The 122,394-nt window shown below is 42.8% G+C and overlaps 1 protein-coding gene and 2 long non-coding RNA genes across 3 annotated transcripts; 1 reads left to right on the top strand and 2 right to left on the bottom strand.

Moving 5' to 3' along the window:
* Positions 1 to 45,320: 45,320 nt before the first annotated feature.
* LOC121277144 lies at positions 45,321 to 82,082 on the bottom strand. Its single transcript, XR_005942822.1, has 3 exons — positions 81,999 to 82,082; positions 57,434 to 57,561; positions 45,321 to 47,040 (listed from the first exon to the last, which is right to left on the bottom strand). It is a non-coding gene; the product is annotated as an uncharacterized LOC121277144 (long non-coding RNA).
* LOC121277145 lies at positions 75,986 to 83,811 on the top strand. Its single transcript, XR_005942823.1, has 2 exons — positions 75,986 to 80,403; positions 82,058 to 83,811. It is a non-coding gene; the product is annotated as an uncharacterized LOC121277145 (long non-coding RNA).
* A 6,206-nt stretch (positions 83,812 to 90,017) lies between these two features.
* On the bottom strand, positions 90,018 to 93,009 carry hand2 (heart and neural crest derivatives expressed 2). Its single transcript, XM_041186216.1, has 2 exons — positions 91,864 to 93,009; positions 90,018 to 90,759 (listed from the first exon to the last, which is right to left on the bottom strand). The coding sequence occupies exons 1-2, from the start codon at positions 92,401 to 92,403 to the stop codon at positions 90,661 to 90,663; spliced, it is 639 nt and encodes a 212-aa protein (XP_041042150.1). The 5' UTR covers positions 92,404 to 93,009; the 3' UTR covers positions 90,018 to 90,660.
* Between the last annotated feature and the right edge of the window lie 29,385 nt (positions 93,010 to 122,394).

Below are 122,394 nucleotides of genomic sequence, written 5' to 3'. Positions count from 1 at the left end.
CATGTTCAAATGTGACAGCAAAGAACTGAGAAACGTGCAGTAAGGAGATGTAACCTCTGCATAGCATTTTGTACGAAAATACGAAGGTATGATGTGTTCTAGAGTAAAATAATCCATGAATTTCTTGTATAATAGTAAATACATTCATGTACATTTACAAACCAAGGATCTTGTTGTGGGATAGTGGATCTCCAAATAAATTAATGGAATAAATTGATAAACATGCAGAATATTTGATTTTTGATGGTCACAATTTGAAATAGCGTATGTTATAATAAAAACAGAATTACCTGGAAAAACTCAGCAGATCTGGCAGCATCGGCGGAGAAGAAAAGAGTTGACGTTTCGAGTCCTCATGACCCTTCAACAGAACTTGAGTTCGAGTCCAAGAAAGAGTTGAAATATGAGCTGGTTTAAGGTGTTGGGGTGGGGAGTCCATTATGTTCTTTCACTAAGTTACATTGGGCTAAATACATCTTGACTGAATTAACTTCTTGTTTTAAGAAGCTTAATTGCTGTATGGTATGTTGTGTGTGTGAGTATGTATGTGTATTTATAAAATAGTATCTATTCAAATGGTGATTGAAAAATAAGATATTTGTGTATTTAACATATAAAAGATGACTGTATCTATTGGAGGTTGGGGGAATGAGCAGAGGTGCGAGTGTTTTTGTGTTACCTCTTGTGTTATCTGAATTGAATCTCCCAAACTCACCCGGAGAGCTAGTGCAGTCACGGGGGCCAAAAGGCCTCCTTCTGCACTACAAAAATTTTGCTGTTTGTGGGATCTTGCTGTGTGCAAATTGGTTGCCACTTTTCCTACTTTACAATAGTGACTACACTTGAAGTACTTCATTGGCTGCGAAGCACTTTGGCGTCTTGAAAGATGCTATATGAATGCAAGGTTTTCTTCTCTTTCTGTCAAGTACTGTCTTAATGTCGAGAGCAGTTATTCACACCTCTCCTCTGTCATACAGCTCTTGCGTCCATGTCTAGCTGAATGCAATAACGAGTTCTGGAGCTGAGTGGTCTTAGCAGAACCCAAAGTGAACGGTGGTGAGCAGACTGTGGGCCTTGCTTGATCATTAATAACAACTTTCATTTTTTTTAGTAATGACAGGGGAGTTGGTCTCAGTCTCCTGGCCAATATTTATTTTTCAATAAATGTCAGAAAAACAGATTAACTGATCCTTATTAAGTTGCTGTTTGTGGGAGTTTTTTTGTCCTCAAGTTCGTTGCCATGTTGCCAACCTCACAACAGTGTCTATACTTTATTAGCTGTAAAGCACTCGTCATGCAAGATATTACTTACTTAGGTAAGATTGAACCTATTTTTTGTCAGTAGGGCAATTTTCTACATTGTCAGGTGGATGCAAGTGTAACAGCTGCATTAGGCTAGCTGCTGGCTTTTAAAAAATGTATTCATAGGATATGGGCATTGCTGGCTGGGCCAGCATTTATTACCCAACCATAGTTGCTCTTGAGAAGGTGGTGGTGAACTGCCTTCCTGAACCACTGCAGTCCATGTGGTGTAGGTACACTCATAGCGCTTTTAGGAAGGGAGTTCCAGGATTTTGATGGTGAAAGAATGGCGATATAGTTCCAAGCCAGGTTGGTGGGTGACTTAGAGGGGAACCTCCATAATGGTGGTGTTCCCATGTGTCTGCTGCCCTTGTCCTTCCAGGTGATAGATTTTCTGGGTTTGGAAGTTGCTGTCGAAGGAACCTTCATGAATTGCTGCAGGATATCTTGTAGATGGTACACACTGCTGCCACTGTGCATCAGTGGTGAAGTGAGTGAATGTTTAAGATGGTGGAAGAGGTGCCAATCAACCGGGCTGCTTTGTCCTGGATGGTGTTGAGCTTCTTGAGTATTGTTGGAGCTGCACTCATCCAGGCAATTGGAGAGTATTCGATCATACTCCTGACTTGTGCCTTGTAGGTGGTGGGCAGGCTTTGGGGAGTCAGGAAGTGAGTTACTCACCACAGGATTTGCAGCCTCTGAGCTGATGTTTTGGCTGCAGTGTTCATGGGGCTGGTCCAGTTGAGTTACTGGTCAATGGAGGGGGATTGAGCTAGGGTAATGCTGTTGAACGTCAAGGAAATATGGTTAAATTCTCTTTTGTTGGAAATGATCATTGTCTGGCACTTGTGTGGCATTAATCTTATTTTCCATTTAGCCCAGTCTTGAATGTTGTCCAGGTCTTGCAGCATGTGGCATGGACTGCTTCAGTATCTGAGGAGTTGTGAATGGAATTGAACACTACAATCATTCCCCACTTCTGACATTATGTTGGAGGGAAGGCCATTGTTGAAGCAGCTTAAGATGGTCGGAACTAGGAAACGGCCCTGAGGAACTCCTGCAGTGATGTCCTGGGACTGAGATGTTTGACCTCCAACAACCACAACCATCTTCCTTTGTGCTAGGCATGACTCCAACCAACGGAGAATTTTCCATCTGATTCCCTTGACTCCAGACTTGCTAGGGCTCCTTGATATCACACTCAGTCAAATGCTTGATGTCAAGAGCAGTTATTCTCACCTCACCTCGGGAGTTGAGCTCTTTTATTCATGTTTGAACTAAGGCTGTAATGTAGTCAGGAGCCGAGTGGCCCTGGTACAACACAAACAGAGCATCAGTGAGCAGGTTATTGGTGAGTAAGTGTTACTTGATAGCACAGCCATTGAATGAGAGTAGACTGATGGGGCAGTAATTGGCTGGGTTGGATTTATCCTGCTTTTTGTGGACAGGGCATACCTGGGCAATTTTCCACATTGTTGGGTACATGCCAGTGTTGTAGATGTGCAGACGCAGCTTGGCTAATGGCACGGCTCGTTCTGGAGCACATGTCCTCAGTACTGTTGCTGGAATGTTGTCAGAACTTGTATCTAGTGCCTTCAGCTGTTTCTCGGTATCACATGGAGTGAATTTAATTTGCCGAATACTGGCACCTGTGATGCTGGGGATCTCGGGTTGGGGAGTGCGAGATGGATCATCCACTTGGTACTTCTGGCTGAAGATGCTTCAGCCTTGTCTTTTACGCTGACATGCTTGGCTCCTCCACAGTTGAGGATATGGATATTTCTGGAGCCTCCTCCTCCTGTTTAATTGTCCACCACCCATTTACGACTTTATCTGGCAGGACTGTGAATGACTTGACCTGGTGGTTGTGGGATCACTTGGTTCTGAATATAGCATGATACTTCCACTGTTCATGATGTATGTAGCCTGTTGTTTTAGCTTCATGTTGGCTATGCAGCTGCTGGCTTTGGAGCGCAGGTCTTCAGGATGTTGTTAAGGCCAATAGCCTTTGCTTTGTTTAGTGCAGCCAAGCACATCTTAATGCCACAAGGAATGAGCCAAATTGGCTGGGTACTGACATCTATGCTGGGAACCTTGGAAGAAGCCTAGTTAGGATCATTCAGTTGGCATGTTTTGCTGAGGACTCTTGTAAACACCTTAGCTTACTCTCTTGCATACACGTACTGGTCCTGCAGGCCTACATGTCCCATTCCAGTCTCAACAAAAAAACAGCACTTTCCCTTTCTGCAACATAGGTAAATTCCCCCAGCTCCTTCACAGCAGCTTTATCACACAACATTTGACACTGAGCCACATAAGGAGATGTTTGGACAGATGACCAATAGCTTTGTTCAAATAAGTTTCAGGAGCATCTTAAATTGGGAGGGAAGAGAATTAGAGAAGTTTAGGGAGCTTGGGGCCTAGGCAGCTGAAGGTATGGCTACCAATGGTGGAGCCATTAAAATTGAGGATGCTCAAGAGACCAGAATGGAGGAGTGCAGATATCTTGGAGGCTTGTGGGGCTGGAACAGGTTACAGAGTTAGGGAGGGGAAACATTATGGAGGAATTTAAAAAATGGATGAAAATTTTGAAATTGAAGTGTGCCAGACCAGGATCCAATGTAGGTCAGTGAGCACAGCAGTGATGGTTGAACAGGACTTGGTGTGAGATAGAATATGGAGAGCAGAGTTTCAGCTAAACTTAAATTTATGGAGGGTGAAAGATGGGAGGCCAGCCAAGTTGTGTTGGAATTAACAAGTCTAGAGGTAGCAAAGGCATGGATGGATGTGGTTCAGCAGCAGATGAGCTGAGGCAGGGGTGGAGTCAGGTGATTTTACGGAGATGGAAATAGGTGATCTTGGCAATGGTGTGGATATGTTGTCAGAAGGGCATCTTAAGGTCAAGGTTGCAAACAGTTTGGTTCAGACTTAGGAAGAGGTATGGAGCCAATAGTTAAGTATAGGAGTTTGTGGTGGAGACTAAAGCCAATGGCATCAGTCTTCCTAATATTTAATTGGAGGAAGTTTCTGCTCATCCTATACTGGATGTTGGACAAGCAGTCTGTCAATTTAGAGGCAATGGTCCAGAGAGTGGTACTGAGGTAGAGGTGTGTGTCATTAATGTATATGTGTTTTGGATGATGTGTGCCGAGAGGCTGCAGGTGGTTGAGAAATAGGAGGGGATAAAGGATAGATCCTTGGGGAACACTGGAGGTGATGATGTCAATTGTTTTAACTATTTCCTGGTAAGAAGATTAAAAACAAGTTAAGATGTACATTTTGAAAATTCATTCATGGGATGGGGGCATTGCCATTATGACCAGCATTTATTGCCCATCCAAGGGATTGTGGAAAGCCAACCCTTTAAATTGCTGCAGTCCATATGGTGAAGATGTTAGAAAAGGAACTTCAGGATTTTGACCCATTGACAATGAAGGAATGGTGATATATATCCAAATTAGGATGGTTCCCCTTATGTCTTTGAGGGGAACTTGGGGGTGACAATATTACCATGCAACTGCTGCCCTTGTCCTTCCAGGGAGTGGAGGTTGAGGGTCTGGAAGCCTTCGTGAGTTGCTGCAATGTACCCTGTGGATAGTGCACACGGAAGTCATGGTGCGCCAATGGTTGAGGGACTGGATGCTTGAGGTGCTGGATGGGCTGACAATCAAGCCATCTACGTTATTCTGGATGGTGTTAAGCACTTAAGTTTAATTGGATCTGCATTCATTCAGGTAAGCGGAGCCTATTCCATCACATTTCTGACTTGAGTCTTGTAGATAGTAGAGAGGCTTTAGAAAGGCTGGGGGTGAGTTACTTGCTGCAGAATGATCAGCCTCTGACCTTGCCTAGTTGCCTTGGCTGGTCTAGTTCAAGTTCTGATTAGTGGTGACCGTTAGAAAGTGATGAGATTTGGGCAGTGAATGTCAAAGGTAGATGGTTATGCGCTCTCTTGGAGTTAAATGCCTGACATTTTTGTGGCATGAGCCTTGCTTGTCACTTATCAGCCCAAGCCTGGATTCCATAATTAACTCAACAATGACTTTCTGAGGACATACCTAAAATAGCAAAGCAAACAGTTGGTTAAAATATCAAGGCAGAGAACCATGCCTACATCACAACAGTCGCTCAACTTCAATATGATTCATTTTACATGAAAAACCATGAACCATAGAATCGTTGTCTAAATGCATCTTTTTTTAAAGAGTTGGGGATTCAAAAATTGAAGTTTGTTTCCTTAATTAATGAATTAGTACTTTCTACATTGTAACATGTTAAGCTGTTCAAATACAATCTGTAGATTCGGAACCCCCTCCGTCCTCCTCTTTGGAACAGCTGTTCTTATTTTTGCCAAAAGAAATCACAGTTAATTGAAATGTTTATTAAAATGCTACGCTCTATTAAAGTGTAACTGTTGCCCGGGAGAGTAGTAACATTCTGGGAATAAGGTTTAAAATCTTAAATTTCAACTCGGCCATGAAACAATGCTCAATGACTAATTCACTGGTCTTATCTAATCCCTCTTTCCAATTGCTCAACTTTAAGGAATGAGGTAGAGTGTAAGGGAGTGTGCAGAATATCTACAATAACAACTTGTATTTGTTTGGTGCCTTGACAGTAAGCAAATGTTCTCATATGCTTCGCAGGAGCATTATGAAACAAAATGAAACATTAGGAGATATTAGGACAGGTGACTAAAAGTTTGGTCAAAGAAGTCGGTTTTAGGAATGGTGATATTTGTGGAGCCTCCTTCTCCAGAGAGTTGCTTAAGCATTTACAACAACCTTCAGCCAAGTGGCTGATCCATCTCAGCCTCCTCCGGAGGTCTCCAGCATCACAGATGCCAGTCTTCAGCCAATTCGATTCACTCCATGTGATATCAAAAAATGGCTGAGGCACTGGATACTGCAAAGGCTATGGGCCCTGACAATATTTCGGCAATAGTACTGAAGATTGTGCTCCTGAACTTGCCATACCCCTAGCCAAGCTGTTCCAGTACAGCCAAAACACTGGCATTTACCTGGCTATGTGGAAAATTGCTCAGGTATGTCCTGTACACAAAAAGCAGGACAAAACCAAGCCAGCCAATTACCACCCCATCAATCAACACTCGATCATCAGTAAAGTGATGGAAGGGGTAATCAATGGTGCTATCAAGTGGTACTTGCTTAGCAATAACCTGCTCCCTGACACTCAGTTTGGGTTCTGACAGTGCCGCTCAGCTCCTGGACAATATCCAGGCTTGGGCTGACAAGTGGCAAGTAACATTTGCTCCACACAAGTGCCAGGCAATGACCATCTCCAACAAGAGAGAATCTAATCATTACCTCTTGACATTCAATGGCATTGCCATTGTTGAATTCCCCACTACCAACATCCTGGGAGTTACCATCGACTAGAAACTGAACTGGACTTGCAATGTAAGTACTTTGGCTACAAGAGCAGGTCAGAGGTTAGGAATCCTGGAGCGAGTAACTCATCTCCTGACTCCCCAAAATCCTGTCCACCACCTACAAGGCACAAGTCAGGAGTGTGATGGAATACTCTCCACTTGCCCAGATGAGTGCAAGAAGCTGGACACCATCCAGGACAAAGCAGCCAGCTTGATTGGCACCCCATCCACAAACATTCACTCCCTCCACCACTGACACACAGATGCACTGCAGGAATTCACCAAGGCTTCTTAGGCAACACCTTCCAAATTCATGACTGCTGCAATCTAGAAGGACAAGAGCAGCGGACACATGGGAACACCACCACCTGGAAATTTCCCTCCAAGCTGCGATGGCAATTAGGAATGGGCAATAAATGCTGGCCCAGCCAGCGATGCCCACATCCTGTGATCAAATCAATAAAAAATTATATGTAATTGGATCTTTTGCTTGGGTTCTAGGAAAAATAACTACAGCAGTTTTGCATTTGTATAGCACCTTTAAAGTGGTAAAACCTCCCCAAGGCACTATACAGGACCGTTATAAAACAAAATATTGCATAGAGCCACGTAACGAGATATTAAGTCAGATGATCAAAAACTTGGTCAAAGAGGTGGATTTTAAGGAGCGTCTTAAGGAGGAGCGAGAGGTAGAGCAGCAGACAGATTTATGAAGGGAATTCCAGAGCTTAAAGCCAAGGCAGCTGGAGGTGCCTATAATCCTAGTAAATTTACGACACAGAAGGAGGCCATTTGGATCATCCTGCCTGTGCCAGTCAAAAGTAATAAATTAGGCAGCAGGATAATAATAGTGGGATGGAAATCGGGAATATATAGGAGGCCAGAATGATCACAATGAATTTTTCTTTTCTCATACCTGATTTAGTTGCATTTTGTTTTTCATTTATTTATTCGTTCATGGGACATGGGCTTCACTGGCTAGGCCAGTATTTATTGGCCTTCCCTAATTGCCCTTGAGAAGGTGTTGGTGAGCTGCCTTCTTGAACCGCTGCAGTCCATGTGGTGCAGGTACACCCACAGTGCTGTTGGGAGGGAGTTCCAGGATTTTGACCCAGCAACAGTGAAGGAACAGCGATATATTTCCAAGTCAGGATGGTGTGTGACTTGGATGGGAACTTCCAGGTGGTTGTGTTCCCATGTGTCTGCTGCCCTTGTTTTTCTAGATGGTAGCAGTTGTGGGTTTGGAAAGTGCTGTCTAAGGAGCCTTGGTGAGTTGCTGCAGTGTATCTTATGGATGGTACACACTGATGCTACTGTGCGTCGGCGAAGGAGTGAATGAATGTTGAAGGTGGTGGATGTGGTGCCAATCAAGCAGATTGCTTTGTTCTGGATGATGTCAAGCTCCTTGAGTGTTGTTGGAGCTGCACTCATCCAGGCAAGTGGAGAGTATTCCATCACACTCCTGACTTGTGCCTGGACAGGCTTTGGGGAGTCAGGAGGTGAGTTACTCATGGCAGAATTTTCAGTCTCTGACCTGCTTTTGTAGCCACAGTATTTACATGGCTAGTCCAGTTCAATTTCTGGTCAATGGTAACTCCCAGGATGTTGATAATGGGGATTCAGCGACGGTAATGCCATTGAATGTCAAGGGGACATGGTTAGATTTTCTTTCGTCACGTTGTATGTTAAAGATGTTCCTTATTAGTGAATTGAGAATATAAAAAGTCTTGTGCTACATGAACTAACTGATCTCTAGTTTATTAACAAGTCCATGATGACTGAAATATCTTTCCTCTTGAGAAGGTGGAATGTAAATATTGAAAGGGGGATTCAAAAAACCTCGATATGAGACGATGGAACTGAAACAGGCCTAGAAGCTCTGGGAGGCCCTATTAGAAAAGAAATATTGTCTGAGAGAAGGTGTCATGATCTTTCTCGAGCTGGGATGAACATTCATGAAAGACGTAAAGAACTTACATTAACACAGCGTCATTAATGTCCTCAGGATGTCCCAATGCGCTTAACAGCCAACGAAGTACTTTTTGAAGTGCAGTCACTGTTTTAATACAGGAAATGTGGCAGCCAGTTAGCACACAGCAGGATCCCACAAGCAGCCATGTGATAATGACTAGACAATGCTGTTGGTTGAGAGTTGCAGATCAACCAGGACACCGGGGAGAACTCCCCTGGTCTTCTTCAAAATAGTGCTACGGGATCTTTTATGTCCACCTGAGGGGGCAGATAAGAAATGGTAAATGGGACAGCTGATCATCAGCACAGTGAGGAGAGCAGGAACTGTGCAGACAATTCTGGTTAAACATTGAGATGCAGAGGAGGTCAAAGTACGGAGGGACATAGAAATGAGATTCTGACAATTATGGTGAACCAAATGGGGGCTGAGGAGTTTAACTATTTAGATGGTTAGAATTTGGCGCCATCATGTGTTCGATTCTGACATTAGCTCTCACCCTGGGTTCCGAATCAATGGATGGTGACCACAATTCATTTTCCTGGACTAAATAATAATCATAATAATAATCTCATCGCTAACAGTAGCAGTGATATCCAGGGTTAATTATGTATCTGAATGTTTAGGGTAGAAATGAAAACCTTTAATGAAAAGAAAATACTTGGGATGCTGGAAATCTGACATAAAATTAGAAAATGCTGGAAATACTCAGCAGGCCAGGCAGCATCTGTAGAGAGAGAGAAAAACAGAGTTAGCTTTTGAGATCTTTGGTCAGGACTGGAAAAGTTAGAAATGTGATAGGTTTTAAGAATGTGGATCGGGGGCGGGGAGGTGGTTGGGGGGGGGAACGGGGGGGAGGTGGTGGGGTGGGTGGGTCAGGTCAGTTTGGGGCTACGGGGCAGCACGGAGGATGGTAAGAAGAACAAAAGGGAGGTTCTGAGATAGGGTGGAGGGCAGGGGAGGTTAAATGGCAAAATGTTTCCTGGTGCAAGACCTAAAGGAATGGTAATGGGACAAGTAAAGAAAAAGATATGACCAGAGAAGGTGTGAATGGCAGGGTAGCTGCCGTCTGAAGACAAAGGAAACAAGGAAAAGAAACCAACCGGCAATGATCTACGAAACAAAATGAGGACAGAGGTTAGGATCTAAACGTGCTGGATCCAATGTTGAGCCCAAAAGGCTGTTAAGTGCAAAATCGAGAGAAGAGGCGCTGTTCCTTGAGCTTGTGTTGAGCTACAGTGGAACACTGTAGCAGGTCAAGGACAGAAAGGTCAGAGTGGGAGCAAGGTGGAGAATTAAAATGACGGACGGCCGGGGGCTTGAGATCACACTTGCAGAGGTGTTCTCAAGTGGTCACCCAGCCTGCAGTTGGTCTCCCCAGTGTAGAGGAGTCCACATTGTGAGCAGCGAATATAGTATACTAAAGTGAAAGAAGTACCTGGAAGGAGTATTTGGGGCCCTGGATAGTGAGAAGGGAGGAGGTAACAGGGGTGTTGATCCTCCTGTGCTTGAATAGAAAGGTGCCATAGGAAAGGAAAGCCGTGTTTAGAGTGACTGAGGAGTGGGCCCAGGGTGCTGTGGAGTGAACTTCAGAATGTTGAAAGGGGAGGACAGGGGAAGATGTGTTTTCTGGTGTCTCGCTGGATATGGTGGAAATGCCGGAGGATGACTTGTTGACTACGTAGGCTGGTGAGTTGAAAAGCGAGGACAAGTAGTGGTTCAGAGAGGTGGGGAAGGGATGAGATCCGAACCACTGTAGCAGGGAATCATTGAGTGAGGAAAAAGGACGACATATCGGAAGCACTGCTATGGAACCAACATCATCCAAGCGGATGTGACGGAGATAGAGAAACTGGGAGAATGGAATGAAGTCCTTACAGGAGGCAGAAAGTAAGAAAATGTAATCAGGACATCTGTGGGAATCAGTGGGCTAATAGTGAATATTGGTTGATAGCCTGTCCCTGAAATGGAGACAGAGAAGTCAAGGAGGGGAACGGAAGAATCAGAGATGGACCATGTGAAGATGAGAAAAGGGTGGAAATTGGAAGCAAAGTCAATGAAACTTTCCTGTTCGTGGTGAGAACAGAAGATGGCACCAATGCATCAATGTTGACAGGGCCCTTGACCATATCTGTTCTATTTCTCTTGTTTCTGCTCTCATCCCTTCCCCTCCCTGAACCACCCTTTGTCCTCACCTTCCATACTCACCATCCTCAGTATTCAATGGATCATCCTCCGCCATTTTTGGCCCCCTCAAGCATGATGCCATCACTAAACACATCTTCCTATCCCCTTTCCTTCCCTTTCAGTGTTCCAAAGGGACTATTTCCTCACAGCACCCTGGTTCATTCAGTTATCCCCAACATCCCCTCTATCCTATGAAAGACCTTTCCTCCTCATTTTTCTACTATCCCCCACAATCACCCCCTCCTCGCACCCACCCGCGTCCCCCCCCCCACTCCCGACTTTCATTTGCTCAAACGTTTCTAATTTTTCCCAGTTCCGATGAAAGGTCAAAGACCTGAAACATTGGGCTGGGGTTTATATTTGGGGCAGGAAACGGAGGTCAGGATTGTTCCTGGGCGCCAAGCCCGTTCCCCCATCCCCCAACCCACAAGGCAGAAAAGTCACTCATTGTGATTTTCGTGGGGCCAGCCTGTTAGTTGGCCTGTGGACAGGTTCACCATCTATTTAAGGATGATGGATGGGCTCTTGAAGCTGGAGGGTCAAACAGAGGTCTGTCAGTTTGATCGGAGCAGTAGATTATGAAAGCTAAGTAGGAGAGAGGACAAAATCTTTCATTGTACAAAAGCCAAATGGAGTAGCAATGGGTCAATGGAGTAGTAATGGGTCAATTAAAGAAACTAAAGGTGTCTAGAGGAGGTGTGAATGGCAGGAAAGCTTCTGTCCGAACACAAAGAAGAAAAGAACTAAGAAATGAGAGAAGAAAGAACAAAACACAAAACAAAATGAAGGCAGACGTTATGATCTAAAATTGTTGAACTCAAGTGTTGAGCCCTAAAGGTTGTAAAGTGCCGAGTTGAAAGATGGAGGTGCCCCCCCTCTCCAGCTTTCTCAAATCTAAATGAAAATGTTGCTTTTGCTACCAGTCCACCACTGTGATGGGGGGCATGAGGGGGATCCTGCCCCAGGCAAGTGGGGAAGGCCTTTAGGCCTGCCTGGAATGCTGCACCCCACCCCCAGGCCTGCTGCTGGGGTGGCCAGCTCCAAGCACCTGAACTGGCCCCCACCGCCTGCAGGAACCTGGGGGCTGACTGGAAGATCCCATTTGGCCCCTTTTAATTTGCCTTAAGTGGCTCTTAATGAGCCTCACTGGTTCTCCACCATGTGCAGGCAAGTAGTCCTTCTGCACCCCTCCCTCAATCCCGACTCTGCAAAAATGGCTGAGAGGGAACTGGCAAGCTGGCTGGGCCCTGGCGCTGGCCAGAAATCCAGCCTGTTAACTCTTGTATTTCTCCACAGATGTTGCTTGACTTGCTGAATATTTTCAGCATTTTTTATTTTTAATGCAAATAAATTGATGGGCGTAAAGGGAAAAATCTCCATGGGGGTATGAGGGTAATGATTTGGAACTGCAGCTGCAATCATATTGGACTGTCACTGTAATAAATACTGTATTCTAACTGTAATACAGTAATACAGAATTTAATGATCTGGAACTGTGTAATACCACTGTATTGGTGACCATCAAGGAATCCCTGGGCTTCCCCTGGCTCAACCTTCCCAAAGTTGCCTGGGAAACCACCTCCACCTCCTCCGATTTCCAGGTGCCCACTGATCCTACCTTTCTGGGGAGCATTCCTGCCAGCCTCCCTCCCTTAACCTTCATATAAACCCCCCTCCTCTCGTTTCTGGGCCCCCACTTCACCTACCTGCGTCTTGCCGCGCTCGCCCGATATACACTCCTTGACCTGACGCCGTTGATGCTCGCTTTTGGGCCTTCTCCACTCGAGTGAACCCTGCGAGGTAAAATGTGCTGAGCCTGATAGTGAGTCAGTGTGACCTTGAGGCACCTCAGTGAGGAACATGCTACATGAAGGAAAGTTGAATTCTATTGCATTTTCTGTGATTTTTTTAATTCAATTTGAAATGTTTTTGCTGTCAGGCATGGAATATATATTGTAAATATCAAGAGAATTACACTTGTGTGGAGGCACCTAGGAATGGAACATCCTGTACAGAGACAAATTAAATTTTATTGCACTTTTTCGTAATTTTGATGTTGAAATGTTTTGTCATGTACTTCTACAAATATATACAAGTTCGTTTTTGGAAAAAAAATTATAGAAGATTTTTGTTTTGAATGCTCATCAAAGTGAGATACATCAGTGCTAGAGTTGAGAGCACTCTCCTTTTTGGGCATTTATTGTCTGAATTGGGCAGTGTTCCTGTTTCTTTCATGGGACATGGGCATCACTGGCAAGGCCAGCATTTGTTGCCCATTCCTTTGAACTGAGTGGCTGGCTGGACCATTTCAGAGGGCAGTTAAGATTACTTACCCAGTCTGGACTCACATTTAGGCCAGACCATGTAAGAACAGCAGATCTCCTTCTGTCAAGGGCATCAATGAACCAGATGGGTTTTTTTTTAATGACAATCGATTCATTGTCACCCATTACTGAGACTAGCTTTATATTCCACCTTTTATTTAAACTAGTTGGATTTAAATTCCACCAGCTGCCATGGTGGGATTTGAACCCAGAGTAATAATGTAACTGGACTAGTAATCTAGAGCATTAGCCAGGGTCTCTGGATTACTAGTCCAGTCACATTAGCACTGTGCCACTGTCTGGTTGGGTATTACACAATCGGAGGCTGAATGTAGCTCCTTTTACTTAGGCTGAGAAAATTCTCTGAGGATTCGGCCTGGCAAGGGTGGTTTCCTGCAGTAAACCTTTGTCCATGCGGACCTGGATTGAGGCTGCTCAAACCCATTTCACATCCCAACAGCGGAGGATACCTTTCATGCCATCGGTCTGGCCTGAAAGTCCCAGAGGTAAAAGGCTGGTATCTGATTCACTGCCACACGTACATCCCACAAGAAAGCGGAAGTCCAGAAGAGTGAGTCCAATTGGACAGCCCGGTCAAGGGGCTGGCACAGGTGTAATGGGTCTAATGGCCTCCTGCTATGCTTATTGTTCTGTGGTTCGAAAGGTAGTTTTAGGTTATTAGTGCTGGTTGATGTTTTTATTTGTGCGTGCATCTCCCTAGGTCATGAAGGCAGAAGGTGAAGTCATCGAGTCATAGAGGTCTACAGCACAGAAAAAGGCCCTTCGGCCCATCGAGTCTGCACCGGTCAAACAAGTACCTAACTGTTCTAATCCCATTTTCCAGCACTAGGCTCATAGCCTTGTATACCATGGCATCGCAAGTGCACATCCAAATACTTCATAAATGTAGGTTTCTGCCTCTACCACCCTTTCAGGCAGTGAGTTCCAGATTCCCACCACCCTCTGGGTGAAAAAAATTCTTCCTCACATCCCCTCTAAACCTCCTGCCCCTTACCTTAAATCTATGCCCCCTGGTTATTGATCCCTCCACCAAGGGGAAAAGTTCCTTCCTGTCTACCCTGTTTATGCACCTCATAATTTTATACACCTCAATCATGACCCCCCTCAATCTCCTCTGCTCCAGGGAAAATAACCCCAGTCTATCCAATCTCTCCTCATAACTAAAACTCTCCAGCTCTGGCAACATCCTGGTTAATCTCTTCTGCACTCTTTCCAGTACAATCACATCCTTCCTATAATGCGGATTCCAGAACTGCACACAATACTCTAGCTGTGGCCTAACCAGCATTTTATACAGTTCCAGCATAATCTCCCTGCTCTTATATTCTATGCCTTGGCTAATAAAGGCAAGTGAACCATATGCCTTCTTAACCACCTTATCTACCTGTCCCGCTACCTTAAGGGACCAGTGGACATGCACGCCAAGGTCTCTCTGATCCTCAGTACTTCCCATGCCATGTTTGTCCTGCCCAAGTGCATCACCTCACACTTATCCGGATTAAATTCCATTTGCCACTGATCAGCCCATCTGACCAGCCCGTCTATATCTTCCTGTAATCTAAGGCTATTTTCCTCACTACTTACCACCCCATCAATTTTAGTGTCATCCGTGAACTTGCTGATTAACCCTCCTACATTCAAGTCTAAATCGTTTATATACACCACAAACAGCAAGGGACCCAACACTGATCCCTGTGGAACCCCACTGGACACAGGCATCCAGTCACAAAAACACCCCTCGACCATCACCCTCTGCTTCCTGCCACTCAGCCAATTCTGGATCCAATTTGCCAAATTGCCTTGGATCCCAGGGGCTCTTACCTCGTTATCAGTCTCCCATGTGGGACCTTATCAAAAGCCTTGCTGAAGTCCAAGTAGACCACGTCAAATGCATTGCCCTCATCTACACACCTGGTCACCTCTTCGAAAAATTCAATCAAATTGGTCAGACATGACCTCCCCTTAACAAAACCATGCTGACTGTCCTTGATTAATCCCTGCCTCTCCAAGTGTAGATTAATTCTGTCCCTCAGAATTGCTTCCAGTAGTTTCCCCACCACTGAGGTTAGACCAACTGGCCTGTAGTTCCCTGGTTTATCCCTTCCTCCCTTCTTGACCACTCTTGATTTGCTTAATTTAAAAAATGTGCTTGATGATGTGAGATTTAGTAAAATGGACTGATTTGAAAGCTTTCTTTCATGGGTTGTGAGCATTGATGGCAAGTCCAGCATTTATTGCCCATCCCTAGGTGCCCTTGAGAAGGTGGTGGTGTGGTGCCTTCTTGAACTGCTGCACTCCATCTGGTGTCAGTACACCCAGAGTGCTGCACATCAATTCTATTGAGTTGTCAGTGAGAATGAATAACAGAATGTGTCATATTGGCACAACAGGCAATGGTGGAGTAAAGAAGTTAATACAACAATGTGCTACACCTAATGCCTGTCACCAGACCATTACTGCGTACACAACCCCCACCCCCCCAACCAGCTAAAGTATCCTAAGTAATAGGGAAGACTTTGTATCTCGTAGTGGGTTTTCTCCAAAGCAGCTCATAATTCTTGAAAATTTGTGGAAGTTTGACTCGGATATATTATTTCAGTCAGGATGAGCTATAGGACATGGACTGGAACTGGCCACCAATGAACTTAGATCCATTGTCTAAAAGTTCCTCTTCACCGAAAGGGTGACCAACAGCTAAAATCCAAGTGGGTTATAAATGCAGGTTCATCATCTTCTGCTAAGATGGTGGAGGCGGAAGAGTGGGCTGGGACGCTGGGGGAGGCATAGTGAGCTATTATTAAATATGAGTGAGTTGGAGCTTGTTCCTCCAGCCTCCACATTCAGATAATCAGATCTTACCTTGTAGACCACAAGGTCTGGTGTTACCAAGTACAGCCAGTGCAACAGGGAAAACCAGTCTTAAACTGGGTGCCTCAAACAGATGCTGTTCCCCTTATTGAGGGTAGCATTAATGGTTATATTAATAGTCATTTCGTAGTACAGCACTTGAGAATTGCAGAAAAAAGAGACTCATGGAATCACATCTTTGGTTGGACTCTGTACTTTGAGTTTTTGAGCTTTGCAAGCATGGGCTGGTTGGGTACGGTCTGTACCTTGATGCTTTACCATCCTGGTTACCCTGATCAGAACATTTTGCGTTGTATATCATGCAAACTCATGAACGGGCCTAAGACTTTCGGCCCTGAAAAGTGCCCTGTCTACCTCAGATTACCCTGGAAGGGCAAGGTATCTCAAAAATGTGAGCAACAGGTGAAGCTAGCTGTTTCACGCAGCTACTATGCAGGAGCAACATGAATGGTATTCGCCACTAACAGGATGCTGCATCAAGTCAAAAAGATGTTCTGCCTGTCACACAAATGAGTAATTTCAGGGTATATTAATTTCAGTGTCATTGTGATGCTAAGAACGTAGACCATACATCCCAAATATTGGTGGATCATATCAAACAGCCTGTCCCTTCAGCTGTTCGCAATGGACAAGGTACAGAATGTTAATTTAAGATTGTCAGTCAGGACGCAGTGTGGTGCATTTGTGTGTACTGGAAGCTACATATGTTAATACGCAGGGCCCTGTTCTTTGCAGACAGAAAGAACATGTACACACGTTGCACTGGTTGCAGCTAAACAAAATAAGTGACAGCCATTCGCTGGGTCATTCCCCAGGGCAAAGTCTTGACCGATCAGAGTTGAGCTGTCTGGTTTAAATTTCAAACAATGCTTGGCAGTTAATTGTCAGTCATCATTAACTGGTGCATTCTCCATGGAAATGCCTCGACTAATCAGAGTCCACTTTCCAACCAATCACATACAATATGAATATGTTGTTTCCCCTGACATTGGCATTTTCTTGCAAATCGTCCTGATGACCGCAAGATGAAAAGCTGTGACAAAAAAAAAATCTCTTTTTCCTGCAAGACTCAATAGTTATATTGTTGGGATAGTAATCCAGAAACCTGGACCAATGCTCTGGCATTTTGAGTTCAAATCCCACCACAGCAGCTGGGACATTTAAATTCGATTCATGAAATAAAGTTGGAATCAAAGACTCTAGTATCTGTGATAGAAGTGATATTATTGGACTTCTTAAACGCCTATCTGGTTCATTAATGTCCTTTTGTGAAGGAAATTTGTTATCCTTACCTGCTATAGGGCCCTATTTGTGACTTTAACTCCACAGCAAAGGTGGTGACCCCTACAGCTCCCCTCTGAAATGGCCTATCGACCCACTCAGTTGTATTCAAGAAGGCAGCTCACAACCACCTTCACAGGAGCAGTTAGGGATGGGCAATAATTGCAGGCCTTGCCAGTGATACCCACATTCCATGAATGAATTAAAAAAAATTGCTTCCACAGGGCGTCTAACACCTCTTCAACTGTGGACCCCAGATAATTATTCTTTTTCCCTTGTCCAGAATGGTGGCTGGAGAAATTCTGGATGTAAATGTGCTTGTACCTCCTCCCTCCATGTCAGGGAATTAGGCCAGTTAGAAAAGCCCAATTCTCAGAGACCATGAATCAGATGGTCATTTTCCAGTTAAATGTCAATTTGGAGTAAGAATATAACCTGCATCTGGGTTAACAAAGAGGAAAGGAAGAAACATATTTATTTACATATGCCTTTATTTTTGTATTAAAATGCCCTCTACTGCCACCTGCTGGGCAATGTCCAGAACTCCATGTGGACAAAACCTTTTCCCTAAATGCATAAGTACCTTGAAGGACAATCACTCACTCACACAATGGATATAATGTGCTATGCAAGGTGTGACACCTCTAACGTTGTAAGATCTTTCTGTGCACAATCAGCTGTTATATTTACCTCCATTCCAATGACCACGCTTCAAAATTCTTTCATTGGTTGAGAAGCCCTTTGGGACATGAATGCGTAAAAGGTGCTGTATTAATGGAAGTTATTTCTTTCTAACTATCACTTAACTAAACATGCAGCAAAAACATGCAGCAAATACCCTATCAGTGTACTGAGTGTAATAGGGTTGGAAGATGAACATTGTGCCAATATATAAAGCTGAATAACCTTTATATGTTCTGAAGAAGCCATATAGCTATTTTCTTTAATGTTTTCTGCACCTACTTCGTAATGGTGTTTTATTTTACTTTTTCTAATTACCCAAATTTGGACCAAGGTTGATAGAGGAGGTGTTTCAACAATGCAGCTTGCTCTTATATAGAGCTGTCAATGCGGTGGAGGTGAGAGATTGATTGCACAAATCAACATTGCAGTGAATAGAGGACCAAATGCAAAGCTGTTCAGTGCTTGAAAATGCCTTTGGGGGTGGGATTGTATTTCAGGGATGGACACAGAAAGAAATGCAGGTCTGGCAGCATCGGCGGAGAAGAAAAGAGTTGACGTTTCGAGTCCTCATGACCCTTCAACAGAACTAGGTGAGTCCAAGGAAGGGGTGAAATGGATTCACCTAGTTCTGTTGAAGGGTCATGAGGACTCGAAATGTCAACTCTTTTCTTCCCCGCCGATGCTGCCAGACCTGCTAAGTTTTTCCAGGTAATTCTGTTTTTGCTTTGGATTTCCAGCATCCACAGTTTTTTGTTTTTAACAGAAAGAAGTGCACTTGGAAAAGGTTGGTAGACTGTAGTTCATCAGGGATGAGCAAGTGATTAGAATTCCAGTGGAAAACACTGGAATTAGAGAGACCATAGGAGATGGTGAGTGCAGGTACATGACCATAGAGGTACGGGTGGGGGGGTTTATATAGAGGGAGAGGTTTAGAGAGGACCAGAGGGTAATGAATTCAGCTGAGAGAGGGAAAGAGGAGCTGAGCTAGAGAAAGAGATTGAAATCGCCAAAAGAGTTCGAACTTATTCAATGTTAGATTAAGGTACACCTTGGTAATAAGGGCCATATGTAGAAACTCACTAACTGTTGAACAAATCTTACAAAAGTAAGATGTCCATCTTGCTGAATCACAGAACACATGTCGTGTCTCAAATTACTCATTAGACAGATTATGTAGTTTGGATGGGCATTGCATTATAGAAATTTACAGCACTGATGGAGACAATTCAGCCCATCGTGTCTGTGCCAGCTGAAGAAAAGCCATCCAGCTTTACCTCACTTTCCAGTTCTCGGTCCATAGGCTGGAATTTTCCCGCCCGTTGGCATTGGGCGTCACGGTGGGTGGGGTGGTGGTGGACAATATGGCGAGAAAGCCAAAATCGGTTTCATTGTGAAACCAGTTTGCGATAGTCCACCCCACCCGTCAATGGTGGGCCGTGTTTCCCATCGCCGCATATCACAATCCTAATTCTGACACTTTAGCATCTCATTATAAACCCTGCTTGCCGGAATCATCCTCCCCTCACGCTGGATCATCCGGGCACATTGGCGTGATTGTCCGCCGATGCGTTTCACAACTGTACATAAATGACATGCAACTGACGGGCTGCACTTCACCCGGGACCTTGAGGTTTGTTTGCTTACCTTGCTTTGGGCAGCACTCGCAGTCACCAGTGCCAGGCTTCACAGGCATCACCACGTCATTTTTAGAGGGGGTGCTCACGGGCAGGTCTCTACCTACCAGACCAGCCATAAGGCTTTTCAACAATGCCGGGCTAGGGCTTGCTTGGGGAAGGGGAGAAGTGATCTCGGGAAAGGAAAGAGACTGCAGGATGAGGGCTGTACTGGGGGAAGGAGGGTATCCCAGGGTGTGTGTGGGGGCACATGTTGATCTGTGCAAGTGGCCTCAAGATAGTGAGGGCTGAGGAGGAAGTCTCCAGAGAGGATGAGGCCAGAGGGAGATGTGAGGGTGTGTGTGAGTGAGTGAGTGGTGATGTCCCTTGAGCTGGCAGTGAGTGAGATGCCAGTGAATTTGTGATGGCTTTTTGAGTGTGTGAGTTTAGAGTGATGAGATGGTTGACTTACCCTGGTGGCACGGATGAGATCATTCATCCATTTTCTGCACTGGATGGCTGACCTCTTGTGTGCAGCGTTGGCACTGACCATCTCTGCCAGCGCCTCCCAAGCCGGAGTGGTGAGACTGATGGGCATCCAGAGTGGGGTTAGAGGACACCGCGATGGGCCTCCACGGCACCCAGAAGGTGTCCCAAAGATGCATCATTGAATTGGGGTGGGGGGGTGCTGCACTATTCTTGGCTTTTGGGGGCCATGTCTTCACTGGAACAGCCCTGGCTGCAAGCATTGAGGAGTGTGCGTGCTGCAGCAGTTTAAACATGGCATCCTACGTGAAGTGGCGAGGTAATGGCAAATTTGAGGCCGCCTGCTGGTGAGATGGCGTGTTTCTTGTGCCTGCATAATTAATGAGGGAGAAGGGGACAATACGGTGTGAAAACCCGCCATTGTGGCTGGCGGGTAAAATGACTATTTTCCTGCCCGCTACTGCACTTTGTGTAAATCTGGGTTGATTCCCAGATAGATTGGTAGCTTATTAGGTTACAGCACTTCAGATGCATATTCAAGTACTTTTTGAATGTTTTGAGGGTCAGTGCCTCTACTATCCTTCCAAGCAATGACTTCTAAAAATTTCCCTCATTTTCCTTCTAATCTTCCTGCCAATTACTTTGAATCTATGCCCTCTGGTTTATTGACTTCTCTGCTAAGGGAAATAGATTCTTCCTATCTAGGCCCCACCCCCCTCCCCCCACATAATTTTATATACCTGAATTAAATTTCACCACAGCCTCCTCTGCTCCAAAGAAAACCAGCCCGGCCTATCTACTCTTTCGTTGTAGCTAAAATTCCCTAGTCCTGGCAACACCCTTGTAAATCTCCTCTGTATCCTCTCTAGTACATCCATCCCATTAAAATATTGTGGCCAGAACTGTACGCAGTGCTCTATCTCTGGCCTAACTCGTGTGTTATACAGTTCTAGCATAACTTCCCTGCTTTTATACTCTGTGCCTTAGTTAATGAAGGAAAGTATCCCATAAGCCTTATTAACCACTTGATCTGTCTCTCCTGTTACCTTCAGGGATCTGGGGACATGCATTTCAAGGCCTGTCTGTTCCCCTACTTTCCTACAGTTTATTCTATATTCCCTCTCCTTGTCTGCTCTCGCCAAATGCATTACCTCACACATCCCTGGCTTGAGTTCTGTTTACCATTTTTCTGACCACCTGAACAATCCATTGAGACCTTCTGACAGTCAATAGTTTTCTTATTCAATGTCAACAACAAGGCCAATTTTTGTTTCATCTGCAAACTTCTTAATCATGCCCCTACAGTTAAGTCTAAATCATTGACTATTACCATGAAAACAAAGGCTCTAGTATTGAGCCCTGTGGAACCCCATTGGAAACAGCCTTCCAGTCACAAAAACACCATTGACCATAACCTTTTGCTTCCTGCTACAGAGTCAATTTTGGCCCTAACTAGCCACTTGCCCTTGGATCCCAAGGGATTTTACTTTTCTGATCAGTCTGCCGTCTGGGACATTGTCAAAAGTCTTGCTGAAATCCATGTAGACTGCATCAAATGCGCTAGCCGCATTGACCTTTGTTACCTCCTCAAAAAATTCAATCAAGTTAGTCCAACAAGACCTCGATGATTGTTCTTGATGAATCTATGCCCTTCTAAATGACGATTACTTCTGTTGCTCAGAATGTTTTCCAATAATTTGCCCATCGCCAAGGTTAGGCTAAATAGCCAGTCTATTCAGTTTATCGCTTTCTCCCTTTTTAAAGATGGGGACGATATTATCAGTCCACCTTCACCATGCTTAAGGAAAAAGCTTATAATTGCGCAATGATGAGTGGCAGGTCAGATGATTGGTCAGAATATCAAGAACAGCAGAGAATGACTAAAAGGTTAATCAGGAGAAAGAAATTAGAGTACGAGAGAAAGCTAGCTAGAAATGTAAAAACAGATAGGAGTTTCTACAGGTATTTAAAAAAGAAAAGAGTAAATAAAGTGAGTGTTGGTCCTCTAGAAAGTGTGAATGGCGAGTTAATAGTAGACAAAAAGGAAATGGCAGATGAAATGAACAAGTATTTTGCTTCTGCCTTCACTATTAGGGGATACAAAAAACATTTCAGTAACAGCTGTAAATTAAGAGACAGAAGGGATAGGGGAACTTGGTGAAATTACAATCACAAAGGGAAGCAGTACTGAGCAAACTGATGGAGCCGTGGGCTGACAAGTCTTTGGGTCCAGATGGACTTCAGCCTAGGGTCTTTCTTAAAAGAGGTGGTTAATGAGGTAATAGATGCGTTGGTGTTAATTTTCCAAAATTCACTAGATTCTGGAAAGGTTTCATCAGACTGGAAAGTAGCAAATATAACCCCTCTATTCAAGAAGGGAGGGAGGCAGAAAACAGGAAACTATAGGCCAGTTAGCTTGACGTCTGTTGTGGGGAAGGTGTTAGAGTCAATCATTAAGGAGGCTGTAGCTGGGAACTTAGAGAAACTCAAGGTAATCGAGATGAGTCAGCATAGTTTTCTGAAAGGGAAATCATGTTTAACCAATTTATCGTAGTTCTTTGAAGGAGTAACAAGCACTGTGGATAAAGGGGAGCCTTTAGATGTACTGTACTTGGATTTCCAGACTGCATTTGATTAGGTGCCACATCAAAGGATATTGTGGAAAATAAAAACTAATAGTGTAGGGAGTAACATGTTAGCATGGATAGAAGATTGGCTGGCTGGCAGAAAACAGTGTGTGCATAAATGGGTCTTTTTCTTATTGGCAGGATGTGACGAATGGAGTCCCATGGGGGCCTGTGCTGGGGCCTCAACTTTTTACAATTTATATCAATGACTTAAATGAGGATAGTGAAGGCATGATAGCTAAATTTGCAGATGACAAAAAGATAGGTAGTAAAGTATGTTGCGAAGAGGACGTAAGTTTGTTGCAGACAAATGTAGATAGGTTGAGTGAGTGGACAAAAATCTGGCAGATGGAGTATAATGTGAAAGATGCAAAGTTGTTCGCTTTGGCAGGAAGAATGAAAAAGCAGAGTATTACTTAATTGGAGAACAGCTGAGTCACAAAAGGTTGGTTTGTGGTACAGCAAGTAACTAAGAAGGCTAATGGAATGCTATCCTTTATTAGGAGAGGAATTGAACATAAAAGTAAGGATGTTATACTTCAGCTATACACGGCATTGGTGAGACTGCATCTTGAATATTGTGTGCAGTTTTGGTCTCCTTATTTAAGGAAGGATGTAAATGCGTTGGAGGCAGTTCGCAGAATCACACAGTGCAGAAGAGGCCCTTCGGCCCATCGAGTCTGCACCAACACATGAGAAACACCTGACCTACCTACCTAATCCCATTTACCAGCACTTGGCCCATAGCCTTGAATGTTATGACATGCCAAGTGCTCATCCAGGTACTTTTTAAAGGATGTGAGGCAACCCATCTCCACCACCCTCCCACATAATGCATTCCAGACCATCACCACCCTCTGGGTAAAAATGTTTTTCCTCACATCCCCCTAAACCTCCTGCCCCTCACCTTGAACTTATGTCCCCTCATGTCTGACCCTTCAACTAAGGGGAACAGCTGCTCCCTATCCACCCTGTCCATGCCCCTCATAATCTTATACATCTCGATCAGGTTGCCTCTTGGTCTTCTCTGCTCCAATGAAAACAACCCAAGTCTATCGAACCTCTCTTGTTAGCTTAAATTTTTCATCCCAGGCAACATCCTGGTGAATCTCCTCTGCACCCCCTCCAGTGCAATCACATCCTTCCTATAATGTGACGACCAGAACTGCACAAACTACTCCAGCTGTGGCCTCACCAAGGTTCTATACAACTCCAACATAACCTCCCTACTTTTGTAATCTATGCCTCGATTGATTAAGGAAAATGTCCCATTTGCCTTTTTCACCACCCCACTAACATGCCTCTCCGTCCTCAGAGATCTATGGACACACACACTAAGGTCCCTTTGTTCCTCAGAGCTTCCCAGTGTCATGCCGTTCATTGAATACTTCCTTGTCAAATTACTCCTTCCAAAGTGTATCACCTCACACTTTTCAGGGTGAAATTCCATCTGCCACTTATCTGCCCATTTGATCATCCCGTCTATATCTTCCTGTAACCCAAGACACTCAAACTCACTGTTAACCTCCTGGTCAATCTTTGTGTCATCCAAACGTACTAATCCCCCCCACCCCCCCACCCCACATAGTCATCTATGTCGTTTATATAAATGATGAACAATAGGGGACCCAGCACAGATCCCTGTGCTACGCCACTGGACACTGGCTTCCAGTCACTAAAGCATCCTTCTGTCATCACCCTCTGCCTCCTACAACTAAGCCAATTTTGAATCAACCTTATCAAGTCTCTCTCCCTGAGTTTGATACCTTCATCCTCATTCTCTTGAAGATAGATGTGAAGTATTCATTCAAGACTCTAGCGATGTCCTCTGGCTCCACCCTTAGATTGCCCCCTTGGTGCCTTATGGGCCCTACTCTTTCCCTGGTTATCCTCTTCCCATTGATATACTTATAGAATATCTTGGGATTTTCCCTACTTTTATCAGCCAGAGCTTTCTCATATCCCCTCTTTGCTTTCCATTTGCTTTCTTAAGCTTCACCCTGCACCTTCTGTACTCCACTAATGCCTCTGCTGATTTGCTTCCCTTGTACCTGCTAAAAGCCTCTCTTTCCCTTCTCATTGCAACCTGAATATCTCTGGTCATCCATGACTCTCTGGGCTTGTTACCCCTTCCTATCGCCCTTGAGGGAACATGTTGAGCCTGTACCCTCCCCATTTCCTTTTTGAACGGTCCCCACTGCTCTTCTGTAGATTTCCCCACAAGTAACTGTTCCCAGTCTACCAGATCCTACCTTAGTTTACTAAAATCCACTCTCCCCCAGTCCAAAACATTGTTTTTGTAACTTGTCTATTTCTTTGTCCATAACAAGCTTAAACTGTACCATGTTGTAGTCGCTATCACTAAAATGCTCCCCCACCACCACTTCAGCCACCTGTCCGGCTTCATTCCCCAGAATTAGATCCAGTACTGCGCTGTCCCTTGTTGGACCCTCTACATATTGACCTAAAAAGTTCTCCTGTACACATTTCAAGAAATCCACTCCATCCAAGCCCCTAACATTATCCCAATTAATGTTGGGAAAGTTGAAATCACCTAATATAATTACCCTATTGTTATTGTTTTTACACACCTCCGCAAATTGTACACATATTTGCTCCTCAATTTCCCGCTGACTATCTGGGAACCTCTAATAAACATCTAACAATGTGAGTGCCCCTTTTTTACTCCTAAGCTCTATCCACAAAGCTTCATTCGTTGCCCCCTCCAAGATATCATCTCTCCTTACTGCAGTAACTGACTCCTTAACTAATAATGCAATGCCTCCTCCTCTGATACCCCCTCCCCTGTCTCACCTGAAGATTCTATATCCCAGAATGTTGAGCTGCCAATCCTGTCCCTCTCTCAACCACATCTCTGTGATTGCTACTATATCACAATTCCACGTGTTAATCCTCACCCTTAACTCATCACTTTTACCTGTAATACTCCTGGCATTAAAGTAGAGGCCATCCAGCCTTGCCTTACTCTCTTGAAACTCTTTGCAGCTGTATTCCCTCTGACTTGATTGTTTTACTGTATTAAGATGTGCCCCTATTCTTCTAACATTCTGTGTCCCCTCCCCTGCCGAATTAGTTTAAACTTCTCGCAATGGCACTAGCAAACCCACCCGCAAGGATGTTAGTTCAGAGAAGTTTTACTAGATTGAAACCTGGAATGAGCAGGTTGTGTTATGCGGAAAGGTTAGACAGACTGGGCATGTTTCCACTGGAGTTTAGAAGATTGAGGGGTGACTTGATTGAAGTATACAAGATCCAGAACAGTATCGACAAGGTGGACCCGGTACAAAATATTTCCTCTTGTGGCTGAGTCCAGAATTAAGAAGCACCGTTTTAAAATTAAGGATTGCCCTTTTAGGACAGAGATGAGGAGAAATTTTTTCTCTCAGAGGGTTGTGCGACTCTGCCTCCAAAGGCAGTGGAGTTGGGGGTCATTGAATATTTTTAAGGCAGAGGTAGATAGATTCTTGTAAGGCAAGGGAATCAAAGGTTATCAGGGGTAGGTGGGAATGTGGAATTAAAAACACAAACAGATCAACTATGATCTCATTGAATGGCGGAGCAGGCTCCATGGGCAGAATAGACTACTTCTGCTCCCATTTCATATGTTTGTATGTTCGTATGCCTGTAGTCAGAGAGGATTGGAAAGTAATGATCTGAATCGCTGCTCTTTCCTCCTTTGCATCCCTTAACAGTCTGGGATATATTTCATTTTGGTCTGGTGATTTATCTACGTTCAAAGATGCTAAACACCTTATCTTTTCCTTGTTCACTATATTTATATCATCTAATATTTCACACTGCACCTCCTGAACTACAATGTCTGTGTTGCCTCATCCCCCCCTTTGTGTAGAAAGACGCAAAGTATTTATTAAGAACCATGCGCACGTCTTCCACATCCACACACAAGTCCCCCTTTTGGTTTCTAATTAGGCCTATTATTTCATTAGTTATCCTTTTGCTCATTTTTTTTATTCTTTCACGGAATGTGTGCATTGCTGGCTTGGCCAGCATTTGTTGCCCATCATTAATTGCCCTCGAGAAGGTGGTGGTGAGCTGCCTTCTTGAACTGCTGAGGTCCTTGTGGTGTAAGTGCACCCACAGTGCTGTTAGGAAGGGACAGCCATATAGTTCCAAATCAGGATGGTGAATGGCTTGGAGGGGAACTTGCAGGTTGTGATGTTCCTGTGCATCTGCTGCCCTTGTCCTTGGTGGTAGAGGCCGTGGGTTTGCAAGGTGCTGTCGTAACAGGTTTGATGAGTTGCTGTTGCCACTGTGTGTCAGTGGTGGAGGCAGTGAATGTTTAAGTTGGTGCGTGAGGTGTAAATCAAGCGGGCTGCTTTGTCCTGGATGGTGTCAAGTTTCTTAAGTGTTGTTGGAGCTGCACTCACCCAGGCAAGTGGGGAGTATTCCATCACACCCCTGACTTGTGCCTTGTAGATGGTGGGCAGGCTTTGGGGAGCCACAAGGTGAGGTTACTCATCACAGGATTCCTAGCTTCTGACCTGCTTTCTAGCCACAGTATTTATATGGTTAGTCCAGTTCAGTTTCTGGTCAATGGTAACCCCCCAGGATGTTAATAGTGGGGATTCAATGATGGTAATGTCAAGTGGGGATGGTTAGATTCTCTCTTTTTGGAGATAGTCATTGCCTGTAACTTGCCACTTATCAGCCCAAGAATGAATGTTGCCCAGGTCTTGCTGGCTATGGACAGAACATATTTGGGTGTTTCTTGATTTCACTTGACAATATTTTTCAATCCCTCTTTTTGCTTTCCCTAATACATTTTAATTTCACCCCTGCACTTTCTATATTTCTCTCAGCTTTTTGCAGGATTGGATTTCTGAAATAAGTGACATTTTTGTCGAAACTTTTTGTCTTGCACTTATCAGGACACTTCACAAGAAGATACTGATGTCGGGGAAACAACATATTTATACTGTATGAGAAGAGAGTGCTGATTGGTTGACAAGTGGACCTTTGTAGAGGTGTTGCCATGGAGAGTGCACCAGTTAACAGTGACCGACAGTTAACTGCCAAGCATTGTTTGAAATTTAAACAAGGTAGCTTGACTGTGATTGGTCTAGACATTGCCCTGGGAAATGAACCGGCGAAGAGCTGTCACTTATTTTGTTTAAGTGAAACAGGCGCAATGTGTGTACATGTTCTTTCTGTCTGCAAACAGGGCCCTGTGTATTAATATATGTAGCTTCCAGTACATGCAAATGTGTCACATTGAGAGCCTGACTGACAGTCTTAAATTGGATGTCAGCATAATTCTTAGCACACTGAGGATTGTTTAGCAAATGCTGTCCCATCGCAGAATCACATCTAACGTTGAACATTGTTTTGAGTTTTGCAAGCATGGGCTGGTTGGGTACAGTCTGTACCTTGCCCATAGCGAATAGCAGCTGGGCCCATGCTGTTTGATATGATCTGCCAGTCTTTGGTCCTACATACCTAGCATCACTCTGGCGCTGAAATTCAAACACCATTTAATTCATTTATGTGACAGGCAAAACATCTTTTTGACTTGACGGCAGCATCCTGTTAGTGGTGAATACCACTGATGTTGTTACTGTGTAGTAGCAGCATGAAACAGCTAGCTTCACCTGTTGCTCAAATTTTTGAGATACCTTGCCCTTCCAGGGTAATCTGAGGTAGACTGGGTGCTTTTCTGGGCCGAAAGTGATGGCTTTGGGCCCGTTCATGAGTTTGTGTGATATGCAGGGCAAAATGATCTGATTAGGGTAGCCATTATCTCACAGGATGTCTTTGATGCACCCTATTTCAGCATCAAGCTTGCACGGTGAGCAAATGGCTCGGGCCCTATTTATGAGGTTGATGATAAGGTCAATCTTGTAGTATTGGCCAGTGAAGGTAGGCTTGCAGTAGACCCTGGTAGAGAACCCCCTGGCAGATTTCTCAACTAGTACGTCAGGAAAAGGGAGCACAAAAATATAACTTGGTCTGTGCTACGAGGTCGAGCGTTTAACTTAATTTTGTAAGCGAGGGAATTTTCAGGGTTGATCTCTTTCTAAAACCTGGCCAGGTTTGCATTTTGCATTGAATTTAACTACACCAAAAAATTAGGTCAGAGCAGGGAAAATGGGGAAAAGACAAAATTAAAGGCTCTTTATCTGAATGTACGCAGCATCCATAACAAGATGGATGAATTGTTAGCACAAATGGAAATAAATGAGTATGATGTGATAGCTATTATGGAGACCTGCATGATGGTATTATAAATCTTTAAGAACAGCTTTACAGACTATAAAATTCGACCTTACGATGGTGTCGCAGAGTTGCCAGGCAGTTTTGTGGATTAAACCATCTTGTCTCTCAAGAGGACAAAGACACCTTTTCAGATATTGATTTACAGTGGTTTCAGCCAAGAGAAAAACAAAACTCCATCGACACCTTCATTGTAAAAATGCAAGTATGAGCTGTCAAATCTAAAGGCTTTGGTCTCACATACAAACACAAAAAATCACAGGTGGGAGAAGATTTCAGATTGTTAGATGAATTACCACAATCCCTTATTTGGGACCTTGAATCGACACCTGTAGTAGCAGCATGAAACAGCTAGCTTCACTTGCTGCTCAAATTTTTGAGATACCTTGCCCTTCCAGGGTAATCTGAGATAGACTGGGTGCTTTTCAGGGCCAAAAGTGATGGCTTTGGGCCCGTTCATGAGTTTGCGTGATAAACAGTGCAAGGTGAGGTCACATGATACAACAGCCATCTTGGCTACCTTCTAAAGTATAGCAAAAAATTCAAACTGCTCTTCAAAGATATCTTCGGAGATACAGACAGAATTCAATCAGAGTGCATGAGAGAGGGTCCAACAGGCAAAACCATCGACTGCTGCAGCCAGTTAAACAGCAAAGTAACTACCTACAATGTCTCTTCTCTTACCTGCTCCATCTTCAAGTCTATCTATGAAAAGCAACCTCCAGGCCAATTAATTCTTGGAATCATCACACCTGCGGAGAAACCCCTGCATTTTTGAGTCCTTCACTTCGGCTAAAGTAATAATACAACTATGAAACATCAGGCCTGCTCTGAAATGGAGACTGAATTAAATTACATGTTTATGATTACTGTTTACCTTCAACTGCATCTAACTTGGGTGTGTGTGTGTGTGTGTGTGTGTGTGTGTGAGATAATATGCGAGAGTTGTGTGTGTGATTTACAAGAATGTTGCCAGGGCTTGGAATTTGCAGCTATGAGTAGAGATTGGATAGTCTGGGATAAAAACAAAAAACTGCGGATGCTGGAAATCCAAAACAAAAACAGAATTACCTGGAAAAACTCAGCAGGTCTGACAGCATCGGCAGAGAAGAAAAGAGTTGATGTTTCGAGTCTTCATGGAAGGGTCATGAGGACTCGAAACATCAACTCTTTTCTTCTCCCCTGAAGCTGCCAGACCTGCTGAGTTTTTCCAGGTAATTCTGTTTTTGTTTTGGATAGTCTGGGGTTGTTTTCCTTGGAAAAGAGGAGGCTAAGGAGTGACCTAATTGAGGTGTACAAAATTGTGAAACAAAAACAGAATTATCTGGAAAAACTCAGCAGGTCTGGCAGCATCGGCGGAGAAGAAAAGTGTTGACATTTCGAGTCCTCATGACCCTTCAACAGAACTAGGTGAATCCAAGGAAAGGGATGAAATATAAGCTGGTTTAAGGTGTGTGTGGGGGGAGAGAAGTGGAGGGGGGTGGTGTGGTTGTAGGGACAAGCAAGCAGTGATAGAAGCAGATCATCAAAAGATGTCACAGACAAAAGAACAAAAGAACACATTGGTGTTGAAGTTGGTGATATTATCTAAACGAATGTGCTAATTAAGAATGGATGGTAGGGCACTCAAGGTATAGCTCTAGTGGGGTTGGGTGGAGCATAAAAGATTTAAAAATATTTAAAAATAATGGAAATAGGTGGGAAAAGAAAAATCTATATAATTTATTGGAAAAAACAAAAGGAAGAGGGAAGAAACAGAAAGGGGGTGGGGATGGAGGAGGGAGTTCAAGACCTAAAGTTGTTGAATTCAATATTCAGTCCGGAAGGCTGTAAAGTGCCTAGTCGGAAGATGAGGTACTGTTCCTCCAGTTTGCATTGGGCTTCACTGGAACAATGCAGCAAGCCAAGGACAAACATATGGGCAAGAGAGCAGGGTGGAGTGTTAAAATGGCAAGCGACATGGAGGTTTGGGTCATTCTTGCGGACAGACCGCAGGTGTTCTGCAAAGCAGTCGCCCAGCTTATGTTTGGTCTCTCCAATGTAGAGGAGACCGCATTGGGAGCAACGAATGCAGTAGACTTAAGTTGGGGGAAATGCAAGTGAAATGTTGCTTCATTTGAAAGGAGTGTTTGGGCCCTTGGACGGTGAGGAGAGAGGAAGTGAAGGGGCAGGTGTTACATCTTTTGCGTTGGCATGGGGAGGTGCCATAGGTGGGGGTTGAGGAGTAGTGGGTGATGGAGGAGTGGACCAGGGTGTCCCGGAGGGAACGATCCCTACGGAATGCCAACAGGGGGGGTGAAGGGAAGATGTGTTTGGAGCTGGCATCATGCTGGAGTTGGCGGAAATGGCGGAGGATGATCCTTTGAATGCGGAGGCTGGTGGGGTGATAAGTGAGGACAAGGGGGACCCTATCATGTTTCTGGGAGGGAGGAGAAGGTGTGAGGGCGGATGCGCGGAAGATGGACCAGACACGGTTGAGGGCCCTGTCAACGACCGTGGGTGGAAAACCTCGGTTAAGGAAGAAGGAGGACATGTCAGAGGAACTGTTTTTGAATGTAGCATCATCAGAACAGATGCGACGGAGGCGAAGGAACTGAGAGAATGGGATGGAGTCCTTACAGGAAGCGGGGTGTGAGGAGCTGTAGTCGAGGTAGCTGTGGGAGTCAGTAGGCTTGTAATGGATATTGGTGGACAGTCTATCACCAGAGATTGAGACAGAGAGGTCAAGGAAGGGAAGGGAAGTGTCAGAGATGGACCACATGAAAATGATGGAGGGGTGGAGATTGGAAGCAAAATTAATAAATTTTTCCAAGTCCCGACGAGAGCATGAAGCAGCACCGAAGTAATCATCGATGTACTGGAGAAAGAGTTGTGGGAGGGGGCCAGAGTAGGACTGGAACAAGGAATGTTCCACATACCCCATAAAGAGACAGGCATAGCTGGGGCCCATGCATCCGCAGTTTTTTGTTTTTACCTCTGTGTACAAAATTGTGATGGGCCTAGATAGGATAGACAGGAAAGACTTGTTCCCCCTAGCTGAGGGGTCAATTACCAGGGGCATAGATTTAAGGTAACTGGTAGAAGGATTAGAGGGGACGTGAGGAAAAACATTTTCACCCAGAGGGTGGTGGGCATCTGGAATTCACCGCCTAAGTTGGCGGTTGAAGCTGAAACGCTGAACTCATTTAAAAGGTACTTGGATCTGTATCTGAAGTGCTGTAACCTGCAACGGACCAGGTGCAGGAAAATGGGATTAAAATAAGCAGTGGTTTCTTTTTTCTCTTTTAGGCTGATGCAGACGTGATGGGCTGAATGACCTCTTTCTGCATCGTAACATTTCTATGGTTCTCTGGTCACGTTTTTGTTAACTTCCATAGCAAGTGTGTGATAAATGAACTAACCTCCTTCATTTTTTAAAACACAAAAGTTTGCTGTTGGGTTATTTAAATTGGCTCAATCATACCGAGGGTAAGAAAATACATGTATCCACATGCAAATATATTTGATGCTGGGCAATAAACCTTAAAATCGCCTGTGACAATTGTGGCAAAGTGACCACGGCTGGGACCTGAATATTTACGGTATTTGACGTTTTGGGAGGAGATGAAGAAAGGAGGAGGTGGTGGTTGGCTCTGTTAATAAAAAATGAGCTCACGATAGTGGTGAGAAACGATCTTGGTTTGGAGGATCAAAATGTGGAATCAGTTTGGGTGGAGATAAGAAATAACAAAGGAAAGAAGTCAATGGTGGTATGGGTTAAAGGTCCACTGACAGTAGCTACACTGTAGGACAGAGTATAAATCAAGAAATAACAGCAGCTTCCAAGAAAAGTACTGGAATAATCGGGGGGAGATTTAATCCACATATAGATTGGATGAATGAAATTGGCAAAGGTGGCCTGGAGGATGAATTCCTGGAGTGTATTCAGGTTAGTTTCTTAGAACAATGCATTCAGAAGCAACCAGAGAACAGACTATTTTAGGTCTGCTAAGGTGTAATGTTGCAGGATTAATTAATTACTTTATTGTGAAGGATCCTCTTGGTAAAAGTGATCATAACTTGATAGAATTTCACATTCAGTTTGAGGGTAAGAAATGTTGATCTGAAACTAGATTCATAAACATAAGTAAAGGCAATTACAAGGATATAAAGACAGAGTTGGTTAAAGTGGAATGGGAAAACAGGTTAAAAGGTAAGATAGTAGAGAAGCAGTGGCAGACATTTAAGGAGATATTTTTAAACTTTCAGCAAAAATATATTCCAGTGGGAAAGAAAGATTCTACAAGAGGGATACGTCATCCATAGCTAACTCAGGAAGTTAAGGATAGTATCAAATGGAAAGAAAAGATGTACAAAGCTGGAAAGATTAATGGTAGCCCAGAGGATTGGGAAAACTTTAGAAACCAGCAAAGAATGACTAAAAAATAGAGGGAAAAATTGTAAGGTGAGTGAAAGCTAGCAAAAAGTATGAAAACACTCAATAAATGTTTCTACAAGTATATAAAGAGAAATAAATTAGCTGAAGTGAGCATTGATGCCTTAACAATGAGCCTGGGGAATTAATAATAGGAAACGAGGAAATAGCAGAGACTTTGAATAAATATTTTGTACCTGTCTTCACAGTAGAGGACACAAAAAGCATCGCAAGGAATAGTAGAAAAGCAGGGGGCAAATGGGAAGTGGGGACTTTAATCAGTCATGATTATTAGAGGAAAAAGTACTAGGGAAACCACAGAGGCCAAGGCTGACAAGTCACCTGGACCTTATGGCCTACATTCTAGGGTGGATGCATTGGCTGTAAACTTCCAAACTTCCTGAGATTCTGGAAAGGTGCCAGCGGATTGGAAAATGTAACACCTGTATTCAAGAGAAAGAAGGAGACAGAGAGCTGGAAAATTATAGGTCAGTTAGCCTAAAGCCTGGCATTGAGACAATGCTATAATACATTATTAAGGAGGTAGTTGCAGGACGTTTAGAAAATCATAATACAATCAGGCAGAGCCAACATGGTTTTATGAAAGGGACAAATTTATTAGAGTTCTTTGATGATGTAACAAGCAGGGTGGATAAACGGCTGCCAGTAGATGTAGGGTATTTTGGATTTCCAAAAGGCATTTAATAAGTTGCTACATAAATAGCTATTGCACAAGAACAGAGCTCATGGTGTTGGGGGTGATATATTTGTATGGATAGAAGATTGCCTAACTAACAGGAATCAGTTGGGATAAATTGTTCTTTTTCAGGTTGGCAAACTGTAGCAAGTGGAATGGCACAGGGATCAGTGCTGGGGCCTCAATTATTTACTATTTATGTTAATGACTTGGATGAAGTGATCAACTGTATTGCAGCCAAATTTCCTGATGATACAAAGATAGATAAGTGTCAAGTTCTGAGGAAGATACAAACAGTCTGTGAAGGAATATAGATAGGTTAAATGGGTAGGCAAAATTTGGCAGATCGAGTATGTCATGAAGATGTACTTGGTGCCAAATAGTAATTTTTTATCCATAGGTTGGAAACCTGAATTGGATTTTTAAAAGCGGATTTTTTTAAAGACACAGAGCCTAAAGTGAACTCACAGCCCAAGATGGCTAACCACAATTTGCATTACTATATGTTCCACATTCCAATTCATGGGACTGGAGTCAATCTATCTGCAAAACCCATCAAGAACAATGACTTCAGGAGAGTATGAAGGATTCACATCTCCTATCTCATTAGTAAGGCATCTATGGCAATCACCTGATGTTTTTAACTGTTGGAGATGGGACAGTGAGACTAATTGCTTGGAAAATGGGATCCTGGCTAAGTTAACTTCCAGACATGAGCTATTCATGTCACCTTTCGAATACATGGACAGTGTATTTTTAAAAATTCTACTGTCACTTGGAGAAGGAATGTTACATGACAAGCCAACCCCTTTGCATGTTTAAAGCACATGTTTCTTGGTAGAACTGAGGGCAAGCAGCTGAGGGAGAACACCTAAGTGGGGTCCCCTCTACCTCCTTTTTTCTTCAACCCGCCTGTTAAGCTTCGAACTCTGTGCGATGACTATGGTTGTTCAGGGATGCCCTGCTGCAGACAGAGATTTCTTAAAAGAATTGAAACCCAGCACTACTGCCTGCAGAAGAACAACCAACTCAATTGTCCACATCTGTAAATCAGAAGCGTCGAAACCATTGAGTTCAGCATGAAACCAGCTGAATCACTAAGTACAGACTGTATACTCCTTTACTCTTCTATGGACTCTAATTTGTCCAGCCTGTATTTGTGTGTATGTGTGTGTGTGTGTGTTTGTGTGTGTGTGTTTGTGTGCGCACGTGCTTGCATAAGTTGGTATGTATTTTATTATTTTACATAGATCACTTTAAGGAAAATAAAGCTAACCTCTTTTTTAAACTCAAGAAAACCTGCCTGATTGTTTTTTTTTAATGATCACAGCATGAAAACAGTTAAATATGAACAGAATTGGTAAGTGTATCCTTTTCAAACATAGAAACCTGTAGCAGTCAAATGAGAGGGCAAAGATGGAAGCCATTCGACCTCTCTTTTTCAGGAAGAATAAAAAAGAATATTATTTAAATGGACTGAGACTGCAGAATGCTGTGGTATAGAGGGATCTGGGTGAACTGGTACATGAATCACAAAATGTTTGCACATTGGTACAGCAAGTGATTATGAAGGCAAATGGAATGTTGACCTTTATTGCAAGGGTAATTTAACACAAATGTAGGGAAATCTTGCTGCAACTGTAGAGGGCATTGGTGAGCCCACACCTGGAGTATTCTGTTCAGTCTCCTTGCTTAAGGAGGGAATACTTACATTGGAAGCAGTTCAGAGAAGGTTCATTAGGCTGGTAACTGGGATAAAGTGTTGTCTTATGAGAAAAGTTAGTTAGGTAGAGTCTATACACATTGGAGTTTAGGAGAATGAGTGGTGATCTTATTGAAACATAAGATTCTCCTGTGGCTTGACAGGGTAGGTGCCAAGAGGATGTTTCCCCTCTTGGGGAAATCTAGAACTGGACGGCACAGATTCAAAATTAGGGGTGTCTGATTTAAGATTGAGATGAGGAGGAATTTCTTCTCTCAGAGCAGCCCATGTTCAAATGCAGCAAGACCTGGACAAAATCCAGGCTTGGGCTGACAAGTGGCAAGCAACATTCACACCGCACAAGTGCCAGGCAATGACCATCTCCAACAAAAGAGAATCTAACCATTGACCCTTGACATTCAATGGCACTACCATCGCTGAATCCCCCAATATCATTGTCCTGGGGGTTACCATTGACCAGAAAAACTGAACTAGACTAGCCATATAAATACAAGAGCATGACAGAAGTGAGAATCCTGTGGCGAGTAACTCACCTCCTGACTCCTCAAAGCCTGTCCACCATCTACAAGGCAATGGTCAGGAGTGTCATTGGAATACTCTCCACTTGCCTGGATGAGTGCAGCTTCAGCAACACTTAAGAAACTTGACACCATCCAGGACAAAGCAACCCGCTTGATTGGCACCCCATCCCAAACATTCAATCCCTCCAGCACTGCTGAACAATGGCAGCAGTGTGTACCATCTACTAGATGCATTGCAGAAACTCAACAATGTTCCTAGGCAGCACCTTCCAAACCCATGACCACTACCATCTAGAAGGACAAGGGCAGCAGAGACTTGGAAACACCACCATCTGGAAGTTCCCCTCCAAGTCAGTCACCATCCTGACTTGGCAATATATCGCTGTTTCTTCACTTTGGCTGGGTCAAAATTCTGAAACTCCTTTCCTAACAGCACTACCTACAGTGCTGAGTGTACCTACACCACATGCACTGCAGTGGTGCAAGAAGTCAGCTCTCCACCACCTTCTCAAGGTCAACCAGGGATGGTCAATAAATACTGCCCTAGCCAGCGAAGCCCACATCCTGTAAAATGAATAAAAATTAGTCTTAGGAATTACTTCTTCTATAGAGAGCAGTGGAGGCTGGGTCATTGAATATATTCAAGGCTGAGCTAGACAGATTTTTGATCTGCAAGGGAGTCAAAGGTTGTGGGGGGCAGACAGGAAAGTAAAGACCACAATCACATCAGCCATGATCTTATTGAATTGAGGGACACGCTTGAGGGGCTGAATGGCCTACATCAGCCCCTATTTCCTGTGTTCTTACAGACCAGGAGGAGACTATTTGGCCCATCATGTCTATGCCAGTTTTCTGTAAATGCAATGAAGCCTTCCACTCTCCAGCCTTTTCCTCGTACCCCTACAATATTTTTCTCTTCAGATAATTACCCCTTTGAAAGCTGTGATTGAATTTGCCACCACCATACTCTCAGGCAATGCATTTCAGATTCTAACCATTTACTGCTTAAAAAACCTTGTCCGCAAGTCAACCTTACCTTAAATTGATGTCCCCTGGCTCTTGCTTCTTTCGTCAACCTGCCTGGTCTTTCTTGACTGTCTGATGGTCACATATTACCCATCTCCCTGCATATCCTTAAGCTGTGAAGTAACCACATCTGTAAATGTGCTATCCATGAAGTTCTCAACCTAGCTGATACATCACAGTGACACCAGCTCCTGCTGAAGCTCTGAAATCTGGAGCTCGAGCTGCTGCAGTTAAAGATACTTTCTGCATGTATGGTTATCCAGGATACAAGACGCATCCTGGAGTTCCCACATGGAATTTGATGTACATTCCATTGGTCCAACCTGCCCTGGGTCTATTTATTAGACAATAAAACTTATTAAATAAATAATATTTAGCTACTAAATAGCTACTCACCAATGAGCTGCTCCTCTTCTGCTAACATTTTTAGGGAGGTTAACTGAAAAGTTTTACTTAACTCTTCTAATCTGAAAACCTTAGATTTTAATTTACAGGAAAACTCAGAACTCTAGTTCTACTATCCCTTTTTATTTAGTTATAACTTTATCCTCTAGACCTGATTAATTGTTGGAGCACTGATTGAAATTATTGATTAAAGTATAACATAGACTTCAGTTTTTAATATCTGCATTAATTCATCAATTTGGCCTTACTTCATGGAAAAACTCAGCAGGTCTGGCAGCATCGGCGGAGAAGAAAAGAGTTGACGTTTCGAGTCCTCATGACCCTTCGAACTCATGAGGACTCGAAACGTCAACTCTTTACCTGCTGAGTTTTTCCAGGTAATTCTGTTTTTGTTTTGGATTGCCAGCATCCGCAGTTTTTTGTTTTTAACCTTACTTCATATTTGACTAGTTTAGGTTAAATTAAAAACTTACCAGAAAACTGTCTCTGCATGACTCTCTGACCTGTGACATCACTTTGCTTCTAGGGCAGCCCTCTCCCACACAGCTCTGGCTCTCTGCTCCTGCTCTTTTTAAATTTCCGCTCTCAGCTCTAACTTTGTTCAAAATTCTGATTAAGATTTTTAATTTTTCAGCCCCTAATTTAACTTAGTGTCCTGGTTTAGAGATAAAAAAGAAATACTGTCCAGCCAATCACTTACCCACTTTCCTCTTAGTCATGTTGTTATAATGATGTAAAGGCATCAATCACTCATAAAGGATTGGGTAAAGATGTTGTGGGTTCATTTATTTAGATTAGGCACATGAGAACAGATATACATGAGTGGAAAGCACAAAGAGCTGTGCTGTGTCCTGCTCAAAGGCAGAAGTGAAATTAAGACTGGATCACATGACACACTTCCCTTCTAGTGATGTCATGCTGCTATCCCTTAAAGGCATATTACAACATCCTCCTTTTTAAAGATACTTTCCCTCCCACCTTCCAAAGAAGTAAAACTATTTATAATAAATGTTCATGTTTAGTTACCATTAAATAAGTGTATAGGACTGATGAATCTATCAGCCTCTAAAACATAAAGGTAATCTGTTGGTTTTCCCAGATATTGTAATAATAACCTTTTAATTTATTCATTCATGGGACATGGGCATCGCTGGCTAGGCCAGCATTTATTTCCAATTCCTAATTGCCCATGTTCAGAGGGCATTTTTTTTAAAGAGTCAACCACAATGCTGTGAGTCTGAAGTCACATGCAGGCCAGACCAGCTGAAGACAGCAGATTTCTTTCCCTAAAGGACATTAGTGAACAAGATGGGTTTTGTGGTCATCATCATACTTTTAATTCCAGATTGTTATTGAATTTAAATTTCACCATTCGCCACTGTGTGATTTGAACCTGGGTCCCCAGAGCATTACCCTGGGTCTCTGGAATACTAGTCCAGTGACTGTTACTGCCATCCCTTGTCTGGAAGTTTCTCTAATTGCTCACAGTGATCTGTGGGGTTGTCATTCTTGGATGTTGTTCCTGGTTGCATATGGGATCTAGTCCTCGACGCAATACGACCGCACGATGGTTAAGGAGCTAATCGGATATGAAACAAAAACAGAAAATGCTGGAGAAACTCAGGGGGTCTGGCAGCACCTGTGGAGAGAGAAACAGAGTTAACGTTTTGAGTCCATATGACCCTTTTTCAGAGAAATGGACCCGATTTGTCCTTGTTTATGCCTCACCATTGCGGTTTTGTGTGCAATGACTTCATAGGACCTTGGTTCTGAACAAATCCTTGGCACTTTGGCTGGTTGCCACGTACTCACTGTGGGATTCTGGATGCAAACTTGTTATCCCAACTGTAAACTTGGTAATTCTGTACTCACGCTTTTATTGTGTATGTTAGTTCATCTTCTATTGCAGTTTTAAAAGATGTGATCTAGTTTCTGAGAGAGCTAAATGGGTAAGAGTAGGTACATTAGTATGTACTGGTCTTCCAAACATGAGCTCTGCTGTTGAGGGAATAATTGTACTTAAAGGTGTTGCTCTCAGATGTAACATTGCAATGTGTAGATCTTGCTTGGTCTGTTTACATTTGAGAATTAGGGATTTTACTGTGTGAATCATTCATTCAGCTAAGCTGTGAGATCTAAGATAATGAGGAGAAGAAGTAGTGTAATCGATATTCCACTTCTCACACACACACCCTGAAATGGCTTACAATAAATAATGGAACAACTTGGCTAGGGTTGCGGCAAGTTCTGGAGCACAAGTCTTCAGTACTATTGCTGGAATATTGTCAGGGCCCATAGCCTTTGCAGTATCCAGTGCTTTCAGCTGTTTCTTGATATCACATGGGATGAATCGAATTGACTGAATACTGGCATCAGCAATGCTGGGGGCCCCCAGAGGAGACCGAGATGGATCATCTACTCGGCACTTCTGGCTGAAGATTGTTGTCTTATCTTTTGCACTGTACTGATGTGCTGGGCTCCTCCATCATTGAGGATGGGGATATTAGTGGAGCCTACTCATCCAATGAGTTGCTTAATTGCCCAGGACCATTCAGGACTAGATATAGCAGGACTGCAGTGCTTAAATCAGATCCGTTGGTTGTGCGATCGCTTAGCCCTGGCTATCACTTGCTGCTTCTGCTCTTTGGCACGCATGTAGTCCTGTGTTTTAGCTTCACCAGATTGACACCTCATTTTTAATTATGTCTGGTACTGCTCCTCTCATGTCATCCTGCACGCTTCATTGAACCAGGGTTGATGCTAATGGTAGACTGGGGGATATGTCGGGCTAAAAGGTTACAGATTGTGTTTGAGTACAATTCTGCTGCTGCTGATGGCCCACATGGATGCCCAGTTTTCAGCTGCTAGATCTGTTTGAAATCTATCCCATTTAGCATGGTGGTAGTGCCACACAACACGAAGGAGGGTATCCTCAATGTGAAGGCGGGACTTTGCCTCCATAACAACTGTGCGGTGGCACTTCTATTGATACTGTCATGGACAGAGGCATCTGCAGCAGGCAGGTTGGTGAGGATGAGGTCAAGTATGCTTTTCCCTCTTGTTGCTTCCCTCCCCACCAGCCGCAGACCCAGTCTAGCAGCTACGTCCTTTAGGACTCGGCCAGCTTGGTCAGGAGTGGTGCTACCAAGCTACTCTTGGACACTGAGGTCCCCCAACCTGAGTACATTTTGTACCCTTCCTCCAAGTGGCATTGAACATGGAGGAGCACTGATTCATCAACTGAGGGAGGTATGTGGTAATCAGCAGGAGGTTTCCTTGCCCATGTTTGACCTGATGTCATGAGACTTCATGGGACCTGAAGCCAACGTTGAGGGCTCCCAGGGCAACTCATTCCCAGCTGTATATCACTGAGCCGACACCTCTGCTGGGCCTGTCCTGCCATTGGGACAGGACATACCCAAAGATGGTGATGGTGGTGGTGGTGGTGTCTGGGACATTATCTATCAGGTATAATTCCATGAAGATGACTCTGTCAGGCTGTTGCTTATTAGTCTGTGAGACAGCTCTCCCAATTTTGGCACTAGCCGCCAGATGTTGGTAAAGAGGACTTTGCAGGGTCGACAGGGCTGAGATTGCCATTGTCATTTCCAGTGCCTTGGTCTTTGCTGGGTGGTCCATCCAGTTTCATTTCTTTTCTGTGACTTTGTAGCAGTTTGTTACAACTAAGTGGCTTGCTAGGCATTTGTGGGTCTGGAGTCACATTAGTCCAGACCAGGTAAGGACATTAGTGAACCAGATGAGTTTTACAACAATTGACAATGGTTCCATGGTCATCATTAGACTTTTGATTCCAGATTTTTATTGAATTTGAATTCAACCATCTACTGTGGCAGGTCCCCAGAGCATTACTTTGGGTTACTGGATTACTAGTCCAGCAACATTACCACTATGCCATCGCCTCTTCCTCTGCCTCACACTTTGACTTTTTTTCCTTTTTCAAAATCCCTCATTTTGTCTCCCTCTGACTCTGTCATTTGATAAAGTCCCCCACAGGAGGTTGATTAGCAACTTGACTGAACCATGTTGGAAAGGAGGTTTAAGCACTTTGGTATGGATTAAGAATTGGTTAACAGGCAGAAAGCAGAGAGTAGGAATAAATGGGTCATTCTCGTGTTGGCAGGCTGTGACTAGTGGGGTACCACAGAGGTCCGTACTCGGGCCCCAGCTGTTCACAATATATATCAATGATTTGGATGTGGGGGAAAAATGTAATATTTCCAAGTTTACAGATGACACAAAGCTAGGTGGGATTGTGGGTTGTGAGGAAGATGCAAAGTAACTTCAAGAGGATTTGGATAGACTTAGTGAATGGGCAAGAACATGGCAGATGGGATGTAATGTGGAAAATTGTGAGGTTATCCACTTTGGTAGGAGGGACAGATGTGCAGAGTATTTCGTAAATGGTAAGAGATTAGAAAGTGTAGATGCACAAAAGTACCTGGGTGTCCTCATCAATAAGTCACTGACAGCTAACATGCACGTGCAGCAGGCAGTTAGGAAGGCTAATGGTATGTTAGCTTTTATCGCAAGAGGTCTTGAGTACAGGAGTAGCAAAGTCTTGCTTCAATTGTATAGAACCTTGGATAGACCTCACCTGGAGTACCGTGTGCAGTTTTGGTCCTCTTACCTTATGAAGGATATTATTGCCATAGAGGAAATGCAACGAAGGTTCACCAGACTTGTTCCCAGGATGGCAGGACTGTCCTATGATGAGAGATTGGGGAAACAGGGCCTGTATTCTCTAGAGTTTCGAAGAATGAGAGATGATCTGATTGAAACCTACAAAATACTTAAAGGGCTAGACAGGGTAGATACAGAGAAGATGATTCCCCTGGCTGGGGAGCCTAGAATCAAGGGACACAATTTCAAAATAAGGAGAAAGCCACTCAGGACTGAGATGAGGAGAAACATTTTTACTCTGAGCATTGTGAATCTTTGGAATTCTCTACTCCCAAGGGCTGTGGAAGCTTGGTCAGTGAGTGTGTTCAAAGTAGAGATTGACAGATTTATAAATGCCAATGACGTAAAGGGATATGGCGATAGAATGGGAAAAAGACATTGAAGTGAATGATCAGTCATCATATTGAATGGCGAAGCAGGCTCGATGTTCTGAATGGCCTACTCCTGCTCCTGTTGCTTTTAACTGTGGCTCTCCAACACTGTTCTCTCTCAGGCTTGCTTTCCAGATATTTGACAATGAGTCCATGGATAAACCTTAACTTGTCTATTTTTCTCCAGATTCTCCTGTGCTCACTGAGGGCTTCCAGCGTTTTGTTTTCATTTTCAGATTTCCAGCACCTGCAGTATTTTGCTATTTGTTAAAAATTAGTTGCCTGGGAAGTAGAACTCTAAAGTATTTGAACTGCATTCCTGTGCACAGTTGTTTTGTTGCTGAACTCTGTGTGAGGAATGGCTCGGTTAGTAACAATTCTGTCCCTGGAGATTGTGCGTTCAAGCCCCACTCCAAGAACTTGAGTGCAAAATTAAAGCTGACGCTCCCAGCGCAGGAATGAGGATCCAGTTGGGCACTGTATAAGGTGCTGCCATTTCAGATGAAACATGAAATCGAAGTCCTGTCTGCCCTGTCAGGGTGGATGTTAAAGATCGCATGGTGTTTTTTGAAGGGGAGTTAGCCCTGTGTCCTGGACCATATTTATCCACCAACCAAAATCTGGTCATTATCACATTGTTGTTGGTGGAACCTTGTGTGCAAAATGGCTGCTGTGTTTCCTCCATTGCAAAAATGATTATGCTTCAAAAGTATTCATTAATTGAGGTCCAGAACTACGTGCTGAGGGACGCAATAAAGCTTGGGGCAGCCACCGCAAAGGCGCAATGGGGAAAGGTCACTGTCTAAGACCTTTCAGCCATAGTACACTGAGGGGCTGGGAATTGTGTAGACCCCCTCGGGCTGTATGGCTCATAATGAATGTATGCATTGAATTCTAATTGTATTATAATTGTATTGAAGCACCTCAGAGTGCAACGTGATATACATTGATAACTCCAGTACCATTGCACTGTCTGACTGTCTGTAATGACCACATTGAAATGACTGTAATATTCATTGATTGTATCGAAGCACCTCGTGATCCATGTGTAAAAGTTGAATCTGATTGCACTTTTTGTGATGGCGATTTAGAAATGTTTTATAATGTTCTTCCAGATATTTTATGAATAAAGTATATTTTTCAAAAAAAAATTGTAAAATAGTTTGGACTTATAAGGTTGTGAAAGGTGCTATTTAACTGCATGTCTTCTTATGTAACATGGTTTTCCTCATTGAGCATTGCATTCTATGGATGCCATTTGGAAACTGGTATTTGTAATATAACTAAGTGTTTTGATTGGATATGGTTTTATTTTTCTATTTTAATCAGTGGTCAAGTTAACTGCAAAGGGAAACATCAAGATTAGACAAAGTCACAGAGAAAGCAACTTTGTGAATTGTTTTTGAAACTATCTTTCATTCTCTGGAAAATCATTTGAATACACAGTAGCATTCCATGTGTTATTGTTAAGGGTTAATTATTGTGATGAATAAATATCAGATCCATCTGAAAGCTAAAAGCTGGGAAATGTAAATACTGTAGTAAAAATGTACGATTACGCCGCATCTGGTAACAGTTATGGTTTTCGATAGTTTGACTGCCAATGTTTGCCTACAAAAACAGTAATTTCCAAACTTCAAATACTAATTCATTGGCTGCAATGTGCTTAGCTGTCATCTTTCAGCTGAGACGTTAATCCGTGTTCCCATCTGACATCTCAGGTTGATGTAAATGATCCCTTGGCACTATTTTGGAGAACAGGTGAGTTCTCCCAATAATTATCCCTCAACAAGCATCACATAAAACAGATTATCTGGCCATTATTACGTTGCTATTTGTAGGACCTTACTGTGCACAAATAGGTTGTTGTGTTTTCTACATTATGACAGTGACTACACCTCAAAAATATTTAATAAGTTGTAAAGTACTCCTTAAGGCAGTAAAAGGTGCGATGTAAGATTCTCCTTCGTTCTTTTGGAACATCACCAGGACTTGAAAAAAAACTATATAAACATGCAAGTCTTTCTTTATAGAATAATTTTTTTCCTGTATGGTAAAACATTACATTCTGCATTCAGATGATGCTTCCCTATAATCTTGGAAAATGTATCATTGTACTAATCTGCTCTTGTAAAGCTGTTTGAGCTGAGTCTTAAATTTGACCATGTTGGCAATCAACTTTTTTTTATTTGTTCGTGGGATGTGGCTGGGCCAGCATTTATTATCCGTTCCTAATCACCCCTCGTTCAGAGGACATTTAAGAGTTAACCACATTGCTGTGGGGGTCTGGAGTCACAGGTAGGCCAGACCAAGTAAGGACAGCAGATTTCCTTCACTAAAGGGTATTAAATGAACCAGATGGGTTTTTATGGCTGTTGTTTCAGCCATGGCTTTGTGGTCATCATCAGATTTTTTAATTCCAGATATTTACTGAGTTCAAATTTCACCTTCTGCTATGGTGGGATTCAAACCCAGGTCCCCAGAGCATTACCATAAGTCTACTAGCCCAGTGACAATACCACTATGCCACCTGCTGAATGAAATTTCTCACGCTGGCTTACTCATCATGGAACAATATAAATTAAGTGGTAGAATTTCTGCGTGGGTGGGGTTCCCCAATCTCTCATTTCGACTTTAACTAGTTGCATTTATATAGCACCTTTAATATGATAAAACATCCCAAGTTGTTTCACAGGAGTGCTATAAAACAAAGCTTCGACACCAGGCTACAAAAGGAAGTATAAGGGCAGATGTAAGCTGTGAGGAGGACACAGGTGGCTGCAAAGAGATATAGAGAGGTTAAGTGAGTGAGCAAAAAGGCGGCAGATGAAGTTCAATGTGGAGAAATGTGAAGTGAGTCATTTTGCTAGGAAAAATATGGAGAGAAATTATAAAATAAAGGGTACAATTCTAAACAGGGTGCCGGAGCAGAGAGACCTGGGTGTGTATGTGCATAAGTCATTGAAGGTGGCAGGACAGGTTAATGAACCATACAGTATCCTAGGCTTTATTAATAGAGGCATAGAGTACAAGAGCAAGGAGGTTATGTAGAACTTGTATAAGTCACTCATTCAATGTCAGCTAGAGTATTGGGTCCAGGTCTGGGCACTGCTCTTTAGGAATGACGTGAGAGCATTGGGGAGAGTGCAGAAAAATTTCACTGAGAATGTGTCCAGGGGTGAGCAACTTCAGATATGAAGATAGATTGGAGAAGTTAGGACTGTTTTACTTGGAGAAAAGAAGGCTGAGAGGAGATTTGCTAAAGGCATTCAAAATCATGAGTGGTCTGGACAGAGCAGATAGGGTGAAACTGTTGTCACTTGTGAAAGGACCAAGAACGAGAGGGGACAGATTTAAAAGTAATTGGCAAAAAAAAAGCAAAAGCGACATGAGAGAAAACCTTCTCACACAGCCAGTGGTTAAGGTCTGGAATGCACTGCCTGAGAGTGTGGCAGAGGCAGGCACAATCAAATCTTTCAAAAGGGAATTAGACTGTTTTCTGAAAAGGAAGAATGTGCAGGGTTACGGAGAGAAGATGGGAGAATGACACGAAGGGATTTGGAGAGCTGGTGCAGACACAATGGGCTGAATGGTCACCTTCTGTGCTGTAACAATTCTGTGATTCTGTGAATTTGGAATGCTCTCCTCAGTCATATCTGCAAACCATGAAACTTTACAATGCTTAATCAGTTGAAATCTTCAGACTATTAAACTAAGGGGATGACAACTCTTCTGGCAAGTCCGATGCTTAGCTACGTCAATCAAAATGTCGGTTCAACATCTCGAACAAGGAGTGAGTGGGTGAGGATGGATGGAATTCAAATAATAGCGGATTAGTCTTTCTGATGCCTCCAGGAGAAAACCTATCACAGTATTTTCACAACACAACGCATCAGCAGCAGATATAGCTGCAACCTCATGGCCCGAATTTTTCCCTTGTCAGGTGCACGCAATCGGCGAGCCTGGGAGTGGTCAGGAAATGGGCACCCGGCTGCGATTAGCCCTCCCCACCACGATTTCACCAATTGGCCAGCCAGTGCGAAACGGACGCGGAGAAGCTCAGCGCTGCTGGGCTGGAGGCGGGAAGCGGGTGGGCGACAACATCACCACGGCCACCGGGTGAGCGCTGCGAGAGGGTTCCCTGAAGGCAGACAGCTGCCTCCGGGAGCTGCAGACCTGTAAGCAATAAAATAAAGAACTAAAAAGCTGCAACAAAAAAAAGGCCCATGCATCACAGACAAGCACCTGAAAGAACACCTCATAAAAATGTTGTCCCCAGATATTCCTTTTTATTTTATTTCCCAACGGAGATTTCATCCCGCCCTTGGATGAAGCTTCATGATAAACGTAAAGTCCGCCTGGCTGATTCACCCGCCTGCCAACTGTAAGGTTGGACAGGATGCGTAAAATCATAGACAATTGCGCCGTTAATGGGCTTAATTGTCTGCTTAATTGTTGGCAGGCACACTTCCGACTTTTGTGTGTGGCCACTGAGTGAAATATCGCGCGAGTGTGCCATGACATTGGGACGCTCGCCTGATGTCATCTCATGCGTTTTTATAGCCAATTGGGTCAGGCGCACACCCGTCTGCCTGTGGAATGTAAAATTCTGCCCCTGTTTCAGAAGTGGAGTTTGCCAGTCACCCAGGCATTTTCTCTGTTTTTCATTACGTCTGTATGAGAAAAAGAAATGCGTACAGCTCTATATAATGATTTTGGAGGACTATTTTTGGCAAATGGCTGAAGTATTTTACTTGGCGCTGCTTCGGTTAAAAGTGTAATTGTAGTTTGGATTTGGTTGACATGTTTTAGTTGGGTGGTTCAGGTTCATTAACACTTTTATTTATTCATTCATGGGGTATGAGTATTGCCAGCAACGCCAGCATTTGTTGCCTGTCTCTGATCCTGTGATGTAGGTACACCACACGATGTTGACCCAGCAACAGTAAAGGAACAGCGATAGAGTTCCAAGTCAGGATGGAATGTGGCTTGGAGGTGAACATGTGGGTGGTGGAGTTCAAATCCATCTGCTGCTCTGTTTCAGAGAAAGCAACAGGGAACTATAGGCTCCCCACTGCTTCTGGATAATTCAAAAAAGGTGCAAGGCTGGAACATATTCCTTTTCTTTGCAGAGAACAGGTCCCTGTGTATGAACATATGTCACTTCAAGGAAGTGTACACGAGCCACATTATAAGCTCGACTGATCATCTTAAGTTTGTTGTCAGTGTAGGTATTACCACACTCAGGATTGTTCAGCAAGTGCTGCCCAATCGCGGAATCATATCTAACTGTAGATGGTTTGTTTCGGGGTTTCTAAGCACGGGCTGTTTGCGTACGGCCTGTACTCTGCCTATTATGAATTGCCAGAGGAACGAGTTACTTTTCCTCACATCCCCCATAAACCTCCTGCCCCTCATCTTGAACTTATGTCCCCTCATGACTGACCCTTCAACTAAGGGGAACAGCTGCTCCCTATCCACTCTGTCCATGCCCCTCATAATCTTGTACACCTCAATCAGGTTGCTCCTCAGTCTTCTCCAACCTCTCTTCATAACTTAAATGTTTCATCCCAGGCAACATTCTGGTGAATCTCCTCTGCAACCCCTCCAGTGCAATCACATCCCTCCTATAATGCGGCGACCAGAACTGCACACAGTTCTCCAGCTGTGGCCTCACTCCAACATTACCTCCCTACTTTTATAATCTATGCCTCGATTGAAAAAGGCAAGTGTCCCATATGCCTTTTTCACCACTCCACTAACGTGCCCCTCCGCATTCAGAGATCTAAGGATGAAAAAAATCACAACAACTTGCCAACCAAACAGCACCACTCTGCTCATGCAGTATAAATTGTTGTGACAGTTTAAAATTTGATGTTCTTGCATTCGTTTGGAAGAGTGCAAGATGAAAAGCTTCAGCAACATGTATCCCTTTTCAGCAATATTCAAGATCTGTACTACCAAGTGACTGTTTGAGACATTCGGTTATCCTGAAAAGCGCTGAGTAAACACCTTTTTCTTCATTAAGGAACAACTTAGAGTGGGAGAGAGAATTAGAGACATGGGATGATGTAGAAAGAGAATTTTGGAGTTTAGGCAGCTGAAGGCATGGCCACCAATTGTGAAGTACCTGAAATCAGGGATGTGCAAGATGAAGGAAGTTACAGTGGGCATCACTGACAAGGCCAGCATTTGTTTCCATTCCTAATTGCCCTTAAACTGAGTTGTATACCATGTCATTTCAGAGGGCAGTTAAGAGTCAACCACATTGCTGTGGGTCTGGAGTCACATGAAGGTCAGACCAGGTAAGGATGGCAGATTCCCTTCACCAGATGGGTTTTTACAACAATTGATGATAGTTGTCATGGTCACCATTACTGAGGCTAGTTTTCAATTCCAGATTTTGTTAATTGAATTCAAATTCCACCAGCTGCTGTGAGATTTGAACCCATGTTCCCCTGGGCATTAGCCTGGGTCTCTGAATTACTAGTCCAGTGGCATTACCACTACACCTCTGTCTCCCCTTAGACTGGGGTGAGGCCATGGGGGCTTTGAAAATACGGGTGAGAATTTTTAAATCTTCAAATTGTCTTTTATATCTTACAAACAGGGGTTTAAATCAATTGTGCAATTTCAAATCACTTCCGAGTTGTTAGCATTGTAGAGAATTCCCCATCCAAGCACGGTATAATAGCCTAAAATTAAAGAAAGATGTGTATTTTGAGAGCACCTTTCACAACCTCAGGATATTTCCAGTGCTTCAGAGCAAATGAAGAGTTTCTTAAGCAGAGTCAATGAAGTGAGATCCCAAAAATAACAAAGTGATTTTTTTTTCAGATTTTGGCTGAAGAATAAATATTAGCCGAGATACTGGGGGCAGAATTTTACAAGTCAGCGAGCGGGAGCGAGGCCCGCTCGCCAACGCATAACATGACTTGTGGTGATGTCGGGGGGAACTCCCGACATCACCGCACACCATTTAAATTTTCGGGAAGGCGGGTGCGCAGCAAAATCAGCTGCGGGCCTGCCGACCTGTCAATGGCCAATTGAGGCCAATTGAGGCCATTGACAGGGTCAATTAAGTAATTAAAGGACCTGCCCGTCCAACGCTGAGGTTGGTGGGCAGGCCAGGAGCCTCCGTGGGAAGTAGAAAAAAACATGAAACCTCATCCACCGGTAGGAAGAGGTTTCATGTAGGCTTTAAAAAGTTTTAATAAAGATTTTGTAAAAATTTTGGACATGTGCCAACTCATGTGACAGTGTCACATGAGAGGACATGTAAGGGAAATTTTACTTTTCTATTTTTAATATTTTTTAAAGTAGAGGCGATCTCCCTGAGGCTGCACTTAGCCTCAGGGAGATGAGTGCGCTCTCTCATGCGCATGTGTGAAAGAGTACACTTTCGATTTTAGGAATCCCCCCTTCTCCCGCACAGAGACCGCAAAATGCTTCCCTGCAGAAGTCACGCTGGGCAGACCTTAATTGGTCCCCCATCCACCCCCGTGTAAAATGGTGCCGCGCCTCTGATTGGAGGTGCGGATCAGAAGTGCAACTGTACATGCCTGCCCATCAATATCCCCCCCACCGTTGGGGGGAAAATTCAGCCCTGGGACTTTTTCCATGGGATGCCACAGGATCTTTTATATCCAACTGAGAGGGCAAATGGGACCTCAGTTTAATGTCTCACCCACAAGGCGAGACCTTTTTACAGTGAAGTGCTCCCTCAGCACCACACTGGAGTGTCATCCAAGCTTAGGCCTCTGGAGTGGTCTACCACTTTAGGCATGGATTTAATCAACCAAACCAGAGCTGAAACTAATCTTAATTAAAATCCTCAAGTTGTACAGCTATGCAGAATTTCCTAATCAGTACATTAAGTATTCCCTCAAATTTGATGCCAGTGTTACTTTTTTGTTTTCAATCTGCAGTACTGTGCTATGAAAAATGCAAATTGGCTGTGCTTAGCTGAAATTGAACAGAAACCTCGTCCAAATATAATCCTGATCCAAAAAAATCTCTTTACATACTTGCTATTCCGTTATTGGATATGTTGTGCTGAGTTATAGGGAAACAGATTGTTTATTGGTTGTCATTCTCAGTTTGGCAGGCTGTGACCAGTGGGGTGCCTCAAGCAAACAGTGCTTGGGCCCCAGCTGTTCACAACCTATATCAATGATTTGGATGTGGGGACCAAATGTAATATTTCCAAGTTTGCCGATGACATAAAACTAGCTGGGAATGTGAGTTGTGAGGAGAATGCAAAGAGGCTTCAAGGGGTTTTAGACAGGGGAAGTGAGTGGCCAAGAACATGACAGATAGAGAATAATGTGGAAAAATGTGAAGTTGTCCAATTTTGTAGGAGAAACATAAAAGCAGAGTATTTCTTAAATGGTGAGGGATTAGGAAGTGTTGATGTCCAAAGGGGCTTGGATGTCCTTGTTCATGAGTCACTGAAAGCTAATATGGAAGTGCAGCAAATAATTAAGAAGGCCAATGGTATGTTGACCTTATATGCAAGAGAATTTGAGTACAGGAGTGATGATGCCTTGCTGCAATTGTATGGAGCCTTGCTGAGACCGCACCTGGAGTACTTTGTGCAGTTTTGGTTTCCTTACCTAAGGAAGGATATACTTACCATAGAGGGAATGCAATGAAGGTTAACTAAACTAATCACTGGGATGGTGGGATGGTCCTATGAGGAAAGATTGAGGAGAAGAGGCCTAGGTTTTCTAGAGTCCAGAAGAATGAGACGTGATCTCATTGAAACATACAAAATTCTTACATGGCTCAGCAGGGTAGACGCAGGAAGCATGTTTCCCCTGGCTTGGTGGGTAGAGAGGTGGAGCTTAGATCCAGAGGACACAGCCTCAGAATAAGGGGTAGGCCATTTAAGGCTGAGATGAGGCGGAATTTCTTCACTCAGAGGGTGGTGAATCTTTGGAATTCTCTACCCCAGAGGGCTGTGGAGGCTCAGTCACTGAGTATGTTCAAGACAGAGAGATAGATTTTTAGATATTAAGGTTATCAAGGGATACAGGGATCATGTGGGAAAATGGTGTAGAGGTAGAAAATCAGCCATGATCTAGCTGAATGGCGGAGCGAGTTCGAGGGGCTGAATGGCTTACTCCTCCTATTTTCTATGTTCCTATTTTATTTCTTTATTCTTTATTGGGATGTGGGCATTGCTGGTAAGGCCAGCATTTGTTGCCCATCCCTAATTGCTCTTGAGCTGAGTGGCTTGCTAGGCCATTTCAGAGAGTAGTTAAGAGTCAACCACACAGCAGATTTCCTTCCCTAAAGGATCTTGGGTTTTTACAACAATTGATCATAGTTTCATAATCACCGTTACTGAGACCAGCTTTATATTCCAAATTTATTAATTGAATTTAACTTCCACCTATGTTCCTTTGCCATTCTGCATTGAAAGGGGAGGAATGGTAGCAATGTGTCAATACCAGAAGTTTTAACATAATTAACCAGAGGGTTGAGAAGGTTTTGGTGCCATCTGCCTGTTGTGATCAAGCAGAATTCCAATGAGTTTTGGCAGACAATTCTCAAGGAGGAAACGGAATAGTAAAAACAAACTTGCAAAGTGAAGGAGAAGAGAGAAAGACATTGGGCAGGAGCAGCAGGCCAGCCAGCATGAAATGTGGGCTAAAGGCTCAGCGCTACCGGGGTGGGGGCGGGAGGAGTGCAAGCGCTGGTCAGCGTGGGCACGGCGGGGGGAGCGCTGAATGAAAGCTCTGATGGCAGAGAGCTGCTTCAGGGCGCTGAAGAATTTAATTGCAATAAAAACAGATTTTAAAATCCGGAAAAAAATGTCCACACATCAGAATCAGTCACCCGAACATATACATGATGAAAATTCCAGCCATACGATTTTATTTTTAAAAAATTGATGATGGAAACCTCATCCCGCCGTGGATGAGGTTTCCTGAAAAATGCAAAGGCCGCCTGGCCTCTTTGTCTGCCTGCCAACCGTAATGTTGGACGGGCAACGAAAAATCTCCATTAATTACAACTTTAATGGCCTTAATAGGCTTCTTAATTGTCGGCTTCAGGCCCTTGCATGCGTCCGCCGACCGAAATATCACGCGAGTACGTGATGACGTCAGGACCCTCGCCCGATATCATCATGTGCTATTTCACACTTGAGTGGGTCAGGCACGTGCCTGCACGCCGAGTGAAAAATTCTGCCCGTTGTCTTAAAAAGATACTGCTGTGACATGGCTACTTTAAGACACTGTTATAACTTCTAAAATAAAATCCACAATGTGCACCCAAAAATAAAGAGTCATATTTCTGAGAATATTGATTTTAAATGATCAAAACAAACAGCAACATTATCAATAAATATGTACCTTGAATATTGCTAAGAGACATGTTGCTGAAGCTCTTCATCTGACACGCATCAGGACAAACATAAGAATGTCAAATTTCAAATGACACGACAATTTATGCTACAGTAAAAATGGTTGCTGATTGGCTGGCAAGTCAACTCCGATTATATCAGTATCTTGGAAATTATTTTATGTGGAATAAGCAACAAAGGGAAGGTGATGGCATAGTGGCACTGTCGCTGGACTAGTAATACAGAGATCCAGGGTAATGCTCTGGGGACCCAATTTCAAATCCTGCCAGATGGTGGAATTTGAATTCAATAAAAATCTGGAATTAAAAGTCTAATGATAACCATGGAACTTTTGTTGATTGTTGTAATGCCCTTTAGGGGAGGAAATCTGCTGTCCTTACCTGCTCTGACCTACATGTGACCCCAGACCCACAGCAATGGCTTCTGAACAAGTGCAGTTAGGGATGGGCAATAAATGCTGGCTTTGCTAGTGATGCCCATATCCCATGAATGAATTAAAGAAAAACAAAGGTCAGAAAGAAAGTCAAGGAATGTTGGAGATGCACAACAGAATCGTGGGAAAATGTTTGTTCATTCTTTGTTTACAACAGTGACTGCACTTCAAAAGCTACTTATTTGTCTGAAAGCACTTTGGGATTTCATAAGTTGGGAAGGTGCTATAGATATGCAAGTCCTCATTTCCTTCTGATGAGTTCTAAATTGTGTGAATGTATCAAGGATGTGGATTGGTGAATTAATGATTTTCCCACAGTTTCCATTTTTATTTCAATTTTTTTAGCATTTTCAGCTCTTTAAAAATATTAATCCGCAACAAATTAAGTAACAGAGTTGGATATGATAAAGAAAGAACTTGCATTTTTATAGTGCCTTTTATGACTTAATAAATTCCCAAAGCATTTTGCAGAAAATGAAGTACTTTTGAAGTCTAGCCACAGTTGTAATGTAGGAAACATGGCAGCCAATTTGCAAACAGCAATGTAATAATGACCGGATGATCTGATTCAGTGACGTTGGCTGAAGGATAAATATTGACCAGGCTAACAGGGACAGCTCCCCAGCTCTTCTTTGAAATAGTGCCATCCTTTGCTTCCACCTGAGAAGGCAAACTTGGTTTAGTATCTCATCCAAAGTCAGCACTCTCTGACAGTCCAGCTCTCCCTCAGTACTGTACTAAGGTGTCAGCCTAGATTTTGTGTTGAAGTTTCTAGTGTGAGACTTAAACTTAGGAGGTGAAAATAGAGGCTCCTGCAAAGTAACCCACCCAGTAATGCTGGGCTAGCTAATTTTAAGTTCTTGAAAGGTACTGTGACTTATATGTCGGTTTTGGATTCAACTTAATCTAAAGTTGTTAATATGTAATATATGTTTAAAGCACTTTAAGCAAAACAGATACTATGTACTAAGTAACTAATAATAAAAGCAATATTGCAGATGGGTCATTATTAACTACAAGGTACCACCTTCTTAAAGTAAATTATAGAAGATTGGGATTAATTCTAACTAACTGTCTTTTGTCTATTTGTGTGGACTTTTAAACTGTGTTTATTGCTGTTGTTTCAAAAGAGAATTTTGATGAAACCATTAATATTGGCTTTGAAGAGTTGCTCAGATTGATATGAGCATTAGGAACAGGAGTACGCCATTTAGCCCTTTGAGTCTATTCTGCCATTCAATGAGTTCATGGTTGATCTGTGACCTAACTCCATGTGGTCACCTTTTCCCCATATACTTTATTTCCTTTAGATAACAGAAATCTATCAATCTCAATTTTAAAAATAACAACTGTTTTAGTGTTAATTGCTGTTTGCAGATGTGAGTTCCAAACTTCTCTCACCTTTGCACAAATTTCTTTAATATGTTTGGATGACAGAAATCTATCAATCTCAGGTACAGGCACGGTACATCAAGGTAGCATCTGACCGTGTGTGGCATCAAGTAGCACTAGCAAAACTGTAGTCCATGGGAATCAGGGAGAAAATTCTTCACTGATTGGTGTCATAACTAGGACAAAGGAAGATGGTTGTGATTGCTGGAGGACAATCATCTCAATTCCAGGGCATCACTACAGGAGTTCCTTGGGGTAGTGTCCTAGGCCCAACCATCTGCAGCTGCTTCATCAATGACCTTCCCTCAATCATAGGGTCAGTGGAGGGTGTTATTCACTGTTGATTGCACAGTATTCAGTATCATTTGTAACTCCTCAGATACTGAAGCAGTCTGTACCTACATACAGCAAGACCTGGACAACATTCTACTTGGGCTGATAAGTGGGCCAAAACATTCACACTACATAAGTACCAGGCAATGACCATCTCCAATGAAAGAGAATCTAACCATCTCCCCTTGACATTCAATGGCATTACCATTGCTGATTCCCTCACTATCAATATTCTGTAGATGTTATCATGTGACCAGAAACTGAATTGGGCCAGTCATAAATATTGTGACCACAAGAACAGGTCAGAGTCTGGTAATTTAGGGTAACTCACCTCCTGACTCCCCAAAGTCTGTCCACTATCTACAAGTCACAAATCAGGAATGTGATCCAATACTCCCCATTTGCCTGGATGATTGCAGCTCCCACAACACTCAAGAAACTCAGCACTCAAGACAAAGCCACCCACTTAATCGGTACCCTCTCCACCACCTTAAACATTCACTCCCTCCATCACCAGCCCACAGTAGCAGCAGTATGTACCATCTACAAGATGCACAGCAGCAACTCACCAAGGCTTCTTCAACACCTGCAACATCTACCACCTAGAAGAACAAGGGCAGCAGATGCATGGGAACACCACCACCTGCAAATTCCCCCCCAAGCCACACACCATCCTGACTTGGAGATATATCGCTGTTCCTTGGCTGCCACTGAGCTAAAATCCTGGAACTCCGTCCCTAACAGCACTGTGGGTGTACCTATACCACAGGGACCTGCAGAGGTTCAAGAAGGCAGCTCATCACCACCTTCTCAATGGCAATGAGGGGTGGGCAACAAATGTTGGCCTAGCCCATGATGCTCACATCCCATGAATGAATAATTCAAACCATCCTAACTGACGGTAACTGTTCTTGGATATAATAAATTGCTCTCGCTTTTTACATTAACTTTATTCTATTTTCCTTCTCTTAAAACCATTAATTTTCAGTGTTGCTATAAGGATAAGCTTAAAATGGTGATAGTGTGGAATAGAAGACGGTATTCTTGAGAAGCAGGACATCCAAAAAATGTGGGGCCTGAACTTCCTCGGAGTGACAATCAGAGTTGGATTGCCGCTCTGCTCCTACTTTCTTACCTGAATATCTTCTCAATCATTGTCTGACCTTCCAACTCAAGCCGGTTGAGAACTGTGCAGGGCAGTGCACTCCTGAGGCCTTCTGTTGAGGGCTTCAGAGTTGGTTGCAAGGTGGCCATGCCCCCCCCTTTTTTTTTTTAAGTGGCACTCACCCCCGTAAATCAGGTAGGTTGAAAGGTCCAGCCACTTTCAAGCCAGGGAGAAGGTAGGTTTGTTGGGTAAGTGGTTAGAATTTGTGTTCAGACACTCGGTGGGTCGGGGCGGTGGGTGTACCAGTCGGTGGGATGGTTGGACAGTTGGTGGGGTGGTGGGGTTTTTGACAGTCGGCAGGTGGAGGGTGGTTGGACAGTTGGCAGGGGTGGGAGGTTGTATTGGGTAAGGCCTGAGATGTAGTCAGGATTTGAGAGGGAATCGTGTTGGGGAGGTAGTCAGCAGATGGGAGAGTCCAGTTGGTGGCAGTCCATATGGTGTGGAGGGGAGTAGTCTCATGATGGGGGAAACTCCCTTGGAGTGGGGGGGGGTGGTAGTTTGGTGTGGGGGTATTTGGGATTGTGGGGGAGTCCCTCTGTTGGGGGTTAATTGGGGTTGTGGGGGAAGTCCTTTTGAGTGGTAGTTGGGGTTGTGGGAAAGTCCTTTGGGGGGGGTAGTTGGGGTGTGAGTTGTGGTGGGCCGAGTCCCCTGGGGGTTTTGGGGGAGTCCCGAGGGGGTCTGGGTCCATACAATAGTTACCTAGAAGCTACAAATGGTTTTAATTGTTTTAACTTTTTCTGGGTAATTATTGATGTAAGGCAGTCAGAACCAGCCGAAGTTTGCAATTTAACTGGCATTTTTGAGTGGTTCCCAGCGCAGGTCAATTACCCATCTGGGGTTTACACTTCCTGGGCAATTGCTCTATAATCTTTACCTGGGAACTTGGTGGAGGAGGTCCCCAGTGCATCTTTGGGGTACCCCTCCCCCCCAGATACACTCAGCTGGAGCTTGGAAGTTACGGCCTTAGCTTCTCTGGTCCATTTTGGTGAGAGGTCATGCTGCCTGAAACATTAAGATAAAAGCAAAATACTGCGGATGCTGGAAATCTGAAACAAAAAACAGAAAATGCTGGAAAAATCTCAGCAGGTCTGACAGTGTCTGTGGAGAGAAGAACAGAGTTAACATTTCGAGTCTATATGACCCTTCTTCAGAAACATTGACATACCCTTTCTCTTGCATTGTTTTTGTGGATTTGTGGCCTTTATAGATTTTTAATAATGTTTTTATTCCAAGTGACCTTAATCACAATAGGCCAAAAGAAATACAATTGGAAAGTGTTTGAAGCCTGTTCTCTTATCTACCGATTGAACCCTGTCTCATCATGTGCTTGAAGTTTTGGTTTCACATTGCAAAGGCTCCTTAATAATATTTACATGTGTTTTGACCTACTTGGGGAGGGATGTCTCCACCCAGGTAAATACAAGAAATACATGAATGTTTAAGCCATTCATGTTGATGAACAATTTAATCATCGGACAGGGTTTGCCTATATGAAGCCCTTCAGGCTGATTTGCCCTTCAACCCATTGTAATGCTGGAGAGGTGCTTTCACGAAGGAGAGGACTAGACAGAAACTCTCCGGTAAAAGCAAAATACTGCGGATGCTGGAAATCTGAAACAAAAATAAAACAGAAAATGCTGGAAAAACTCAGCAGGTCTGACAGCATCTGTGGAGAGAAAGACAGAGTTAACGTTTCGAGTCTGTTTGACTCTTCAGACTCTTCTTCAGAGTCTGGTGAACAACAGGAGCCAAAGGGAATTGGGACTGCCCCACCTCTAACCAGTTCACCAGACTCTGAAGAAGAGTCACACGCACCTCCAAACGTTAAATCTGTCTTTCTCTCCGCAGAAGCTGTCAGACCTGCTGAGTTTTTCCCAGCATTTTCTGTTTTTTTGTTTCATAAACACTCCGGGCTCCTACAGGAAGACTTGGACAAGGTGCCAGAGCATATTCCACTAGACCGCAGAACCAGAAGCCAGCAAGAGTCCGGCTCATTAGTGGGTTTTTTTTTAAAAACTTCTTTATAACTGTGTGTGTGTGTGTGTGTGCTGCAAATAGAATATCTGTCTCGATGGGGAAATCCCATTGCATTTCCTTCCGTCCACATTCAATCCTTATACTTCGGTGGGAGAGGGCGGGTGCTGCTCAGTTTGAATCCTCATTTACCAGCACCCGGATCTCGAATAAGCGTCTCGCCCACCCCACAGCGATGGGGCAGCAGCGCATGATTTCAAGGAAGCGACCATCCCGCTGTCGGCAAGTGGGTCCTTCAACGCTGACGGTGCTGCAAAAGTGGTTTCTGATGGTGGGAAGAAGCGAAGGGACAGTACAGTCCCAGGGTCAGTTTGCTGATCTGAGCGAGTCTCAGCCGCCCTCAAGCCGCAAGGTTTCGGAGTTACCTCTCCGAAGGGATCAAACCTCTTTGATGTGTGGAGAACAGCCTTCAGTGCAGGAGCCGACACGTTTCGAAAGTCGATTCGGCCTGTATTTTTTTCAAATAAATCAATCGCGGGCTAAAGGTTGCAGGTACTCCAAGCCTTGTCTCCAAACATTTAAATCCCACCCGGAGAGCGAGTTCTCCTGGGCAGCTGGAAGGAGTCTATGTCATTATATGGCTTGAGTAAAACACTTCAAATCACCACGTGAACAACTAAAATTTCAATTCATCACCATGCGTTCACAATTAAAATTAGTTGAAATGACACTATTAGGAATTCACCACGTGGCTATACCCATCCCGAGAAAATTCTACAGGCGTTCATAATAATTAATTTGTTCTATCATTTTAAGCTTTAACAATTCTGATCCATAAAAGCAACGATTTCGTTTAAATTCTACAAGTGATATTACGGACTTTACATCCCAATACATTATTTTTTAAGACATGGAATATTCACAATGCACTCTTTCCCATGAATAACAAATGATATAAAAATAATACTTTCGGAATAAAACATATGCCAAATGTTTGTAAATAGGTAGCAACAACAACATCCTGGGGTTACCATTGACCAGAAACTGAACTGGACCAGCCAAGTAAATACTGTGGCTACAAGAGCAGGTCCTTCACTGTCACTGGGTCAAGAGGCTGGACACCATCCAGGGCAAAGCAGCCCAGTTTGATTGGCACCCTATCCACAAACATTCACTCCCTCCACCACTGACGCACAGTAGCAGCAGTATGTACCATCTACAAGATGCACTGCAGGAATGTACCAAGGCTCCTTCGACAGCACCTTTCAAACCCACGACCACTACCACCTAGAAGGCAAGGGAACAGATAGATGGGAACACCACAACCTGGAAGTTCCCCTCCAAGTGACTCACCATCTTGACTTGGAAATATATCGCTGTTCTGACTATCACTGGATCAAAATCCTGGAACTCCCTCCCTAATAGCACTGTGGGTGTACATACACCACATGGACTGCAGTGGTTCAAGAAGGCAGCTCACCATTATCTTCTCAAGGGCAATTAGGGTTGGGCAACAAATGCTGGCCCAGACAGCGACGCCCACATCACATGAATGAATAAAATTCTAAGGATTTACATAAGTTTGACTTAATGACAATTGAACATGTTTTCAATATTTATTGCTGATCTCTAATTGCCCTTGAGAACTGAATGTCTTGTTAGGGCGTTTAAGAGTCAACCATATTGCTGTGGGTCTGGAGTCACATGACAGATTTCCTTCCCTAAAGAGCAATAGTGAGCAATTCCAATTATTTATTGGACTCAGATTTCACTATGTGCCATGGTGGGATTTGAACCTGGGTCCCTAGAGAATTACCCTGGGAAGGTAGAGTGATAATACCACTATCCTCCTGCCTCCCCACTATTCAGCATCATATGGATATATACCCCAAATAAAAACATATGATTGCAGATTAAAGGGCTGATTAGTTAGTGGCGGGACAGGCCCAATTCCCTTTGGCTAGTGTTCACCAGACCACCCAGTACCCACTGAAACAGGACAACCAGATTAAGTGGGCAGCAGTGAACCCAAGGCTATAGCCAGGATGCTGTTGTCACCTTTCATCCTTTCACTGACTGTTAGCCAATCGGAGCAGTGGTGAACCATGGCATCTGCTCATTGGGCAACTTCTTAATTACTTAAAAAGGCCTGTTTTCAAGGAAGGGCAACTTGCAGTCAGCTGAAACCATAGAACGGTTGCAGCACAGGAGGCAGCCATTCAGTCCAGTGGAACTAGTCCCACTGCCCCGCCCTTTTCCTATAGCCTTGTAGGTTTTTTTTCCTCTCGCCATTGAATTTTCCATCTCACTCTCAGGCAGTACACTCCTTGGGCAGAATTTTCTGCCTGTAGGGTGGGCGGGCCCAAGTCAATCTCCGGTGGGCGGGGAGCCCATGCCTGCCAGAGAAGCGGGCCCCACTGCCATTTTAAGTGGACGGGCCAATTAAGGCCCGCCCAGCGTGACGTCCGGTGGGAAGCGCTACGCGTTTCCTGTGCCGGCAGGGGGGGGGGGGGGGGTACGATTCCCCAAAAGCAAGAGTGCACTCTTTTGCACATTTGCACGAAAGAGTGCACATCTCCCTGAGGCTAAGTGTCACCTCAGGGAGATTGCTGACAGTTCTAAAAACATTAAAAATAGAAAAAAAGAAATCCTTAACATATCCTCCTCATGTGACAATGTCACATGAGATGGGACATGTTCATAAATTACACTAAAACTTTATTACACTGTTTGAAACCCTACATGAAACCTCATCCCACCAGTGGATGAGATTTCATGTTTTTTCTATTAGCCACCAGGGCTCCTGGCCTGCCCGCCAGCCTTAAGGGTGGACGGGCAGGTCCTTTAATTGTTTAAATGACTCTGTCAATGGCCTCAATTGCCCATTGACAGGTCGGTGGGCCCGCAGCTGATTTTGCTGTGCCCCTGGCCTTCCTGAAAATTTAAATGGGCCGGGATGACGTCGGGGGTTCTGTCCAACATCATCCGGCGTCATTTTAAGCAACGACGAGCGGGCCCCGCCCCCTGCTCACCGACGGTAAAATTCAATCCCTTAAATTGGAACTCCTTTGCTTCTTGATCCTTCCAGCAATGGGAACAGTTTCTCCCCATCAACTCTATCTAGACCCCTCATCATTTTGAATACCTCTATCAGATCTCCTTTTAATCTTTGAGGAGAACAGTCCAGCTTATCCAATTCACCACTGAATTTTGGGAGGGACATCAGGTAGCCTTGATTCCTGAATACATTGCCGGTGTACACTGCAGGAAAACAAATCTGTTAACATTCAGGTCCCCTGTCAACAAGGACATGAGGCCCAGCAACACTGAACACAAAATTGACAAGGACCTCAATCACAATTATCAAGTAAAAGACACACAGATGGTGCAATGCAGTAGATATGTTATTGGACTAATAATCCAGGAGATCTAACTTCAAGTGGCAGTTTGGAGAATTTGAAACCTCTTTTAAAAATCAGGAACAGACTGGTATCAGTAAATGTGACTATAAAGAGAGGGGAGTGGCAGTGAGGCAGTAGCATAGTGCTTTTGTCACTGGACTGGTAATCTAGTGGTCTGGGTTCAAATCCCACCATGGCAGTTGGTGGAATTTGAATTTAATAAAAAATCTGGAACAAAAAGTCTGATCATGCCCATGGAACCATTGTTGATCATTGTAAGAACCCATCTGGTTCACTAATGTCCTTTAGGGCAAGGAAATCTGCCATCCTTACCTGGTCTGGCCTACATGTGACTCTGCAATGTGGTTGACTCTTAAAAAATCTCAACTGAACAAGTGGGCAATAAATGCTGGCCTAACCAGCCAGCAACACCCACATCCCATCAATGAATATAAAAAAAAATCAGCCATGATCCTGTTGAATAGTGCAGCAGGCTTTACCCCTGTTCTGATTTCTATTTCTAGTGATCTTATGAACAGACCATAAGAAGTAGGCCATTTGGCCCATTGAGTCTGCTCCATCATGGCTGATCTGATAATCCTCAACTCCACTATCCTGCCTTTTCCCCATAACCCTTGATTCCCTTTCTGATTAAAAATCTGTCTATCTCAGCCTTAATACACTTAATGACCCAACCTCTACAGCCCTCTGCAGTAAAGAATCCCACAGATTCACTACCCTCTGAGAGAAGAAATTCCTTCTTATCTCTGTCTTAAATGGCAACCCCTTACTCTGAAATTATGCCCTCCCTAGCTCTCCACAAGGAGAAACAACCTTTCAGCACCTACCCTGTCAAGCCCCTTATATGATTCAATAATGTTGCCTCTCATTCTTCTAAACTCCAATGAATACAGGCCCAACTTATTCAACCTCTCCTCATAAGAAAACTCTTCCATACCCAGGATCAACCTAGTGAACCTTCTCTGGAATTCCTTCAATGCTAGTACATATTTCCTTAGATAAGGGGACCAAAACTGTTCACAGTATTCTAGGTGTGGTCTAACTACTGCCTTGTATAGTTTTAGCAAGACTTCCCTATTTTTATACTCCATTCCCTTTGAAATAAAGGCCAACATTCCATTTGCCTTACCAATTACCTTTTGAACGTGTATGCTAGCTTTGTGGAATTCATACACGAGGACTCCCAAATCCCTCTGTGCTGCAGCTTTCTGCAGTCTTTCTCAATTTAAATAATATTCAGCTCTTCTTTTTTTCTTGCCAAAATGCATAACTTCACATTTTCCCACATTATATTCCATCTGCCACATTTTTGCCCACTCACTTAACCTGTCTATATCCCTCTGTAGATTCTTTGTGTCATCCTCACCACTTGCCATCTATTTTTGTGTCATCCGCAAACTTGGTGATAGTACATTCACTTCCCTCATCCAAGTCATTAATGTATATTGCGAATAATTGTGGTCCCAGCACTGATCCCTGTGGCACTCTGCTAGTTACAGGTTGCCATCCTGAAAATGCCCCCCTTATCCCAACTCTCTGTCTTCTATTAGTTAGACAATCCTCTATCCATGCTAATATACTTCCCCCAACACCATGGGCTCTTATCTTATTATGTAGCCTTATGTGCAGTACCTTATTGAACACCCTTTGGCAATCCAAATATATTACATATACTGGTTCCCCTTTATCTATCCTTCTTGTTACCTCCTCAAAGACTTCTAATAAATTTGTCAGGCATGATTTCCCCTTCATGAAGCCATGCTGATTCTGCTTGATTATATGCATTTCTAAATGCTCTGCTATTAACACCCTTTATAATAGACTCTAACATTTTCCCAATGACAAGGTGTTACATTGGCAGCTTGCCAATCCTCATGGCTGACTCTTGACTGTCCTTTGAACTGGACTATCATGTACCCCATCCAACAGCTAAACAAGGATAAGAAAATAGTGATACATGGATCACCAGGGAGACTGCAGCAGTGCTGGAAAATGTTTCCCCATCACTTTCTCAGGGTAACTCAGGTTGGACAACAAATGTCGGCCTTGCCAGCAACGCTCACATCCCGAGAATTAATTTTGAAAAGTCATCAACCTCAGTCAAATTAGTGCAATATGTAAGAATGTAGACGGCCCCTCGGTTATTACACTTAATATGCAGTGGTTTCCCAACCATTACACTACTCACGGATTTATTTTTAAAATACGCACTCATTATTAAATGAACGGCACCGAATGAAGTCCTATCCGTTGCATTGTGGTCTTTTGTTAGGATTATATTTAATGATTATTAGGATTTTGTTAGGATACACCATCGGTAATAGTGAAACGGGGATCATGAAAAATGAAGAACTTTGAAGTTCTAGGAGTTATGTTAGTTGAATCTAGTATCTCGAACGCTCACCCCTATTTTAGTTTATGCCCTGCTTTCTCTGCCTCTGATGCACGTACGAAATTGCAGGTCGCTCTCCTTGGCTTCATAGTTCAGGACGGACGTTAAGTGAATGGCAGAACAGTATGGTTCACCATCTTAACCCCCGGCACGGTGACATGCCTAAGGGCAACCGTGTATTCGTGTTTTTTACTGACAGATTGCAGGGACTGGGGTAGAATAAATTGGGATCCCACCCAAGCCATGTTCGGCGTGACTTAACCCCGAGGAAAATAGTCACGCGTTGAAGTCCTACATTTTGGGTCGAGGAATTATTCTTGAACATCACTGCGATTAAAGGTTCGCGGTTCATTCCAAAACAAACGGACGCGAGTCCTTTGATTTCTCAGAGATGTGCTGCAAACCTAGAATAATGATAATAATCTCTAGCAATGATTTATCCCTAATTAGAAACACAGTTCTTTATATATAGCGCAGTATTCCTATTTACAGCAATTATATTGTTCACCATTTTAATATACACAAAACGTGTGTAATTATATAGATTACGATTCAGTGTCACGAAATTTTACACCTGTATTAAACAATACAAAACTGAATATGTTTAATTCAGCAACCTTCATGCCAAGTGTCGATTTTTTCTAAATATCAGAAAGATTCACACAAGGTTCAATAATAGCAATAGACTTTGGCTTATCGACTCCCAATTGATACATGGATAATCTGTACTCTTGAGTATAGAAGAGGCTTATCTAACTGAGGTGATCAAAGTTATTCAAGTGTTCCCTTTACCTCTGAAGAAGTCATTCGGACCCGAAACATTAACTCTTTTTTTCTCCACAGATGCTGTTAGACCTGCTGAGTTTTCCCAGCATTTTCTGTTTTTGTTTCAGATTTCCAGCAGCCACAGTATTTTGCTTTTATTCAAGTGTTTGCTAGGTTAGAAAGAGAGGAACTATTTCCTCTAATGGAGGAGCCCAGGACAAAAGACTGTAATTTTAAAATTAGGTCTAAACACTTGGCCTTCAAGAGTGAAATTTAAAAAAAAACTCATTCACATAAAAGGGCGTAGAAATCTGGAACGCCTTCCCAAACAGAAGTAGAGATTGGCCAGTCAAGTGAAAATTTCAAAACTGAAATTGATAGTCTTTTGTTAGGTGATGATATTAAGGATAGGGAATCGAGGCAGGTAGGTGCAATTGCATTGAATATACCACACAGAAACAAGGCACTCAGAGCAAATGGTCTTGTATTTTTGCTCAGCAGGAATCCCCTACCATTCCATCTACATCATCACAGCCTTTAGACACATCTTTCTATTCACTTTTCTCTCATGTACTCATCTAGTTTCCTTTTGAAAGCATCTAAACTATTTCCCTCCACCACTCCCTGCGGTAGTGAGGAAAGGAAAAGCTCCTTATTTCCCTATCGGATTTATTAGTCACCATCTTGAAGTTATGACCCCTTGCTTTGGAATCTCCCACAAATGGACACATTCTCTTCATACTTACTCCATCCAAGCCAATAATAATAATAAAGACTTCTAGGCCAGCATTAAGTTTTCTATTTTCCGAAGTAAAAAGCTCGTCAATTCAGTTTTTCCTTATATTTGTAATCAGTTTTTGTAGCGGGCCTTTTTGGGCTTTCTTGGCTACTTCTTTATTTGTTTTACAGGGTGGCAAGGTGAACCAGAACTACACACAGCACTCCAAGGACAAGCTAATCAGCATCTTATTTCTTTCTTAGCATTTGTAATTGCTTTGCTGACCTTCAGAGCTGCTTTTAATAATTTGTTCGCTTGTATTCCTGAGTCCCTTTGCTCTTCTACCCCATTCAGTTTTTTCTCCCCTGAGTTGTAGGTGATGTTTCTATTTTTCCTACAAAATGCAGTACCACACGTGTATCTACATTAAAATTAATTGGCCATTTAACTGCACGGTGTACAAGTTTTCTCAAGTCTTCTTGTATTATGTTGCATTTTTCCTCAGAAGTAGGTACATCCATCGGAGACAGCATGACTATGATCCATCTGAATCGTGCAAAAGGCTGCAGTGGCTGAATGGCCCATTCCTGCTCTGATGCTCCTAATTTGTCAGGTTTGCTTTAATAGGCGACTGAAAGTAGAGGTGAGATGAGTTCTATGAGATTTTCTGCTGAAAGTGATGTGTAATTACTTGGATTTATAGAGTAAGTATTTGAAATAGTCATAAAACCACAAAGAGGTGAAATGATAATACACTAATACTTCTGACATTAACTGACTGACACAGATAAGTGGCACTTTTTTATTGTGATATTGTACTCATTTGCTGCTTTGGGGCTGCAATTATTTCCAAGTAGCAATATGTATGAATGATAAAAGCAAAATACTGCAGATGCTGGAAATCTGAAATAAAAATGCTGGAAAACTCAGCAGGTCAAATAAATGGTGCAGCTATGGGTACCCTCATGGGCCCCAGTTATGCCTGTCTTTTTGTGGGGTAAGTGGAACATTCCTTGTTATTCCAATGCTACCAGACCTGCTGAGATTTTCCAGCATTTTCTGTTTTTATTTAATATGTATGAATATACATGTGAGCGTGTGTGTGTGTGTGTGTGTGTGTGTGTGTGTTTGTAGTGGACCAGGTAACACATGCAGACCTATTAAATCTATTATAAGTATTTTGAAAACTATATTTCTAATTGTACAATTAACCTAAAAAAATCTACAAATGCTAGAATCACTAAACTTTACAGCATGAAAGGCATTGTGCCTTTACCAGCTCTCTGAAAGGGTTGTTCACTTAATTCCATTGTCATATCCTTTGCCTATATGCTTTTAATTGTTTTTCTTTTCCACCTCTCTTTTAAAAGCTATTGCAGGTTCTCTTTTCACCAACTTTTCTGACAGAGCATCTAATGTTTTTTAAAATCCTTAATTTGTCCCATTGGTGATGATTCTACATGTATGGCTTCTAGTTATGGACCCATATACCAATGGAAATATATTCCCGCCACATCCCCCCTCCCCCCACCAAACCAACATTTTCCTTGCTAGACTGTTCAGAATGTTAAACTCCTCAACTAGAACACTTAACTCTATTACTTCTATTCTATTCTACTGAAATAAGCCTTATTTTCTCCAGTCTCACCTTCACAAATAAAACCTCTCATCCTTAGCATCATTTTTAAAAATTCGTCCCTGGGATATGGGTGTCACTAGCTAGGCCAGCATTATTGCCCATCCCTAATTGCCCTTGTACAGAGGACATTTAAGAGTCAACCACATTGCTATGGGTCTGGAGTCTCGTGTAGGCCAGACCAGGTAAGGACGGCAGATTTCCATCCCTAAAGGACATTAGTGAACCAGATGGGTTTTTACAACGTCAACAATGGTTTCATCTTCAACAAAAACACAAAGTACTGGGTGTGCACCAGAAAGGACCAACACCTGCAAGGAAAAAATAGACCAATTAAAGCCTTTAATTAAGGGTTACCCAAAACGTTTAACTACCTTTCTGCACTGCACTGTTTTTATTTGCATCTTTTCTCCAACCAGCCAAAGAGGGGAGAAGATTAACTTTTCTTTCATAGAGATGGTCTAATAATTTTTTGAACAGAATTGTTCAGGTTCTGAGTTCTTTTGCATCCTTTGCCCCATTTCTTGTTGGCCAGTAGGTATTTCTGCATATATGTATGAGTGTGTGTATGTGTGTCTGTAAGTATTTGTGTGTATATACATGAATGCCTGTTTATGTAGGTCAGAATGATCCTTATCTATGATACTCTTGCTGCTGCTGTATGGTCCACCAATATCCAAGTATTTCAGGCTACCATGAACAGTGGCCCATTGTGCGAGCTAGCTGAGGGTGTCCAGTACCCAAGTGACTATAGTCCAGGCAGGAAGTCAGTGCTTTCAGGAGGAGGAGAGAGAGAGGGTGCAGGGGTGGGGGGGTGGGGTTTGGTGGGTAGAGGCTGGCTGGCAAAAGATATCTGGAAAAATGAACTTAGCTTTACAGTCAGATTGTACATATTCCAACCAGGTGAAGATCCCAGTGACCGAGACCACTGCTTCACATACCTAACAACTAAACCCAGACTCAAACTAATTGTGGGTTTTAGTTTCTCGTTGTTATCTTTTGGGTCCCTGCTTGTCCAGCGAAACACTAACTAGGGCTGCCGACCCTCCAGGATTGGCCTGGAGTCTCCAGGAATTGAAGATCAATCTCCAGGACACTGCTGTGTGCAATCCTGGAGAAAAATCATTGGGACATGAAAAAAGATTGTTTTTTTTTGTCATCCTCTTCGAACATTTCTCTTTACCAGAGGTAGAAATACTGAAAATGGCAACGAAAAGCTGTTTGGCTGACAGTCTAGCATCATCCAATTGGGTAATGAGTTTTTTCTTCCTTTCCAATTGGCTTAGGAGGGCAGTGAGTCACTCGGATGAATATGTTGGCCAACTGGAGAGGGGGTCATGTGATGAAACTTGCAGGAATGCATGGAATCACAGTTGGTAATTCTAATAGCGATGGCAAGTGTGCAACCTAAATATCCCAAGCAATGACGCACAGGAACCACCCTGAACCAGACTAAAGGATCATGACAAACCCCAGCGTAACTCAATTAGATTCAAAATTTCCTAACACTTTTTGCCTTGGTTCCGCCGATTGCGCTGGGGTCTCTATGCAAAACTGGCGGAAACTCGACCATTTTTTAAAGTTGGGCCTGTGCCATTATTGTCCCTGCGCTCGGTGCGTTTTCCTGGTGTATTGCTGTTGGAGGGTGGGTCGGGGGAAGAAGGCAATTAACATTGAGAAATGGAACCGTTTCTCAGCCTGTATGATGCATTTTAATTTGTGCTTCACCGACCAGTCGGCAAATGAAGGGAAATAAAACCCAGATTCAGAACCAGTTTAGTTTGGGATTCAGAGCCTTGCAGATTAGCCCTACTTGAGATCAATCGTGACTCTTCATCAATTCTTCACGGTCCAATGGACTTTAAACCTTGTTTAACAAGTTTATATATATCCATATCCGGAGCTAGAGGAGGAATGGAAATATTGATTTCACTTAGCAAAAGTGCAAAGTATAAGAACGAGCCTCCGACCCACTTTGTACTGTTCTTAACTTTGGCTGCGGGGGTTTATTCTGAGTTTATGCAGGGACGAGTAGGAAAGTTTGGCAGAACGGCTGCTAAACCGAGAGCGCTGGGATCAGAACATGACCACCGAACCGTTACCGACCCCATGAGGGAGGGGGAGAGAGAGAGGGTGGTGGGGGGGGGAGAGAGAGAGAGAGAAGCTGGAGGAGTTTAGTTAGTGCGCAACGCCCAGGGTTCCTTCAGGCGTTCGCCAGTGGGATATCGTGGAACCTCTGGAGAAGAGGGAAATGATTCAAAGCTTACAGCAGGAGATTGGGTACTTGACCACGGGCACCCATCTCCCAAGAAATGTGAGAGAAAGCAGGCTTCATGACTTGAGGTGTAGGAGCATCGACGGGCTGCGTCGAATGGCCTTTGCACTGTGCTGTGCATGTTGACCAGAGCGCTCTGTAAGTTCCTGGCTGCAGTGTGACAGAGGGCAGTTTTTTGTTTACAAACTATTTTGCTTTAGGAAGAGGCGTTACACGCGTTCATTGCTACTATTTATTTCTTTAAAAAAACCTGTTTTATGTGGGGTGGGGTGGGGTGCTTTTGTCCACCCAGACCAGAGCCGCATACGTCGGTTAGAGGAGACCCACCGCTCAGCTGTGAATGTGAAGCCTTCCGCCAAATGGACAGAACGGTCAGTGAATAATAACCCTCCTCATGACATGAAGGTTGAATCAACCACCGGAGATATTCAGGATTGTCTCCCGTTATATAAAAAAAAACCACCAATGGGCAATTCTGCGTAACTCCACGTAAAAATGAACAATGTCTGATCGGAAATTCAAGGATTGCATGATTCCTTTGAAATGTTTCAATGTATCATGTATTTGATAGGTACGGGGACTGGGCTTTCCAAATCAATGAACAACAGCTATCATTTCCTACATTTCAACAGGGATTACACTTCTAAAACACTTCATTGGCTGCAAAGAGTTTTGGAACTTCTGGAATCGCGAAAGGTGGTACATAAATACAAGTTATTCTCTCTTTAATTTTTTTTAAAAAAATCATTAAAGTGCGGCTGGGCTATTCCTCTCGGCGGCGAATCCAAGAAACTGCCAACATATAAGCCGAAAGAAATGCATCTCTGATGAGAAATAAGGACTGAGCAAAACACAAATTTGTTCCATTTTCTTCCACGGCACATTTTACAGTAACAAGCCGAAACCCTTGCCAAAAAGGCGCTCGGCGCTTTGGATTTTTGCAACCCCAGGGCCAGAATCGCTCCCAACATGGTTTAAGCTTCAAGCTTGAAAGATACGACGGGGTTTAATTCAGCTAAGAGCTCGCTGCAAAACAAGAGAGGCAGCCAATGCCACCAGCTCAAAAACCCAACTCTGCTCTAAACTGCCCAATGCACCCACTCATTCAATTCATGCATCCCCTTCATTACACATTTGCCAGGAAGGTTGTGGGGGTGGGGGGGGGGGGGGGGGGGCGTTATTTATTCAATGGCCCTTGCTCACTCAACTCAGACGCGCTACAACGCGTTAAGAGGGAGAAAAACAGCCCTTGTTAAGTTCGTGGTGCACGACGCTTCTGAAAGTTTTTCGGTTTGCCGTTTCACATTCCTCTGGGCTACTGTCAAATTATTCTTTTGAATTTTTTTTTGCACAAGGCAACATGCAAACACCATGATCCAGTCGGGGCTCGCGGGTGGAAGTGCACCTTATCGAGCCTATTTCAGACAGGACTTCAACCGAAGTGATTTCGATATTTGTCCATTTTTGCATCTGGCCTGGGAGATTGAACTTACGGTGCGAACCGAGGGTCGGGGGTGAGGGGTTGTAGAAGACAGACGCAATATTTATAGAACAAATTGCATTTATCCAACACATATGTCATTGCACTGAAAACTTAAGATAGATCTGTAACTGTAATACATTTCGTTCAGAACAGTAAGGGAAAGAACATAGAGAAGCGATGGAACAAAGATGAAGATGCGGAATAAATGTCAGCTATCCACTATTGTATTCCAGATACAGTGCAAAATACATACTTATTACACTTTTTGCTCATTTCATTTCCCTGCAAACACTAGATATGTTAACATAAATTCACTGGACCGGTGTGTAAATAGGAAATAAGTCGCGTATTCAGTGAGAGAGCAAAGGGAACATGGTTAATGCTTCGACGTTAATACATTCCCTCATTATGAAATTTTAAACGGGGCACATCTACTTGCGAGTTAATTAATGTTGCTATAGCAAGGCTCCAGACCTCGTTTTTTATTTATTACACGAGTTTCCCAGTCTGACAATCAAGGATTGTGTTGAAAACTGGACCGTAATTCTAGCAGGCCCCGTCGGAAAACTCCCCCATTGCTTTGACCCATGTAGATTAATTTAAGTTTGGGACTGAGTTGGAAGACTGATACTGTACGATGACTCCATTAGCCAACCACTCAATTCGTCATGTTCAGTAATGGGGCCGGTTAGGTCAGTGATAAGCAGAACGGCCCCTTAATAAACATTAAATACCCGCGTAGTTAATTTTCTTTTTAACTTTATATCACTCAGAATCCCAGGCAGTTGACCCCACTTATGCTGCTGGTTGTATTTATTACAGCCTTGGGTAATGAAGGCGCCAGCTGTCCGATAGGTGGCGGTGTAATGACAGGCCACCATCACTACTCAATGTGACAAACCTCTTCCTCAATCTCAAATCGGGTCTTTCTCAGCTTTCAAGCCTTCTCCACCTGATTCATTGACAACTTTTAAAGAACATTTTTTTTTCAAATTGTCTTCTGTCCATTTCTTATTTTTGGTCAAGTCCAACCCGTAGCATGTTTATCTTTACTCCCACATATTCCAACAAGCTTCCACTCGTCTCAATGTTTAAGCCCACCACATATTCATCTCGCAGTATTTGGGCTTGTAATGTATCGGTAGATTTTTAATAGCCCACCGTGCAGTTTTTGTTTTGTTGTTGTTGTTGAGAAACTCTCTCTCTCTCTCTCTCTCTGTGTCATTTAATTCAATTGGCCGCATCGGGATGTTGAAAAATGAAGAAGAAAGCTTTTGTTTCTATAGCGTTTTCCACAACTACCGGCCGTCCCCAGGCGTTTTGCAGCCAATAAAATATTTTTGAAGTGTAGTCTCTGTTGTAATGTAGGAAACACAGCAGCCAGTTTGCGCACAGCAAGTTCCCACAAACAAGAACGTGATTATGACCAGATATTTGTGATGTCGATTGAGGGATGAATATTGGCCAGGACACCGAGGAGTGTGTGGGGGTGGGGGGTTTAGCGGGGGAAGGGACTCCCCTGCTCTTCTTCACACAGTGCCACCGGATTTCTTATGCCCACTCCACAGGGGCATTGACATTAGGCCTTATTCCAATGATAGGACCTCCAACAGTACAACACTCCCTCAGAACGACAGTGGAGTGGACACCCTAGCATAACCTTCCAAACCAAGAGGGGGAGAGTACTCCTGACTGAGTCACGGCGGACACATAAGGGGCACTTAAATAAACTCAGACCAGGAGCACGAATGCCGAACTTAGCGGGGAGGCGGTGGCGTTGCGGTAGTTTCATTAGACTGGGGATCCAGATACCCAGCTTTGGGGACGTCGGGTTCCAACCCCACCACGGCAACTGCCCTTACGGTATCTTACACCGGTAATCCTAATGCATTTTGTAGAATCGAATGGACAAATTAAACACAGCAAGCTGCGTGAACCCCCGTTTAAGGGCATTCCCTGCACAAAGCGCATTGAACTTTTCAGGCTTGGAGGCCAACATTTAATAAGTTTTCACTAAAAGCTGTGTGGGTGGCGCACCATAACGCTATTGTACACAGCTGGACTTATTCTTCAACTAAGTAACTGGTCTGAATGAACTCTGGTTGCTGTTAGCAGGCCTGCCCGCACGGACACAATGGGCCGAATGGTCTCCCTCTCTGTCGTAAATCTAAGTTTCTAGGTAAACCGAAACGCTCAGAAACCAGTATCCAGACTGAGCACAAAGACACTTTAATAACCAGCCATGCTACCTGAATCATATTGCCTGCAAAGCAGTTAATGGGTTTCGAATATGTGAAGATATTTCTGAGAGACTGGGGATAAGGTCTCACATCTACAAGCCCGTGTATTCCACCGCCCCCCCCACCGCCCTTAACGTTTTGAAGGTGGAAGAGACAAACCTAACCTGTAATACAAGAGAGCACCTTTCCAAGGTTGATGAACTTAAATCTATCATTGTTTCCATCTTCCTTTGCTTTTTTTTTATTAATGGATCTGCTCCGTGGTAAGAAGGTGCAATTTACCAGCAGCAGATGTATCGCTGTAGAGATGCTGTCTGATGTGTCTGTGTGTGAAAGGAAAACTGTTTACATTTGACAGGAATTTACGGTCTCTGAGCAGAGACAGTGGACGGCGCCCGTGTTCTGTTAATTAACGCTTGGAATTCCAGACCACGCCAGAGCTCGGAAATCCTGCCCACTGCCCCCCCCCCCCCCCCCCACCCACCATCGAAACGCTGTGGGGATGGAGGTGGGTGGGTGGGTGGGGGGGGGGGGGGGGCAAGTCAAATAAACTTCGGAAATCAATATTTTAATTCCCTTTGCATTATGGCACGACGGATATAAGACAAAGAGTTTGCCTTACCGCTGTAGAGGTCTCACACACGTTGACTCGAGGGGAAAGCAAACTATGCGGAGAGAGAGAGAGCAACGCGAGGACGACCGATAGGAGCAAACTGGAATTTGCTCATTCATTGTAGATTGCATTTCTTTGGATTTACTGATGTTGCGGCGATGCTTACGAGATTCTGTGTTACTGTAAAACACTCACTCAATAAATGACTAAAGTTAAACTGGGCACTACCTTGTGCACTGATCAATGCTTCAACAGACACGGAACCCCGCATCTAAATAGACACTCCACCTGTGTGGAAACCAACAGCCCCACTGTTTTGCTAACGAAGCACACTTGACAATTTTAAGAAGTAGGTTGACCACAGACACTGAAAACAATATGCGTGGGGTTTGAGGGTTTGTATGATTAAGAAGGGAACACGCCCAGTTCCTCTTCGAAATAACTGCCATTATCGTAGGATCTTACAGCACAGAAGAAGGTCATTCGGCCCATCGGGTCTGTGCCGGCTCTTTGAAAGAAGTATCCAGTTTGTCACTCTTTCCCCTTAGTCCAGCAAATGCGGCCTTTGGCAGTGTTTATCCAATCCCCCTTTGAAAGTTGCGATTGAATCTGTTTCCAGCCGTCCTTACGCGCTTGCCTTTTTTGTGGGCGTATAAATCTGCTAGATCTTGCATGTCAGGGTTAGCCCGCTGTTTTAAGCCGGATGGGATGCTGGAGGTTGACTGATGGTCACCATCGCACGTCCTCGATTTTGATAGGGACAATCCTGGGTCTGAGAGACTCTGGCATGTGGCATATTTGTAACTTGTTCTAAGGTTCTATTTCCCTTCTTTAAAAAAAATGTTTTAGCTTAAACGCAAGAAGCGATAGCACATAGCTCCAGAACATGGTTCTATGGGAATTACTTGGGAATTAGCTGTCCTCGCTCCATTTACGCAAACGTGTTTGGATCATGCAGCCCATACCCTAGTATGATAAGACTTCTTAAATAAGGAGTTACAAACCGTTATCTCAGGCATAACAGTGGAACTACTTTATTAAATAATTGATGAGCTTGGGGGAATTGAAAACCGAAAAATATATTAATGATATTTAAAGATGCAAGTCGTTGTGTTATTGGGCTACGTGTAATCTCGTTATGCAGCTATAGTTTATGACAACGGTCTTCTATATGAAAAATGTATAACACAAACCCCAAATCTCCCTTTTATTCTGGAATGTGTTCTCCACACGGTTACAAGCCTCACTTTCAAACGGTCGCCTGTCAGTGTTTATTTTATAGAAACTGGCTACCTTGTTTGATCGCTGCTTTCGAAAAGGCGGGTGGGGTTATGGCAGAAATTCTTGCACTTGAATGTGGGATCAGACGCAGTGGACATGATTCTATGAGTCGCGTTCCTTTGAGAGCGGGACTCAAAAGAACAATTACTTCAACCGAGCAATCCCCCCTGATCCAGGTCTGAAAAGAACAAACTGCCTTGCATCATGTACAGTCAAAGGGTGAAAATCGCGGGTTTTAGGTTAATTGTCCAGTAGAGGGGCTGGGATTTATAAGGGTCGCGCTGGTATTGTTTTTTGCAATCATGGCAGGCGTATTTGCAATCGAGAGAGCCGCAGTGCTTGTTTGATGTTATTAACGAGTATTGCGTCAAAGGTGTATGATTATATCAGCAGGTTAGGAAATTGAACGGGCTGACTCTCGGGGTTCGGCCGTTTCTGATGTTTACTGTAACAGCCACGTGAACTGATGTGTAAACAGCGCAGTGAGATTTACAATATGACCACATCTATTTACTTTATAGAAGTTGGTTGTATATAGATCTCTTTGTACACGTTCTCTGTTGATCAGCCACTTTCCGCTTTCTATATACACAGCAAAAGACGGGTCTCATCAAAAGCCAGTTTTTTTATATATATAGCTGCACAGTCCCAAGCTGCTAAAACACTCCTCACTTTCACTCTCGCCTCACAGGACGAATGCTCCAAACACATTACTTAGAGGCAAGGCCTGTGATCTCAGAATAACCGTGCCCCGTTTCTCGTATTGGTCACTGACAAAACGGGGTGTCACCCCCCTCCCCTCCACCCCGGTCCCTTTCTACAGTGGCGGAGGAGTTCGCTCGCCTTTGTACGAAATTACGATTTTTCCGCTTTTTTTTTTCTTGCTTCTAGATTGAATTACGGAATGAATAAAGGCAGGAGCTCTGAACTGAGCGGTTTTTATCTGTAGTTTATAGTAATTTTGATTTCAGTATAATCTGAATGAAAGCATCGTACGGCTGGGCCAATAATCCGTACAACTGGACCCAACTCTGTGACTCTGACTCTGCCATCACCCACAGTCTCAATAAATTCAGTATGACCTAGTTTTTACTTGAAAATTCAGTCTTAAATGTATTGCACATTTTTGACTTCAATTTGCAAACAGTTTTCCGGGAACTTGAATATTATTTTCACGATGTGGAGGATGCTCGGAATATAACCGACTATGCTCCGTTTCCTGCTGCGGGTGGAGTTTTCAACATAATCCGATTGTTTCAAAAAGCGATTAAAACGCAGCCAAAGTCCCGTGTTGAAGATCTGAAGGTTCACGCATTTTGAATTCGGTACCTTATTTAATGAATCGCTGAAAAAAAACCATCGTTACAAATTGGGAGAAAGTGGCATTTACATATCACCCTTATCATATCTGTCTCCAAATGTATCACAAACAAAGTTCAGTGTTTGCTGTGTGGTTGAACAGCGCCAAACTTGGTGCTGATTTTAATCATGTTTTTTGGTTCATATGTCCGCAGCCGAGTGCACACTTGAGGCGCAGAGGACACTGACTAGGTGATATGAGCACAGGTTATCCTACTAAATGTTATCGCTCTATAACCTTAACCTTGCTTAACCCTTCAATGTCGCCTTTAGACTTCACACCATTTACTCCTAAATCTTAATCCTCGCACAATCTCTTTAACATTCACCTCACTAACCCGAAGCGACACCATGGGCGGGTTCAGCCCAGCCTCCACGCTGCAGTGTGTCAGTCTGCGAATTATAATTACCTCAGGAGATATTTCTCAAGTGTTTCAAATGTCATTCTGCAAATGTCAGTTTCCTTTCAAATATTTCGTAGCTGTTCTTTATATCAGAACAAACTCTCTTGGCTGCAGGTGGAAAATATACTTTGTTATACACGCCAGCTACATTAATTCAGATATGAACGTGCTCTTGGTAACTAAAATTACATTTATTGATGTGCTTACGTCCCTAACTCTGTATAGATGCATTTATTTACGTCTGGCAATCTGTATGCACCAAGGTCTGAATTTATGCAGTTCTATATTTAACCATAGGCATTGTTCATTGTGCATTCATTTAACTAATCCAAACAAAATACAAGTACAGTAAGAAAAAAGCTATACTGGAGTGTAGTGATTTTTCGATACCAGTTTCTGCCTCTTAAGTGCCATACGTTGCAAGCATGTGATAATTGGGATTGCTATTTCTTAGATCAAAGGTTGGTATAAACGCCATGCTTGGATTAAGAATTCTATTGGACGAGGTTGATCTTCAGAAATATTTTAGCGCTGCACTGCGTTTATACATGTGTATATTCAGCTGTGTGTGAGTATACTGCGGTGTGCTTTTCGGGGCATGTGTATCTATCTATTTACGTGCACAAATACCATCGTCTGACTCTCTGCCTCCATGCGCATTGATATGTAAACGTATATACAGAGATACTGTGCCGTGTCAAATCACAACCCCACATGATAACGATGTTTACTGGACACCCATTAATAGCATTAAGAGGTTGATGTCAGTTACTAGCATGGCTTAGTTATCAAATATATCACTCAAGACTTTTTAATGTTGAAAGTGATTAGCAAGTGAATTCGTACAGCCAAGCAAAAGAATCTTACAATAATGACAAAACAAAGCGGATATACTGGCGATATCTGCGTGTGCTGTGAGACTCCGCACTGGAATAGGAAATTTGTTTCGGTTAGCAGTTGTTATTGTTTTAACTATTTAAGTCGTTAACGTTTAGACTGCTTTCTGCACTCCACTTTTAACTTTGCGTCCCAGCATTGCTCTTTATTTTTTTTTCAAGTCGGGTTTGACCCGCTTGTCCATTTAATTGTGAAATGAGCACACTCACAGCAACACATAACCTGCATTTACCACTAGATGCCCTTAGTTCCTGTTGCAGATGGCACGAAGTGTAAGCTTTCCCTAATACCTGATGCCAGTGGAGCTGCTTAGCTCCAATATTGCCTTTAATCAGTTCTTTTTTCGTGAATAGACTATTGGTGTCTGTAATTGAAATCCTCCAAAGCCCAAACTGCCTTAAGTAATAATAAGGCGTTTCTGTTAGGGAAGGAAACCAGTTTTGTTGTTGCACCAGTCTTTATTAAAGATGAAAAGTTACATAACTAATGATTTAAAAGAAAACATTGCTTGGTGCAAAATGTTCTGCTGTACTGCTAAATTAGTTGGCCGTTAGACAGTACAGCATAGTCAAAAAATATGTATTATGTTTAATATTTTCAAGGTCCAATCTCAAAAAGACACGGTCCTGTTTTTACTGCCAAGATGACAGTTGAAGCGACCAAATTGCAAAATACAACAGACAGGCGGGACTTCGGACACTTTAGTCGGAGTGGTAAGAGTGCTTTTGTTTTCTTCAGTCATTTTGTTTTATCTTATCACTTGTTTTTTAGTTCTAGTTTCAACTCTGTATTCTTGCAATTGCTTCGATTTCTCCCCCCCCCCCACCCCCAATAACCCTCTGAGGGCATCAGTAATGTTAACCCCACAACGAACAACTGATTAATGTTAAAAAAAACATTCCGCCCTCCCCAAAATAACCTCTCAGCCCACCGGAGAAAACGGGGGCGGATGGGGGAGTGGGGTGGAAGCTTCTCGTTAACGGAATTGCAAGATAAAGAGGCGGTTTCAAGAGTGTTAAACTGCACTTGCTCGGGTAGCCGCCACGATTTCCCACAAAGACTCTCTGGCTTTAATCCTGACTGATTTCGCCATCTGTCTAACTTCCATGAGGAATAAGCTGTCTGATGTTTGATAATCATCATAGTCGATTGAAACCACCGCGATCTCACGTCCCTATGTCGGACAAATAAAGATAAAGTATTCAATATATCATTAGGCATGCTAACAATTATTGGTGTCTAGAGTTTTTCCGAATGGAATGATAGAAAATGGACTTAAATGACCGAGGGGTCATTGAGTGTCAGTCCTGAACGTTTAGTAAAACCAACAGAACTATTAGGGAACTAATAGAATTGACCATCCTGCCCAGTAAATGAGGCCCAAATATTAACCCCTTTAAAATGTACTGAAAACCATGGAGGCCCACGTTTGAAATGAGCCCCATAAGCCATTTTCTGGACGTGCCTGTCCCGTCAAAGCCACAAACAAGTCCCTATGTCGGAGTTCCAATCGTCATAGCCCACACCCACTGACTATTGTACAGACCATGCAATGGTATTTTCACTGTTCAAACTAACTCCGAGGTCTGCAACGGATAGAACCTGCAGCTTCCCAGCAGGAAGACAAGAAAAAACACCATTGATAAATAAATACATTGGGAGAAATAGAATCGCCAGCCCTTCGGCCAAACCACCCACCCACCCCGCCGGGTGAACAAATCCGACCCAATTATTTCAATTAGAAATAGCCGTGTCTCCATTTCTTTTAACGTTCTTTGCTCCGATTCCATTGGATTTAACAAGAGACGCAAATTAGGGACGCGGCGCACACCCGTTGGGATATCTGGGAAAACAGCCATGGAAATTCCGGACTGAAGGGAGAAAAAAGGCGGTTCATTTAGAGCGAGTTTGTGGATTATATAAGATAAAATCTGGTCAATGCCAAGTGTAAATTAGAAACCGTGCGGAACAATACAATCGAACCAAAACGCGTTGACGGGCGGATCACAAAATATGAAGGGGTTTTAAAGCCTTTACATTTAGACAAAATTGACGTCTGCAGGCTATTTATATGATTGTCTTTTTCTGCGTTTAGACATTTTCAAACGTTACTTCCAATATTACACTTCCATAACGCCCATCTTTAACTATTTATGACCTATTATGAAGCAATAATAACGCACTTCCTATCATGATCCTGTGACGGTGCAAGCGTGGAATAGAATGGTCAAAAGCTAATTATCGCTCCTTACACGACGAAAGCAATTCCGTTCGATTTTTTTTTGCCGTACGGAGAATCGGTGCTTGCCCCACATCCGAGTGCTTCAAGCTGCACTTGCTATCGAAAATATTACTGAATGAATTCCGTGGCTTGCTGTCGAAAAGGTTGGTGACACAGTTTTAAAACAAAACTCCTATATATTTTCTCTCGCCATGAAATATGTTTCTGTGCTTCCTTCTTTTCAAGGGGTTTCAAGTGGTGTTCGATGCGCTGCTCCACTTTTCTTGTCAAAATGTTTACTATTTAATTATTGCCAAAAAAAAATCCACAAACACTGAATCTGGCTCCGTGAGCTAAAAACAGACAAACTGCAGAATCACTGGCAGTGACACCCAGGCTTCGACCACTTGGGAGGTCTTCGCGGTACCGCACTACTGAAAGGGTCTTTATACTTATATATATATATATCTCACAGGCCTGGTTCCTTATCGTGCTCTCTGAAGAGACCAAAGGGGGAGAAAAAGATGTCCTAAAAGATTGTATTTGGTGCTGGAGTCGACAACGAATCTATCTGTTTTACAGTGTATGTTGAAAATACTATCTGTAGGAAGAAGTTGAAATTTCGATTTTTTTTAAAAAAAGAGGGATCTTTTCCGCCAGTTCAGTTTCTTGGGGCCCATTCGGAAAATTCGTGCCTTGTTTTGCGGTTTCGTGAACTCTTGTTTTCCAATCACACCCGTCTCGATACAATGAAAAATTGGCGCGCGGATTATTGGACTCTCCGAAAAATCGAACGAAATTTCGACCCACCAAGAGAAAGGAAACTCTTCTCTCTCTGCATGTTACCAATCCCTCCACAAAGTGATACAAATCATTATTTCCAAGTTTTTTTTAAAAAAACCTCCCTGCAAAATGTTTCAAGTTCCAGGCAAGTTACCTGCCAAATTGGGAAGTTATTTTTTTAATTGAGATTCGTTAAGGGTGACCTGGTCCACTGCAGTTGAGTCCTGCCTTGTGTCAGTTTCCCACAACACCGACTGGCAGTCCTTGCTTTTGGGGCGGAGGTTGGGGGGGGGGGGGGGGTGGTTACAGAGAGAGAAAAAGACATTGCCAAGTGTAGGTGCCCTATTTTAGGCAAGTGAAAAGTGTTGGATGAATCTTGAACAGCTCGCCCTCTGAGACTCTTCCTTTTTCGATTGCTCCAGTTGCAAACATTTTACTTTCAGTCTCAACGGGCCATTGTTTTCGATCCATCCAAAGACGATTTTTAACAACATAGATGAAATTACGCTTTCTTAAGTTAATCGCTGCCGTTTTGCAAATGCATGTATTATTTTTGCACACACACAAACACACATGGCATACATATGGCACATACACTGCATATTTATATACAGTATATTGTACACAAACGCAATTATACAAATATTAGCTAAAATTCCTGAAAAGCTCTGTGCAATAGGAAAGTGGTTGATTTCAAGGAATCACATTGTTTGATATTGGCTCTGATATGAGGAGGTTTCACGATTCATATGCACACACGGAAATACGACCCCAGAAATGTCAGATCCATCCCAAACTGGTTCCCGGTCAAGCCGGTGACTCTTAGCAAATCAGAAAACGTCAAGGGCAACAAACGGTACCAGAATCTCAAAGTGCAAAGAGTACTAACCACCCTCCTCACCAACGCATACTCACACACGTGTACATACAGACACGCAGAAACACAACTGTGCTATTTTGCCGACTGCCGACTTACCTCTGAAATAACAACTAACGAATGATCTTTAGGTCAAATTAATCAGAGTCTCATTTCAGAAACATGAAAGGAAGAATCGAATTGTTTTTTTTACTGACCACTTGGAAACAAAATATCAGGAAGGAGTCGTTCACCGCTCCCGGGATAAACGTAGAGCTTGGTATGGTCACACGGAGGGTTTGGATATAACATTCTATCTCTGGTGGTTCCAGACTGGCCTGTCCTGCCGAGGTGGGAACGGATGAGAGCGGGCCCTGTGGACAGTGCGGAAACCCAATCTCACATACAGTAGCGCCAAGGCTTCAGCTCCATCTGGGATCTGTCACACTGACAGCGCCATAGGTCAGAGAGAGAGAGAGAGAGAGAGACTCTCCAAAAACACACCACAGCATCTCCCGAAATATCAGACCATGCACCCACTTTGGCAGCGTCCAACACCACTCACTCTCCTGTAGCTTCACCTTCAACGGCCCATCAGAAGTTAACAAGGAGACGAACCTTCGGCTATCCCCATATGGACACATTAGTTTTTCATTTGCCCCGGCCATTGACAGCAGTTTTAATTATCATATATCGAACACACCTTGATGGAAAACAAGCATTGGGTGTATTTTTTAAATGTTAAAATGTAACCAAACATGGGCAATACAACACTAATCCAAATGGCACCCAAATGTTATTGTGGATTGTGCAGTGCCAAATTTGTGTTTTCCAACTCCTAATGGCCTTGTTCCTACCAATAGCTCTCTTCACAGATATAAAAAGTCCCATTGTTAACTCATCAAATGTGTATTGACCTGGTGCCTCAGTATATATGCACTGAGTGTATATAGTGTATATATACACAATATAATACATATCTATATACACAGTATATATAGTATATAGATTTTTCAGACTCACTAGTTTTCTCTTAGAAATAGCTCTATATATAAAACACTTAAATTTCCATTTTAACTCATTAAATGTCTACAGATATGGAGTCTCAAATGTGTGTAGATGGTTAAAGAAAGAAAATAAAAATATAGGCACAATGTAGATGTGTAGACATTGAATGAGTTAAGAATAGAAATTACTTCAAATCACTTCATAAGAACACCCTCGCAGGCATTTTGTTCACATGTACACTCCACTCCATATATTGTGCAGACCCACTGTGGGCACATTCCTGGCAATGTCCTGATATATGGAAGTCGTTATCTGACCCCAGGTTTGCTCCTCGCATACTTAGTGCCGGCACAGTCAATTTTGTTTATATCTGAGCCCGGTTATGATGAGCAATTGTTTCAGCAGCCTCCAACTCAGTGTCGACAAACAAGAAATCCAACTGCAATTTTGGATAATGTACAGTTAGAATTTCATTTTCCCTGTTACACTTCATTTCCCTAACTGCTTTGACCGAATTACACAGAGTTTAGAGAAGATTACGCAAGGATGTAATTAACAACGTGAATGTCGAGAGAAGTGTGATTAACGTTGACTTTTGTATTTTTTGGATGATCTGTAATTATCATCATTACCACCATTCAATGTTTTACCTGTGAGACGAAGACTAGGTGGTCAGTAGTATTATTATATCATGAATATACTCTTCCACAAAGGCTCCTTTACTATGAGATTATTAATGAATCCTGTCTCAACACAGAATACTATTGTTATCTAGTTGCTTTCTCAACCTATTAGAGTCGTTATTGAGTTGGTCAGACAAATTAGCGTCCGTAAACTTTACCTCGATTTTTTAAACCTTTAAGAAAGTTGTGTTTAATAATCTGTCAGACTAAGAGTCATAATTAAAAACCATTCTAACTGCAAAGCAGCAAAAATCCATTCATTTCTTTTTAAAAAAGAATATTTACTATAAGAACCGGATTGCAGTCCCTTTTATAATTAGAATGCAAATTGCTGGAGGCTCCCGAAATCTATTTTAGGGAGAGTACCTCATTCGTCACAATTAACCAGTCCCTATTGCTCATAATTTTAGGAAGTCATTCAAAAAGCAAGAAAGGCCAAGAGGCCACCAGCACTGGAAGTTGGGCACCTTAACAAAGGGACCTCCAAATGCAGAACGCTGCTTCTTCTGTGGACACTGGGTAGAGGGGTTTTCTTCCTCTCTTAAAACGTGCCATTTTGTTTTACTTTTGTGTGAAGTTAAAAACACACTTTTAATTTCGAGATACAGTGTAGCTAGTGTGCGTTCGCCTGTTATCGCACTGTGACAATATATCACAATAGTCACTCCTTCGACACTGATCGACTCGTTCTTGTTGTTTTAATATAAAGTGGTAGCTCTGGGCGTACGTTGCTCGAACGGACTATTTCTGAAGCTGAGGTTACCTACCAAGGCACCGAATGAAGTTTGGTCAACGAGAACCAGATCGTGCACACCGGGCCGTCCACCTTTCACTTATGCCTCCTATAAAACCGTCGGTGTTTCCCAGGCCTACCCTGGAGAGCAGAATGCTCCAGGACACTTATGAATCAACTCTCAGCTCCCCTGGATTCCAGGCTGTTTAGCTCACCCAAGAACTGCTTCACAGAAAAATGTTGCTTAAAAAAATAATTTGTAGCGCCTAGTCTATATAGAATATGTGTAAACATGCATTTTTTGCAGACATATAGTCCCCAAATTATGAATATGCACGCATGTTTGTTAAATCAGACAATACGCCTCACAAACACGCACACTACACACACAAAGTTACAAACACTCAACTATATGCCTAAATATATACAATAGCCCCTGTACACACTTGGTACACACACACACACACACTCGCTTTCTCACGCACGTATTCTTTCTCGCATACAAACTCTCCGCAGTTGCATTTAAAGATGCCTAGAAAGGGCATTAGCAGCCTCTGCACTCCTAGTTACGGCATGGAAACAAATGTAGCCCCTCCGAATGGGGCATTCGTACATCTCGGAAACACACACACACATACACACACATTTTCACCGGCATCCGCATTCCGTATTTTGAAATCTAATGCCTCCAACTGGAAGGAGTTGGGATGATTACACCCAATTCGAGAACAGGATGGCTCCTGGCCGTCTGATCTGACGTCAACCTGTCTATAGGCGAGTTTGGAAAGATAGAGAATGCAACCGAGGGGGAGGCCTGAGCCCAGTAATCACTCCCAGATGTCTGTAATACCAGAAATAAGGACTTGTATGGTGTCGCAAGATCAAACTTTAAGCCAAGGATATAAAATACGACGAACAAAGTCGCAACAAAAAAAAGTGCCGAGAGGAACAAATTATACTGTTTTCCGTGAGGCTGTATAGAAAAGGTTGCAGGACAGTCATATCTGGTAATCTTGCTTGACCGTTGTCATGAGGCGCACTTTGACATCTTTGTAATCTTAGTTTATGAAGCGAGGCTGAAGCATAATTGGAGGTAAATGCATTCCGAACACACAAGCTTTGAGAGAACTTCCCTATCCTATCCGATTCGGGGTTAAAGCAGAGGCTTGGTTGCTACGTTTCACATCGAAGCTTAGAGGCAACGCGACCCTCTTAAATCACATTCGTGCATTTGCATTTTGCGATGTTTTGCGTGGAGACGAGGAGAAAGAGCCACCTGTTTGGTCAGGTCAACTTTATTTCTTCGCTTCTTCGACTGGCATCAACCCAAAGGTCGTCTCAAGGTCAAGGATTATCTGCCCCTTCAATCGGAGGGGAATGGCCCAGGAGTCTATCTTTGACGCCATCTTGACACTGATAACAAATTATCAGCAATTATCTGGTTATTGGAGACATTGGGATCTGCTAATATCATGTAAAAGCTAATCAGTCGCTTTGCCTTCAGGGATGTGCGTGTCGGGGGTGGGGGGAGTCTGTGGACGTCCGGGAGAGAGAGAGACAAAACAAGATACAGGAGGCAGAGATAGGAGGCTATTGATACTGGAATTGGATTCAAGATGATGCATCTTTATCGGGTGGAAGCTGCAAGTGGCTTTTATATTTTTAAACTCGCCCACTATTTCAGCGGACTGGGGCCAATTCAGGAAAGCGAACTGAGCATTTCATTATTAAAGTGGTTTATTTATTACCGAGGGGTGGGTTAATATTCACTGCTGAACGTGGCGCGTGTGATTAATTGTGAATACTACCTTATAGTCAATCACGTAGGTTATCTATGCAAACATTCTGTGCATAAATGTCAATTATAATTACTTTTCAATGTCCTAGCCATTTGGAAGATGGAATCTGCCTTTATCTTTTTAAACAGCAAGATATTTTAGCGTGCAGCAAGTACGGTTGTTTATATACATTAAGTCGGACAATGTAACACATTGTCACACTGCGGTACCCGGGCGAGATTCAGCTTTCTTTGATACAGGGGAGCAGTTACTGTTTACAGGTTGGCTAATCCAGACTTCCTCCGCGCGAAAAGAACCTTTTTTTAAAATATTAGGCCGTGTTTCAAAACGCAGATTATGGCCTCACCGATTGTCGCAGTTATGATTTAAAACAACAATTAACGTCTCTACACACAAGTCCATTCATTTACCGCGGTGCATATTCCGCCCAACCTGATTTTGGCCGAACACAGGCAGGCGCAAATTGAGGCGTGAATCGCCTCAGATGCACAATTGTGCGCCTCTTTCTCTTTATAGCATGCAGGTCGTTCTCGCACTCCTTTCTGCCCCGAAGTACTGTCGATATATTGGTTAGGTAGGGCCATTGCGTCAATTTTGTGGGCCTGTGGTTGATACATTAACCCGCACAGAACGATTGCAAACTTCAACTCGAGCTTTCTTAAATGCGGCAGTTCATAATGCATTGACTGAATGAATCCATTTCAATCACAGCGACCTTTGAGGACATATTTACAGAAACTGGGAAGCAGCAAAGGGGCGATTTGAGGAAGGCGAAAAACTCCCAGAAGCAGGACGCGGATCCCCAAATATATATTTTTAAAACTTTAAATATATTTTAAACTGACAACTCAGTCATTCATAATAATTCGAAAGGGAACAATTCCTGCTTAACATTAAGACGCAGCATTCAACAACAAGAGCCAACATCAAATTCTTCAATGATAACGCCTTGGGAAAGTAAAGCTGTTGATGTTTGATAAGGGCGATCTAGCAGGACTATTTTGAACCATCTACACTTTCTTGGTCAAATCAAACAACCAATTCTCTCGCTAATGCTGGTTTGCGTGCTTGTCAACTCTTAACAGCTGCATCCAGTTGTGCGGGTTGGGGTTTTAAGCTGATGATGGGAGATGCGGAGATGGCCGAGTGGGTTGAGGGACAGAGATACTGTATTAAATGACGAGTTGCAATAATAATAATAATAATAATAATAAACAATCTGGATGTGAACTTGAAAGCCCCGCGAGTCGTTCGGCCGACTAACTCTTCGGGTGGTCGGGGGAGGAAACCCCAGGGTGAAATGGGGAGGGGGATGGAGAATGCGGAGAGCCACATCCACTCGAGGAGTTGTTATCGGCAACGCCAAACCCAGGGTCCTTGTCACTGACATTTCCGTTAGCCCAGCCCTGCACTTCTAACGTCAAACCGGGCATTCGCTTCGGCTCCGGCTTGTCTCGGCCCCAAATGCTTTATCCCTGCCCAGCACTGGTTTAAAGAAGGCAGCCTCCCCATTAAACAAGGAGCTGGTAATTATTAGTACAGATATTCCCGCTCTCGCTGGATGTGTGACGTTATGAATCAGCCCCTCCACCTAGCTTTCGACCCAGGAGCCTACTTCCTCCCTTCTCTCCTGAAGAATATATATTTGTACCTTTTTCCAAAATATAGTAGCTACACGGGCCATCAGGGGATGACAATTGTTTATTTGTTCTGAGGTTTAATCATAATGTGTCTGCCTAGTGGCACCCAGGAACACCAGATCCTGTTTAAAAAGGGATTCATCAAATAAACATGCGGTGTACAGTGCAACCCCTCATCTCCCACTGCTTCGTACAGTATCTAGTTTTCAAGCCAAACAGCATGACATTTTGTTCCTGCTGCAAACCCCCAAGAAAATGGGGGAAGTGGGCACCTTTGTTCATGAATTGCACAGCGCGATTGGAGATTTCCTCACGGGTACTATGGTTTCTTGGGAGAGTAGATGTGGGGGGGGGGGTTATTTTTAACCGTATTGTATAGGGTTTAAGATGGCAGGGACGTAGCTGACCATCGACTGCAATTGCAATCGCGTTGTGTTCGCTGTAATTTACTCCCCCAGAACCGGAGGGGGGGGGGGGGGGGGGAGGTGGGGGGCATTTTAAAATTCCCAGCGTGTGAAATGTGCGTTGATAGCGAGAATCATGCACCGCCGAGTCAACTACCTGGTTACAGAAAGAGACAGCGGGCCGCCGTTAGCTGCAATTAACAACCAACCTTCAAGGATTAGATCACGACAATAGCCCATGGTGGGAGCCTGCTTGCCACGGGTGAAGATCTATTCAGCCGAGGTGGTCGAATATTTCAGGCGGGGTTTATGAAGTAGGCACAGAGAGCGAATAAGTGATGACTTAAAGCCACGCAGAGAGTGGAAAAGTGCATTAAATTTCCCTTTGCAAGTGCGAGACAGACTGCAACCATCGGCCGTATTGGCAACAAATGCACTTTTATGTAAACACAGCAAACATAAAATATGACCCTTTAGGGCACCTCACTTTTCCCCACCCACAACCAGTTTTGTTAACCCCGCAACCTTTGCCTTTGTAACCTATTTGCACCAGGGTGTAAAGCTTCTCTTATCTTTTATGGGCAATTGCAGATATACCTACCCGAACTGGCGTTGAGTGTCATAAAAATAGAGAGGGGGATAGCCATACATCCACGACGGGCAAGTACCGAGACATTCCGCCTCACTACATAGTGACTGAGTACATTGAAACTCACTGAACAGATTTTTAAAAAATCTCTGAAATGGTCAATTGCACGATTCATTTCTCTCTCTCTCTCTTTTAGTAGTGTTAAGACCAGCAATTGTCAACCACGTAACGCTCAAACTGGCTTCTCACAACTGGTGGTATCTAACCTGTTAATTATTGAACACACACAAACACAAACAAGTATAAACGATCCTTTCCCAGAAAGATCATTGCATGCAGAGTCAAAAAAAAATTGCAAGTTTCTTTACTATTCCTGACTATCGCTCTCCCACCGGCTCCATTTCAGCGAGGCCTGTCAGGAGTCAAAGGTGACTGCACGTAACTTGAAGACAATTTTCTCCTTTTAAAAAACAATCAGTGCCATTTTAACAGCAAGAGTGGAGAGAGGGAAAAATCCTTCTCAGGCTTTTGAATGCAGATGGAAGGCTGTGTAACAAAATAAGTGTACTTGACTGAGCAATGTTAAGCATTCCGCATCCCCCGCTCTCCCATAAAAGTTCAAGTAAAAATACTTTCTACATGTCTTTGTAGGGCCCACAGAAAGGTCTCAATCTTTAAATCCAATCTGACTTGGCTGATTTGTCGATACTTTGTCCTCATTCGATCAATTTCAATTATCCAATTTTCTATTCATCCCAGAGCCATAAGCTTTATCGACATTAATTTATTTTGAAATAAAAAATGGACTAAAATCCTACAGGGATTAAGCCCATTAATTAGAAAACAAATTATTACTTTTTTGGAGGTAGCTTAAAAAATGCAACAGGGATCAGTTCACGTTGCTCAGACAAGAACGCTTACTCAGCGCCGGGGAATGTTTGGAAACCTTTACAAATCTGTTGTAATTAATGTGTTGGATGCCTGCCATTCGCGATTTAAAGTAACCCGAAAGAAATTGTAATTCTAGAGAAGTTACAAAAAAAAACTTTAAACCTTGCAGCTCGAAGCCACGCGACCCTCGCTGGCGAAAAGCAAATGTTTGGGCTTAATTTTCTTTACTAACAGGAGGGCAAGCCGTGCTCTCGTCGAGGGCTAATACCACAGCCATTTGCCTCTTCATTTTTCTTTAAATTGTTCATTAGATTGCACTGAACGCAATCTGAATTTAATCTATTCAAGTTAGCAGATCCAGTCGAAATGATGCAAATTTGTATATCTATGTATTTTTGTTAAAAAAGTGTTTTTTTTTATTGACAATAATTACAACGTTTACAGCTCGAATATTAATCTCCACTTGCTGGACGGAAGTGCACAAGTCAAACAATTATTGGGAAGTTATCGAATGAAATACTGCATGACCACAACACAACAACATAATACTATATACTGCACACTAACATGACCAAACTGCACTTTGGCACACCTACGTTTCGTTCCAATATAACGTTAGGGAAAAAAACCTTGAATATTTATATCCAAAAAAAGATGTACAAGGTACTTCCAAAGATACACTTCACATACATAATTCTTTATCAACATTTGTCTTTGTGTGTGTGTGTGTGTGTGTGTGCGTGCTCTAATTTTTAACACTTAAAAAGAAGGAAACAAACATTCACATCTACTATGAAACAATACAACCCCTTACCCACTTGGCTTTTCTTTTCCAAATGTGAAATGCTTTTTTCTTCGAACAATCCTCTCCCTCTCTCTCTGGGTTGGGGTAAATTGCACATAAATAAAGTTGATTCTGAACAATCTAGAGCTTCTGTCGACGTGCGAAAGTTGGTGTGACAGTACTTGGGGGTTGGGGGGAAACAAGTGTGGAAGTCTCTTCCACCCCCATCTTCTAAGTTCAGGTTCAAACTTTCACTGTTTGAGTTCCAAAGCCCAGACGTGCTGCGGCCAGCCAGTCCTTCCTTTTGTTTTCTTGTCGCTACTGCTGACTGTATTCTTCAGAACCTCATTCTGTCAAATCCAGGCAAAGTGAAACGGGAGACGATTATTTATAATGCGACTATCGTACCATTGCAGATTATATATGTATAAACATACATGTATATATATATGTATATATTTTTTATATATATATAAGCGCACCCACCATATTGCAGTGATCCTCTTGCCAACATTACTCACCCGCAAAACACACACTCGCACATTTTTAACATTTAACATTCATGTCTTAGTTTTTGCAACAGGATCTCCGGACTCAGCTCATAACCCTCTCGCAGAAAACCTAGCATGGGATCGGGTGCCTCGGTTGAGCCGTATATCCATTTTTCAGATAATATGTGGTTTTTTTTGAGTAAACACTTCCACATTTAGCCTATGACCTTAGTAATTTTACCACATTTATAATAAGCTTAGCCTAACAAAAAAAAACCCCTCTGGCATGGTGGGTTTACCGTTAGTGAAAAGGGGGTTAGTTAAAGCTTCAAATCTTCTGTCAGTCGAGGGCTTGGGTTAAACTGGGACACGCAGAACTCTGGGCTAACGATAAAAACACAGAGCGTTACTTTTCATGATTTTTTTTCTCCCACTTTTCCATGCGAGGGAGAGATTTGACAAAAAAAAAATACTCCACAAAATACGATTGGAATTCTGGAAATCACTTCGGAATAGGGAGAAGTAGCTTGCTACCAGTTTTTTTTTAAATAAAACGGAAGTTAAAGGATATAACGTCTTGTCTTTCCAGCCTTTCGAGAAATCCTTGAACAAAATCAAACAGGGTCGAAGTACCTGTAATTGTTCCCACTCGGTCTACTTCTTGCCCCCCCCCCCCCAAAAATGTCCTTTACACACAAAAAAACCCCTACAGAATCTACTCACCGCTAACGTTTATTTACAATTAACCCGAGCCCGCCTTTTTGTAATTAACTTAATGAAACTGGCAAAATAATGTCCCTTGAAAACTTCCGTTGGATTTTCAAGAGGGAAAGTTAAACAGGGCAGAAAAAGTTCTTCAAATAAAAGTAACGAGTGGCCTTAATCTGGGAGGAGGAAGCGCCTATCCTTTTTGAAAATACATCCTCTTATTAAGAATCGAAGTGCAATATGAATCGTGCTTACCAGCTCCCGTTTCCTTTTCTCCTCTTTTACATCCACCTTTTTGATTTCCGCTTTGAAGGCCTCCGTCTCCCCATTCTGGTCATCTTTGGCCAAGAGGTCCATGAGGTAGGCAATGTAGCTGGTGGCCAAGCGCAGGGTTTTGATCTTGGACAGTTTGGTGTCGGCCGGCACGTTGGGGATGCACTCGCGGAGCTCCGCAAAGGCGCTGTTGATGCTCTGAGTCCTGCGCCTCTCCTTGCGGTTGGCCGTTCCCCTGCGCTTGGTCGGCCGGCCTCCCACCACCACCGCCGCCGCCGCCGCCGCTGAAACGCCCCCGTACGACGAGTGGTCGAGCCCGGCGCTGCCGTTGGCGTACTCGGGGCTGTAGGACGGCGCCATTGTGTAGTCGGGGGGAGACATCTCGGCGTGGCTGATGAGCCAGCCGTGGAAGTAGGGGCTTTCTTCGTGACAGCGGCTGGCGGCTGCAGCGGCGGCCGCGGCGGCGAAAGGGTAACCATCGTGTACCACTGGGTGATGTGGGAATCCTCCAACTAAACTCATCTTCCGATTATAAGGCGATCTCCCCCAGTCCTTTCTCCTTCTCTCTCCCTCTCCACAATTTATTGAAGAATTAGGAGTAAGCAACGAAAAGGAATGCACAATATTTTTGCAAGTATCTCTTTAGATTTTTCACTTCCCCCCCCCTTTCTGCTTTGTTGTTGCCCAAACAAACAAGCTCTAAAGTGAAGGATATTTTAAGCTTTTAAATATCGCGGTGCTTTACTTACAGTCAACTTCCTCCATTGTGCAGTTTCTCCCTGGATAGTTTCCCCTTGCATTAAATAACTGTCACTTGGGGGGGGGGGGGGAATCTTCTTTGAAAAAAAAGTGTGTTGGGCTCCCGTACCAAGGAGCATCCAGATACACAGCCGCACACACACACAAAACAAGAGAAAAAAAAATCTTCTTCAGATGAATTTGGAAAGGGTTCAGCACCGGTCTCTGTCTGTCTGTCTCTCTGTTTTTTTCTCTCAAACACAAGATATGCAAAACACGCGAGAAAAAAAAACAACAAAATGATCAGTAATCGTGCTCCAATATTTTCTTGATCCAGTCACGCCGAAGCTGAGCAGCAGCAAGATTTTCCAATCTCCATGTAAAGCTACATCTTTAGGCAGCTTGGGTTAATATATGTCGTCAGAGAGGCCGACGGCCAATGGGGCTGCAGTGGAGGAGGGGTCCGCTGTCCCAGCATGAAAACTGCTTTTTGCCTGTTTACCTTTCTAATTGCCCAGGCTCACTTTTGGATTGGCTTGCAATTTCTCTTGCATCATGAAATTAACAATGTGTAAAAAAAAAATCTCGTAAACAGGTATCGTTCGCATACGCCTTGAAAGATTTGTTTCTGGATCGGTCGTTAAAAGATAAACTATATTTCTTTACAAAAAAAAACAGGGCTTGAAGATATCAGTGTACCTAATACATGACGATTCAGACAAAACCTGTAATGAGTGCAAAACATGTTATGGTAAGCTGTGGAGTAAACAGTTTTGACTTTCCATCCCATTCCCTCCTTCCCTCCAAGCCAGATTTCTTCTTAAAAATTTTTAATAAAATGCAACCGGTTGACCACGCGTTCCTGAAGACCTTCATCTTTACTCGTGCCTTAAGAGGTTGGTGCATTGCAAAAAGAGAGGGTTTTTTTTTTTTGCTAATTGATTTAGCACGATTAGGGCCCCGATCAAATCCAACGCTGGGCCAGTGAGTGACCTGGTGGGAGCATAGAAAGGGATCTCTATCGTTACAAAGCGGGAAGCATTTCATCTCGAAAGTTCTTCACCGTCCAGGACAAAACCGTATGTCCTACACTGTGGGAAGTCAACGCTAAATATCATGATAGAAACGCGTTTTTTAAAAAAAGTAATTAAGTAATGTTTTACTGTGGAACTCGTTGACTCCAAATCAGAAACTAACCATCATTATTTTCACAGAACCAGAATTAATCAGAGTTGGGCCAAGAGGCGAATATTGATTGGATGAATAGATTTTGACATTGAAATTGATTAGATTATAAATAGAAAACCCATACAGTGGAATAAGTACCAAACTCCAATAGAGGATAATATCTTTGATTTTTTTTACAGAGTCCCGAACGGTCCAAAACAAGAACAGGCTCATTGACATAGCGAGGGAGAAAGAAGTGGGCAGAAAGATGTTCAATAGATTAGGGAGAGAACTAGTGGTTCCTAGTTTTATAGCCGATTTACTATAATGCAGGTTGGATGTATGAATATACGTGGACACTCCATTCGCTCATCACTGGTGGCAAAAGAAGTCTGAGTTTGTTTCGGTTCCGAGGAGGGAGAAGAAGCTAATTTCGTATTCGTCGTTATTTTCTGTAACCATTCTGGAAATAAAATATAACTGATAGAATACTGAAGCTTGCGGTGAGATTGGTCCTGGCTTTCCAGAATATTGCCATGTCTCTGGGCCTATTTTAATCTTATCCTTTAGCCGATGTCTCATGACTGCTGCGAGGAAACATCAGTGTGTGTTACCGACCCGCACTGAACTATTATATTCATATCTCAATGTCAAAGGATTGTATCGTGCAGCAAAGTTATTATACCCTCTATTATAACCTTTAACTCAATTATCACAAAAACCCTGATTGCTTGCCGTCTCCTTTTATTATCTTGGCTTCTTTTCCTAAACCAGTCCAAACCCACAAAAAAAAAGACCAGTTGAACAAGTTGAGTGTGTCCCTCTCCTGAAGCCCTGTCTTGGAAAATTGCTTTCTTAGTAGCTTTGGAAAAAAAATCCATTCCACCGCTTACTAAAGAGTGAAGTTTGCTTTTCACTGTAGCTTCTGCATTTATCCAAACGTGAGGACTTATTAAGCAGTTTCAACAACCTGTACAAATGTACGACATGTACAAATCTTCTATTATTTTACATTTTGTTTTGCTATATGAAGTAGCAAACATGAAACGAGTGAATGATATAAAATATATTTAAGTGAAGCGAGAATGAACACAAGTGAAAAGGTTACTTTCAGTGTTGCGCAGTGTGGGTGGCAGGGGACTATTGAAATGGAATATTACACTTAAAAAGAAGCAAAACAATTGTATGATTAAATAGGGATTTTTTTTTTAAAAAAAGCAATATCTGCTGATTGCACAAGCCCTGATCTTTGTACAGATTACCTGGTATGTTTGGATGTTGAATAAGCATGGGTAAGTTTAGTTTTCTGTTAAGTACACTGCTTTGAATTAAGTATTTTTGTTGCTTTGTGCACGACTGTGGTGGACTGTGCAGAATGTGACAGAACAATTGTTCTGTGCAGAAAATAGAGCCGAGAACATCGGTCTACAAATCACACAGGGCCATGGGTCTTTGCAGCTACAAAGCAATGGGCCAGGCGTTCCTGCAAATCTCATGTTTAATCAAAAATATACTCTGGACTGAACAAGCTGAGGCAAAACTTTGAAAACTGAACATTTTCTTTCAGTTGCAATGCTGATATTCCAACCATAGCCCAGTTGAAAAATCATTCCGAGTATGCTCGTGTGTAAGAACGAACTGCAAGTGCCCACAGTTCCGGCATGTGTGTTAACATGTCCTTTCAGTGAGCAACATGCGAAGAAAGATGATATTATTTCCCAGCACCTACAATTCACAAGCAACTCTCGGCATTTGTCAGCTAAAGATTTCACCAAAAGAATAATCAAAATTAAACTGGGCTACAAAGAAATGGTGAATTGAGAAAGAAGTCAAAGGGTCGGAACGACTGTGGATACATCCCTACTGGCTGAATGTATTTGCCGGCTGCAGGTTCGATCATGTGAATAGATGCAACGAAAAAGCGCAGGTTTGTTTTAAACCATGACACAATGGATATACGGCGACAGTCACAGTCACTTAATTTCAATTGATCAACTTTTAAAAATTGAAAACATGTGACTGTCAAAAGAAAAAAAAATTTCCCAATTCAGGTTACATTTTCCCAGAATTGGCCACATTGGAATCATTACAAATATGAGAGTAGTACATAGGCGAAATTCTGCGTGTGCCGCCTTTGCTCTATTACCAAGATAACCCCATCCCCAATTCAATATGTGTGTGTATATATATATATATATATATCATAAATATGTGTATTAAATAATACATAAAGCACTCGGCAGTGAGAAAAAATACAGGAGAGAGCTCCAGACGACATTTAAAAAGGAAACACCACATTTGTAGGATACAGTGAGATTTTACATATCACCATTATAAATATTATGTCAGGCACCCTTTCTCGCTAGAGATTACACACACTGTTTTCTATCTAGAATTCGATCTACATATGCCTATCCAATTAAAATGTATCCATCTTGTATATATATATATACACATATATATGTGTATGTCTGCGCACACACATATGTAGGCTATTTAGCACAGTTAAATACATCCTCTCTAATTGTTATTTAGGTAATGCGATAATGGAAAGCTGGACTCATTGGGTCAATGTCGCAAATAAAATAGATTTCAGTGTCATTCAAAATCAAAGTAAAAAAACATCAGGGCGAGATGAAGTGTGTTTTGAGTACAGCTCAGTTGAAAAACTTGGCCGATTGCTTCACATATTTTTTGAACAATACTGAACAGGTTTTGGATATGGAGATGTGTCCATCCCAGGCCCACATTTACAGAAATCTAGGTGTGGAATGCAACCCCGGAGAGATCTATGCGCCAAAATCTGACTCTAATGGATGAGTTTCGCGCGGGGGGAGAGAGAAACGCGGGCCTACTTCTGTGCTCTGACTTTATTTCGTACCCCATCTTACTGGCGAAACGTATTTCTCGTAAAGGTGATGCTTGATAGCACGAGTTTGCCTTGCATCTGTGAAGCAAGCGTACAAAGGAACGGCTGGAGCACGAGCACTGACTTAATACGAGCAAAGATGAGACGCGATGATCTGTCTCTCTTAACCCACCAACACGCACAATAAAATTAACGGTCCCTTTAAGAGATAACAGGTATGTGCCAGTCTATGAATTATTGAGATGCGCTGCCGCCTCTTCTCGTGGGGTGGCGCAGTTCAATGCCAGGAGATTTCCAGCAAAATGCAAACGGGGCGATTTTAATTGCAGGCTGCCCTACCGTCAAATTGCAACCCCCCTCCCTCCCCCTCCTCTTTGTCCCTAACAACTCGACAGTATTTCAAAGTTAAACTCTGCTTAATAACGTGTGTGGAAAATTGGTTAATTTATACTTGAGGCTGTTTTATCTTCATTGCTGGATAAGCTACCTTCCTCTTTTGGTGCAAGGTAGCTCAGCTGCTGACGTGAGTTGTTTGCAGTTACATCCCTGAGAAATAAACGGGAGTTTTATTTTGCTGAGATAACCGTCCGACCGTGGATACAGAAAGCGAGCGTAGCTGTGCAGCGAGAAGTGTAAATCTTGTACAAGCACTGGCTGCCGCTGATGCTTCGCTTTTTATGCATGTTCTGAACACAATGTGCCTGCTTCTTCAGTTAGGAAGGAACTGTAGGTTGCCGACTTGTTCAAAATTCATATTCATAATCCTCGGGTCTTGCTTTTGGAACAGCTTCTAGGATTTGTGTTATCCCGTGTAACGCCGTCTGTTGAAATGCATTACAGACGCCTCGGTTTTTCTCGCTTAAAAAGCACCGTTAACATTATAAATGCATGTGCATAAGGCGGAGAGAATTGCAAATCTTAGTATATTTGTATCTTCAAATATTTTGCTTGGCAGATGGGTGCTATTCAGTGAAGCTATATTTACGTAGTTTGGTTGACTTGTAGCCAATCTGACTTTGACGGCGTATGTGTTGCTTTACAGACGATTCGACACAACTGAACAAGGAGCCTGCTGAATATGTGAATGCGAATCAAACTTGAATGGATACATAAAAAAATGTTAATGCTATACTTCTATAATTTCTCTGTGCCAAGATGGAAATCCTTGCGCTTTCTAGAGGACTGCATGAACCAAAGCCAACTCATACATACACGCACACACACACACATGGCCGGGGTAACCGCATCTCTGTCTAAATCGTGGTTCGTAACAAGTAAATTGGTAAATACACAAACACACATCCGAACCAAAACCAACGTCTTTAACAAAATATGCAAGGACGACACAAGACGAAGTGCCAGCTAGCATCCAAATCATACCACCTCTCCTAGACCATTGGATAGGTAGTTACAGCCGGCAAACAAAAACCAATGCATTGTTAGCTTTTAAAAATTATATATACATTGGCCATTCGTTTAATCGAACTCAGGTTTCTTTGCACCCGCACATCATTCCTCAACCCCGCAAAAAGATCGTCGGTGAAATAATTTTAACTGACGAATTTGCTTTGCAAGTGAGAAATAGGTTGTTGGAAAAGATCACCAAGGCACCTTTACACCGATACATTGCTGCAAGGCTTGCATGCAATAACATGTAATCTACCTTATACCTTCACTGTTGCTCATCGAATGCTTGAAGTTTTCCTGTTTAAATTTGCAATGACTGGCTTCAAGAAATAGGAAGTTTGCAACTAAAAAGTCATTTTAAGCTGTGAACAAACTATATAGATCGCTGGCCCTGATTTTGCAAACTCAGTTTTCACTTTCATGCAGGACTGTAGGCTATGTACCATTTTGCTTTTACAGTATTAAGCGTTCTTCCTTGTTAACCCCTCCCCACCCCCTCCCGCCATTGTAGTTACCATGAATGAGGTCTCCCCACACCCTCCCCACCCCACAGCCCCCCCGCCCTCCCCCCTCCCTTGGCAGTCTCCGGACAGGCTGAGGCTCCAGGTAATTACATGTAATCAGCTCCAAGGGTCAGTTGGACATTCTCTTATTACATACTCTTCTAGCTTTCTCTGATGTGCTTTCAAACTTTATTTTGCACAAATAAATAGAGAAAGGCAAGATATGGCTAGCGAGTTGGGGGAAAAAAAAGTGAATATTTGCTATTTTTAACATCAAGTCCAAATACCGATCTCTAAACGAAACGCAGAAAAAGAACCCCGTGCTTTATTATTCAACTCAAATACAAAAACAACCATCTTAACGCTTAAATGTGACAGAGAAACACAATCCTTAGATAATTTAGAAGCTTGATTAAAAAGCGTTGCACTGAAACCTGCCAAGCAAAGAATAAATCACCGAAAGAAGAAACGAAGGCTTTTTTTTGCTTAACAACAACTTAACTTTATCTATGTTTGTATTTATTAATTTGCATTGTGCAACACCGTATTGTTTATGTGCACGATGCCGTACATAGGAAGGGGAGCCAAATATCCAATTAAAACCGATATTACACCTTCGCTGATTTGCAATTTCACCCAACCCTTTGATACCGTAGATTTCCTTTTATAACTGTTGTGTGTGTTACCATGCTGTGAAATTGACAGTAAGTCATTATACAGACTAGCCTAACGCGATGCCCACCCGCCCCCCACCACACCCTCTCCCCGCCACTTCCACTTGATCAAGCTTCTTATTTTGCCTCGGCAGAATTTCTTGTATAGGTTAAAGTTAAAAAAAACCTATTAACATAACAGTGGCATGCGAGGACAAAATTGCACGTTAACAATTAAGCCTTCAAGTTTGGAGACTGGAGGGGGTTAGTGCTGGGAGCGGTCTAAACAAATTTCCGGAAAAGACCATTGGAAGCTAATTTACATTTTTATAAATTTATATATTTGTAATTTATGTATCTATATATTTCTTTAATGCTTTCTATATATAAGCATTGAAAATGTTTTCAACGATGTTATCAAAGCTGCAATGATATATATATAGATATGAACAATAAAGTGCTTACAAGTGCAATAATATCTAAATATTGTTTAAATAAGCATAAAATGACTGCAACTCTTTTTAAAAAAATCACAAGTACCACGATATATGTACATATTAAGTCCCAAAAGCTATTTCCTGTTGCACTTTTGATAGGAAAACATGTTGAATTATAGGCCTAACGCATTCACATTAACAACGAGATTGAAATTAAACATCGCTGGGTTCAAAGTGGGGGGAGAGCCGCCACAATGTGAAGGCGGCCGAGGGACGGTTCATGTGGAAATGTATTGCTTCAGCCGATGAAAGTCATCAGGAATTGCAGACGCTAAATGGAAATGATTAATTTGTAACTTCTGTTTCCATGCTTTAAACGATCAGCGCCCTTGTGCATATCAAAAAGCTTTTTGGCAAATGTGTTATGCTGCCTTTAATTTTGGTAGATACACAGAAAATAAAGTTGAAAGCCAAACAGAAACAACTCATATCGTTAATGTTCCGGAAAAAGCAGCAAGACCAAAATATTTGCGTGGAATCAGAAATACTAATTCGTGAAATGAGCGTTAAAAAAAAGAGTTTGCTATCTTAAAGTACCTCCAATTTAACGTCAGTAGAAAGTTATGCTATAGAATGGAATTTTAATGACTATTACCATATACTCATTGGGCGGACAGGCACTTTATACATAAACTAAAAGAGCGCAGTATTGCAAACTCGTCAGAATAAGCCTGCTCCTGCTGCTTATCATTTACTGGGATTAAAGTGTTTTGACAGGTCATTGTAAAAAAATTGAAGCCGGGTTACCGCGAGAGAGCTGTATTCATTCCCACGGTAATCCGGGATGTGGGTCAGTGTCGATCCCTTTACCTCTCATAGTTGGCCCGGTTTTAATGAGACCCATCCTCATCCAGTCTTTAAACTATTACTGTACCCCGGCGCCTCCTCGCCACCTCGTTTCGTGCCCCCAGTAGGAATTAAGCACTAGATATCATCCCTTAAACCGACCTGTACATAATTTACAGCCAGTGAAACCATTTAGCCGATTTCAAGCAATCGTGATGGGTTTCTTACTTTTGTAGAACCGGGTCCACATTATTTATTTTGTTGTTCTACATCTTTGCAATCAGTTTACATTCTGCATTACCCAGGAACAACATTCATTTGCAATTCGATGATGGAGTTGAATGAATAATTAATTCCAATTGATTTTAATTAATAAACTCTAAAATGCCAAGCAGCAGAAGCCTATAAGTTTGCAATTTACCTATTAATTTTATCGTTCAGTATAGGAAACAGTGAATCGAAAGCTTCTGGTCGGAGTGATATAGTATCAGTGTTAATTGTAGTTATTATTACTTATTAATTTCGGTACAGTCAATCGGTCAGTCGCTTCGCGTTACACTCACTTCTGTGGTACACGCCAAAGATGCTATCATCGTGCAAAATATGGACTTGGTGCAAAACGAAATGCTAGAATTTCTTTTAAAAGGGGGGAGGTGGGGGGACAGTCAGTAAGTCAGGCATATTCTGTAGAGAAAGGAGCCGAGTTAACGTTAGGATATATTGGTGGATGTTTCAACTGACTTTCAAACATCCTATTTTAATACTGGTGCAAGTTGATGTCTGATGCGCAGCCACTTTCTCCTGAGCAGCCGCAATCTTTGACATAAAATGAAGCATGAATTGTTAGTTAATTTAAATAGTAATTCTGCACTGTCGCTATAGTGTCGGATTGTTCCGCCAGGGAGATTTTATTTGTATATTGTTGAAAAGAGGGACATGTTGCCAAAGATTTTCATCTTGCACTCACATTATTTCAAGCTCAATGCTGCCTAGCAACTCATTTACGAATTTTCCTACAATTTGTTTTATTCACTCGCGGGATGTGGGCGTCGCTGGCTGGGCCAGCATTTATTGCCCATCCCGAATTGCCCTTGAGAAGGTGGTGGTGAGCTGCCTTCTTGAACCGCTGCAATACCTACACCACGTGGACCACATCCCGCAAATGAATAAATAAAACTTGTAGGAAAATTTGCAAAATTTCATCATCCATGGGTTCTACTGAGTACCAGCTCCTGACACCTTATCTAGAATATTTTGCAATGGCAAATTTCCTTGACATGCTTTATGTAAGGGTCAGTTATAGTCCTGGAGGACATTCTGGCGAAAATTTCAACAGGTTGCATAGTTTCCACCTGTACCCTGATAAGGAAGGGTATTATTGCCCAATCCAACATGACAATAATGTAATACAGGGGTGACCACCCTGTAACACTTGGACTGGAGCAGTCCCATAGCTCCTGAAGCCCTGCCCTGTAATTCCAGGTAACTTGACCCTATATTTGTTTTTGACAGGTTGGTCCTTGTTGAATTTCTTGGCCTTGGATATTTGAGAAATAAACAGTTTCCTATCCTTATGCTCATTGATGAATGAAACTCAATGGCAACACCAAAGACTGTTTTGATACCCAGCACTTGAGATAGACACTCATTAATTACATACAGTACATAAGCACGATGTCATCTCACCCTCTCTACATATCCCTCAACTCCTTTTGCCCTCATGTACTTACCTAGCTTCCCCTAAAAGGCATCTATGTCAATTGCCTCAACTCTTAAGGGTAGAACATGGAGAACAGCCCCAGCTTCTCCAACCTAACCCTGTAGCTAAGCTCCCTCATCATTCTGCAAAATCTCCTCTGCACCCTCTCAAGGACCTTCACGTCCTTTGAAACGATGGGCGAACAGAACAAGGACACAGTACTCTCGATACGACCTAGCTAGAGGTTTATAAAGATTCAGAATCATTTCTCTGCTTTTGTTCCCAATACTCTATTTTTGAAGCCAACATCCCATATGCATTACTAACTACTCTCTCAATATACCCTGCCACATTCAAAGATCAATCGCATGAACTTCCAAGTCTTTCTGTTCCTGCACATTCTTTAGAACTGTGCCATTAACTATATATTGCCTCTGCCCATTTTTTCTGCCAAAGCGCGTCACCTCATACTGCTCTGTATTAAATTCCATCTGCTACTTGTCTGCCCATTCTGCTAGCCTATCTGGCTTGTTGCGATCAATTGGCATCATCCTCGCTGTCTGTCATGCCTCCAAGTTTGGTATCACCAGCAAGTTTTGAAATTTTACTTTGTATTTCAATCTCCAAGCCATTTACGTATATCAATGGTGCACTGACCCTTGGGGAAATCTACTGTCTCCCATCCTCCAATCTGAAAATCAACCATTGACCACAACTCACTGTTTCCTGTCCTGAAGCCAGTTTTTTAAAAATCCAAGCTGACATTGATCATCTCATTGCAAGAGCCTTAATTTTGTTAACCATCCTTTTATGTGGTACTCTGTCAAATGCTTTCTTAAATTCATATGGACACCATCCACTGCATTCCTTTCCTCAACATTCTCTGTCACTTCATCAAAAAATTCAATGTCATTCATCTGCTTACATTATTAACTAAGGTTATTTATATTATTAACACTAGAGACTCCACTAAATTAATGATTAGAGGACTGTCATATAATTGCATTCAGTGTTTGGCTGTTGATATCTTGAACTGTAATTTCTAGACTATTGGAATCAGAAAGGAGCCACATGATTTAGTAAGTGTAATCAGTAGCACAGATGAAATTTTTAAAACAAAAACAAAAATACCTGGAAAAACTCAGCAGGTCTGACAGCATCTGCGGAGAAGAATACAGTTGGCATTTCGAGTCCGTATGATTCTTCATCAGAACTAAGGAAATAGAGAAATGAGGTGAAATATAAGCTGGTGGGGGGATGGGGGGGGGGGGCAGTTGGGACACGTAGAGCTCGATAGGGGGCCAGTGATAGGTGGAGGCAAAGAAGAGATTGCCAAAGATGTCATAGACAAAAGGACAAAGGGGTGTTGACGGTGGTGATATTATCTAAGGAATGTCCTATCCCTCCCAGAACCATGATAGGGTCCCCCTTGTCCTCACTTATCACCCCACCAGCCTCCGCGTTCAAAGGATCATCCTCTGCCATTTCTGCCAACTCCAGCATGATGCCACCACCAAACACATCTTCCCTTCACCCCCTGATGGCTTTCCGCAGGGACCATTCTCTCCGGGACACCCTGGTCCACTCCTCCATCACTCCCTACACCTCAATCCCCTCCCATGGCACCTTCCCATGCAGCCGCAGAAGGTGTCCCTTTACTTCCCCCCTCCTCACCATCCAAAGGCCCAAACACTTGTTTCAAGTGAAGCAGCACTTCCCTCAATTTAGTCTACTGCATTCACTGCTCCCAATGTGGTCTCCTCTATATTGGAGAGACCAAACGCAGACTGGGTGACTGCTTTGCAAAACACCTTCAGTCTGTCCGCAAGCATGTCCCAGACCTCCCTATCACTTGCCATTTCAACACACCACCCTGCTCTCATGCCCACATGTCTATCCTTGGCCTGCTACAATGTTCCAGTGAAGCTCAACGCCAACTGGAGGAGCAGCACCTCATCTTCCAACTAGTCACTTTACAGCCTTCTGGATTTAATATTGAGTTCAACAATTTCAAATCATGAACTCTCTTCTCCATCCCCACCCCCTTTCCAATCCCCACTTTTCCAATAATTTATAATATAAAAAAAAATATTTTTCTTTTCCAACCTATTTTTAAATTTATTTCGATCTATTGTTTTGTCTCCATCTTTTAGCCCATTTCAATCCCTTTCCCCCTACCCGATCCCCACTAGGCCCATCTGCCACTAGCTTGTCCTGCTTGCTACCCTTAATGTCCCCATTAGCACATTCCTTAGATAATGTCACCACCATCAACACCCCTTTGTCCTTTTGTCTATGACAGCTTTGGCAATCTCTTCTTTGCCTCCACCTATCACTGGCCCCCTATTCAGCTCTACCTGTCCCATCCCCCTCTAACAGCTTATATTTCACCTCATTTCTCTATTTCCTTAGTTCTGATGAAGAGTCATACGGACTCGAAACTGTATTCTTCTCCGCAGATACTGTCAGACCTGCTGAGTTTTTCTAGGTATTTTTGTTTTTGTTTCGGATTTCCAGCATCCGCAGTATTTTGCTTTAATTGAAATTTTTAAAAAAATGATCTTGCAGCAATGTAATACCCTTGCTGCCTTGCTAATGGTGAATGGCTTCTATTTACAATATAATTTGGGCAAGCAGATACACGTGTCACATGTGGTTCAGTGAGTAGCAAGTTTAACCCTGCCCCACAAGGTTGCCTGTTCGAGCCACACTCCAGAACTTTGAGTATATAATCCCAGCTGACACTCCCAATGCAGCATTGAATGTTCTACTGATAGAGGTGCAATCAATCATTCCACTGAAGCATTAAACCAATGCCTATCACGTGGCATTATTTTGAAAAAGAGAGGCTGAGTCCTGGCCAATAATTATCCCTCAGCAACATCACTAGGAATAGATGACCTGGTCACTTTTCACTTCCTGTTTGTGGGATCTAGCTGTGCAAAAAAATGGCTGCTGCTTTTCCAACAGTGACTGCATTTCAAAAAGCACTTCCTTGGCCGAAAAGTGCTTTGGGATTTTCTGAGGTCATGAAAGGTGCATAATTTCAAGTTCCTTTCTTTCTTGCAGTTGCTTATTCCCATCAGAATGGACTGATCAATAAAACAAAATGATGCAGATGCTTGAAATCTGAAATAAAAATAGAAAATGCTGGAAAGAATAACAGTAACTTACATTTAGTGTCTTTAACATCATGAAATATCCCAAGGCACCTCACAGGAGCATTTTAAAACAAAGTTGTGATACCGAGCCACAAAGGAAATATTAGGTTAGATGACCAAAAGCTTAGTCAAAGTGATAGGTTTTAAGAAGTTAAAAACAAAAGCGCTGGAGGTACTCGGCAGGTATGGCAACATCTGTGGAGAGGGAAGGAGACTTAATGTTTCCAGTCCAATACAACTTCTTTGAATCTGATTCCAAAGTAGAGGGTACTAAATGAGGGTCATATTGGACTCAAAAATGCTAACTTTAAAAAAATGTATTGCTGGTGTGTGGGCGCTGCTGGCTAGGCTGGCATTTATTGCCCATTCCTATTTGTCCTTCAGATGGTGGTGCTGAGCTGCCTTCTTGAGCCACTACAGTCCATGTGGCATAGGTTCCAGGATTTTTACCTAATGACAGTGCAGGAACAGCAATATCTTTCCAAGTTAGGGTGGAGTGGCTTGGAGGGGAACTTTCAGCCGGTTGTGTTCCCATGTGTCTGCTGTTTTTTGTCCTTCTAGATGGTAGTGGTCATGGGTTTGGAAGGTGCTGTCGAAGGAGCCTTGGTGAGTTCCTGCAGTGCATCTTGTAAATGGTACACACTGTGCAGCATCAAACTCCTGGCTTGTGTTCTGGAGATGGTGGGGAGGCTTTGGGGAGTGAGGAGGTGAGTTACTTATTGCACGATTCCTAGCCTCTGACTTGCTCTTGTAGCCACAGTGTTTATATGGCTAGTGCAGTTCAGTTTCTGGTCAATGGTAACCCCCAGCATGTTGATAATGGGGGATTCAGCGATGGTAATGCCATGAATGTCAAGTGGCGATATTTAGATTCTCTCTTGCCTGGCTCTTGTGTGCCGCAAATATTACTTGCCACTTGACAGCCCAAGCCTAGATATTGTCCAGGTCTTGCTGCATTTGGATATGGACTGCTTCTGTATCTTTGGAGTCATGAATGGTGCTGAACATTGCGCAATCATCAACGAACATCTTCACTTCTGATAAAAGCAAAAAACTGTGGATGCTGGAAATCCAAAACAAAAATAAAAATACCTGGAAAAACTCAGCAGGTCTGGCAGCATCTGCGGAGAGGAACACAGTTAACGTTTCGAGTCTGTATGACTCTTCAGTGGCCCTCTATCCAGCTCTACTTGTCCCCACCCCCCCGCCCCCCCCGAAACCAGCTGAAATTTCACCTCTTTTCTGTTTTTACTTAGTTCTGTTGAAGAGTCATATGGACTCGAAACGTTAACTGTGTTCCTCTCCACAGATGCTGCCAGACCTGCTGAGTTTTTCCAGGTATTTTTATCTTCACTTCTGACCTTATGATGGAAGGGAGGTCATTGATGAAGCAGCTGAAGATGGTTGAGCCAAGAACATGACCCTGAGGAACTCCCTCAGTAATGCTCTGGAACTGGCGTCATTGACCACAACCATCTTCCTTTGTGCTAGGTATGACTTCAACCAGCAGAGAGTTTCCCCCATGATTTCCATTGACTCCAGTTTTGCTAGGGTTCCTTGATACCATACTAGGTCAAATGCTGCCTTGATGTTAAGGGCAGTCACTCTCACCTCACTTCTGGAGTTCACTTCTTTTGTCCATGTTTGAACCAAAGCTGTAATGATGACCTCATTACTTGACCAGAGCTGAGTGATCCTGGCGGAACCCAAACTGAACATCAGTGAGCAGGTTATTACTAAGCAATTACCACTTGATAGCACTGTTGATGACCCCTTCCATCATTTTACTAATGATTGAGAGTACACTGATGGGACGGTGATTGGCTGGGTTGGATTTGTGTGCTTTTTTGTGTGGACAATTTTCCACATAGCCTGGTAGATGCCAGTATTATAGCTGTACTGGAACAGCTTGGCTATGGGTGCAGCAAGTTCTGGAGTGCAAGCCTTCAATATTATTGCTGGAATATTGTCAGGGCCCATAGCCGTTGCAGTATTCAGTACTTTCAACCGTTTCCTGATATCAAATTGGCTGAAGACTGGCATCTATGATGCTGGAGACTTCTGGAAGATGCCGAGCTGGATCATCCACTCGGCACTTCTGGCTGAAGATTGTTGCAAATGCTTCAGCCTTATCTTTTGCACTGATGTGCTGGGCTCCCCCATCATTGCGGATGGGGATATTTGTGGAGTGTCCCCCTCCAGTAAATTGTTTAAATGTGCACCACCATTCACGACTGGTTGTGGCAGGACAGCAGAGCTTAGATCTGATCTGTTGGTTGTGAGATTGCTTAGCGTTGTCTATCACTTGTTGCTTAAGCTGTTTGGCACGCAGTCCTGCACTCTTCTTTGAACTAGGGTTGGCCCCCTGGCTTGGTAGCAATGGTAGAGTATGGGAGTTGGTGGTGTAGTGGTAATGTCACTGGACTAGTCATTCAGGGACCCAGGCTGATGCTCTGGGGACAATGGCTCAAATCTCACCACAGCAGCTGGTGAAATTTAAATTCAATGAATAAATCTGGAATTGAAGGCTAGTCTCAGTAATGGTGTCCATGAAATTATCATCCATTGTTGTAAAAACCCACCTGGTTCACTTGTGCCCCTTTGGGGAGGAAATCTGCTGTCCTTACTTGGTCTGGCCTATGTGTGACTCCAGATTCACAACAATATGGTTGACTCTTAACTGGCTTCTGATATTGTCAAGCAAGCCACTCAGTTCAAAGGCAGTTAGGTTTGGGTAACAAATGCTGGCCTTGCCAGTGATGCCCTCATCCTGTGAAAGAATAAAAAACAGGTGCTGGGCCATGAGGCTGCAGAGTACAATTCTGTTACTGCTGATGGCCCATGGCCCTCGAGTTGCTAGAGTGCTATGTCTGTTTGAAATCTATCCCATTTAGCACAGTGGTAGTGCTACACAACTCTCAATGTGAAGACAGGACTTCACCTCCACCAAGACTGTGCAGTGGTCACTCCTACTTATACTGTCATGGACAGATGAATCTGCAGCAGGCAGGTTGGTGAGGATGAGGTGTTTTTCACTCAACCTGCTGCAGACTCACTCTAGCAGCTATGACTTGGCCAGCTTGGTCAATAGTAGTGCTACCGAGCCTCTCTTGGTGATGGGCACTGAAGTCCTCCAACCAGAGGACATTTTGTGCCCTGCTACCCTCAGTGCTTCCTCCAAGTGCTGTTCAACCTGGAGGAGCATTGATTCATCAGCTGATGTGGGTGGGGAGTGGGAGTGTGGTGAAGAGATATGTGGTAATGAGCAGGAGGTTTCTTTGACCATGTTTGACCTGATGCCATGAGACTTTGTGGGGTCCAGAGTCAATGTTGTGGACTCCCAGGGCAACTCCCTTATGACTGTATACCACTGTGCCGCCATCTCTGCTGGTTCTGTGTAAGACACCCCTCTCTCTGGTCTAAAAGGTCTTGTCTCTACTCTTGATATCAATGGCACACAACAACCTGGGCTGGTCGTGAAACACCTTTTTAAAATCTCTAAGTAATAGCACGTACTCACAATGACACTGGCTACTTAGGAATTGTGGGAGCTAGGGTCTGTCTCAGGTGATCAGTCCTTCAACAGATCTCCCAAAGTGACTTTTTTTTTGCAAAAATATACTTTATTCATAAAATATCTAAAAGAACATTCCAAAACATTTCAAACGCATCATCACAAAAGTGCAATCATAATCAAGGTTTCCAGATCGATCATGTCACACCCTGAGGTGCTTCAACACAATCAAGGAGCATTACAGACATTTCATAATGGTCATAACAGACAGTCAGACAGTGCAATGGTATTTAAGTTGTCTACATAGATCATGTTGCACTCTGAGATGCTTCAGTACAATTGTGATACATATAATATTTACTGCATACATTCAATTTGAGTCATACAGCCCAAGGGGTCTACACAATTCCCAGATCCTCGGTGCACTATGGCTGAAAGGTCTTAGACAGTGACCTTTCCTCATTGCGCCCTTGTGGCGACTGCCTCAAGCTTTAGTGTGTCCCTCAGCATGTAGTCCTGGACCTTGGAATGTGCCAGTCTGCAATACTCGGGGACAACTCTTCGCACTGGCAGACCAACAAGTTTTGGGCAGACCAAACAGCGTCTTTCACTGAGTTGATGATCGTCTCACTGTCTGTCCCTGGGAACAATGCGTAGAGCACAGTGTCCTGTGTCATAGAGCTGCTTGGGACGAACCTTGACAAAAATCACTGCATCTCTCTCCAGACCTTCTTTGCAAAGGTACAATCCACAGGGAGGTGGACAACGGTCTCTTCCCCACCTCAGCCACCTCGAGGGCAACGTGCGGAGGGGGTGAGACTCCTGGGATGTAGGAAGGGTATGGTGGGGAGGGCCTTTCTCACCACCAACCACGGAATGGCTGACCAGGCCACTGTCCCGACTGTAGTAACAAAGTCCTTGAGGGCTGTGTCTTTATTCACCTTCCTGACCCTGGCCCTCGGCACATAAGGCAGTACCTTAAATCGGACCGTTCGATTGAATTATTAGCCCCAGCCTTGTCACCCAGGACCACCTCTATGTGGTCATATCCTGCCCTCAGGAGGTGGGGTGTCTCCAGGCGCATGCCAACAATGGGTGTGATCAGTGTCATGGGGCAGGAAGAAGGCCATTCACACATTCCCGAGTGGCCATTGTCTCGTTCAGTTTTTGTAGATGAAGTGTCTGTGGCAAACCACCACCTCAGGGGCCTGCGTGGTGTGTGTCTGTTTAGTTGAAACTGTCTTTTAAATATAAAGTTCAATATGAGCCTCTGTGATGTCTTCAGTCAAGAACTCTTCTCTGTAACTCCATCTTCTTGCTACCGTGAGACAAACTCTGTCCACAGGACTGCACCACAACCAGCTTACATTCATTCATATGAAAGAAGTAAAAGCACGGGTTACATGATTAAAAGCAATTAATACAGTACAATTTAAATGACACATTGGTCTATAGCATGGCTGTCGGTGGGAAAGAACATGACCAGGGAGGCAGTGGTGATGTCTGGGACATTACTATAAGGTATGATTCCGTGAGTATGGTTGGGCTGTAACTTGACAGCACACCTAATTTTGGCCCTGGATGTTAGTGAGGAGGACTTTGCCAGGTCAACAGGGCTGGGTTTCTGTTGTTATTTCCAGCACCTAAGTTGAGGCTGAGTGGTCCATCCAGTTTCATTCTTTACAGACTTCTATAGGTGGAGACAACTGAGTGGCTTGCTTGGTTGGCCATTTCAGAGTCAACCATCTGTAGGTCAGATCAGATATGGACAGCAGATTTCCTTCCCTAAAGGACATTAGTGATCCTGGTGGGTTTTTACACCAATGGTTTCATTATTAAACTTTTAATTGAATTCATGTTCCACCATCTGCCATGGTGGGATTCAAACTCAGGTTCCCAGAGCATGACCTTGGGTCTCTAGATTACTGGGCCAGCAACAATACCACTATGCCACTACCTCTCCACAGATGCTACCACACCTGCTGAGCGTTTCCAGTATTTTTGGTTTTTGCTTCAGAACTCCAGCATCCTCAGTATTTTGCTTTTATTTTAGGTTTTAATAAGTGTCTTAAAGGAGGGCAGTGAGGTAGAGAGGTGGTGAGGTATATGGGGGGAATTCCAGAGTTTATAGCCTAGACAACTGAAGACATGGATACCCATGATGGAGCAACTAGAATTGGGGATGGACAAGAAACCAGAAGAAGAGGACTGCAGATATCTTTGAGGGTTGTGGGATTGGAGGAGATAACAAAGATAGGGAGGGGCAAGGCTATGGAAGAATTTGAAAACAAGGCTGAGAATCTTAAAATCATGATGTTTCTTGACCGGAAGCCAATGTATGTCAGCAAGTACAGGGGTGATAGGTGAATAGGACTTGCTGTTAGTTAAGATATGGGCAGCAGAATTTTGGTGACCTCAAGTTTATGGAATGTAGAATGTGGAAGACCAGGCAGGCAGTGTGAGAATAATCAAGTCTAGAGGTAACAAAGGCATGGAGGAGGGTTTTAGCAGCAGATGAGCTGAGACAGGGGTGAAATCAGGTTGGGATTATGGATGTGGAAATACGCAGTCTTAGAGATGGCATGAAAATGAGACCAGAAGCCCATCTCAGGATCAAATGTGACACCAAGGTTGCAAACAGAATGTCTTAATCTTAGACCACTGCCAGGGAGAGAGATGAAGTCAGTTGCTAGGGAACAGAGCTTGGAATGGAGATTGAAACAATGGAGGAAATTTCTGCCATGGTGGGATTTGAACCCAGGTCACCAGAGCATTACTCTGGGTTTATGGTTTATTATTCCAGTGGCAATACCCTTGAGTCACGGCCTCCCCTAGAGGTAACAAAGGCAGGATAATTCAGCAACAGTGGAGAAGGTAAGACGCAGTGGTTATTTAGAGCTGGGTGTCGTCAGTATACATGTAATGCATAAAATACTCAACAGGTCAGGCAGTATCTGTGAAGAGAGAAACAGAATTAACATTTCTCGAGAACATAAGAGATAGGCCATTCAGCCCTTTGAGCATGCTCTGTAATTCATAAAATCATTGTTAATCTGATCATGGATTCAACTCCACTTGCTTGCTTGATCCCCATAACTCTTGACTCCCTTGTAGATCAAAAATCTAACCTAGCTTTGAATATATTCAATGACCAGTATATCCACTGCTCTCTGGGTAGAGAATTCCAAAGATTAAAGACTGTCTGACAGCAGAAGTTCCTCCTCATCTTCATCTCAAATGGGAGGTCCCTTATTATGAAACTATGCTTCCTAGTTTTAGATTCTCCCATGAGGGGAAACATCCTCTCAGCATCTACCTTGTTAAGCTCCCTCAGAATCTTACATGTTTCAATAAGATCACCTCCCATCCTTCTAAATCCCATTGAGTATAGGCCCAAGCTGCTCAACTTTTCCTCAAAAACAAACCACTTTATCCCAGGAACCAACCTATTGAACTTTCTCTGAACTAACGCCAATGCAAATATATCCCTCATAAGGAGACCAAAACAGTATGCAGTCCCCTAGGTGTGGTCTCATTAATGCCCTATACAATTGCAGCATTCTTTTATATTGCACCCCCTTACAATAAAGGCCACCATTCTATTTGAATTATTAATTACTTGCTGTATCTGCATGTTAATTTTTTGTGATTCATGTAGAAGCACACCCAGATCCCTCGGAATTTCAGAGTTCTGCAGTTTCTCCCCATTTAAATAATACTCTGCTGTTCTATTCTTCTGCCAAAGTGGACAACCTCACATTTTTCAACATCATACTCCATCTGCCAAATTTTGTCCACTCACTTAATCTATCTATATCCCTCTGCAGACTCATTGTATCATCCTCACAACATGCTTTCCTCCTTATCTTTGCATTGTCAGCAAATTAGGCTACAATACAACGTGTCATTTCATCCAAGCCATGAATATAGATTGAAAATAGTTGAAGTCCCAGCACTGCTCCCTGTGGCACTCTACTAGTTGCAATTTGCCAACCTGAAAATGACCCAATTATGCTGACTTTTTTCTTCTTGTTAGTTAGCCAACCCTCTATTCATGCTAATATATTGCTCCAAATGCCATGAGCTCTTATCTTGTATAGTAACCATATATAAGGCGTGTAATTGAATGCCTTTGGAAATCCAATTACAATACATCCAACAGAATCCCTTTATCCGCCCTGCTTGTTGCATCCTCAAAGAACTCTAGTAAATTTGTCAAACATGATTTTCCTTTCATAAAACTATGTTGACTCTGATTGTATTATGATTTTCTAAACAACTTGCTACATGTTCCTTAATAATGGATTCTAAATTTTTCCCAATGACAGACATTAGGTTAACTGACCTATTGTTTCCTGCTTTCTGATTCCCTCCTTTCTTGAATGGTGGTGTTACATGTGCAGTTTTTCAATCGGCTGGGACCTTTCCCAGATCTGGGGAATTTTGGAAGATTACAACCAATGCATCCACTATCCCTGCAACCATTTCTTTTAAGACCCCAGGGTGCGTCCAGGAGACTTGTCAGTCTTTAGTCCTACTACCTTTTCCTTTAGTAATCATGATTGTTTTTCTCCCTCCCTTTAACCCGTTGAATTTCTACTATTCTTGGGATACTTTTACCATGAAGACCAATACAAAATACTTGTTCAAAGTCTCTGCCATTTCCTTGTTTCCCATTATTAATTCCCCAGTCTCATCCTCTAAGGGACCACTGTTGCCTTTAGCTACTTCCTTCCTTTTTATATACTTGTAATCTGTTTTCTTATTTCTTGCTACTTTACTCATATTCTAATTTCTCTCTCATTATTTTTGTTTGGTCATCCTTTGTTGGCTTCTAAACTTTTTCCAATCTTTCAATTTGATACCATCTTTAACTTCCTTAGTTAGCCACGGATGGTGAATCCTTCTTAGAGCATCTTTCTTTCTCAATGGAATATATCTTTGTTGAGAGCTATGAAATATCTCCTTAAATATCTGTCACTGTTTCTCTACCATCTTAACTGTTGACCTATTTTGCTGGTCTACTTTAGCCAACTCATAGATTTGTAATTGCCTTTATTTAAAAATAGACATGAATTCCAGATCCAAGTTTCTCATCCTCAAACTGAATATGAAATTCTATTTGGTTATGGTCACTCTTGCCTATAGGATCCTTAATAATAGAATAATTAATGAACCCTGTCTCATTACACATAGCTAGGTTTAAAATATCTTGTTCCCTCATAGCTTCCAAAATTAACTGTTCTAAGAAACTGTCCTGAATACACTCTATGAACACATCTTCAAGGATACCTTTGCCAATTTGATTTATCAAATCTAATTAAAGATTAAAATTTCCCATGATTATTGCAACAATGAGAACAAATGAACAAAAAAGATAGGAGTAGGAGTAGACCACATAGCCCATTGTTCCAAAATTCAATACGATCATGGCTGATCTTGGCCTTCAACTGCATTTGCCTGCCTTTTTTTTTATTCATTCATGGGTTGTGGGCTTCGCTGGCTGGGCCAGCATTCATTGCCCATTCCTAGTTGCCCTTGAGAAGGTGATGGTGAGCTGCCTTCTTAACCATATCCGTTGATTCCCCATATCCCTTGATTCCCTGAGAGACCAGAAATCTGTTTATCCCAGCCTTAAATACAGTCAATGATGGAGCATCCAAAATTCTCAGGTAGAGAATTCCAAAGATTCACAACTCTTTGAGGGAAGAAATTTCTCCTCATCGCAGACATAAATGATCATCCCCTTATCATGAGACTGTACTCTGTGCTTTAGATTCCTCAGCAAGTGGAAACAACCCCTTCACCTCATCTACCCTATCAAGACCCTTCAGAACCTTATATCTTTCAATGAGATCACCTCTCATTCATCTGAACTCCAGAATGTAGCCTAATTTACTCAGCCTCTCATCACAGGACATACCTCTTGTCCCAGGGACCTATCTAGTAAATCCTCACTTTACTGATTCCAATGCAAGTATCTCCTTCCTTAAATATGAGACCAAAATTGCACACACTAATTGGTCTCACCAATGCCCCATACAAATATATTAAGACTTAATTATTCCTGCACTCCAATCACCTTGTAATAAAAGCCAAATGCTATTTGCCTTCTTAATTGCTTGCTGTACCTGCATGCTAATCTCCTGAGTTCCTTGCATGAGCACTTGCAAGTCTCTCTGAGCATGAATATTTACAAGTTTCATGCCTTTTAAAAAATACTCTGCCTTTCTATTCTTGCGAACAAAGTGAAAACCTCATACTTCACCACATTATACTCTACCTAGCATCTTGTTGTCCACTTAACCTGCCTATAGCTCTTTGCAAGCTCTCTGTGTCCTCCCCACAGCTTACACTTCCATCTAGCTTTGTTTGACAGGAAACTTAGATACATTACTCTCTGTCCCTTTGTTCAAACCATTAATATAGTTGTAGATAGCTGAGACCCCAGCACTGATCCTTGGGGCACTCCAGTATTCTTAGTGTGCCAACTCAAAAATGCCTTATTTATGCCTACTCATTGCTCCCTGTCCATTAACCAATCTTTCCATTACATCCATTTCCATGAACCCTTATCTTGGCTGTTAACATTTTGTGTGGCACCTTATTATATGCTTTTTGGAAATGCAGGTATACTATATCTACTGGTTCCCCTTTATCTACCCTACTAGTTACATCCTCAAAAACTTAAAAAATGTTGACTTTGTCTGATCCTGTTATGAGTTTCTAAGTGCAATGTTAAGACTTCCTCGATAATAGATTCCAACACTTTCCTGTGACTGATAATAGTCTAACTGGCCTGTAGTCCCATGTTCTCTCTCCCTCCTTTCTTGAATATTGGTGTTACGTTTGCTAACTTCCAATCTGCTGAGACTATTCCAGGATCTAGGGAATTTTGGAATATCAAAGCCAGCGTATCCACCATCTCTGCAGTTATTTATTTTAGAACCCCAGAATGTTGGCCATCAGGGGGTTTGTTGGATTTTAGTCCCTTAAGTTTCTTCACTAAATTTTCTCTGTTGACTTTAATTTCGTCCCTCTTTTTAGCACCTAGTTTACCTTCTATTTCTGGTATGCAACTTACATCTTCTATTATCCTGTTTTACTTTAGCTACTATCTTCCTTTTGAAATACTTGTTAAAGCTCTTACAAAGTTTTTTTTATATTCCTGGCTCGTTTTCTCTTGTGCTCTATTTTGTGCCTTTTTATCAATGTTTGCTGACCCTTTGCTAGTTTCTAAAGCCCTCCCAACCCTTGGACTTGTTATGATTCTTTGTAATCTTATATCCTCATCTTTTAATTTAATGCCCTTTGACATTCAATGGCATTACCATCGCTGAATCCCCTATCAACATCCTGGGGGTTACCACTGACCAGAAACTGAACTAGCTATATACTGTGGCTACAAGAGCAGTTCAGAGGCTAGGAATTCTGCAGCGAGTAACTCATCTCCTGACTCCCAACACCTGTCCACCATCTACAAGGCACAGGTCAGGAGTGTGATGGAGTACTCTGCACTTGCCTGGATGAGTGCAGCTCCAACAACGTTCAAGAAGCTTGACACCATTCAGGACAAAGCAGCCCACCTGAAGGCACCCCATGCACAAACATTCACTCCCTCCACCACCGACACACAGTACCAGCAGTTTGTACCATCTAGAAGATGCACTGCAGGAACTCAGCAAGGCTCCTTAGGCAGCATCTTCCAAACTCACGACCACGACCATCTAGAAGGACAAGGACAGCAGACACATGAGAACACCATAATCTGGTAGTCCCTCTCCAAGCCACGCACCATCCTGACTTGGAAATATATCGCCGTTCCTTCACTGTTGCTGGGTCAAAATCCTGGAACTCTCTCCCTAACAGCACTGTGGGTATACCTACACCACATGGACTGCAGCAGTTCAAGAAGGCAGCTTATTACCACCTTCTCAAGGGGAATTAGGGATGAACAATAAATGCTGGCCTAGCCAATGACACCTACATCCCATGAATGAATAAAATAAATACTATCCTTCGCTTTCTGAGTCAGCAATGGGTGGATATTTCTCGCTGATTTTTTTCCTAATTGCACACATTTTTGTTGAGCATTTTGAATTGTTTTTATAGACATTTCTCGTTGTTTATTAATTGCCGCGCCTTTTCATCTATTTATTCATTTGACCTTAGCCAATTTTCACCTCATACCTATGCAATTGGTTTTGTTCAAGCTTAAGATTCTTGTTTGTGATTATGAACATATAAACATACAGTCTAGGAACAGGAGTAGGTCAATTGGCCCATTGAACCTATCCCCCAGTCAATAAGATCATGGCTTAACTGATTGTTTCCTCAACCCCACAAAGCCGCTTACCTCCTCATAACCTTTCAGCCCCCTTGCTTATCAAGAATTTATTTACCTCTGCCTGAAAAATATTTAAAGACCCTGTTTCCACTGTCTTTTGAGGAAGAGTTTCAAAGACTCACTACCCTCTGAGGCAAAAAAATTCTCATCTGTCTTAAATGGGCAATCTCTTATTTTTAAATGGTGACCCCTAGTTCTGGATTCTCCCACAAGAAGAAACATCCTTTCCACATGCACCCTTACAAGATCCCTCAGATCTTAAAGGTTTCAATCAAGTCGCCTCTTACTCTTCTAAATTCCAGCGGATACAAGCCTAGCCTGTTGACCCTTTCCTCATAAGACAACCCACCCTTTCCAGGTATTGGTCTAGTAAACCTTCCCTGAACTGCTTCCAGTGCATTTAGATCCTTCCTTAAGTAAGGAGACCAATACTGTACACAGTACTCCAGATGTGGTATCACTAGTGCTGTGTATAACTGAAGCATAATCTCCCTACTTTGTATTCGATCTCCCTTGCAACAAACGATAACACTCTATTAGCTTTCCTAATCACTTGCTGTACCTGCATACTAGCCTTTTGCAATTCATGCACTGGGACACCCAAATCCCTCTGCATCTCAGAGCTCCGCAATCTCTCACTATTTGGATAAAATGCTTCATTTTTATTTTTCTTGCCAAAATAGACAATTTCATATTTGCCCACATTATACTCCATCTGCCAGATATTTGCCCACTCACTTAATCTATCCATATCCTTTTGTATGTGCCTCTTTCAAACTTAACATGGAATTCAATTGTATTATGATTACTAGTTCCAGTGGATCTTTTACTATGAGATTACTAATTAATTTTGCCTCGTTTGTTGTAGTGTAGTGGTTATATCACTAAACTAGTAATCCAGAAGCACAGGCTAATGCTCCAGAGGCATGAGTTCAAATCCCACCATGGCAGCTGGTGTAATTTCCATTCTATTAATAAATCTGGATTTTTTAAAAAAAAAGCTAGTCTCAGTAATGATGACCATGAAATGTCATCAAGTATTGCAAAAACCTGTCTGGTTCATTAATGTCCTTTAGGGAAGGAAATCTGCCATCCTTACTTGGTCTGGCCTACATGTAATTCCAGGTCCACAGCAATGTGGTTGACTCTTAACTGCCCTCTGAAATGCCTTAGCAAACCACTCGTTTCAAGGGCAGATTAGGAATAGGCAACAAATGCTGACCTGTCCAGTGATGCCCAAGTCCCAGAAAGGAAAATAACACAATTGAAAATGGTTTTATCCCTTGTTAGTTCCACAATGCATTGGTCCACAACACATTCTACAAACTTATCTTCTAGACCACCCTTGCCAATTTGGTTGTTCCAGCCTTTAGAAAATTAAAGTCCACCACAATTATTACATTGCCTTTGTTACACAGTCCAATAATTTCTTAACTACTTTTAGGGGGATCTAAACTGCACCCAGCAGTGTTTTCTGACCTCTTGCTAGTCCTAATTTCCACCATTATTGATTCTACTTCATGATCTTCTGACCCAAAGTCTTTCCTCACTAATGTACTTATTTCATCCTTTACTTTCAGGGCAACCCGTTCTCCTTTGCCATTCTGCCTTTCTTATAAGTTTCCGTTATTTCTTGATTTATTCTGTCCTACATTGTAGCTACTGTTATGAGGCTTGTAAACTGCACCCAACAGTGCCTTCTTTCCGTTGCTATTTCTGATTCTAGATCTTAATCTTCTGAACCAAGATCATTTCTCACTACTGTACTGGTATCATCCTTTATTAAGCACATAAACATAGAAAATGCTGAAAACACACAGCAGGTCTGGAAGCATCTAACAGGAGAGAAGCAGAGTTAATGTTTCAGATCGTGACCTTTCATCAGAAATGTTTACTAACAGAGCTAACTTCGTTTCCTTTCTTCCTACCCTTCCGAGGTCACTTTGTAACCCTGTCTCTGTAATGGCTATCATATCAAATCCATTTATTTCTATTTGTTTTATCAATTTGTCCAGGTGGTTGTGAATGCTACATGCATTCAGATAAATAGCCTTGAATTTGGTCTTACCACCATTTTTTCCTCCCATGACCCAATTACTATTGCACCCTAATGTTTGTACACTGTCCCTTCCTGTCACACTATTACCCTTATCTCTACCCTTTAATTTCCTAAATTTCACTTCACATCTACCCTCTGCCCACGCTATCTCATTTAAAGTACTCTGGTTCTTACTGTTAGGAGGTCATTGACCTGAAATGTTAACTCTGTTTCTCTTTCCAATACATGCTGCCAGATCTGCTGAATATTTTGTGTTTTCTCTTTTTATTGCCTACACATACTGGTTGTAATGAATGACCTGTTTTTCTGTTATTAGTTCTGTATATCTTCATTGAGAGTGTTTCCTTCTCCCCACATGAGAATTCTGACACCTGGGAACAATTTTGTGCTGGTGTCGGACTGTTTCTTGTAGCTTTGGGAAGAGTTTTGTTGCAGTCATGGTTGGCTTGTTGGATCTGGCTTTGCTGCTCGAGGATGAAGGATAGCAGTGAAGTAGGCATTGGTGAGAAGGGTCAGTGGGGCGAAAAGGAAATAGGAGAATCCTGAGCTAGGTAACCAGTCCACAGTGGGTCTTCAAGGACCAATTTTAATTTCTCAGCTTCACTGCTGTACAGGAGGCCATTCAGCTTATTGTCCCCATGCTGGTTCTTTGGAAGAATTATCCAATTAGTTACACTCCCCTGCTCTTTCCCATAGTTTGGCAAATTTTACCTTTTCCTCCATATTTCACTATATATTCTCCATCATCAGCTTGCCATAGTTTTAGTGGAAAGGGATACAATTCCTTGACTGTGCAGCCCGTTGCGATCACAGATATGTTTGTGCTCAGTTTCTTGGCAGCAGTCATGACTCATTCATCCTTCGACAGTCCTCTCTGCTGCCTTTATTGCAACAGGCCACCAGGTCACAGGCAGGCTATTGGACGCCAAGGGATGATCCTGCTGGACAGGAGTCATGCCTGCAATGAGAGCCATGCCCGCAACTCAAATTATGCTCCAAACTTTCAAGAGGAGTTCAGCAGTATGACTTTTATCATCTCCATGTTTATGGTCATGTGTTACATGCTGCATAACTTGGTTATACCAAGCACTGGCCCTTAACACCACCAGAACAGCAAGAAGCGAGGAGAAGTTGGAGGAATAGTGGCATGAAGCTGAGAGAGAGAGGGAAGAGCATTGATCACCAGTGCCCCTAACTGCCAGAACTTTCAGAGAGTAACACATCCAAGAGCATTTCACCTGAACCATTGCTCACAATCACAATGCACCAACAGTCATATAATCCTTAGCCCCGCTCACTTGCACCATCTGATTGCCAGCTTTCAGCCCAGCCTTATGTGTCTTGCCTTTAAAGGACTACTATATGAATGCTAAAACCAAATACAGAAAACATACATCTGCTTCAACAATTCAATTCAGATTTGAATAACAGTTAACTGCAATAACTAAGAATCACCTTTCTGGAACCCCTTATTGGAGGTCTTATGTGCTCCTTTACCTATGTTTTACTAATGCATCTGTTAAGGGTGTGATCAAATTTCTGCATCATCATCTCAATGAGCTATTGCCACTAAGAACACAAGTTTAAACTATTCACTCACGTATTACCATGCATGATAGCTTTTATATTTGAATGTTGCTGAAAAGAGAGACATCTTGCTTTACATCTTGCACTCATCAGATACAAATGCAAGAATGCCAAATTTCAAACAATTTATACTGCTGGAGAAAAGGGTGCTGATTGGAGAAAGCAACAGGGTCAATAGGCTCCCCAAGTGCCTGGGCAATTCTAAAAAAAAAAGGCACAAGGCTTGAACACATTCTCTTTGTTTGCAGAGAATCGGTCCCTGTGTATGAATGTATGTAATTTCTAGTAAGCATAAATGAAACACGTTACTAGCTTGACTGATGATCTTATATTGATTCTTGGTGTAGCCATTAGCACACTCAGGATTGCTCAGCAAGTGCTGCCCAATCACGAAAATATCTAACAGTATATATTTAATTTTGACTTTTGCAGTCACGGGTTTTAGTGTACGATCTGTACTCTGACTCTTATGAACAACCGAAGGAAAATGCTGTTTGATTTGATCAGCCAGCCAATCGTTTAGATGTATGGCCATGTACCTGGCATTGCAACGGCATTGAAATTCATACACAATGTTGCTCAAATGTGGTAGGCAGAACATTTTTTTGGACTGATGGCAGCACCCTGTTAGTGGAAAATACCACTAGTGTTGCCACTTGCTTGCTTAACCTGTTGTTCAAATTTTTAAGATACTTTGCATTTCCAGGGTAACATGAGGTAGACTGGGCAGTTTTTGGGTTGAAAGTGGCAGCCATTGGCCGATTTGAGTTTGTGTGATACACAGTGAAAAATGATCTGATTAGGGTAGCCATTGTCCTGCAATTTAGCTTTGATGTGCTCTATTTTTCATTAAGCTTGCAGGGTGAGCAAATGGTTTGGGTCACAATTACAAGGTTCCTGATAGCGGGATTTCTTATAGTGCTTGGAGCTATATGAATCCCAATGTGTATATTGGCCAGTGAAGGTAGGCAGTAGTGGAAAATCCATTAGTGGATTTCTCAACTCATACATCAAAAAAAGGGAATGCATTAGACTGCTCCATCTCAAAGTGAATTTTAGCACGGGATGGAGCATATTAAGGCTACTTCGCAATGGTAATGTGAGTGGTATTTTTCACTAACAGGATGCTCCCATCAGTCAAATAAGAAGTTCTGCCTACCACACAATTGAGCATCATCATGTATGAATTTCAGTGCCAGTGCAATTCCAGGTACATAGGTCGTACATCCCAATGATTGGCTGATCGAGTCAAACAGCACGTTCCTTTGGCTGTTCACAGTTGGCAAAGTACAGACCATTCTCAACCAGTTTGCACTTACAAAACCCAAAACAAAATGTCAACCGTTGGATATGATTCTGACTGGGCAGCACTTGCTGAACAATCCTGAGTGCACTCATAGCAATGAATTTAAGGTAATCAGTCGAACTTGTGACATGGCTCATTCACACTTGCTAGAATTGACATACATTTATACACAGGAACCTGTTCTCTGCAAACAAAAGGAGTACATTCAAGCCTTGCGCCT

This window comes from Carcharodon carcharias, chromosome 4 (assembly GCF_017639515.1).
Source record: "Carcharodon carcharias isolate sCarCar2 chromosome 4, sCarCar2.pri, whole genome shotgun sequence".
NCBI lineage: Eukaryota > Metazoa > Chordata > Chondrichthyes > Lamniformes > Lamnidae > Carcharodon > Carcharodon carcharias.
Note: the sequence above shows the minus strand (reverse complement) of the source record. Positions and strands in the feature narration are given on the sequence as shown.

Excerpts from the sequence above, each read along its gene's own strand:
- hand2 (XM_041186216.1), bottom strand. The coding sequence starts at position 92,403 with ATGAGTTTAGTTGGAGGATTCCCACATCACCCAGTGGTACACGATGGT. Across the intron at positions 90,760-91,863 it reads AGAAAAGGAAACGGGAGCTG|AATGAGGTTCTGAAGAATAC; the intron begins GTAAGCACGATT and ends TGGATTTGACAG.